This window comes from Cibotium barometz, chromosome 63 (genome assembly GCF_041138505.1).
Source record: "Cibotium barometz isolate CiBa-2024 chromosome 63, ASM4113850v1, whole genome shotgun sequence".
NCBI classification, from domain to species: Eukaryota; Viridiplantae; Streptophyta; class Polypodiopsida; order Cyatheales; family Cibotiaceae; genus Cibotium; species Cibotium barometz.
This window is the reverse complement of record NC_141108.1, coordinates 29,844,802-29,988,980: the sequence shown is the minus strand read 5'-3', so window position 1 is coordinate 29,988,980 and position 144,179 is coordinate 29,844,802. Positions and strand designations below refer to the sequence as shown.

The 144,179-nt window shown below is 40.9% G+C and overlaps 2 protein-coding genes and 1 long non-coding RNA gene across 4 annotated transcripts; 2 read left to right on the top strand and 1 right to left on the bottom strand.

Annotated features, from left to right (window-relative positions):
* The first annotated feature begins 44,852 nt into the window (after positions 1-44,852).
* On the top strand, positions 44,853-49,370 carry LOC147603930 (ABC transporter G family member 31-like). The gene is made up of 9 exons (XM_086795882.1): positions 44,853-44,979; positions 45,169-45,939; positions 46,096-46,216; positions 46,314-46,402; positions 46,504-46,588; positions 48,317-48,476; positions 48,576-48,652; positions 48,743-48,887; positions 48,975-49,370. The coding sequence occupies exons 2-9, from the start codon at positions 45,578-45,580 to the stop codon at positions 49,331-49,333; spliced, it is 1,398 nt and encodes a 465-aa protein (XP_086652008.1). The 5' UTR covers positions 44,853-44,979; positions 45,169-45,577; the 3' UTR covers positions 49,334-49,370.
* Positions 49,371-49,754: 384 nt separating this feature from the next.
* Positions 49,755-76,266, top strand: LOC147603929 (ABC transporter G family member 31-like). The gene is made up of 15 exons (XM_086795880.1): positions 49,755-50,078; positions 50,198-50,358; positions 50,476-50,579; positions 50,717-50,873; positions 50,988-51,068; positions 51,155-51,309; positions 51,399-51,731; positions 66,627-66,917; positions 74,372-74,455; positions 74,566-74,699; positions 74,815-75,042; positions 75,172-75,343; positions 75,519-75,606; positions 75,702-75,868; positions 75,976-76,266. The coding sequence occupies exons 1-15, from the start codon at positions 49,876-49,878 to the stop codon at positions 76,243-76,245; spliced, it is 2,628 nt and encodes an 875-aa protein (XP_086652006.1). The 5' UTR covers positions 49,755-49,875; the 3' UTR covers positions 76,246-76,266.
* On the bottom strand, positions 50,600-92,734 carry LOC147603928 (uncharacterized). Of its 2 annotated transcripts, none has more exons than XR_015265502.1 (4): positions 92,557-92,734; positions 66,620-66,868; positions 66,336-66,465; positions 50,600-51,204 (listed from the first exon to the last, which is right to left on the bottom strand). It is a non-coding gene; the product is annotated as an uncharacterized LOC147603928 (long non-coding RNA). The 2 variants fall into 2 exon arrangements; XR_015265501.1 differs by having other exon boundaries at positions 50,606-51,204; positions 66,351-66,465.
* Positions 92,735-144,179: the final 51,445 nt, after the last annotated feature.

Sequence of the window (144,179 nt, the reverse complement as noted above, 5' to 3'; positions counted from 1 at the left end):
TTAGATCCCCTCTCTTTGATATAGGCTGCCCCCCCTTACTGACCTTTGTGGCCTTGGTCTGACTATTTGTTGGATTTGGCCAACCCATGAGTCTGCAGAGAAAGTTCACATCAATCGGTGGATCATTTGACATGAGGCTTGGGCTGTGGATAGCTCATAGCATTGCTAAACATCCCCTATGAGAAATTAGACCAGTTGTGAGCAAAGAGGGAGAATGGACAAGAAGAAGAAAATCAACATTTTCACTTGTTGTGCTTGATTGGGATCGATTCGGGATGAATCCTTGAAGGTAAGGCGTAGCAATAGCATGAACAATGTGCTCCTAAAATGGTTTGGCCAATGGTAGAGAGAATAGAGAACAATCAGCTCTGTAAATTTTTGCCACAAGAGGTGAGAATAGGATAAGATGGGATTAGTGGAGCTAATGGGTATTAGTGCTAATATAAGCTAAGATTAATGCAATGAAGGGTTAGAGAATCTCATGGGGTGAGGGGAAGCTATGATACCATGTTAAAATCCATGGTACCTTCACTAATGCAAGTGGATTAAGCTAATTGCATGCTAATGATGATGGATTACACTTAGCTAAGGTGGATGGTGTCTAATTACACCCATGATGATGTGTATGTGTAATAGACTCAAATAAATTATGTTCCAAGATAGATTAGCATAGACTCATAGAGAGACTTGAGATATGTGCAAGTGATTGTACTTTTCATTGCTTGAAAATGACCCCTTTTATATGGGTAGAGTACATCTTTACTTGTTCCATGCATGTGGGATAATCCAGTTTGCCATATGGCTTCATGCTCACCTGCTCACTCCCTGCATCCATGGCACCACACTTCTCAACAAGATTGTGGACTCATGTTTCCCAACTTGAGAGATGGTTTGGCTTGCTTTTTGGAGGCTTTTGGGTTTTTAGGATTAAGGATTAATTAAGGTTCATAATCTTAATTAATGGTGGTTGTACAAGTGATTAAATGTTTTTTGATTTTTTTGATTGATTTTGCATGCTTCTAAGCTACCAATTCCAACAGTGTATGAAAGAATATGAAATGCATGAATAAAAATTAACTATCCCACTCTAATTCGCACCCACTCTAATTCGCACCCAATGGAGCTTAATACTTATGTTTTTTTGGGAGTGGATTCCACTGCATATCAGAATTGCTAAGATATTTATTGATTTAAATGTAATGAAATCTTAGACTTGTGGGTTCTAAAATCATGCAAATCACAAAGAAGCCAAAGTTTTCCTTTCCAAGATATAAAAGTATAATGCAATAAACTTCAAACTTGAATTAAAATAAATAAATAAACACATCGAAAGCTTCAAAACCGTATGTTCTTTACAGTGTGACCTCCTAATAACACCAGCAATATTGGGTAATCCCAATAGCTTAGAATGGATGGATGAACAAAGCTAAGCCCTAGGCTAGTCCCCATTGGCGGTGCCAAATATATTTAAGTCAAGAGCTTACCTTAGCCTTATCGAATCTTACCTTTGAGCTATAATGCAACCCCCTGATCTTGGTTTTCAAGTAAGCAAACCATCCTAGCTATCCAATAGAACACATGTAAGCAAGAGTAGAGAAGAAGGGGAGCTCATAAGTATTCTATATTGCACAAGGAAATGAATTTATATTACTTAGTGTCAAAATTGAATTATATATAAGTGACTCGTCTTCACACGAACAACCAAACTTAAAAATGGTATGGTCACTATTTTTAGTCTTAAGCAAGTATGTACATGACCAAACTTAAAAACAGTACAATCACTATTTTTAGTCTTAATCAAGCATGTACAAGACCAAACTTAAAAATGGTATGGATTTTTAGTCTTAAGCAAGTATATATAGGAACTCCATAGACTTTTTCTATTTGACATTAAGCTCAAGGTAAGGCTGCTTTATATGTTCTAGAGCCATCTTTTTACAAAAGACAAGTGCCCGTTTGAGTAGGTAAGATGGCAAAGCGCCTTATAGTAGGTTGGATGGGTGAAACCATGTTAATCTACGAATCATTCACCTTTGATTTCATAAATATAGAGAGGGAACAATGAAATAAAGAGGAAATCCAACATGCATCAACGACTCACCTCTCACTTTTTAAATGTGAAGTATGAAATTGTTATATTACCTTGTCGTACATGAGAATATTAGAGAAGTTTCTTTAAGGAATAGCCTCTAATCAAGTCTTGGGGGATATGCACTCTACTCTTAAGTCATGGTCATATGGCCATAAGATAATTTGAAATATTGCCTGTCAAATGGAACCAAATATTAGAAATTTAATGTTTTTGTCTAAGTCACATTGTATCCAAATACTAGTAATTTAATGTCTTTGACTCACTGATTATATTTGAATTATTTTCTATAGTCACTCATAGTAGTCAAGGAATATAATTTTATTACTATTTAACATGGAAACAAGCATGGGAATGCATTCAGTTAGGAATTGTCAACATACCAAAATGCTCTTATACATTCTAAGAACATATTTTTCACCAAGAATGTTAATTTAGAAAATATTGCTCTATAATAATTTCTTCAACGGTATTATTTCCTACTACTCACATGGTGTTTGTTAGTCGTAGGATAAGGGCTGCCACCACGGACTAATGATCGTCGCAGCAACCGGTTAGCGGCCCTACCACAATTGCAAGTCTGTGCACCATCAACGCCAGCTAAATGGTAGCTGAAGTTCATTATTACTCAGCGGTGCCTCCTACACGCCTCACCGATGCATCTTACCATCCAGAGGAAATCTTAGTACTGACAGATGCATCAAGCAAGTAGTATAAAAGGATGAGTCCTGAGCCTTGCAGAGGCTGGCTGCCAATTTTGTATCATTGCTCCTCTTAATATATATATACATTTGTAAGATTATAGTTCTCTTTTATTATTATTTTTAAAGCTTCATTGTACACGTCATCACATTATATTTTTGAGTCTTTGATGCCTGTGCCTGGTTGTTAGTTCTCAAACAATTTACGCTGTAGTAGTGTCTTTTTTTTATATGTTGAGTGGGTAAGCAGTCCGGTGGTTGTTCTAGTAACCCATAAGCTATTTTTGTTGCATGATTCAATGCTGCGTTAGTCTGGTGTATGCTGCGCGCATAACCAATGAACTTCAGTAGGTTGTAGGGGAAATAAGCGGTCAATTTCCTCGCTAACACTTTGGCAGCCACCACGATGCTTGTTGTTGCTTCCTGTTGTTGCCATTTTGCCTATTGTCTGATTGCCGTTGTGTTTGAAGCTCTCCCCCTTGTTTTCAAACCTGTCCCTCATGTCAGCATGATAACGACGTTACTTGGAGCATAACCAAACTTGCCAAATATTCTTCGCCAATCTTGATAACCAGCCCGCTGAATCAGAACTAGAAGAACCCACCTCCCATTCAGAGGAAGAACCACTTACCCCTCATTCCCAAGAATCTGACCGCCGTGAACAATCCCCATCCCACTCAGAAGTAGAACCACCAACTTCCCCCACCCCAACCTCACCACCACCCCTATAACCTCAATCCTTCACTTACCAGAACACCATGCACTGTGAAGTATCCCAAATTCTCCGGCAAATCCTCAGAAGATGTAGATGCCCACATCCTAATGTTTGACATAGCTTGGCGTGTCAATGTTCCTGGCGCCCTGCTTTCGTTCCCACATTTCACAAAAGTGCCGCTCTCTGGGTAGCTCAATATGAGTATGCCCATTTCCCCACCTATGATGCCATTCGGGATGTATTCCTTCAATGCTTCAGAGAGGACCAGACATTTGTGCATGTCTTGGATAAGCTATCCAGAATGACCTAGAACAAAATGATAGTGGAAGATTATGCTGTAAAGTTTCACAAACTTCTCCGCAAATTAGATGCACCTAATGTTGAAATATACAAGTGAATAGGGTGTGTGCGGGAACAAGCCCTTAGCAAGAGGCTGTAAAAGAGAACTTGTAAATGTGAGAGAAGCTGTGAAAAGGTGAGAAGTATCTATTGGGAGAGAATAAAGGGTAGCATGAGAAGATTTAGGAGGTGTGGAGATATTCTGGGAAGAGGTGGAGAGAGTCAAGCAAAAGAGGTGGAGTGAATCAAGGAGAAATCAGTGGGATTAGATGCTTGGATGTAAACTCTATAAATTGAGGCATTGGCCTAATGAGAATTTGTTGGTTTTTGATTATCCATGCCTACATTAAGCTATCAGTTAATTGCTCACTAATCACATCTTAATTATCATCTAATCTCTTTTCTAATGATGTTGATTCTAGCATTTGATCCACCATAGCTCATCACATTGCTGCAAATTTGACACCTAATTAACCTACAGAAGAAATTCTAAATTCTTTTTTCATGAAGAGCCTCAACAAAAAGCAAATTAAACGTTATGTGGCTGGAGTGGACCTGACTACCATCACCATGGAACAACTGGTAGATAGCAGAAAAAGCTTTTGGCTCAGATCTCAAGCACTCTAAGAGAGTCAAAGAAGATGAATTGACAGAGATGAACTTGGGCACTGATGATGACCCCAAGATAGTCATGATCAATGCAAAGTTGGACAATGAGTTCCACGAGAAAGTCTAGGAGCTGCGTACTTCCTTCAAAGATGTCTTTGCATGGAGCTACACCGACATGAAAGGGATTGATCCCAGCTTCTACAACACCGGATCAACCTTAAAGAAGATGCCATCCCTATCCGGCAACAAAGATACCGAATGAACCCAAACCATGCCAAAAGGGTGAAGGAAGAAATAGATAAGCTCCTCCAAGTTGGGTTTATATACCCAATCGATCAAGCCACATGGCTATCACCGATTGTGTGATCATCCCAAATAAAAACCAGAAGTTAAGGGTCCATGTAGATTACCGAAAGCTAAATGCTGCTACCATTTTAGATCCTTTTCCCTTGCCATTCATGGATTCTTTGCTTGATGCAGTAGCAGGCCACGACATGTACTAATTCCTAGATGGGTTTAGTGGATACAACCAAGTTCAAACAGCTCTGAAAGATCGGTAGAAGACCGCCTTCATCACAGAATGGGGAGCCTTTGCATCAAATGTCATGACCTTTGGTCTGAAGAATGCTCCTGCTACATTTCAGCACATGGTTCAGGGAATCTTTGCTGATTTTCTCACCTCCTTTATGAGGTTATTCATTGATGACTTTAGTGTTTTGCATAAAAAACTCAAGGCAGGTTTCTTTTAATTGGACACAGAATGCGACATTGCATTCTGGCACCTCAAGCTTATGCTATCTAGTGCACCTATTGTCCAAGCCCCAAAGTGGGAATTGCCATTTCATGTCTTTGTTGATGCCTCTGATGTAGCAATTGGTAGTATACTCATGCAAGAAGTAGAGAAGAAATGGTTCTGACTTGTCTACTATATGCCAGTCGAAGGCTCTCTAATGCTAAGTGGAACTTTTCCACCACACATAGGGAAGCCCTGGGTATGATCTACTCAGTTATTACAAAGTTCAGGCACTACTTGTTGGGTAATAGATTTACCTTCCATGTTGATCACTCTGCCTTGTTATACTTGGTGGATAAGCATAGTATAGTAGGAAAATTGGCTAGATGGATACTAATACTCCAAGAATTTGACTTCACCATAGTCCACACACTAGAGGTGCCAATCATACAGTAGCGGACTATCTTTCCTGCATGGAGTCTGGAGAAGCCCCAAGTGGAGTAGTAGATGATCTACAAAATACTAGGTTGTTCAATATATCCTAGTAGCCACGGATTACAACACCAAGTGGGTAGAAGCTCATGCTCTCTGGGATAACACAACACAATCAACTACCAAATTTCTCTATGAGATGATCATTACTCATTTTCGGATGTCCCATTGAGTCGATTAGTGACCAAGGTAAACACTTTATCAATGATGTCATCAAACAGCTGGTCACCCAACATCTCATCATCCATAAATGCCATAGTGTACTATCCCCAAGCCAATGGTCAAGCTGAATCGACCAACAAAATTCTCAAGAAGATTCTCACAAAATTGGTTAATGAAAATCACGGACGACTAGGATGAAAAGCTATATTCAGCTTTGGGCTTTCCACACAGCATACAAAATCTCTACCAGAGTGACTCCATTCAAATTAGTATATGGCACAGAAGCAGTCGTCCCAATGGAATTCCTAGTACCAAGTCTCCGCATTACTATTTCAGAAAAGTTAAGCCTATAAGAATCCCTACAGCATTGCATGGATCAACTCCTTGCCTTGGATGAAGCACACTTCCAAAGTTTTTTCATCACCAAGGCCATCGAGAAAAGAAGGAAGAAATGGGTTGACCATGACTCCAAGTTCTAGATATTCAAAGAAGAAGATTCAGTTCTCTTATTTTAGTCTCGAATGGGCCCCCATCCCGGAAACTAAAGCTCCGGTGGACAAGACCATTCTGGATTGTCGAAAAATTCTATGATGGCACTTTTCATCTCGGCACATTCAATGGTGAGCAGTTTCAAAAGCCAGTCAATGGCTACTGCCTGTGGCTCCCCTACCACGCACCAATGCCACCAAATCCATTCATCAATGCAACAACCCCACTAATCCACTACCTAGGCATCCATCATCTCGATAACGTCACTCCTCTCCAAACAATCATGGAAGATTCACCTCAAGTGCTCACCGACATAATGCAGTTCCATCAAGAATCGACATTCACTTCATGTCAATGCTACGTGGTAACTCTTTTTAAACCTCCACAAGATACAACTAATATAGCTGTTTGCATGAGGAAAATACATTACCAACAATGACACCAGCAAAACAGTACAAAGAAGACAGTATGGATCTGAAGGTACCAACAACACTACAATCCTCGAAGGACAACAACACAAGAAGGCTCATATTCAAGGATCATGGGCAACTCCTCTACCGCCCATCTTTGTACTCCTACCAGATGTAGCAGGTATATCACTAGAAGAGGCAGAGCCATCCTCACCTCCTCAGACGGAAGAAAGCATCCCCTAACCTATCAACATAAGAAGACTGCAGCTGTTGGAAGCACTGGAAGATTATTCCACGGCTCTCTAGAAGCACTATGACCAACTCCAAGATCTGCTATTCACCATCATGATGTCCTTCAACAAAGAGCAGAGCAACAACCAACAAGAAAGGGATGACATCCACCACCAGCCAAGCAGCATGGGAAGAAGTAAGTACTACCCCAGGATCTTTCTTTCGAATGTCCACTTCTGGGAATCAATCCCCGAAATTCATCTCATGGAAGGTATCCTTCAATTTCCACCTTCCGGATCTCAAAGTCCAAGATGTACCTGCCATGACCATGACCAAAACTCACCTGGAGAATAAAGAGCAACAATCGGCATTCCAAAAACTGTCAACAATTTTGGGTTTGAGTCGTCAGATTGGAAATCCGACCCACTGGGCATGCCAAGTGTTAGCCTTAGGCTAAGGGATGTCGCAAACTAATGACTGCAGTAGTAGCTAGTTAGCTGCCTTGCCCCACAACTGCAAGTCTACACCATTAGCACCAGTCGGATGGTAGCTAAAGGTCATTATTAATCAACGGTGCCCCTTGCACGCCTCACTGGCGCATCTTACCATCCAGAGGAAATCTTTGTACTGACAGATGTAGCAAGCAAGTAGTATAAAAGGATGAGTCCTGAGCCTTGCAAAGGCTGGCTGCCAATTTTGTATCATTTCTCCTCTTAATATATATATATACATTTGCAAGACTGTTGTTCTCTTTTTTTTTTTTCCATTTTAAGCTTCATTGTACCACGAGTCATCACGTTATATTTCTGAGTCTTTAATGTCTGTGTTTGGTTTGTTAGTTCTTGAACAATTTACTCTGTAGTAGTGTGTTTTTTTTTGCTGTTGAGTGAGTAGGAAGTCCGGTAGTTGTTCTAGTAACCCGTAAGCTATTTTGGCTGCATGATTCAACGCTGCATTAGTCTAGTGTATGCTGTGTGCATAACCAGTGAACTTCAGTAGGTTGTCCGGGAAATAAGCTGTGTATGCTGTGTGCATAACCAGTGAACTTCAGTAGGTTGTCTGGGAAATAAGCGGTCAATTTCCTCGCTAACAAGGTTGTCTATTTCGTGCATTATATCTTGCTGACCATTTACCCTTGTGTATTTGTATGTAGCTTTGTTCAAGTGTTCTTTCCTTATCTCGGTTATTTGTTGTCTATCTAGTGTATTATATCTTGCTGACTATTTACCCTTGTGTATTTGTATGTAGATTTGTTCAAGTGTTTTTCCCTTGTCTATGTTATTTGTAATCTCCAAAAGTGTGACAAATTTCTTTAACAATAATACTTCTTCCTGCCACTCACATGGTGTCCCATCGAGTGTATTGTATCTTGCTAACCATGTACACTTATGTATATTTATATGTAGATTTGTTCAAGTGTTCTTCCATTTTCTATGTTATTTGTTGTCTCCAAACTTGTGACAATGGAAGGGCTCAAATTGTTTTACTTCCTTAATCATTTTTGCTTGTGGTGATTTGATATGTTGTTTGGTTCTCTTTGGAAAATCTAACATGTCCCCTATGTATTTTCTTCCATTTGGCACATAGGAGATGCAAAATGGATACATACCAAGAGAGGGTGTGGCACATGCACATAGAAGATGCTCTAAACTATGTATACATACCAAGAGAGGGTGTGACACATGCACGTAGTACAAGATTGTTTAATTGAGTAGTATCAACATAACATATGCATGTTTGCCAATGTACATGCAGCTTAGGAAAATCCCAAGATGCATACAAATATGGATTCCCTTTTGATACATAGCTTAGGGCAAGAATCGATTTTGGACCCATGGACATAATGCGACAATACTTTCAATTGAGGTTTGAGCATTGAAGTCCTATATCACCCAACCATCTTGTTACAATGGGGTGCTCACATGAACATATGACAAATGGAAAACTCGTTGATGTTACTCATCAATGTTACACTCTCTAAAAGTATGGAATGTGAAGACACCTATGCAAAAGCTGATCGTACATCTTCAAAGTTTACCATGAGAAAGATGAAGGTTTGAATGTGAAGATATCTATGCAAGAGTTGGTCGTACATGTCCTTCAAAGTTTACCATGACAAAGATGAAGATTTGAATGTGAAGACATCTATGCAAGAGCTGATCGTACATCTCCTTCAAAGTTTACCATAACAAAGATGAAGGTTTAAATGACAACTTCTTGACTAACAGAGCTCTTTGTTTTGCTCTAACTCTTCTTAACAAATGGGAAACCTTGTTAAAGGGTGGCATCATTGCAAACCTAATAGAATGAGAGAGCTTTTTGATCATTCACGGTCAATGTTGCTATATGTAAAAATATATATGCCTTATTGAAACATTGCATAGATACGAACTTAAGCATGTGGTGTAATAAATATTAACTTACTCAATAGTTATGCTAATATTGGGTTAGCATGTAGAGTGTTGAATTGGTGAATGATTAATTCTTATTGTTTTTTCAAGTCTAAAAAGTTGACTATCTTAAAAAACATGGAATTGACTACAATCAAAACAAGCTTAACATAGCAAGGAGGTGGAAGAAGTCTACCCTTAAAACTATAGGCATAAAACTATAGTCATAGGGGAACATGTCTTTCCCTCGTTTAGATGAGCACTGCATTGATAAAAAAGTGAAGAAAATTGATCTATTATATAGCCATATAATGTGTTACAATGTACTTACGTGGTGGTGGGCACTCATTTCCAACTATTTACGAGCATTTTGCTTACTTTTTCAATGTACTTACGTGGTGGTGGTCACTCATTTCCAAACTGTTTACGAGTGTTTTACTTACTTTTTCAATATTTATTGCCGACCTATTGCTCATTTGTTCAATATTTATAACATTTTGCTTACTTATTGCTAAGTTGGTGCTTACTTGTTCAATATTTAGGAGTGTTTTTTAAAACTTGTTTAATATTGCCAAGTTGCTACTCTTTTATAAAAATACTTTTATATCCTACATAACCAAAAGTACACCAAATTACTATTATTATTGATATATAAATATTTCACTTTATTAGAATAAAAATACTATAGATTATTACTAGAAAATACATTACATGTGTGTAAAAGTGTGTGTGTGTGTGTGTGTGTGTGTGTAACAGTTAAAATTATCATAAAGTAGTTATATTTAGGTCATAAAATAGGTGAAATTATTTTAAAAAAAGTAGGATGAAAATATATTAAATGGTTATATTTATTTATTGAAAAAGTTAATATCAAATTTATAATATTTATAAATTTATAGTTTATTGAGTACAAGCCAGCAATTAGGCAGCACAAGGCTACAATGTATTTTTATTTTTATTCTTGAGTTTTTGGGAGCCAAAGTGGTAAGACCAAGTAAAAAATGAGATGAATTAATTATCGACTAAGGCTAGTTCTATCACCATGTTGGCAAAACTCCCAAGTATCACACCATCCAAGAGGCTAGTGATGGTATAAGGGTGAGAAATCTTGCAAGATCACAATTGTGAAGTCTCAAGAAAACCTTGCATTTTTTTTTCTCTAATGTATACCAAATTTAACTAACTCTTGAAAGCAATAAAGTTATAAGTGGTAGATGGGCCTCAAAATGTAGTTGATGAGGCTTCTACTCGTGATTAGAGAGTAGGTGCAAGACACACGCGGAATAGGGTGTGGCCATAGCCTCTTTTTATCAAGACAAGGTACAATTAGCATATTTACATTATTATGTGCTAATAAACCTCTTTTAAATTTGTGGGACTATAAAAAATTGTGTAAATGTCTAGATTTTATCATACCATATACTTACAAGCTTATACTCACGTACTTATATAGTTCTAGACATATAAAAAGGTGTCACTATACTCTAAAAGAATTGTTTGTGTGTGCGTGAACGCTACGTACATGTACATCATGCATGTGTTTTGTCGGGGGGTGGAAATGAAACTTAGATAGCAATAAATAGTTTATGTATATCCCTCTAGATCTAAATATTATCAATCGAATGTGCATATGAATATACTAAAATCATTATTTGGTAATAACAGTCAATCTAAAAATGATAATTCAATCCATTAAATGATAATAAAATCTGTTATCTAGTAGACTATTTTGAATTGGATATATTTTTTAATTATCTTAATAACACTCAATCATTCAATCCTTTAAATGATAATAAAATATGTTATCTACTAGTAGACTATTTTGAATTGAATCTATTTTTTAATTAGCTTTTTCAACAAGCTTCCAAGATAAAAGGGTAAGGTTTTTTTATTTCACTATATTCCTCACCAAGAAAGCTCACCATTTTTTAAGTTTTTTATGTTGTATTTAGTATATGTGCACAATAATCATGTGCTAAGCTCACCAAAAAATCAAATGAAGAATAATGTAACTCACACATAAGGATATTTTAAAGTAGCTTTTTGTAAAACTAGATGTTTTCCAATCTCGCTATTGAAAAAAAAATAGGTGCAAAATTTCATAAATTTGACATACTAGATGAATTGAGTATAAACATGATCATATTTGGGTTAATTTTGAGAAAACTAAGCCCATTACATATGAGATCAATGAGCCCATAATCCTTGTAGAATCTCATAATTTAAAATAAACTTCTTTTGAAATGCAAAGTTTAATAATTTAGAAATGCTAGAGACTCATGGGGCATGTTTCAATACAGTTGAGTATATAGACATGGCCATATTTCGACGAGTTTTGAGCTAGTTAAGCCTATTTTAGATTGTGAGTGTGCCGACTCCAAGCATCACCACAACAAATGTAAGCTATACCAGCTCAATTTTAGTATAAACATGACCATATTTGGGTGAGTTTTAAGCAAGTTAAGACCGTTCAAAATTCCAAACCTGTGGATCCCAAATGTCAAAAGCAAAGCTTGCACTGACACAAGGTTGCAATGCCATTCATGACCCATATGCTGCTCGGATTGCCAACACAAGATTTCTTATGGGATCCACAAGCTTAGAATCTAAAACAAGATGAACTTGTGCAAAACTCACTCAATTTATACTCTGTGTTTGCTATATCATTCCTACTTTAAAATTTTTGTGAGCTCAGCACACTATTAGTATGCAAATATGATGTATATAAAAATCAAAATTTTAAAAATAATTAGCTTCCAAACATGATTCTTAGTGAAAAAAGAAGGGAAGTCATAAAAGCTCGGCACACTATTAGTATGCAAATATGATGTATATAAAAATCAAAATTTTAAAAATAATTAGCTTCCAAACACGATTCTTAGTGAAAAAAGAAGGGAAGTCATAAAAGCTCACAGCTTTGGCTTGGAAGCTTGCCAAAACTATTCCCTTATTAAACTTTTTATTCTTGCACATCACTTAGTAATGCCTCATTTTTTCATGTTGCAAATTAGTGCTGATTATTTTATTAAAAAAAGTGAAGAATACGAGAATACATTATTTAAGAATTTGAGTGTATACTTCTCCAAATCTCCATCAAAGCATTGCTTGGATTTACATATCCACTTGGTCCTTATGACTTTGCATTATTTGAGGGGATACTCTATAAGGTCTCAAGTGTAACTAGTTCTTCATGATCATGGATTCATACTCACACTGTGTAGATATTATCCACTTTGAATCATCTTGTACTTCAACAAGTGGTGGGAGCTTTTCTTGATCACTCCAGTGCTCCTCTATACCCTTTTGGATTATCATACATGATGATGAATCATGAATACTTGTTCCACTCTATTAAAAAGCTATATGGCCCTCTTAAGGAATGGCTTAACCTAATGTGTTGCTACACATCGTGGTTCTTTATGTTTGTTCAAATTATCACTAAGAGACTCTCTCAATGACGTTCAGCTACTTACAAAGCAAAACATAGCCCAAGCATCAAATAGAAAATCTACACTAAGCAAAATACCATAAAGATAATTAAAAAACTAATCCATCTCTCTAATTAGACATGATGACAAGCTGCTCAAAAAGAGATTAACACAAGGTGTGATAGTGGCAAAGACAATTAGATCACTTTGTTCATCTCAAATTCCACAAAGCAAGTATATAGGCTCAAGAACGCATCTTTGTGTGACACCTTCTAGAGCCTTCCCAAGTTTGATCTAGGACCTTAGTAAGTGTCACCATTTTAAAGGACTTTAACCTTTGCCTACACCTTAGCATTCACAAAATTTTCTAAGCTAATGTCACTACGACTTACACTACTATGACTTACACTAAGCACCAACTTTGTGAACAAGGCATAACTAGGTTTTTCCTTTTGGGTTTTTCTGCCTAGCATGTTCAAAGTCCACTTCTTGTGGTCATGGTGTAGGCAATTGTAGTGAAGCATTAACTACGTGTGGTGGTGGTGGTTATGTTGATCAGGTAGTGATCTTCTTTCTCTTTAGTGAAGGGGAGGGACTCTTCTTCTCCACCCACCAATACGATTGCGTCTTCTCCACTCAATACGATTGCTTTAAGAAAAACACATCCCAACTTACCAAAACCTTCCTTACCTTAAAGTTAACGAGTTAATAGTCCTTTGACTCTACATTATAAAGTAAGAAGATACACTTGCAATTCTTTGGAATCCACTTTTTTTCCAAATAAAAAAAACTAAATATATACACAACACAACCATATCCAAACTAAAATATACACAACACAACCACATCCAAAGACCTTGAAGTATTCACCAAAAGGTTTTTACAGATCTGTTGAAGTGTAGTCTCTCCACTATATTCTCATTTTAAGAATGTACACAATGAGATTGTAGTGTAGTCTCTCCACTACATTCTCATTTTAAGAATGTACACAATGAGATTGTAGTGTAGTCTCCACCACATTTGTGGCATTCTCATTTTAAGAATGTACATATACTAAGATTGTGTTTAGTAAAGGATTGGGATACTCCTTTTTCATTAAGTATACTCTAATCCATCTCACAAACCACCAAGTTTTTGCTTTCTCCCCTTCTCTATTGTACTTCAAGGTATAAGCTATAGTGAGTTGCCTCTCGATTCTCTGCTCCTTGTAAAAGGGTAAGAACTTGTTATCTTGCTTGATTTCAACAAATTACAATACATTCTTTAAACTTTCCAAATCATGGTCCTTACCCTTAAAACAAATAAATCTTCTTGTTCTCCAAAAAGAAAAACCAAGAGGAAGCGCACGGCGCATCCTGCCGGCGCAAAACGGCGATTGGAGGGGTTTTAAAAAAAAAGTTCATAAGCTAATCAACCTTAATCCTTGTTAATCCTAATCAAGTTTACTTTTCCCAATTCCCATGCAAGTCACATCACTTTTTGAACCTTTACTTTTTCCTATTTTCAAATTTGAAGAGAAATTCAAAGGTTTCCAATTCTGAAAATTTCTGGGTGCAGAAAAGTGATTTACAGGTTTTAAAAAGCTTGAAAATTGCCTAGAAAAGGCCAGAAAATTTCGAAATCGCTTCTGAAAAATTCTGAAAAATTTCAAAAAATATTACAGAGATTGGGCAAGGTTTACAGGACTGTTTCAGCAGGTTTCAAAGTGCAGAAAAATTATTTCATCAACAATTCGATTAGCCCAAGACTCTTGAATCACGCGGAATCGTTCGGGATTTGTTTGAGGCGACGAGAATTCAATTCAGCCATTGAACAACGTCTTTGTTCAGCTTCAACCAAGATCAAATTGCGGGAGAAAAACAAGATAAGTACTCTTTTTTGCTTTATTTATTTACATCAAATAAAGTAAAATTTTATTTATCTACATCATTTGCACAAGCACTATGGCAGATTTGCCTATCTCGCCATCAATTCAAGAGCAACTCCTTTCTTTACAACATCAAATTGTAGAAGAAAGAGAAAAGCGTATTGAATTGGAGAGACATCTCTCGAGTCGTAGACGCAAGCGTGACTCTTCGCTATCTTTTGATGACGAAGATGACACTATTCAAAGGGCTGTAAATGCTACATTGCAAGCATAAAGGTCACAAAAAGAATCCAAGATTAGTCGGAAAGCTTTCACATTTCAAAATTATGATGGAAAGAAGGATGCTAGGGTCATTTTATCTTGGCTTAGTCAACTAGATGACTATTTTTCTGGAGAAAAATTTTCAGAGAGTGATAAGATTAAATGTGCAGTCAATCATTTGGTAGACAGTGCAGCTTTATGGTGGAGTGTAGTAAAGCAAGGTCGTGACAAGCCAGATTCTTGGAAAAGATTTCAACGGCTGGTTAAAAATCACTTTTTATCCTCATAATTCAAGTCCAAAGTTAGGCACCAATGGGACACTTTGCATCAATTAGAAAAGGAAACTATGTCACAGTATGTAGAAAAGTTCTGGAATACTTTATTACAGGTGCAGGTTGTGGATAGAGTCAGCGAGAAAGACCAAAAAAGGAAGTTCATATCGGGCCTTAGATCTACCATTAGGGCCGATGTGAATATGTTTCGACCTCATTCACTATCTTCTGCAATATCTTTGGCAACTAATTCAGAACGTAAAAATGGTTTTCCTAAAGAGATTAAAGCACATGAGGGTACTTCTTCTAAACCATTTACTAAATCTTTTTATGCTTCAAAGAGGATATATAAACCAGGTTATGACAAAGGCAAGGACGAGGCTAAAGGCAACATGAGTACCAACAAGAAAGTCAATGGTGGCAAACCGAAGACATCTCCTATCAAATGTTTCAAGTGCCACAAAGAAGGTCACATAGCACCGAATTGTCTGGAGCGTACCAAGAATCCAGCAGGCAGCAGCAGCTCGAGTCAATATGATTGAAGAAGATGACAATGAAGAAGAATCATTCGAGCAAGAGGGTAATTCCGATCCAGATTACTCAGAACAAGAAGGTAAACCTCATGTTCATTCTTTGCTTAAAATAAAAGGAACAATAAATGGACATGAAGTTCTTATTTTGTATGATGATGGTAGTACACATGATTTCATTTCTGAAAAGGTACTTAAAGCACTAAATCTTCATTCTTCACCTACGCACTACAAAGTCAAAGCAGCATTTACTGGAACAAAGTATAATTGCATGCAAGAGGTGAAAAGTTTGGATTTATGCATCAAACCTTTAACAGAAAAGAGGGATTTCTTAGTTACACCTTTACAAGGGGTAGATATAATTTTGGGTATGCCTTGGAGACACAAATACAATCCTATTATAGACTATGACACTCATAGCATTTCTCTAAGGAAGGACAATGAAAATATTATCTTCCAGTGTCAAGTCACAGGAGAAATGAGTCCTTTGTTGAGTCACACTCAAGCAAAGAGAGCTCTAAGAAAAAGAGACAAGACTTATATGGTATGGGTTAACCAGCTTGATGCTGAGTTTGACACATCCAAAAGACCAAAGTTTGATCTTTTTATCTCCAAATTTAGTGACTGTTTCATGGAAGATCTGCCTCCAGGATTACCTAAGTCTAGGCCTGAGGATCATAGTATTGACTTATTGCCTGAAAATTCCCCGCCTTGTAAAGCTCCCTATAGAGTCAACAATTTAGAGCAAAAAGAAATCCAAAGCCAAATAGAAGACTTGCTAGAGAGAGGCCTTATTCGACCTAGTAGTTCACCTTTTGGAGCTCCAGTACTTCTTGTTAAGAAGAAGAACGGAACTTACCGAATGTGTGTAGACTATCGTGCATTGAATAAGATTACTGTCAAGAACAGATATCCTATTCCTAGGGTAGATGATCTTCTTGATAAGCTTAGAGGATCAAGGTCTTTAGCAAGATTGACCTAAAGTTTGGGTATCATCAAGTTCGTATGAATCGCATATTCCTTAAGTTTCAAAGTTTTGTTATAGTGTTCTTTGATGACATTCTTGTTTTCAGCAAGGATCGACAAGAGCATGAACAACACTTGGAACAAGTGTTCAACCTTTTGAGAGAAAATGAATTGTATGTCAATCCTGAAAAAAGTTCTTTCTTTCAAGAGGAGATTGAATACTTAGGTCATATAGTGTCGGCTGAAGGGATTCGTGTAGATCCTAAGAAAATTGAGTGTATTGCTTCTTGGCCTACGCCTAGAAACATACATGATCTTAGATCTTTTCTTGGCTTATGTAGTTATTATAAGAAGTTCGTCAAGAATTTTGCTTGTATTGCCCATCCTTTGACTGAACTCCTTAAGAAAGCTACAAATTTCAATTGGACTGAAAAGCAAGATAAATCTTTTGCAACACTCAAGAATGCTTTAACACAAGCACCAGTTCTAACACTACTTGATTTTCAAAGACCATTCTTTATAGTAGTGACTGATGCTAGTGGTGGTAAAGGATTTGGAGCTGTTCTTATGCAGCAAGACAACCATCCTATTGCTTATCAAAGTAGAAAGCTTAAGCCTGCAGAGCAAAATTATAGCACTTATGACAAAGAATTAGCAGCAGTAGTGCATGCTTTGAAAATCTGGAAGCATTACCTAATGGGCTCTGAATTTCTTATCAAGACAGACCAACAAAGCATTAGGCATTTGCTTACGCAACCTCTCATTTCAGATAGGCATATCAAATGGGCAGCTTTCATTCAAAGTTTCCAACCTATGATTCAATATCAACCTGGAAAAGAAAATGTTGTTGCCGATGCTTTGAGTCGAAGACCAAATATCAACAACATCTCCATTATTGAAAGTGAACCATTTGTACTTATGAAAGAAACTTATGGAGTTGATCCAGATTTTTCTCAAATATGGATCAAATTGCGTGAAAACAATTGGACACCTCATGGAAGTTATTCTCATAATGATGGCTATCTCTTCTTTGAGAAAAGATTGTGTGTTACTCAACCTTATAGACAGTTTGTCTTGGAAGAAATGCACCAACCACCATTTGTGGAACATAGAGGAGTTTCCGCAACACTTCAAGTAATTTCGATCAAGAATTCTATTGGCCTCATTTGAAGAATGATGTAGCTAAATTTGTAGCTGAATGTAACATTTGCCAAACAATTAAAAACTACAAAGGCAAAGCTTTAGGATTGCTTATGCCTCTACCTATTCCTGATAGACCATGGGAACAAGTGTCTATGGACTTCATTACTGGCTTTCCTACTACTTCCAGTCATCATGACATGATTTGGACAATAGTGGACAGATTTAGTAAGCAAGCCTATTTCATTCCATCTAAAAAGACACTAACTTCTCAGTAAGCCACGAACATATTTGTTAAGCAAATTTTTGTTCATCATGGTCTACCCAAAGTGATAGTTTTTGATAGAGATTCTAAATTTTGTAGTCACTTTTGGGTTGCTCTTTTCTCAAACTTAGGCACTAAGTTAGATTTTTCCACGGCTTTCCATCCGGAATCGAATGGACAAGCCGAAGTTACAAATAGCACTATCTTAGATATGCTTAGAGCCTATGTTTCCCAGCAACCTAGTGCATGGGATAAGTACATACACCTACTCCAATTTGCTTATAATAATACTCCTCATACTGCTACTGGTCGAGCACCATTTGAGATTATCTATGGAAGAGCATTGCCTATTCCGGCTACTAGACTCTGTCATAAGATTGAAGCTGCCGACCAATATGTTAGAGACTTTGATCGCATTTTATCTGAAGTGCGTGATTGTATTCTCGTTCATATCCATCACATTTACATCCACATATATTCTCCCACATACATCCACATCCATAATTATCACATACACATCCACATCTATCCTTTCACATACACTCATCCACATCCATTCTTTAACATACATCCACTTCTATTCTTCACATACATCCACATCCATCCATCCATTCATTCCCATCTATCTGATTCGCATCCCATCTCATCACATCTATTTACCTCTCATTCTCATTCTCTCATTCTCATTACTTCAATTTTCATCACATCTATTCTCTATTCATTCTCATCTATCTGATTCACATCCCATCTCATCACATCCATTCTTAGAATGCAAGAGAATCCTTATTTTTTATATATATAAAGATTCTTTACACATCTATTTATGCATACTTTTAATTTTTAAGGAGAAGAACACTTTCGAAATAAAAATAAATCTTTTATGCATCTCTCTATGCATAAATTCAATTTTATGAGAATAACTCTTTTGAAATAAAAATAAATTTCTTTATGCATCATTCTATGCATAAAATCAAAATTGATGAGAATAACTCTTTTGAAATAAAAATAAATTTCTTTATGCATAAAATCAAAATTGATGAGAATAACTCTTTTGTAATAAAAATTTATGCATCATTCTATGCATAAAATCAATTGATGAGAATAACTCTTTTGAAATAAAAATAAATTTCTTTATGCATCATTCTATGCATAAAATCAAAATTGACTTTGAAATAAAAATAAATTTCTTTATGCATCATTCTATGCATAAATCAAAATTGATGAGAATAACTCTTTTGAAATAAAAATAAATTTCTTTATGCATCTTTCTATGCATAAAATGAAAATTGATGAGAATAACTCTTTTGAAATAAAAATAAATTTCTTTATGCATCATTCTATGCATAAAATCAAAATTGATGAGAATAACTCTTTTGAAATAAAAATAAATTTCTTTATGCATCATTCTATGCATAAAATGAAAATTGATGAAAATAACTCTTTTGAAATAAAATTAAATTTCTTTATGCATCTTCCTATGCATAAAATGAAAATTACACTTTTAGAATACATAATTGGTGGGGATTACTCTTTTTGGATAATAAAAGATAAAACTTATTTCATCAATTTTTAGATAATTTTGCCATAACCTCCTTTGTATGGCTGACCATTTTTCAAATTTTATTAACTTAAAATTACTTAAAAATTATTCCCAATTAGTTTTAAACACTCAAAAATTATTCTTAATTAGTTTTAAACACTCTAATTTAATCAATTTACACTTTTAAGAGAGAAACAATATGAAAAGTTTAATTCCCACTATTAGATCACTTAACTAGGTTAAAGAAGGGCTGATTTTAAGAATGAGAGAGGGGGAAAGCCTTTCCAGCAAGGCATAGCGTTAGAGTTTTCAATTTAAACAAAACAAGATTAGAAAAATAATCAAAGAATAAAGAAAAGGTAAAATTACTAACTTACAAGAATTCTGGGAGCTTTCCTTTGGCTTGATGGTTTGAGGGATCTACTCTTGTTTGCAACAAGAGTGGCCACCATTTCTTTAGAAGAGGGAATGGTCAAAACTTAATGAATTATTAAGAAATTCATAGTTCTTGACCCTAGGATGGATTAGAGTAACAGTGCATAAAACACTATTAAGCTTCAACAAAAGGGGGAGGCTTCTATTTGTAGGAAAACTGATTTTAGTATTTTCCAGATCAGTTTGGTCAATTTTTGACCATTTTTAGGTTAGTTTAGCTTTTGCTTGGGACTCCTCTTCTATTTCTTTCAGAATTGGGGTAGGCACGTCCAATTCCCTATCGCTGGTTGGCTTGTTTTGTGGATAAACTGTATCCCTGACCTGGTTGGCCCTTATCTTGGCTTCATGAAGCCATTGGCACTCTTCGACTAAGGCCTTGGCATCTTCGAGCTTTCTTATTTCCTCATCGGCATTGGGGTATTCACGGACCCCCTTAGGAGTTGTTGGTTGCTCTTCTTAGTCTGACCCCTTGTTGTGATTAATCCTTTGACCCCCCTCTTCCTTCGATTGGGTGGATCTGGTGTCAATTTTATCTTCTTCAGATCCATCTTGGATTGTGACCCTTGTGTCACCCTTGCCCACTTTTTTTACTCTTCTCATGCGGGGCGGCCAGTTCTGGAATTAGTCGCATCTGCTCGGTTCTTTCCCTTGTCTCCTAATTGAGCTTGAGATCTTGTTAGGACGTTGAGTGGTGTGATATTCCCAGGCTGTACACTAATGGTCTGGATGGTGGCTTGATTGGCATAGTAGAAGTCGAACCACTTGCGCGGTATGGACAATCCTTGATTAAATGATCAATTCCACATTTAGTACAGGTGAGTACTGGCATGTCATTGGGCAGAGCCGCCACTTGTTGGGGTTGGTGTGTATGAACCATATTCTTGTTTAGGCACTTGGCAACTCGATACGGCCCTCCACAACCAAAGCATTATAGTAGTCCTCTTCTCAGGTTCGAGTTCATGTCCTTGTCCTTCCATTGTACCATGGTTTGAAACACAGGTACTGGCGTGTTATTCTGTAGGACATAATATTTTGGTATGACCTCCGCTGTTTCTTTGTAGTACTCTTCGCTAAGTTCTACTTCCTGCACTATGTCAACATCTTCTGATAGCTTCTTCAATCAATACTTGATTGATTTTAGCTTGTGGTGGTAGAACTGGTGGTGGCAAAGGTGAAGCGCCTTGTACCTGAAACATCCCCCTGGGTAAGTAGAAAGAGTTGGGTTCTCCAATAGTAGCGGCGATCTATAAAGTACACGTGGCGTAGGTAAAGCCAATGGGGCTCTAAGTGCTGGTAGCTATGCAACATTTTGAAATCTTTGATATCTGCACATTGAAGTGTTATGATTTCCTAATTTTACACATTGGGCACAATAGAGTAACGACCTTGCTCTTAACTGTGGACACTTGGTGGTAGTGTGATTTAATCTGCACATAGAGCACCACACCAATTCCCTGCAGGGGTAAAGATGGTTATGCCCATGCCCATATGTTTCTCTTCCCTCTTTTACTTTCAATTTCTCTAATATGGCAGTACTGAGCTCATCCACCGTCATGTTTCTAACTTGCTTGCTTCAAGTTCCAATTTCTTGGTGGCTCAAGACACGGAAGTCATAGTTGTTGAAGATGTTTTGACATCTTCCGGTTGCGGCAATTCCAACATATTATCTTCATATTCGATTGCTAGTTTGCAACATGCATCAAGAGTAGTAGTTCGGGCTAGTACCAGGTAATCATGCATTTTGTGGTCTCTAACCCCTCTACGGAAGCAAGGCAATAACTGATCATCAGTTAACCTCTCCCAAAGTTTGCACCTTGAATTTAAGTGCTTAAGACGAGACACATAGTCTCTCATCGACTCAAATTCATTTTGTTTGATATTATGTAACTATGCCACAAGACTCTATCTATCACCGCTTCGGGCAAAACTGGGCACAAAAACATTCTTGAGTCTTGTGAAGTTAACCTTATCCCCAAGCTTGAGGGTTCAGAACCACTGATGAGATTTTCCTTCCAAGGTCAGTGAGAAGGCATGAATCATTGTCACATCACTGAATGACTAGCCTGCAGGTTTCACATGTGGATTCAAAAATCTCTACATGTTGGATAGGATCCCCATCCTTGAGAATTTTTGGACAAGTTTGGAAGTGATATGTGGTTTCATCTGGAAGGTTCAGGATTCCAGAGCAGTGCCTAGTTCTCTGACTATCCCTTGGCCCATCTCTGCCGCCATAGTTAGCAGGTCTATCCTTGTGGCTGCATTAAGGTCCATGGTTGGATCTATCTTAGGCCTTTGAGGAATTTCTCCCCCCCTTCCTAGACCTTGTTCCCTTCCTGTATTGGCTCTTCTAGGTATTTTTGGTCCATGGGATGATCCAACCATTGTACCTTGGAGTGACTCCTCATTAGTCGCCTTCGTATGTCTTTGCAGAATCAGGAGTTCCATGTCTTGTAGGAACGTAGGGGTGATTGATCATCTGCTCAATATCCTTTTTGGTGTACAGACGGTCCTCTAATTCACCCGCCGCTCTTGCTAGGTTACCCTCCTCTTCTATGGTTGTAAACCTTTCCTCCGTTTTGGATTCCTTGTTTATGGGTTCCATGTCTTGTAGGAACATAGGGGTGATTGATCATCTGCTCAATATCCTTTTTGGTGTATAGACGATCCTCTAATTCACTCACCACTCTTGCTAGGTTACCCTCCTCTTCTATGGTTGTAAACCTTTCCTCCGTTTTGGATTCCTTGTTTATGGGTTCCAAGTTTGGAATTTCTTCCTCACTTCTTCCCATAACCAATTCTGGTTCCTTCCCTCGTGATTGGACTGCGTTAAAACTCCCTGTTTCCTTTTGCTTAGCTCTTGCCCTTCAAGTATCAAGCTCTTATTTCCTTAAGCTCAATTCTCATAGCTGTCGTTTCTCCTCGCTCCGTTAGAGGTCTAACTCTATTTCCTCGGTGTGGTGGGGAAGAATATTTGACCCGTCTTGGCCGCACTTTCTATGTCCGTCTTATTTGGGGGGTGCCGATATTCGACAACCTAGAATTCGACGTTTGGATGGGCACTTCTTGTCGTGGACCGAGTCCAGCGCTGGTTGACGGACCCATGCTTGTAGATTGTGCTTCTTTGTCGTGTGACTTGTTTGGAGACCAAAAAATCCCTAGGCGATATCAATGATACCATTGGATCTGGTTGGGGAGGGTGGTTTCTCTCTTCCCCAAACCCCGCATATCTCAGACCTGCTACTAGTTTCAGCGGTGGTCAGGTTTCTTAAAACACTCAGCTATGTGCTTGCAGAATGTCTTGATCCCACACTTCTTTGATAGGAAGATCTTGGGTAATTTGATGCACTATCGTCAGGTGTAAGATCGTCTTCGATGAGTTTTCCAGATCTTAAGTGCATGTATGTACGATTTGATAAGCTACTTGTCGACCCAATTTGATTTTGCATCTGATTCTATCACTATGTTTTTGAAGCCATGAAACTGCAGAGAATGATTCACTGTGTGAAAAAGGTTCATGGTGTGAATGTTATTCTGCACTTTCACGTGTTCAAAGATGTTTTCCTTTCGGGTTAGATCCCCTCTCTTTGATATAGGCTGCCCCCCCTTACTGACCTTTGTGGCCTTGGTCTGACTATTTGTTGGATTTGGCCAACCCATGAGTCTGCAGAGAAAGTTCACATCAATCGGTGGATCATTTGACATGAGGCTTGGGCTGTGGATAGCTCATAGCATTGCTAAACATCCCCTATGAGAAATTAGACCAGTTGTGAGCAAAGAGGGAGAATGGACAAGAAGAAGAAAATCAACATTTTCACTTGTTGTGCTTGATTGGGATCGATTCGGGATGAATCCTTGAAGGTAAGGCGTAGCAATAGCATGAACAATGTGCTCCTAAAATGGTTTGGCCAATGGTAGAGAGAATAGAGAACAATCAGCTCTGTAAATTTTTGCCACAAGAGGTGAGAATAGGATAAGATGGGATTAGTGGAGCTAATGGGTATTAGTGCTAATATAAGCTAAGATTAATGCAATGAAGGGTTAGAGAATCTCATGGGGTGAGGGGAAGCTATGATACCATGTTAAAATCCATGGTACCTTCACTAATGCAAGTGGATTAAGCTAATTGCATGCTAATGATGATGGATTACACTTAGCTAAGGTGGATGGTGTCTAATTACACCCATGATGATGTGTATGTGTAATAGACTCAAATAAATTATGTTCCAAGATAGATTAGCATAGACTCATAGAGAGACTTGAGATATGTGCAAGTGATTGTACTTTTCATTGCTTGAAAATGACCCCTTTTATATGGGTAGAGTACATCTTTACTTGTTCCATGCATGTGGGATAATCCAGTTTGCCATATGGCTTCATGCTCACCTGCTCACTCCCTGCATCCATGGCACCACACTTCTCAACAAGATTGTGGACTCATGTTTCCCAACTTGAGAGATGGTTTGGCTTGCTTTTTGGAGGCTTTTGGGTTTTTAGGATTAAGGATTAATTAAGGTTCATAATCTTAATTAATGGTGGTTGTACAAGTGATTAAATGTTTTTTGATTTTTTTGATTGATTTTGCATGCTTCTAAGCTACCAATTCCAACAGTGTATGAAAGAATATGAAATGCATGAATAAAAATTAACTATCCCACTCTAATTCGCACCCACTCTAATTCGCACCCAATGGAGCTTAATACTTATGTTTTTTTGGGAGTGGATTCCACTGCATATCAGAATTGCTAAGATATTTATTGATTTAAATGTAATGAAATCTTAGACTTGTGGGTTCTAAAATCATGCAAATCACAAAGAAGCCAAAGTTTTCCTTTCCAAGATATAAAAGTATAATGCAATAAACTTCAAACTTGAATTAAAATAAATAAATAAACACATCGAAAGCTTCAAAACCGTATGTTCTTTACAGTGTGACCTCCTAATAACACCAGCAATATTGGGTAATCCCAATAGCTTAGAATGGATGGATGAACAAAGCTAAGCCCTAGGCTAGTCCCCATTGGCGGTGCCAAATATATTTAAGTCAAGAGCTTACCTTAGCCTTATCGAATCTTACCTTTGAGCTATAATGCAACCCCCTGATCTTGGTTTTCAAGTAAGCAAACCATCCTAGCTATCCAATAGAACACATGTAAGCAAGAGTAGAGAAGAAGGGGAGCTCATAAGTATTCTATATTGCACAAGGAAATGAATTTATATTACTTAGTGTCAAAATTGAATTATATATAAGTGACTCGTCTTCACACGAACAACCAAACTTAAAAATGGTATGGTCACTATTTTTAGTCTTAAGCAAGTATGTACATGACCAAACTTAAAAACAGTACAATCACTATTTTTAGTCTTAATCAAGCATGTACAAGACCAAACTTAAAAATGGTATGGATTTTTAGTCTTAAGCAAGTATATATAGGAACTCCATAGACTTTTTCTATTTGACATTAAGCTCAAGGTAAGGCTGCTTTATATGTTCTAGAGCCATCTTTTTACAAAAGACAAGTGCCCGTTTGAGTAGGTAAGATGGCAAAGCGCCTTATAGTAGGTTGGATGGGTGAAACCATGTTAATCTACGAATCATTCACCTTTGATTTCATAAATATAGAGAGGGAACAATGAAATAAAGAGGAAATCCAACATGCATCAACGACTCACCTCTCACTTTTTAAATGTGAAGTATGAAATTGTTATATTACCTTGTCGTACATGAGAATATTAGAGAAGTTTCTTTAAGGAATAGCCTCTAATCAAGTCTTGGGGGATATGCACTCTACTCTTAAGTCATGGTCATATGGCCATAAGATAATTTGAAATATTGCCTGTCAAATGGAACCAAATATTAGAAATTTAATGTTTTTGTCTAAGTCACATTGTATCCAAATACTAGTAATTTAATGTCTTTGACTCACTGATTATATTTGAATTATTTTCTATAGTCACTCATAGTAGTCAAGGAATATAATTTTATTACTATTTAACATGGAAACAAGCATGGGAATGCATTCAGTTAGGAATTGTCAACATACCAAAATGCTCTTATACATTCTAAGAACATATTTTTCACCAAGAATGTTAATTTAGAAAATATTGCTCTATAATAATTTCTTCAACGGTATTATTTCCTACTACTCACATGGTGTTTGTTAGTCGTAGGATAAGGGCTGCCACCACGGACTAATGATCGTCGCAGCAACCGGTTAGCGGCCCTACCACAATTGCAAGTCTGTGCACCATCAACGCCAGCTAAATGGTAGCTGAAGTTCATTATTACTCAGCGGTGCCTCCTACACGCCTCACCGATGCATCTTACCATCCAGAGGAAATCTTAGTACTGACAGATGCATCAAGCAAGTAGTATAAAAGGATGAGTCCTGAGCCTTGCAGAGGCTGGCTGCCAATTTTGTATCATTGCTCCTCTTAATATATATATACATTTGTAAGATTATAGTTCTCTTTTATTATTATTTTTAAAGCTTCATTGTACACGTCATCACATTATATTTTTGAGTCTTTGATGCCTGTGCCTGGTTGTTAGTTCTCAAACAATTTACGCTGTAGTAGTGTCTTTTTTTTATATGTTGAGTGGGTAAGCAGTCCGGTGGTTGTTCTAGTAACCCATAAGCTATTTTTGTTGCATGATTCAATGCTGCGTTAGTCTGGTGTATGCTGCGCGCATAACCAATGAACTTCAGTAGGTTGTAGGGGAAATAAGCGGTCAATTTCCTCGCTAACACTTTGGCAGCCACCACGATGCTTGTTGTTGCTTCCTGTTGTTGCCATTTTGCCTATTGTCTGATTGCCGTTGTGTTTGAAGCTCTCCCCCTTGTTTTCAAACCTGTCCCTCATGTCAGCATGATAACGACGTTACTTGGAGCATAACCAAACTTGCCAAATATTCTTCGCCAATCTTGATAACCAGCCCGCTGAATCAGAACTAGAAGAACCCACCTCCCATTCAGAGGAAGAACCACTTACCCCTCATTCCCAAGAATCTGACCGCCGTGAACAATCCCCATCCCACTCAGAAGTAGAACCACCAACTTCCCCCACCCCAACCTCACCACCACCCCTATAACCTCAATCCTTCACTTACCAGAACACCATGCACTGTGAAGTATCCCAAATTCTCCGGCAAATCCTCAGAAGATGTAGATGCCCACATCCTAATGTTTGACATAGCTTGGCGTGTCAATGTTCCTGGCGCCCTGCTTTCGTTCCCACATTTCACAAAAGTGCCGCTCTCTGGGTAGCTCAATATGAGTATGCCCATTTCCCCACCTATGATGCCATTCGGGATGTATTCCTTCAATGCTTCAGAGAGGACCAGACATTTGTGCATGTCTTGGATAAGCTATCCAGAATGACCTAGAACAAAATGATAGTGGAAGATTATGCTGTAAAGTTTCACAAACTTCTCCGCAAATTAGATGCACCTAATGTTGAAATATACAAGTGAATAGGGTGTGTGCGGGAACAAGCCCTTAGCAAGAGGCTGTAAAAGAGAACTTGTAAATGTGAGAGAAGCTGTGAAAAGGTGAGAAGTATCTATTGGGAGAGAATAAAGGGTAGCATGAGAAGATTTAGGAGGTGTGGAGATATTCTGGGAAGAGGTGGAGAGAGTCAAGCAAAAGAGGTGGAGTGAATCAAGGAGAAATCAGTGGGATTAGATGCTTGGATGTAAACTCTATAAATTGAGGCATTGGCCTAATGAGAATTTGTTGGTTTTTGATTATCCATGCCTACATTAAGCTATCAGTTAATTGCTCACTAATCACATCTTAATTATCATCTAATCTCTTTTCTAATGATGTTGATTCTAGCATTTGATCCACCATAGCTCATCACATTGCTGCAAATTTGACACCTAATTAACCTACAGAAGAAATTCTAAATTCTTTTTTCATGAAGAGCCTCAACAAAAAGCAAATTAAACGTTATGTGGCTGGAGTGGACCTGACTACCATCACCATGGAACAACTGGTAGATAGCAGAAAAAGCTTTTGGCTCAGATCTCAAGCACTCTAAGAGAGTCAAAGAAGATGAATTGACAGAGATGAACTTGGGCACTGATGATGACCCCAAGATAGTCATGATCAATGCAAAGTTGGACAATGAGTTCCACGAGAAAGTCTAGGAGCTGCGTACTTCCTTCAAAGATGTCTTTGCATGGAGCTACACCGACATGAAAGGGATTGATCCCAGCTTCTACAACACCGGATCAACCTTAAAGAAGATGCCATCCCTATCCGGCAACAAAGATACCGAATGAACCCAAACCATGCCAAAAGGGTGAAGGAAGAAATAGATAAGCTCCTCCAAGTTGGGTTTATATACCCAATCGATCAAGCCACATGGCTATCACCGATTGTGTGATCATCCCAAATAAAAACCAGAAGTTAAGGGTCCATGTAGATTACCGAAAGCTAAATGCTGCTACCATTTTAGATCCTTTTCCCTTGCCATTCATGGATTCTTTGCTTGATGCAGTAGCAGGCCACGACATGTACTAATTCCTAGATGGGTTTAGTGGATACAACCAAGTTCAAACAGCTCTGAAAGATCGGTAGAAGACCGCCTTCATCACAGAATGGGGAGCCTTTGCATCAAATGTCATGACCTTTGGTCTGAAGAATGCTCCTGCTACATTTCAGCACATGGTTCAGGGAATCTTTGCTGATTTTCTCACCTCCTTTATGAGGTTATTCATTGATGACTTTAGTGTTTTGCATAAAAAACTCAAGGCAGGTTTCTTTTAATTGGACACAGAATGCGACATTGCATTCTGGCACCTCAAGCTTATGCTATCTAGTGCACCTATTGTCCAAGCCCCAAAGTGGGAATTGCCATTTCATGTCTTTGTTGATGCCTCTGATGTAGCAATTGGTAGTATACTCATGCAAGAAGTAGAGAAGAAATGGTTCTGACTTGTCTACTATATGCCAGTCGAAGGCTCTCTAATGCTAAGTGGAACTTTTCCACCACACATAGGGAAGCCCTGGGTATGATCTACTCAGTTATTACAAAGTTCAGGCACTACTTGTTGGGTAATAGATTTACCTTCCATGTTGATCACTCTGCCTTGTTATACTTGGTGGATAAGCATAGTATAGTAGGAAAATTGGCTAGATGGATACTAATACTCCAAGAATTTGACTTCACCATAGTCCACACACTAGAGGTGCCAATCATACAGTAGCGGACTATCTTTCCTGCATGGAGTCTGGAGAAGCCCCAAGTGGAGTAGTAGATGATCTACAAAATACTAGGTTGTTCAATATATCCTAGTAGCCACGGATTACAACACCAAGTGGGTAGAAGCTCATGCTCTCTGGGATAACACAACACAATCAACTACCAAATTTCTCTATGAGATGATCATTACTCATTTTCGGATGTCCCATTGAGTCGATTAGTGACCAAGGTAAACACTTTATCAATGATGTCATCAAACAGCTGGTCACCCAACATCTCATCATCCATAAATGCCATAGTGTACTATCCCCAAGCCAATGGTCAAGCTGAATCGACCAACAAAATTCTCAAGAAGATTCTCACAAAATTGGTTAATGAAAATCACGGACGACTAGGATGAAAAGCTATATTCAGCTTTGGGCTTTCCACACAGCATACAAAATCTCTACCAGAGTGACTCCATTCAAATTAGTATATGGCACAGAAGCAGTCGTCCCAATGGAATTCCTAGTACCAAGTCTCCGCATTACTATTTCAGAAAAGTTAAGCCTATAAGAATCCCTACAGCATTGCATGGATCAACTCCTTGCCTTGGATGAAGCACACTTCCAAAGTTTTTTCATCACCAAGGCCATCGAGAAAAGAAGGAAGAAATGGGTTGACCATGACTCCAAGTTCTAGATATTCAAAGAAGAAGATTCAGTTCTCTTATTTTAGTCTCGAATGGGCCCCCATCCCGGAAACTAAAGCTCCGGTGGACAAGACCATTCTGGATTGTCGAAAAATTCTATGATGGCACTTTTCATCTCGGCACATTCAATGGTGAGCAGTTTCAAAAGCCAGTCAATGGCTACTGCCTGTGGCTCCCCTACCACGCACCAATGCCACCAAATCCATTCATCAATGCAACAACCCCACTAATCCACTACCTAGGCATCCATCATCTCGATAACGTCACTCCTCTCCAAACAATCATGGAAGATTCACCTCAAGTGCTCACCGACATAATGCAGTTCCATCAAGAATCGACATTCACTTCATGTCAATGCTACGTGGTAACTCTTTTTAAACCTCCACAAGATACAACTAATATAGCTGTTTGCATGAGGAAAATACATTACCAACAATGACACCAGCAAAACAGTACAAAGAAGACAGTATGGATCTGAAGGTACCAACAACACTACAATCCTCGAAGGACAACAACACAAGAAGGCTCATATTCAAGGATCATGGGCAACTCCTCTACCGCCCATCTTTGTACTCCTACCAGATGTAGCAGGTATATCACTAGAAGAGGCAGAGCCATCCTCACCTCCTCAGACGGAAGAAAGCATCCCCTAACCTATCAACATAAGAAGACTGCAGCTGTTGGAAGCACTGGAAGATTATTCCACGGCTCTCTAGAAGCACTATGACCAACTCCAAGATCTGCTATTCACCATCATGATGTCCTTCAACAAAGAGCAGAGCAACAACCAACAAGAAAGGGATGACATCCACCACCAGCCAAGCAGCATGGGAAGAAGTAAGTACTACCCCAGGATCTTTCTTTCGAATGTCCACTTCTGGGAATCAATCCCCGAAATTCATCTCATGGAAGGTATCCTTCAATTTCCACCTTCCGGATCTCAAAGTCCAAGATGTACCTGCCATGACCATGACCAAAACTCACCTGGAGAATAAAGAGCAACAATCGGCATTCCAAAAACTGTCAACAATTTTGGGTTTGAGTCGTCAGATTGGAAATCCGACCCACTGGGCATGCCAAGTGTTAGCCTTAGGCTAAGGGATGTCGCAAACTAATGACTGCAGTAGTAGCTAGTTAGCTGCCTTGCCCCACAACTGCAAGTCTACACCATTAGCACCAGTCGGATGGTAGCTAAAGGTCATTATTAATCAACGGTGCCCCTTGCACGCCTCACTGGCGCATCTTACCATCCAGAGGAAATCTTTGTACTGACAGATGTAGCAAGCAAGTAGTATAAAAGGATGAGTCCTGAGCCTTGCAAAGGCTGGCTGCCAATTTTGTATCATTTCTCCTCTTAATATATATATATACATTTGCAAGACTGTTGTTCTCTTTTTTTTTTTTCCATTTTAAGCTTCATTGTACCACGAGTCATCACGTTATATTTCTGAGTCTTTAATGTCTGTGTTTGGTTTGTTAGTTCTTGAACAATTTACTCTGTAGTAGTGTGTTTTTTTTTGCTGTTGAGTGAGTAGGAAGTCCGGTAGTTGTTCTAGTAACCCGTAAGCTATTTTGGCTGCATGATTCAACGCTGCATTAGTCTAGTGTATGCTGTGTGCATAACCAGTGAACTTCAGTAGGTTGTCCGGGAAATAAGCTGTGTATGCTGTGTGCATAACCAGTGAACTTCAGTAGGTTGTCTGGGAAATAAGCGGTCAATTTCCTCGCTAACAAGGTTGTCTATTTCGTGCATTATATCTTGCTGACCATTTACCCTTGTGTATTTGTATGTAGCTTTGTTCAAGTGTTCTTTCCTTATCTCGGTTATTTGTTGTCTATCTAGTGTATTATATCTTGCTGACTATTTACCCTTGTGTATTTGTATGTAGATTTGTTCAAGTGTTTTTCCCTTGTCTATGTTATTTGTAATCTCCAAAAGTGTGACAAATTTCTTTAACAATAATACTTCTTCCTGCCACTCACATGGTGTCCCATCGAGTGTATTGTATCTTGCTAACCATGTACACTTATGTATATTTATATGTAGATTTGTTCAAGTGTTCTTCCATTTTCTATGTTATTTGTTGTCTCCAAACTTGTGACAATGGAAGGGCTCAAATTGTTTTACTTCCTTAATCATTTTTGCTTGTGGTGATTTGATATGTTGTTTGGTTCTCTTTGGAAAATCTAACATGTCCCCTATGTATTTTCTTCCATTTGGCACATAGGAGATGCAAAATGGATACATACCAAGAGAGGGTGTGGCACATGCACATAGAAGATGCTCTAAACTATGTATACATACCAAGAGAGGGTGTGACACATGCACGTAGTACAAGATTGTTTAATTGAGTAGTATCAACATAACATATGCATGTTTGCCAATGTACATGCAGCTTAGGAAAATCCCAAGATGCATACAAATATGGATTCCCTTTTGATACATAGCTTAGGGCAAGAATCGATTTTGGACCCATGGACATAATGCGACAATACTTTCAATTGAGGTTTGAGCATTGAAGTCCTATATCACCCAACCATCTTGTTACAATGGGGTGCTCACATGAACATATGACAAATGGAAAACTCGTTGATGTTACTCATCAATGTTACACTCTCTAAAAGTATGGAATGTGAAGACACCTATGCAAAAGCTGATCGTACATCTTCAAAGTTTACCATGAGAAAGATGAAGGTTTGAATGTGAAGATATCTATGCAAGAGTTGGTCGTACATGTCCTTCAAAGTTTACCATGACAAAGATGAAGATTTGAATGTGAAGACATCTATGCAAGAGCTGATCGTACATCTCCTTCAAAGTTTACCATAACAAAGATGAAGGTTTAAATGACAACTTCTTGACTAACAGAGCTCTTTGTTTTGCTCTAACTCTTCTTAACAAATGGGAAACCTTGTTAAAGGGTGGCATCATTGCAAACCTAATAGAATGAGAGAGCTTTTTGATCATTCACGGTCAATGTTGCTATATGTAAAAATATATATGCCTTATTGAAACATTGCATAGATACGAACTTAAGCATGTGGTGTAATAAATATTAACTTACTCAATAGTTATGCTAATATTGGGTTAGCATGTAGAGTGTTGAATTGGTGAATGATTAATTCTTATTGTTTTTTCAAGTCTAAAAAGTTGACTATCTTAAAAAACATGGAATTGACTACAATCAAAACAAGCTTAACATAGCAAGGAGGTGGAAGAAGTCTACCCTTAAAACTATAGGCATAAAACTATAGTCATAGGGGAACATGTCTTTCCCTCGTTTAGATGAGCACTGCATTGATAAAAAAGTGAAGAAAATTGATCTATTATATAGCCATATAATGTGTTACAATGTACTTACGTGGTGGTGGGCACTCATTTCCAACTATTTACGAGCATTTTGCTTACTTTTTCAATGTACTTACGTGGTGGTGGTCACTCATTTCCAAACTGTTTACGAGTGTTTTACTTACTTTTTCAATATTTATTGCCGACCTATTGCTCATTTGTTCAATATTTATAACATTTTGCTTACTTATTGCTAAGTTGGTGCTTACTTGTTCAATATTTAGGAGTGTTTTTTAAAACTTGTTTAATATTGCCAAGTTGCTACTCTTTTATAAAAATACTTTTATATCCTACATAACCAAAAGTACACCAAATTACTATTATTATTGATATATAAATATTTCACTTTATTAGAATAAAAATACTATAGATTATTACTAGAAAATACATTACATGTGTGTAAAAGTGTGTGTGTGTGTGTGTGTGTGTGTGTAACAGTTAAAATTATCATAAAGTAGTTATATTTAGGTCATAAAATAGGTGAAATTATTTTAAAAAAAGTAGGATGAAAATATATTAAATGGTTATATTTATTTATTGAAAAAGTTAATATCAAATTTATAATATTTATAAATTTATAGTTTATTGAGTACAAGCCAGCAATTAGGCAGCACAAGGCTACAATGTATTTTTATTTTTATTCTTGAGTTTTTGGGAGCCAAAGTGGTAAGACCAAGTAAAAAATGAGATGAATTAATTATCGACTAAGGCTAGTTCTATCACCATGTTGGCAAAACTCCCAAGTATCACACCATCCAAGAGGCTAGTGATGGTATAAGGGTGAGAAATCTTGCAAGATCACAATTGTGAAGTCTCAAGAAAACCTTGCATTTTTTTTTCTCTAATGTATACCAAATTTAACTAACTCTTGAAAGCAATAAAGTTATAAGTGGTAGATGGGCCTCAAAATGTAGTTGATGAGGCTTCTACTCGTGATTAGAGAGTAGGTGCAAGACACACGCGGAATAGGGTGTGGCCATAGCCTCTTTTTATCAAGACAAGGTACAATTAGCATATTTACATTATTATGTGCTAATAAACCTCTTTTAAATTTGTGGGACTATAAAAAATTGTGTAAATGTCTAGATTTTATCATACCATATACTTACAAGCTTATACTCACGTACTTATATAGTTCTAGACATATAAAAAGGTGTCACTATACTCTAAAAGAATTGTTTGTGTGTGCGTGAACGCTACGTACATGTACATCATGCATGTGTTTTGTCGGGGGGTGGAAATGAAACTTAGATAGCAATAAATAGTTTATGTATATCCCTCTAGATCTAAATATTATCAATCGAATGTGCATATGAATATACTAAAATCATTATTTGGTAATAACAGTCAATCTAAAAATGATAATTCAATCCATTAAATGATAATAAAATCTGTTATCTAGTAGACTATTTTGAATTGGATATATTTTTTAATTATCTTAATAACACTCAATCATTCAATCCTTTAAATGATAATAAAATATGTTATCTACTAGTAGACTATTTTGAATTGAATCTATTTTTTAATTAGCTTTTTCAACAAGCTTCCAAGATAAAAGGGTAAGGTTTTTTTATTTCACTATATTCCTCACCAAGAAAGCTCACCATTTTTTAAGTTTTTTATGTTGTATTTAGTATATGTGCACAATAATCATGTGCTAAGCTCACCAAAAAATCAAATGAAGAATAATGTAACTCACACATAAGGATATTTTAAAGTAGCTTTTTGTAAAACTAGATGTTTTCCAATCTCGCTATTGAAAAAAAAATAGGTGCAAAATTTCATAAATTTGACATACTAGATGAATTGAGTATAAACATGATCATATTTGGGTTAATTTTGAGAAAACTAAGCCCATTACATATGAGATCAATGAGCCCATAATCCTTGTAGAATCTCATAATTTAAAATAAACTTCTTTTGAAATGCAAAGTTTAATAATTTAGAAATGCTAGAGACTCATGGGGCATGTTTCAATACAGTTGAGTATATAGACATGGCCATATTTCGACGAGTTTTGAGCTAGTTAAGCCTATTTTAGATTGTGAGTGTGCCGACTCCAAGCATCACCACAACAAATGTAAGCTATACCAGCTCAATTTTAGTATAAACATGACCATATTTGGGTGAGTTTTAAGCAAGTTAAGACCGTTCAAAATTCCAAACCTGTGGATCCCAAATGTCAAAAGCAAAGCTTGCACTGACACAAGGTTGCAATGCCATTCATGACCCATATGCTGCTCGGATTGCCAACACAAGATTTCTTATGGGATCCACAAGCTTAGAATCTAAAACAAGATGAACTTGTGCAAAACTCACTCAATTTATACTCTGTGTTTGCTATATCATTCCTACTTTAAAATTTTTGTGAGCTCAGCACACTATTAGTATGCAAATATGATGTATATAAAAATCAAAATTTTAAAAATAATTAGCTTCCAAACATGATTCTTAGTGAAAAAAGAAGGGAAGTCATAAAAGCTCGGCACACTATTAGTATGCAAATATGATGTATATAAAAATCAAAATTTTAAAAATAATTAGCTTCCAAACACGATTCTTAGTGAAAAAAGAAGGGAAGTCATAAAAGCTCACAGCTTTGGCTTGGAAGCTTGCCAAAACTATTCCCTTATTAAACTTTTTATTCTTGCACATCACTTAGTAATGCCTCATTTTTTCATGTTGCAAATTAGTGCTGATTATTTTATTAAAAAAAGTGAAGAATACGAGAATACATTATTTAAGAATTTGAGTGTATACTTCTCCAAATCTCCATCAAAGCATTGCTTGGATTTACATATCCACTTGGTCCTTATGACTTTGCATTATTTGAGGGGATACTCTATAAGGTCTCAAGTGTAACTAGTTCTTCATGATCATGGATTCATACTCACACTGTGTAGATATTATCCACTTTGAATCATCTTGTACTTCAACAAGTGGTGGGAGCTTTTCTTGATCACTCCAGTGCTCCTCTATACCCTTTTGGATTATCATACATGATGATGAATCATGAATACTTGTTCCACTCTATTAAAAAGCTATATGGCCCTCTTAAGGAATGGCTTAACCTAATGTGTTGCTACACATCGTGGTTCTTTATGTTTGTTCAAATTATCACTAAGAGACTCTCTCAATGACGTTCAGCTACTTACAAAGCAAAACATAGCCCAAGCATCAAATAGAAAATCTACACTAAGCAAAATACCATAAAGATAATTAAAAAACTAATCCATCTCTCTAATTAGACATGATGACAAGCTGCTCAAAAAGAGATTAACACAAGGTGTGATAGTGGCAAAGACAATTAGATCACTTTGTTCATCTCAAATTCCACAAAGCAAGTATATAGGCTCAAGAACGCATCTTTGTGTGACACCTTCTAGAGCCTTCCCAAGTTTGATCTAGGACCTTAGTAAGTGTCACCATTTTAAAGGACTTTAACCTTTGCCTACACCTTAGCATTCACAAAATTTTCTAAGCTAATGTCACTACGACTTACACTACTATGACTTACACTAAGCACCAACTTTGTGAACAAGGCATAACTAGGTTTTTCCTTTTGGGTTTTTCTGCCTAGCATGTTCAAAGTCCACTTCTTGTGGTCATGGTGTAGGCAATTGTAGTGAAGCATTAACTACGTGTGGTGGTGGTGGTTATGTTGATCAGGTAGTGATCTTCTTTCTCTTTAGTGAAGGGGAGGGACTCTTCTTCTCCACCCACCAATACGATTGCGTCTTCTCCACTCAATACGATTGCTTTAAGAAAAACACATCCCAACTTACCAAAACCTTCCTTACCTTAAAGTTAACGAGTTAATAGTCCTTTGACTCTACATTATAAAGTAAGAAGATACACTTGCAATTCTTTGGAATCCACTTTTTTTCCAAATAAAAAAAACTAAATATATACACAACACAACCATATCCAAACTAAAATATACACAACACAACCACATCCAAAGACCTTGAAGTATTCACCAAAAGGTTTTTACAGATCTGTTGAAGTGTAGTCTCTCCACTATATTCTCATTTTAAGAATGTACACAATGAGATTGTAGTGTAGTCTCTCCACTACATTCTCATTTTAAGAATGTACACAATGAGATTGTAGTGTAGTCTCCACCACATTTGTGGCATTCTCATTTTAAGAATGTACATATACTAAGATTGTGTTTAGTAAAGGATTGGGATACTCCTTTTTCATTAAGTATACTCTAATCCATCTCACAAACCACCAAGTTTTTGCTTTCTCCCCTTCTCTATTGTACTTCAAGGTATAAGCTATAGTGAGTTGCCTCTCGATTCTCTGCTCCTTGTAAAAGGGTAAGAACTTGTTATCTTGCTTGATTTCAACAAATTACAATACATTCTTTAAACTTTCCAAATCATGGTCCTTACCCTTAAAACAAATAAATCTTCTTGTTCTCCAAAAAGAAAAACCAAGAGGAAGCGCACGGCGCATCCTGCCGGCGCAAAACGGCGATTGGAGGGGTTTTAAAAAAAAAGTTCATAAGCTAATCAACCTTAATCCTTGTTAATCCTAATCAAGTTTACTTTTCCCAATTCCCATGCAAGTCACATCACTTTTTGAACCTTTACTTTTTCCTATTTTCAAATTTGAAGAGAAATTCAAAGGTTTCCAATTCTGAAAATTTCTGGGTGCAGAAAAGTGATTTACAGGTTTTAAAAAGCTTGAAAATTGCCTAGAAAAGGCCAGAAAATTTCGAAATCGCTTCTGAAAAATTCTGAAAAATTTCAAAAAATATTACAGAGATTGGGCAAGGTTTACAGGACTGTTTCAGCAGGTTTCAAAGTGCAGAAAAATTATTTCATCAACAATTCGATTAGCCCAAGACTCTTGAATCACGCGGAATCGTTCGGGATTTGTTTGAGGCGACGAGAATTCAATTCAGCCATTGAACAACGTCTTTGTTCAGCTTCAACCAAGATCAAATTGCGGGAGAAAAACAAGATAAGTACTCTTTTTTGCTTTATTTATTTACATCAAATAAAGTAAAATTTTATTTATCTACATCATTTGCACAAGCACTATGGCAGATTTGCCTATCTCGCCATCAATTCAAGAGCAACTCCTTTCTTTACAACATCAAATTGTAGAAGAAAGAGAAAAGCGTATTGAATTGGAGAGACATCTCTCGAGTCGTAGACGCAAGCGTGACTCTTCGCTATCTTTTGATGACGAAGATGACACTATTCAAAGGGCTGTAAATGCTACATTGCAAGCATAAAGGTCACAAAAAGAATCCAAGATTAGTCGGAAAGCTTTCACATTTCAAAATTATGATGGAAAGAAGGATGCTAGGGTCATTTTATCTTGGCTTAGTCAACTAGATGACTATTTTTCTGGAGAAAAATTTTCAGAGAGTGATAAGATTAAATGTGCAGTCAATCATTTGGTAGACAGTGCAGCTTTATGGTGGAGTGTAGTAAAGCAAGGTCGTGACAAGCCAGATTCTTGGAAAAGATTTCAACGGCTGGTTAAAAATCACTTTTTATCCTCATAATTCAAGTCCAAAGTTAGGCACCAATGGGACACTTTGCATCAATTAGAAAAGGAAACTATGTCACAGTATGTAGAAAAGTTCTGGAATACTTTATTACAGGTGCAGGTTGTGGATAGAGTCAGCGAGAAAGACCAAAAAAGGAAGTTCATATCGGGCCTTAGATCTACCATTAGGGCCGATGTGAATATGTTTCGACCTCATTCACTATCTTCTGCAATATCTTTGGCAACTAATTCAGAACGTAAAAATGGTTTTCCTAAAGAGATTAAAGCACATGAGGGTACTTCTTCTAAACCATTTACTAAATCTTTTTATGCTTCAAAGAGGATATATAAACCAGGTTATGACAAAGGCAAGGACGAGGCTAAAGGCAACATGAGTACCAACAAGAAAGTCAATGGTGGCAAACCGAAGACATCTCCTATCAAATGTTTCAAGTGCCACAAAGAAGGTCACATAGCACCGAATTGTCTGGAGCGTACCAAGAATCCAGCAGGCAGCAGCAGCTCGAGTCAATATGATTGAAGAAGATGACAATGAAGAAGAATCATTCGAGCAAGAGGGTAATTCCGATCCAGATTACTCAGAACAAGAAGGTAAACCTCATGTTCATTCTTTGCTTAAAATAAAAGGAACAATAAATGGACATGAAGTTCTTATTTTGTATGATGATGGTAGTACACATGATTTCATTTCTGAAAAGGTACTTAAAGCACTAAATCTTCATTCTTCACCTACGCACTACAAAGTCAAAGCAGCATTTACTGGAACAAAGTATAATTGCATGCAAGAGGTGAAAAGTTTGGATTTATGCATCAAACCTTTAACAGAAAAGAGGGATTTCTTAGTTACACCTTTACAAGGGGTAGATATAATTTTGGGTATGCCTTGGAGACACAAATACAATCCTATTATAGACTATGACACTCATAGCATTTCTCTAAGGAAGGACAATGAAAATATTATCTTCCAGTGTCAAGTCACAGGAGAAATGAGTCCTTTGTTGAGTCACACTCAAGCAAAGAGAGCTCTAAGAAAAAGAGACAAGACTTATATGGTATGGGTTAACCAGCTTGATGCTGAGTTTGACACATCCAAAAGACCAAAGTTTGATCTTTTTATCTCCAAATTTAGTGACTGTTTCATGGAAGATCTGCCTCCAGGATTACCTAAGTCTAGGCCTGAGGATCATAGTATTGACTTATTGCCTGAAAATTCCCCGCCTTGTAAAGCTCCCTATAGAGTCAACAATTTAGAGCAAAAAGAAATCCAAAGCCAAATAGAAGACTTGCTAGAGAGAGGCCTTATTCGACCTAGTAGTTCACCTTTTGGAGCTCCAGTACTTCTTGTTAAGAAGAAGAACGGAACTTACCGAATGTGTGTAGACTATCGTGCATTGAATAAGATTACTGTCAAGAACAGATATCCTATTCCTAGGGTAGATGATCTTCTTGATAAGCTTAGAGGATCAAGGTCTTTAGCAAGATTGACCTAAAGTTTGGGTATCATCAAGTTCGTATGAATCGCATATTCCTTAAGTTTCAAAGTTTTGTTATAGTGTTCTTTGATGACATTCTTGTTTTCAGCAAGGATCGACAAGAGCATGAACAACACTTGGAACAAGTGTTCAACCTTTTGAGAGAAAATGAATTGTATGTCAATCCTGAAAAAAGTTCTTTCTTTCAAGAGGAGATTGAATACTTAGGTCATATAGTGTCGGCTGAAGGGATTCGTGTAGATCCTAAGAAAATTGAGTGTATTGCTTCTTGGCCTACGCCTAGAAACATACATGATCTTAGATCTTTTCTTGGCTTATGTAGTTATTATAAGAAGTTCGTCAAGAATTTTGCTTGTATTGCCCATCCTTTGACTGAACTCCTTAAGAAAGCTACAAATTTCAATTGGACTGAAAAGCAAGATAAATCTTTTGCAACACTCAAGAATGCTTTAACACAAGCACCAGTTCTAACACTACTTGATTTTCAAAGACCATTCTTTATAGTAGTGACTGATGCTAGTGGTGGTAAAGGATTTGGAGCTGTTCTTATGCAGCAAGACAACCATCCTATTGCTTATCAAAGTAGAAAGCTTAAGCCTGCAGAGCAAAATTATAGCACTTATGACAAAGAATTAGCAGCAGTAGTGCATGCTTTGAAAATCTGGAAGCATTACCTAATGGGCTCTGAATTTCTTATCAAGACAGACCAACAAAGCATTAGGCATTTGCTTACGCAACCTCTCATTTCAGATAGGCATATCAAATGGGCAGCTTTCATTCAAAGTTTCCAACCTATGATTCAATATCAACCTGGAAAAGAAAATGTTGTTGCCGATGCTTTGAGTCGAAGACCAAATATCAACAACATCTCCATTATTGAAAGTGAACCATTTGTACTTATGAAAGAAACTTATGGAGTTGATCCAGATTTTTCTCAAATATGGATCAAATTGCGTGAAAACAATTGGACACCTCATGGAAGTTATTCTCATAATGATGGCTATCTCTTCTTTGAGAAAAGATTGTGTGTTACTCAACCTTATAGACAGTTTGTCTTGGAAGAAATGCACCAACCACCATTTGTGGAACATAGAGGAGTTTCCGCAACACTTCAAGTAATTTCGATCAAGAATTCTATTGGCCTCATTTGAAGAATGATGTAGCTAAATTTGTAGCTGAATGTAACATTTGCCAAACAATTAAAAACTACAAAGGCAAAGCTTTAGGATTGCTTATGCCTCTACCTATTCCTGATAGACCATGGGAACAAGTGTCTATGGACTTCATTACTGGCTTTCCTACTACTTCCAGTCATCATGACATGATTTGGACAATAGTGGACAGATTTAGTAAGCAAGCCTATTTCATTCCATCTAAAAAGACACTAACTTCTCAGTAAGCCACGAACATATTTGTTAAGCAAATTTTTGTTCATCATGGTCTACCCAAAGTGATAGTTTTTGATAGAGATTCTAAATTTTGTAGTCACTTTTGGGTTGCTCTTTTCTCAAACTTAGGCACTAAGTTAGATTTTTCCACGGCTTTCCATCCGGAATCGAATGGACAAGCCGAAGTTACAAATAGCACTATCTTAGATATGCTTAGAGCCTATGTTTCCCAGCAACCTAGTGCATGGGATAAGTACATACACCTACTCCAATTTGCTTATAATAATACTCCTCATACTGCTACTGGTCGAGCACCATTTGAGATTATCTATGGAAGAGCATTGCCTATTCCGGCTACTAGACTCTGTCATAAGATTGAAGCTGCCGACCAATATGTTAGAGACTTTGATCGCATTTTATCTGAAGTGCGTGATTGTATTACAAGAGCTCAAGAGAAGTATACATCTCAAGCAAATAGGAAGCGTAAAGATTTTTCATTTCAAGAAGGTGATTATGTACTTTTGAAAATTAAAAAACGTCGATTAAAGAGTGTGGAAAAATTCCCTGCAGTGAAGCTAGCGCCTAGATATTATGGGCCATTTAAAATCCTTCAAAAGATTAATGATGTGGCCTATAGACTAGAGCTTCCATCTAATTGGAATATCCACAATTCTTTTCATATCCATCTCTTGAAACCTTTTCGAGGAACACTTTCTACTCACCCAACATATGAGGAACCACCTCTTATTGAAGGAGAGGAAGAAGTACTAGTTCCTGATACTATCATTGACCAAGAGATAACAACAACAAGGACAGGTAATCAATACTTCAAGTATCTTTTGACTTTCAAGAATCATCCACAAAAAGATGCTAAATGGATGCCTGAGAAATTTTTCCGAGTTTACCCTGAAATTCTTCATTCTTTTCAAACCCAGCAAATCCGCAATTGAGGACAATTGCAAACTCAAGCAAGAGGGATGTCATGAGAATATATTTTAAGTCCTCTAGAAAAATATTATTTATCCCCTCTTGAGTAATTTGGGGACGCCTAGATTACTCTTGCGTCATGCCGGCTAGGTTAATATCGTGGGTGACACCACTATAAATATTAATACGTGCGGTATATGACGTATGTTTGAGGCCACCTATGATTATTTCAGTTAGGTTTGTATGGCAGGGTGATTCCTGGGGTACTTACGCCTGGTAGTCATGAGTTGGTGATGATTTGTGCCTGTTTAATATTTGTGGGATTAATTTAATAATTAATTGGACTTATATTTTCAGGTGATGAAGACTATGGAAATTGAAGAGTTTACTTTGGAAGAAATGTCTTGGTTCATCACATTTCATTTTTGGCAAGCATAGTAGCTTGTAATCTTATCAAATGATTTTTCCATTTTGAACTTTAGGAAAGATACATTTATTTATGTGGAATTTATTAAAGCCTATGGCTTTACCCTAGTCCCAATTTGACACTCTATTTTTGTTAAAGAAGAGTGCCGTGCTCTAAAAAGCACATCTTGTATATTTTGGGGGCTATGGCCTAATTTTGGTGAAAAAGAAAGCTAATAAAGAAATACTCTTGTGTGGGGAGAGGCCACGCACAAGAGGGGGGAAAATTGCACCCATTATGGTCTTTATGAGCTAAGTATTTTTGTTTAAGTGTTTAATTTTTCAATTGATTTGATTTAGTTGAAGCTTACAAGCAATGGTTTTTATGATTGAATTAATTCTCTACTCTTCCACAATCAATTCCTAGAATAAGATTTCGGTTGCAAAAATCAACCATCAATGCATGAAACAGGAAGAACCACCATGGCTAAGGTGTTTATCTTTCATTAAAGATCACCATGGACGAGCTCAAAAGGAGAATTAGCCTTGAAGCTAGGCTCCATTGAAGATTTTTCAAAATGTTGGTTGCCTATCATACTTTTGGTATCTCTTAGAAAAATTGGTGGGTATTCAAAAATGCCACCTTTCTACATCTCTAGCAAAATAGAGGAGTTGAAGTTTCTCGAGAAACTAAGAATTGAACTCCACAATTGTGACAAGAGGATTTGTGACTTAAGTATCTAAGAGGTAGCAAAGTTGTTCTATCCTATAGAATGGTGGCTTGCCAAATGTGTCAATGTCAAATGTGTGAGTCCAATCACCATCATTTTCTCATAAAGAAGAACTTTGACTTTGGTGATGATGAACTACTATGTTTCTTTTACATTAGGCAGCTTCTTGGAGGTTAATTATCCTTGTTTGATCATTAGTCTTACAATGCTTCTTTAAACTGAACATGATTTTGTTATAGTGACATGTGATGGATCATAGTGAGAGGACAAAATCAATGACATCGATGATAAGAGAACACAATGTATCGACATTCCTTCTCCTCCATGTCGAAAAAGAGCAAGATTTGGGGGATCGTGCTCTTGAAGTCGAGTGAGCTAATAGATCAAAGCTTTTGGTGCAACTTGTTGGCACATTTGGATGCATGTCGTCGAGGTGCATTCCAAGAAGTGGTTTCTTGTGAGACGATCTCTTCTGAGCCTTAGCAGAGCTCGATAGAGAAATGTTTTCTACACTTGCATGTAGCTTATTTTCCAGTGTGTCAAACCTACGTTGGACGTCTATGACCTCCAATGTTTTCTAAACTCACTTTTTTTTCCGAAATCGGATCTTGTGTAATTTTTTTAAAATAAATTGAGAGGATTGGAAATGAAATTGGATCTTCTTGTTGGTGGTGGAGGATGCACCTTTGTTTTCATTAAAATAAACCATCCTATTGGCAAACTATTACTTTCCCGAAAAAACATTAAACCGTTCATTTTGGAGCACTCACGTGTGTGCAACTTGTGCATGTGAAGAGACAGGCCGCCATGCAACAACAACTAGCTTCCCTCAAAATCAAAAAACGTTCGATCAACCAAGAACGGGGCGCAGGTGTCTGCGATTCCCCTCATGAAACGTCGTTGTAGAGAGTTTTCTAGTCGCTCGTCATTGCAAACGCAAGGTGGAGTTCTTCTCTCTCTCTCTCTGTCTCTCTCTCTCTCTCTCTCTCTCTCTCTCTGTGCCTGCCTGCCGCCCCCCTCTTTCATACCTGACAAGACAAGCTTCACCCCCCCTCGTTGGCCTTTTTGCCTTGCTGCATCCTCGATTCAAGGCCTTCCCGCAATCCCAGAAGAATCGCCCGAACCTGCATCTTCCATAGCTGCCTTCTGCAGCCACAGAAACGAGGGATATTGTCAGAACGCACAGATAAAGGTATCGGTTTCTCTTCCGCATACACCATGGAAGCCTTTGTCTCTCTCTTTTCGCAATATTCTTGTCTCCTGCGATGAATTTTCTGAAGCTTGCGTTTGCCCAGAAATAGGCCTACTGCAATTCTTCATCTTTTTTCTCCATTGCTGCGTTTTCTCTGACACGAATTGAATGAAGCTTCTGTTTGCATAGGAAATGGTCTAGGTTTTATCATCTTCAACGAAGCTTGCAGTTTCCAACAGAAGATCAAAGCTTTTTCTGCGATCGTTCTGCGACGACAAATTATCTAAAGGTGGCATGGCGGTTGCACAGAAGCAGGCCTGAAACTCATTGGAAATCTGCGCTGCTGGAAGCTTAGAAAGGATTTTCTGGTTTACCTTTTTCGTCTCCGGTTAAGCTTGCGTTGCAGAAAGGCAACTGTTGGGAGAGGCAAGGCCTTGCAGAAACGCAGGTTTATGCGGCCCTTGTAGGGATCAACATTCTAAGGACCCCTAGAGCCTGGACCGGTTTTCCTTTGGTTTGCTGCGAGGGAGCATTCGAATTAAGGGAAAGGAGGAGCGTTGAGAAATCGTTTTCTGCGCTAGCGTTTCTGTGTGTAGACATGGCGAGCCCTGCCGTGCCGGAAGGGGACATCTGGTTCGAGAGGAGGCACGGAGGTTTGAGAATCTGGCAAGACACGGGCGATGGCAGGTCGCCTTTCTCCAGACGCTCAAGCGTGGAGCATGAGGAAGATGATCTGGAAGCCCTGAAATGGGCAGCGCTTGAGAAGCTGCCGAGCTATGAGCGCCTCTACACGGCCATGCTGGAGGAGGATCAAGCAGAGGATGCAGACAAGAAGACCCACCCGGTGGATGTCCGGCGCCTTGAGAAAGGCCAGCGCCAGCGAGTTCTGGAGAAAGCCTTCGCCACAACCGACCAAGACAACGAGCGCCTCCTCAAACGCCTGAAGCAGAGAATCGATCGGTATAATTCTCGTCTCTTTCCACAAAATTGTGCAGAATCTCAGCTTTTTCCCCTTATGCAATGCCCTAACGCTAGCTGTAACCCTTCCTGTATTCTCCTAAACTTGCCTGTATTTCTTTCCTTACCCTGATCATGCTTGTATTCCATGAACTGCAGCGTAGGTATTGAGCTTCCCACAGTTGAAGTGCGTTTCGAAAATGTCACCGTGAACGCAGATGTTCATGTAGGAAGCCGAGCTCTCCCCACGCTAGTCAACTTCGTGCGAAACATCTTCGAGGTTCGCTTCATTTTGCACCGACTTTCTTAGAAAGATTGTGAAGAAATCCTTTCACCTGCTATGGTTAAGTTGCTAACCCCTTTTTAATGCTCTGCAGAACTGCTTGGCAGCAATCAATGCTGTGCCTTCAAAAAAACGGGATTTGCCAATCTTAAGAAACGTGTCGGGAGTCATCAAACCTGGAAGGTCAGGTTCAATCTTTCTTATTTGATCATGCAAATAGCAAAGCCTCTTGGTTTCTTTTATTGAGTGCACTGCTGATGGATTAGCCACATTTGTTGCGTCAGAATGGCATTGCTTCTAGGACCTCCTGGTGCAGGCAAATCAACTTTGCTCCTTGCCCTAGCTGGGAAATTGGAACCTGACCTTCGGGTATTTTACTACTACTTTCTCATCTTTATTCAAGCATTCATCCCTAGTATGCTTTTTGGACATACGGTGTGGTTTACATTTAGTATTCTCATGTACTCCTTTCACAAGACTGAAATATGAACAAGCTTATAAGCTGCCAATTTCTGAAAGATTGAATAGCTATTAACCTGTCAGTATTAATGTTTGTACATATGCAGTGAGCACGGCAGCTCCATGTTACCTTGCTATGTCCATGTTACTGTTTGTTGTACATATGCAGCGAGCATATTTGGACAGCAGCTCCACATTGCCCTTGCCACTCATAACCCTTAATGTATAAACACGTGGATGCAGTTTCCGTCAATATTCCTTAAGCAGTTCAGCTGGGCCCTATTTAGGATGGACTTGCTTTTGGCTTCCTCTATTGCACAGCTTTATGCTGCATGTAAGTAGCAGATCGCTCATGTCAACACATGAACCTCATCTAGCTACAAGTAACAAATAGTTTAGCCTCTTGACATTGCATGCTGTCGAGTATGTCATAAACTTTGAAAATGCATATGTTTGGGGTGCTCGATACACACAATAGCATGTAGGCTTTAATTAAATATACTGTCTAAAACTAAGCAAATATAGCTAGGGGCCTAATCAAGACTTACACAAGTGATTGGAGATTCTTAAGCTTTTATGCAAACGGTTGTATTTCATGGCACATTGCTTTCTAGATATTGAAAATCTTACAAAGCTCCCTCTATAAGCACAAGAAATATGGCCATTGGTTATTTGGCAAAGGTCTAGCCCCAATCTTAAATAAGTGACGAATCCTCATGTCGACAAATTGTAAATGGAGAAGGTGACCCCAAAAGCGGATAGCATGCAACCTTCTCAGATTCTCTCAATCTCACAAAGATCTCTCTCTCACTCCGCTAGATCATGGAGTCCGCAGACTAGCGCAGATTTGGCCAGTTCTTGCTAGAGACACAGCAACACAGAGAGACACTGCTACGGACTCATACCACAGGGAGAGGTGGGGGACAGCTCCAGCTCACTGATTTCTTCCAGAGATCTATCCCAGTGCCTACCCTGACACAGTAGGGGGTTACACTTCAGCGTGCTGCGGACCTCCGAGCGAGACGGAGACCGAGAGCACCAGGCTACCAGACTACATTAGAGGGAGATCACAGAGATACGGACTCGACATCAGCACCATATCCAATAGCGGCTAGCTCACTCACACTCACACCCGGAGATCATGCTCTGAGGTATTTTTGCCTCACCATCACCTATGTATCACATATTACACCCCCATTATGGTACTGGTTGGAGCTAGACAGATTTGCATTGCATTCTTGTATACCCGCTGAGCCTCTAGCAGTAGTGCTCCATCCATCTCACCCCCCCACTAGCTCAGTACTTTCATAGTTTATTTCATGTTCATTTTGTCCTTTTTTTTTTCTGGACATCCAGAAGACATTGACATTGTACATTGATTTGTCTCATAGGTCGAGTTCGGCCTCTAGTAGACGTTAATACAGCTCTCTCTCTCTCTCTCTCTCTCTCTCTCTCAAAATCCTTACTCTTTATCTTTAAGTGCTGCTATGGCATAAAATTGAACTTGGATTTGGTTTTGATGTGTCCTCTTGCTTTATTCACAAGGGACTTTATTGTCAAATTTATTTCTCTTTGTGTATACTTAAGTACAATGAAGGTTTTGATGGTGCATTGAAGGCTTGCATGCATTGATTGCAGCGGAAAGGGATTGTTACCTACAATGGCCATACTTTCTCAGAATTTGTGCCCCAGAGAACGTGTTCGTATATCAGTCAAAATGACAATCACATTGGTGAACTTACAGTGAGAGAAACTTTAGACTTTGCTGCTCGATGTCAAGGTGTAGGGTATAAATACGGTGAGACAAGATACTGAACTGCAGAATTCCAGATAAAATATTTCTTACCAATCTATGTTGACATCATTTTCTTGCATGTTTTGAAACATGGCAATACAGATATGATGATGGAACTTGCTCAGAGAGAGCAAGAGCAGCATATTCATCCAGATCCGGATATTGATGCATTCATGAAGGTTGGCAAGTCTTTATCTGATACAAGATAACAATAATTCTTTGTGAACTTTCAAAGGAAGAAAAAAAAATAACCACCTTGTTTCTATTAGGCAATGGCAGTGGAAGGAAGAAAGCATAGCCTGTCTACTGATTACATCATGAAGGTCCTTGGACTTGAAATTTGTGCTGACACGGTTGTGGGTAATGACATGCTAAGGGGTATTTCTGGAGGTCAAAAAAAGAGAGTGACCACAGGTTTCCAATTTTCATGCTCTAACACACTTAGTTCAATACTATCTAACCATCTGGAGAATGAAATTGAAAGTTGAATAAATTTTGTAGGAGAGATGGTTGTTGGACCCAAGAAGACACTCTTCATGGATGAGATTTCCACAGGGCTTGACAGCTCAACAACTTATCAAATAGTGAAGTGCGTGCGCAACTTTGTTCACCTATTACAAGGCACTGTCTTGATGGCCTTACTTCAGCCTGCACCTGAGACATTTGATCTCTTTGATGATGTTATACTTCTGTCTGAAGGGTACATTGTGTATCTTGGCCCACGAGAGAGAATCTTGGAATTTTTCGAGTCCCTTGGATTCAGGATTCCACCTCGTAAAGGCATAGCTGACTTTTTACAAGAGGTAAATTTTATTTTTTGTGAAAACATATACGTGATCTCCTTACTGTACACCAGATAGTGAATATTGTGTATTCTGCAGGTTACCTCCCAAAAGGATCAAGAACAATACTGGGCAGACAAGAGAAAACCGTACCAGTTTGTGCCAGTCTCCAGCATGGCTCAAGCTTTCACCGAGTTCGAGGTTGGATTGGAGCTTACAAATTATTTGAAAACTCCGTACAATAAGTCAGCAAGCCATCCTGCTGCACTTGTGAACAATAGTTATGCTTTGCCAAAATGGGATCTTTTTAAAGCTTGCATTGCAAGGGAGATGTTGCTGATTTCCCGAAACCGATTTTTATACATTTTTAGGACCTGTCAGGTAATGAACCAAGCTTTAGATATTTCAGGTTGGAAGGTTATTGCCGAAAATATCCTTTAAATTTCTTTTCTGACTAGCTGTAGAATTTCAAGTGACGAGCTTATCAAAATTTGTGTGCATGCCAGGTTGGATTTGTGGCATTCATCACTGGAACTCTCTTTCTCCGTACAAGGCTCAGTCCAACAGATGAAACCAATGCATTTCTTTACTTAAGCACTCTTTTCTTTGCTTTGGTGCACATGATGTTCAATGGTTTATCCGAGATGACAATTACAGTTTCAAGGCTCCCTGTTCTTTACAAACAGAGGGACAATCTTTTCTATCCTTCTTGGGCTTTCTCAATCCCAAGTTGGATATTGCGGGTTCCTTATTCTGTTGTGGAATCAATCATTTGGTCATGTATGGTCTACTATGTTGTTGGTTTAGCACCTGAAGCTGGAAGGTAAACTCTTGCAAAAACTGGTGAAGCTTCCCTCGTTATTGGATATTTGTATGTCGATATCAGCAGCATTTTGTTTTGTCACTAATTTACGCAAGCAATAATATGACCTTTTTTTGTAGGTTTTTCCGATACATGTTTTTGCTCTTTTTGATGCATCAGATGGCTATTGCCCTTTTTCGACTTATTGGTGCTCTTGGAAGGACAATGGTTGTAGCACATACATTTGGATCTTTTGCACTTCTTGTTGTGTTCTTGCTTGGCGGGTTTATTCTTTCGAAAGGTAAGGATATCTTTTGGTTTTTTAAAGACTTCTTGAGTAAAACTTGAGCTGACAACTAAACTTGACTCCAATCTCTTTACATCTAAATCCAATACGCTACTAACTTTTTGGAAACAGACAGCATACATCCATGGTGGGTCTGGGCATTTTGGATCTCCCCATTGTCATATGCACAGAATGCAATAGCAGTTAACGAGTTTCTTTCACCTCGATGGGACAAGGTTGTTCTCTTTCCAAATGTAATAAATTGAAATTTGACATTTTTATCATTAGTTATATGATTTGAAACAGCTAAACAAGACGAGATTCTTTGGCAGCATCGACTGATGTTCATGTTGTATTCTACTTTGTATTATAGTTGAGTTTCAATGGAAATAGACCTCTGTACTTGAATATTCTTGAATCACGAGGACTAAGGCAGGAAGGGTATTGGTATTGGATTGCTGCTGGTGTACTTGTTGGCTACACATTTCTGTTCAACTTTTTGGTGACATTGGCCCTTGGTTATCTTAATCGTAAGTTAAAAGTTCTACTCTCCATACTTAGCCTTACTCAAGTTCTACTGTAAGCATACCTTCCTAATTACAAAGCTTAAAAGGCTTCTGCTGATTTTGACTGAATTTTTGCAGCCTTGGGAAAGCCTCAGGCTGTAATCTCTGAGGAAGGACTAAATGGCAGTGGAGTTGAAAATGGAGCATTAGCTGACAAAGGTAATTAGCACCCAAATATGATACACAAGAAATGCTGAAAAATGTATTGCATCATATTTTTACTTTAGCAACTTCTGTTGTTGCAGCCAGCAACATGCAAGCTATAGAGGAGCAGTATACCATAGGTACTTCGGGCCTGCAACCAAAAAGCCAAGATGGTATAAGAAAAGGAATGACATTACCTTTTCAACCCCTTTCCCTGACATTCCATAATGTTTGCTATTATGTTGATATGCCTACAGTAAGTTAAATCCTGGCTTGCACAATTGTCTTACATCTTAAGTATTCAACGTATGAACTGCTTATTTTAACTTTTCTATTTACTGACAGAAGATGAGAAATGAAGGTGCAGAAAGTGACCGGTTGCAGCTTCTACGCAATGTTAGTGGTGCGTTTCGGCCAGGTGTTCTGACTGCTCTTGTAGGTGTCAGTGGTGCTGGAAAAACCACTTTGATGGATGTGCTTGCTGGAAGAAAGACAGGTGGATATATTGAGGGAGATATAAGAATTTCCGGATATCCCAAAAAGCAAGAAACTTTTGCTCGTGTGACAGGTTATGTAGAGCAAACAGATATTCATTCTCCACAGCTTACAGTCCATGAATCTCTAGTATACTCTTCATGGCTGCGGTTACCCAAAGAAACTGGCAATGGCGCCCGCCAGGTGCACATCTATATCTAAAATGCTACAAACATAATATTTGGGATTGAAAACGGGCTGAGTGATAGTGGAAATGGCATCCAAGAAGTATTAAAACTAGTCATATGAAGGGTAGAAATCACATCTTTTGAGGCTTTCTCAAAAGATGTGATATGAAGGGTAGAAATCACATCTTAAAACTAGTCATATGAAGGGTAGAAATCACATCTTTTGAGGCTTTCTCAACTTCTTCAATCAAGACATGGCTGCATCACGACATCGTGTGCGTAAAACGTTCATCGATTAAGGCTTTCTCGATAATGTTTACACTGAGCAATTTAAAGGTGCTCTTTCTTTATAATCTGATCAAAAAACCACTTGGAATGTATTCGAACCCAATGACATGCTCAAAAAATGAGCCTTCTACATATGCAGAGCTGACAAGCTGCTATTTATCTCCAAGACTAAGGCCTTGTGGCAGATTGCAATCCTCCATGGCATGTAACATGAGCAACCATAGGGCCTTCAAATGGAGCAGCATTCATGATGAAGAGAGGGCTCCTCCCTATGCCAAGTGTGCAAAAGTTCCCTGCAAGAACACACATTGTTACCAAAAAGACATGGGGGAACAACCAGACCGGTCGTCTATAATGCCACGTTCTCACCACCACTGTCAGTAAGAAACAGGCCATGACGCCAAGTCCGCAGGAAGCCCTTGCGGCATGTGATCAGAGCCACCTTGAAGCATTCCCCAATGTCCACATAGGGGGTGAATGATATCGAGCCATATGCTCTGGGTGTACTCCGGTGGGGGTGCCCTCGATGGTCTCACTACAGCGAGCTCGCCAAATATGCCACACAGCAATACTGTTGCAAATCTTCCACTCTGACAGGAGCTTCGAGTCCAGTGGACTGAAGAGGGAACCCAAACTGGAGCTGTCAAGATCCGATGATGAGAAACCTGCAGTGTCAATCCCCCGCCGTCCTCCTCATATGCCATGGCTGCCTCAGCCTCGGTGGCCCAGGCAAATGTGCCCAAAGTAACTGTGCGGGAGCCTGGTCCATAGTGAAGGTGTGGACAATCCTCTACCAACCTTATAATCCTTCAGGCAATCCCAAAGGCAATGGCGCTGGGAGTCCTGTAGATGGCTATACCTCAAATAGACTGTTGATCGACCTCCAATGGCTAACCAAGTACCGACCCCTAGGCTAACTACCACAGAAAGAGTGTAATCTTCCGCAGCTGAAAACTGTCCCACACCCTCTTCCAAAAATCTGAAAGAAACCAAGGGAGACCCTAAGACTGCCAAAGCCCCACTGTTGCTGGCAATCTCAAGCATTTGAATCCTATGGCCCAGTCGTGCTGTGTATGCAAAGTGTGTACGCAAAGAAGGGGGTGCTGGGAGCCTCCTCTCTTGCAAAGGGATAACACCATGGCCACTCTCCTAGGTCCACTAAAGGCACGTGAGCGGGTGGCCCTCCCATAACCATAACCGCCAAAAGACCTCTCTGTCACCCTGGCCAGTGGAGGGTCGATGTACAAACCATGCTCATGGAAACCAATCACCCACACTCTTTGCATAGTGCAACTAAGATCCTCAGAAGGGGTCTCTGCTTTGACAAGCCTACCACGAGGTCTGATAGAAGGCTTAACTCTCATCAGCACCATGCACTGCCAAAGGTATGTCATGTCTAGTGAACACTCCCAGCCACTACGGGGGAGGAGAGTCCAAGATCGGGTAAGCCACTCTGGGGGGGGGGTGGAAGACTCGATGTCAAGGCTAAGTCTATCCCTGTCTCGTATCCCAGTGAGGCTCCTCGCCTAGGCCTCTGAGGGAAGCTGTCTAAATAGTAACCAATCCACGAAAGACAATGTTTCGTGTCTAACTTCGGCATCCCATACCACCGAAGCCTGCCTTTAGGCCTTTGACATGCCAACCTACATACTCTCCATGTGCGTGGCATGAGCATGTCTACTCTCTTGGTCCAAGCCAAACCTTCAGTGGTGCATCCGCACAACTATGTCTCATAATAACCCAAGCTCTCACATATATAGTGATAAGTACACCATAAATAATAACCCAAGCTCTCACGTATATAGTGATAAGTACACCATAAATAGCTAACTTGCTATAATAGGCCATTAAGCTTGTTTTATCAATCCAGTAACCCTAGCTATACCTTCAGTGGTGCATCTCGATTCCGCACAACTATGTCTCATAATAACCCAAGCTCTCACTTATATAGTGATAAGTACACCATAAACAGCTAACTTGCTATAATAGGCCATTAAGCTTGGTTTATCAATCCAATAACCCTAGCCAAGTATCAACCTCTTAATTCCTAATCTGGGGACCCCCTAACCTAGATGGATTAGATCCCTAATTCGTAGATTAGTATCTCTCTCTCCTCTATCTTCTATATCAAGCATGTTCCAGGATGGTGTTTAGGACTGAAATAAGACTCCCAGAGCTTCTGCATGTGACAAGATCTTTTGACATGCTCCTCCAGAGCACGACTGTATCTAGATATCATCTAGAAACACAACCACGAATTTCCCTAAATAATCTCTAAAGAGATCATTCATCATCCACTGGAAAGTAGCAGGAGCTTTTGTGAGCCCAAAAGGTAACACAAGAAACTCGTAATGGCCATACCGCGTGCAAAATCTCGTCTTAAGACGTCCAATGCTCATAGGTTGGGACTCTAGAACTAAATCAATCTTATTATCAACCGATTGATTGGACGGAAATGCTCATAGGCTGAGACCAATCAATCTTATGATTAGCCGACCGACTGGACGAAAGACCATGAGGTAACTCAAGTGGAAAAACATCGACAAACTCTGCCTTAATGTTCTCTAAAGCCTCTCTCTCTCCCCTACATCAAAACTAACTGAATTAAACTCATCGATCCCAAAACTGTGTGCTCGACGGCATGTCGACACGATAATGGTGATCACTTCGCTGCGTCTCAACTCCCAACTTCTGCACAAGCTTGGCATTCATGAAGACACAAATCGAAAAACCATCCCTCACTCTGTAAGCCCAACGGGACGTGCAGTGATAGACTCAACCACGTATCCAAGAAAGAAAGATATAGAGAGAGAGAGGGGAAGAGAAAGAAAGAAAGAAAGCTGTATTAACGTCTACTAGAGGCCGGGAATAGAAAGAAAGTTGTATTAACGTCTACTAGAGGCCGAACTCAACCTAGATATAGAGGGGGGAATACGGATCTTGCACAATACACCACACTGAGCAGGCCCCGTCCCCTTTCAGGAATTTATTCAGGAACAATCTACGGGCACGCTGGCAAGGATCAAAATACAATCAATGAATACAAAACAAATAGATTTGCTGATGTAGGATATCCAAGTGGATGTCGATGCCGATGTCTAGGCACGAGATCCCTAATGCTGAGCACACCACGAGGATGATCCACAAGTATCTCTCACTGGGCTAGTACCACATCCAATACCCAATGAATCCAAGTCCAAGTCCCAGTCCAATGTCCAAGTCAAGTTTATATCCAAGTCCAAGTCCCAGATCCAAATCCAAGTCCAAGAAACACTCGCTCATCCCATGAGTAATCTCCACCACTCTTATAGCCTCGTTGACGAAGAAAACCATGAAAAAGCTCTTTCTCGCAAGAAAACTGATATAAAACTGTCAAAATACGCAACGGAGATGATGACCAAATCTGGGAACACAAGCAAACGCAGTGCAGAAAAACAGCACAAGAGAAGGAGAGAGATAGAGGCGTTTAACTCTGCTCTATATACACAAAAAGATCCCGGATACAATACAACACACAAATGACAAGGGGCTGTGGGGGTCCATTATATATGGACCCCAGGCAGCAGGCGGCCTGCTCCAGAGGCAACTGACAGGCACAACACTCCACGACCAGCCCTAAAGAATCGGCCAGCATCCAGGAGTCGGCCAGTACTGTACAGAAGTCGGGTAGAGAAAAGGTGCACCTGCCAGCTCACGACTGCCCCCCAAGCCACAGATAAATGGGAAAAATGGGAGAAAAATATGGGAAGTGAGGAAAAATGAGAACACCTACAAAGGGTGGGCACACCCACAACAGAGGCCCTGGTGTCTGGTAAAGACAGGAGATGACTTCTAACACCCCCTATCAGCTCCTGGCTGTGAAACCAACCACAGGGAGCTTGGGTGCCGCCTGAGCAAATCCTGAGATAGCGACTTCGTGAAGAGGTCCACCGTACTACCTCCGTCGAACAGAACTCTAGCAAGATGTCATCAGCAACGATCTGTTCACGAACAAAGTGTCTCTGGATGACCATGGGTTCCTCCAGTGGAAGCCCAATCCTGCCATGCAACCTCTGCAACCTCACCACCTCACAAGCATAACAAGCAGCCCGGTACTCTGCCTCGTCGATAACAAGGCAAAAGATGACTGCCTCTTATTGCTCCATAAAACTGCTCCTAGGCTTGAAGTAGATCTCCTCGTGTCTCGATCTCCTCCCCAAACTGAGTCACTCCAACCGTGGAGTCAGACTCCATCCATCAATCCCCCTCTTGTGTAAAAGAGACCAAGATCCGTCGCATGCTGCAGAAACCACAAGATACGCAATCCTGCCTCCCAAAGAGTCATCTGCAACCTTGAGCTCAACCGCCTCATCAGGAAGCTCACGTCCAATCTGGTGTCATCAATGAACCATTCTACTTCTGAGTCAAAAAGGCATCACATTGCTCACAAGGATCAACACCTGTTACGATAGAAAGCCAAGTCCTAGAAACCTGCTGAAGACCACGTAAGGCCTTCTGAAACCTGTAAAACACCCCCTCTGAATCCGGAACCACAGAGCCTCGAGAGTGCGCAACATCCACCTCCTGTTGCAAGTAATCAACTGCCACCTGCCTCGCTTTCCAAGAGGTCCCTGTGGAAAGAACATCCTCATCTACAGGAGTTTCTTTGTCCCGAATGCTACGAGACATCAGAGCATAAGTTACCTGTTCAGTTTCCTCTGACTGACGAACACAAGAACCACCAACATCAGTACTCGAAAGTTCCTGCCAACTGCTGCCATCAAGCTATCCTCCGTCTGGTCCCGGAAAGCCTGTACCTGCAACGTATCCACACTTAAGTGGCCATTACCAGACTGCCACTCATCACAAACCTGAGGACCTGGGAGAGAGTGCTGAAAGCTTGTAAACTCCATTCTCCACTCCGCCTTCCCAGACTACCTGGCCTGTTGCCTTGTCCCGAAGAGCAACAAAATGCTCATCAAACTCCACCCGTACGCCAATCTTGCAAACTTGATGCACTGACAACAGATGAAAACCAAGTGACGGAACATATAACACTTGGGAGGAAAACTTCCCCCCTCTACCATCAGAAACTATCTCCAACCTGCCCTTGCTATGAACTGGGATAGTGGATGTATCCCCAGTACGAATGTGACCAAAATACCTGCAGAGATCCTATAAATCTGAACGGGAAGGAGTCATGTGCCTGGAAGCACCACTGTCTAGAATCCACTCCCGAGTATCCGTTGCGGAGAGTCCTCCAACCTCCTCCCTGCCTGAAGAAAATGAAACATTGGTGTCCATCACCTCCAAGTGCACAAAAGCCGGAGTCTTCATGATTGTTGCTGAGGAATCTTCACCCTTCTCGGTCTTCCGCTTAGGACATTGCCTCCAATAGTGGCCTTTCTCGCCACAATCATTACAGGTCCTCTCTGCCTTTAGTTTCTCGCGGTCAGCGTCAGACTTCTTCTCAAAAGACTTCTCCGATGAAGCCTTCCCTTTGCCCGAGTTACGGCCTTTCGACCGTTGGCCAGTTAAGGCCTCCGAACCTCCGCCCTATGGAGGGTTTGTGGAGGGTTCGTGAATCGTTCCTCCTGGTCCAAGACCATGGGCACAAGCTCCTCCCACGTGATGGTGCTGAGCCTGCCACTGGTAATCAAAGACGAGTAAAATGCTAAGTACTGAGAGGGCAAATGCGACAGCAACGTTATGGCCATGTCCTCTGACGATATCTCCTTCCCAGCCTGGAGAACTTCTTGCTGAAGAGCCTGCAGCTTGTTAAATATTCTCCCGCATCGTCGACGACTTTGCAGGGCTCATAACCTACATCTATACTTCCAAGGAAATCCTCTTCATGGGCGATACCTTCTTGTAAAGAGAAGCCAAATGCTGCCATATACCTTTGGCCAGCGTCATATGCTTTACATGATTGATTACCTACGGTGTGCAGTTGAGGAAGATAAATGAACGGACCCTGGCGTTGACACGACCCCACAACTGTGCCTGTGCCTCCCGGTCCTTATGAACCGACGGTAACTCCGCTTCCTCTTGCCTCCAGCCGTGGAACCCCAACAACGATGAAATCAACAAGGTCGTAAGACTCCAGAACAGACTCCATCATAACCTTCCATATACCGTAGTTGTTCCCGTCCAACTTACGGTCCACCGGGAACGTGGGGATTGTAGGGATCTTCACATGCCTCTCTCAGCCATCTCTAACAAATCTGCCATTGCGGGGATGTACTCTCAAAAAGGGTGGGTGGGTGGGAACAAAGAAGAAATTCCTCTTCCCGAACAGTCCACCAATCAGCAACACAACAGTCCCCCTCTTGCTCACACAAATCCCAAGAACTATCAAGAGCCTAGGGCTCTGATACCATGTCAGAATACGCAACGGAGATGATGACCAAATCTGGGAAAACACAAGAGCAAACGCAGTGCAGAAAAAAAGCACAAGAGAAGGAGAGAGATAGAGGTGTGTAACTTTGCTCTATATACACAAAAAGATCCCGAATACAATACAACACACAAATGACAAGGGGCTGTGGGGGTCCATTATATATGGACCCCAGGCAACAGTCGGCCTGCTCCAGAGACACCCGACAGGCACAACACTCCACGACCAGCCCTAAAGACCAGTCGGCCAGCATTCAGGAGTCGGTCAGTACTGTACAGAAGTCGGGTACAGTCAGCCAGAGAAAAGATGCACCTGCCAGCTCACGACTGCCTCCCAAACCACAGATAAATGGGAAAAATGGAAGAAAAATACTGGGAGTGAGGAAAAATGAGAAAACACCTACAAAGGGCGAGCACACCCACAACAGAGACCCTGGTGTCTGGTAAAGACAGGAGATGACTTCTAACAAAAACTTGTTTTAATGGTTTTCAGGCGATAAAAACCTCCAAAAAATAGTTTTTAGGGTTTTTGGAGCAATTTTCAGTCCGTATAGTTCCGTACGACTGTTCGGATCCATATAGTTGTATAGACAAATGATGGCGTGGCACTGCAGCCGATGAAGGGCTCTGAAATCAGCGAGCAACGATGAAAAATTCCAGGATTTGGTTCGTGATAAGTAGATGACGATGGAGAAGATGATCTCCATGCTTCAATGAACATGGCAATACGATGAAGAGGCTCTTCTTCAACTTGATGCTCAAGAGTGGCTCATGATTCTTTTATACTTGGGGAAGCCCTGCTTTTTTGCCAAAAAGTGATGCTTTTGCCTTATACATTGCTTTTGGTCTTTTTAATAGTAAAATATTACTTAACTTTAGTCAAAAGTTTTTGTTTTGCTTTTCTAGCTATAGGGCCTTGCTTTTTGACCCTGGAGCCGCTTTTTCAGCTTTTTGGTCCGGCTTAATCTCCTCTTCCCAATGGTGCCCTTGGCTCGTAGTCAACCTTGTTTGACTTTTTGTTTTTTTTTTCTTTTTGACCAAGAATGGTGCTTTTTCTTGTGCCAACTTCATGAAGCCCGTTTCCATGCTTTCATCAATCTGTCCATGTGTTCCATCATGTGAAAAGAAGCTAGGAGGGCCAAATAGTTACATTCTCTTGGCTATTTCTCTCCGCGATCCTTTCTTGTTTTGGTTAATATTTTGTTTTTCTAGACCACATCTGTGGAATATTTCACCTTGGACTTGAAACAAGGAAAAAAGAAATTTCCATTCTTACGCTAGATGAATCCCTTACTCTGGTCGTATGTTGTGTTGCGTGTGGACACAGAGAAGTATGCTTTATTGTGCGCGGTGCCGGAGCTCATCATTTTCAAGGCTCATGCGCCACCAACACACTCCATTCCATTCGGCTTCAAGCTTTTTTTTTTGCTGTAAACAAAGAACACCCTTGTGGTGGCATTGATTTGGTATACTCACCCTACCTTGGTGATGGGTGTATTGCACGACGAAAAAGAATGTGTGCAGTCTTTTCCCAAGACTGACCCATACATCCATATTAGGTCCGTAGGACTAAAAACGTTCATATTAAAGCTACAACCCTTGCAAGAACTTTGATCGGCAACAATAGTAAATAAGGAACTTTGATAGGCAACAACAGTAAATACATAAGTAATCTTACCTTTAGCCTCGGTCGCATGGGATCTCTTTGACTTTAACTTTCCCTTCAATTGTTGGCAGCTAGTCCTCATGTGCCCTTGTTGACCACAAGTGAAGTACCGACCCTCTTTAATGTACTGAAGGGTCGGCTCCGCTTTCCTTGATTTCTTCAAACTATGGTGTCTTTGGAAGAGTCTGTGAAGTCTTCCCATGCTTAAACTTTTGTTTATGTTGGGATCCTCTGTAACTATTTGGTCCTCCTAGCTCTATTTCACATGATGAAATCCATGCCCGGACACCAAACAGGTGGAAGAAGACATGGGGACAGGGTCCATAAGGATTGATTAAGAAAAGCACCATTCTTGGTCAAAAAGCAGGGAAAAAGCAAAAAGTCAAAAAGGGTTGACTGTGAGCCTAGGGCACCATTGGAAAGAGGAGACTAAGCTAGACCAAAAAGCTAAAAGGCGCTTTCTCAAAAAGCAGCTCTAAGGCCAAAAAGCAAGGCCTTAAAGCCAGAAAAGCAAAGCACCAAAAGTTGAGTAATATTTTATTAATAAAAGTAAAAAGAGAAAAGCAAAGCTTAAAAAGGCAAAAGCATGAAAGCTTTTTGGCAAAAAGCAAGGTCTCTTACAAGTATAAAAAGGATTGGACTTCTCTTGTAGTACCATGAACAAGATCATTGAAGATTGAAGGAGATCGTGGAGTATGTGTGGACATCATTATGATCATGAAGAGCTTTTTCTTCGCCATCAACACCTTCTTCAACATGCTTTTTAGATGTACGGTCAGCCCTAGACTTGTATGGGCATATGCATGGGCAATACGGATGCATGTACGGAGCTGAACGGACCTGTACGCATGAAAATTTTGAAAACCCTAAAACTGCTCCAAAAACCCTAAAAACTGCTTTTTGGATGTTTTTATCGCCCAAAAACCATTAAAACTGGTTTTCTATCAATTTTCTTGCGAGAAAGAGCTTTTCCATGGTTTTCTTCATGGACAAGGCTATAGGAGTTGTGGATATTACTCATGGGATGAGCGAGTGTTTCTTGGACTTGGACATATAGCTTGGACATGGAGAACTTGGGCATAGAGCTTGGACATGGAACATGAAAAGCTTGGACATAACCATGGAACTTGGAAATATAGGTTGGGCATGAAGCTTGGGCTTGGGTCCCAGGCTTGGACCCCAACCCCGACTTGGACTTGGACTTGGACTTGGATTTGGATTTGGAATTGGATTCATTGGACTTCGATTCATTGGACTTAGATTTAGAATCTTGGCATATCGGATGGCATCATCCAACGTTTTACTTCAATTATTCCTGATCTGGAGCTGATATCCATTATTAGTACCCAGGTACATAGCAAAGTCGAAATCCACATGACTTGTATTGTCACAACCCTGTGTTTTTTCTCTGGACAGTATGCAGGTGTGCACGGGAACATGGTGGACAGTGTGAATGGCATCAGTTTGGAGTTAAAAAAGAAACCCATGTGTGGACAACCCCAAGTGTGAAGGGAACAAAGAGAATTTAATTTAAAAGGTTTTATAACCTTTGGTGGCCCAAAAGCTAATTTGGGAGGCTACTCCACTTTTGGGAGACACGTCTCTCTCATGCTTTTTGGGAGGCGCCTGCTGCATCTTCAGGGTATGCTTTTTCGAGAGGAGATTGGAGGGCTTGTTGGGCTGCAGCATAGGGAGGTGTGCTTTTCTCTTTGACGGTTGGTCAGCAGGGCGCACAGGACTGAAGCGCTCTCTCTCTCTCTCTCTCTCTCCCCCTCTCCCTTGGAGGGCGGCGGACAGACTGCAGGCAACACATAGCTTAGCAGGGAGCACAGGCGGGCAGACTGCAGGCAGCGTACAGTTCAGCAGGCTCACCCACGGGCTTCTCTCTCCCTCTCTTGCTACTACAAGTCAGATAGCAGCATACACAGGGCCCTTGTCACGTGCATCCCGGACTTGGATGCCACGTCGACATATCTGTACAGAAGGTGCTGGACCTGGGATGGTAAACTGGTCCCATGTGAGCCAGTTCGGGACGAGTCAGCCAGGGATCCATCCTTGTCGTCCGAGGTCAGGTGTGCATTGTCTTGCATAGGAGTCCAAGGTCAGGTGTGCACTGTCCTGCACATGAAACAGTGCCAGTCCGCGCTGTGAGTTTCCCTTTGGAATGATGTCAGTGATTCTGTGTATCTGGTATGGTACCGGATGCCAGATCATTGTGCAGATAGTTAGGGTTTACTTTTAGGAAAAGGGGCCAGCCCATAGGGCTACCCCAAGTCATTGTGTGGGCATGGGGATAGTGTGAAAACAACCCCATGAGGGCCAGGAAGGCCTTGGCTGAACGCACCAGCCATGGAAGGGCTGTAGGACAGCCCTAGGGGCATGCCAAGGGCAGCTGACAGCACATCTAGTGTTTGATCGCTGTAGGGCAAGTGTGGGGCAGCCCACACAGGCTGCCCAGCCCTCAAAACAGAGGGAATTCAGTGCCCGTCCCTAGAGAATCAGGTGCATGATGCCCAGCCAGCCATGGAGAAAAGCGTAGCTTTTCATCTGAATTATTCAGCATTTAATGCTGATTTACAGTCGTGAGACAAAAACTATATTGGCCGACTGGATATAATGCTGGCCGACTGCTTTTATGGAGTAGTATAAATAGGTGAGCCATAAACCATTTGTGTTATCTCATAATTCACCAACAGCTCAAGCAACCAAAGGGCCAGGACAGCCAAGGGATTGCTAACGCAAAGGGGTGGACTGCAAGTCAAGGGCAGAGATTTCTCAGCCAAGAAAGGTCAAGTTTTTCTATATTTTCTTTTAGATTTACATCATTCTAATAAAGCAAAAACACCATTCGTGGTGGGGGCCCTGCAGAGGGTATTTGGGACCCAATACTGTGTCCTCTTCTCTCTCCCTCTCTCTCTCTATTTTCTGCACATTTTCATTCAGTTTTGTGCGTTAATTGCGTCGCGAAAAGTGTGCTGATTTTTGAGCATTGAAGTTACCGATTCTCTCCCGAAGCTTCTCCATGTTACAGCCCTTTCTTTTGTGCAACAGACCGGCGGGCTGAACTGCCATGTCTCTCTCTCTCTCTTGCTAGGAGGCGGGGCTGGATTGAGCATGTTCTCTCTCTCTCTTTGAGGACTGGCAGGGCTGGACAGTAGGAAGCGTCGGGTTGGACAGCAGCCTTGCCCATGCGTTTTACTTTCTCTCTCTCTTTTGGGAGGAGGGGTTTGGAAGCTTGGAGAGTGGATTCCAGGGACTTTTTATGGGCTGTTTTTGTTTGGCAGCAAATTCAGCTATGTGCTTGGGTTTTCGATTGCAAGTACAGGTCAACAGAATGTGTTCCTTGGCATAGGAGTGATGCAAGCTCGCATGGTTGCATGCTCATGGAGCAGATTGTTTTCTTCTTGCTGGAAAGGAACAAAGGGACCTACAGTTATGGGCATCTCTATGTTTCCAGATGTTTCATGAGGGAACGTTGTTGGCACTGTTGTTGAATGGTGCTGTGAATGGTTTTGTATGGAAACTGGACAAAGGTTTCAAAGGGAAACATGCCTAAGGGTTTCACGTGGAAACAGGTCGTAGGTTTCTCGAGGAAACATGTTTATGGTTCTCCAGGAGATAGGTCACATGCAGGCAACGGTCACAGGAGGGGACACATGTTTGGTACAGTCTTGCTACTAATTAGATAGGGGACAGGGAATCCATGACAGAGATGGATAGTATCCTTGGAAGGTAGAGAGGGTTGGTACAAGTGTGTCGACTGTATGGTATGCTGTGTTGTGATGCGAGTTCTATTTTGGGAGATAGTTTGGGAGTCTGTGTTGTGATGCAGAAGCACTTGATGTATCATGGTGTGATGCTGTTCATAGGGTGAGAGGCTATGGATGGTTGTGGCAGCCCTGATCATGGGAGAAAGCTTCTGTATGCAGACTCAATGTGTGAGAGTCTTTTGATGTGAACAATGGCTGGACTTGTTTGGGGATATGTCGAGTTGATATGAAGCCATGATGCAGGGACTTTGCAGGCTTCAGGAATTCTACTGTGACGGCTGATTTTCCAGCCTTACTGTAATCAAAGCTCTCTCAATTAAAGAAATACCGCAAGGGGCACCACTACGTTTTGGGCCCAATCGGTGTCCGTGTACTGTTTGCAAGAGCACTCTAGCTCCCCCTATTTATTTTCCTTTTCTTGGTCCTCAAAGGTGTTGAAGTGTTTTGTGTGCGAGTGTTTGTTTCGTACCGCCCTTTGGTTTCATCTGAAGACCGAGGCCGGTTCACATGTACCAGTTGATCTATGCATCGGATGCATGGTAAAAGATCTTTCCTTACATCTCTTGATAGGTATGTTGATGTGCCACCAAGAGGATGAATAGAAGTAATCTTTCCTGGCTCTCCGATGAGGCCAACCTGCAAAAGATCCCTGAGCTGTCTGCGTGCCGGGCAGCTACCCACAATCTTGCAAAACAAGGTGGAGGCCTCTAGGGAGGTGATTGTCGATGCGAGGAGCTGGAGGTCCGCTTTGGAAAAAGATGGGTAAGGGACGGCAGCCTTGGTTGGGGATGACGGAGCGGCGGCCACGAAGTCCTCTTGAAGGGGTGAAGGCCAAAGAAGGCCAACTCTCACCAAAAGAACTGCTACCGGATGCTGAAAACTGCCAAGGAGGGGGCGGATGCGGAAGGGCAGAGGCACGGAAGGACTAAGGCAAAAAAGGGGGGCTGGAAAAATGGGGCAGGCGGCGGAAGGGAGACGGGCAGGTGGAAAGATGTGGCAAGAAGAGACACGAAAAAGGGCAGGGGGACGAAGGAAGGCTCAAGGGAAAAGGGCGGATGGGGAACAGAAAGGCGGGATGCAGGAAGGAAGCAGGCGAGGGCCAAGCAGCAGGTGGAATGGATGGAGGGCAAGGAGAAGGCCGGCGGCTAAGGCGCAAAGGAGGGCTGGATGGCAGGGCTTAGGAGGAGGCGGACATGGGCTGGAAGGTGAGCAATGGTTTGGGGGGGAACAGATACACAGAGGGCGCAGGAGGGAGGGGGAATGGGAAGGTTGAGGGGAGCAACAGTCAAGCACCAGGGGATCTCCAGCTCTTACAAATTGTCGATCCCTGAGCTATGGTTTGGTGGGGTGGGGGCAGATATACGGAGGGTGCAGGAGGGTGGGATGGGGGCAACAGTCAAACGCCAGTGCAGCTCCAGCTCTTACGAATTTTCTATCCCTGTTAATATACCTTTTGGCACCTTCTGTATTTATTATTTTATTAAACAACTCACATCTCTTTTTATGGTAGGTGGGGACGTGGGCTAGCACCTCATACACACATCCTGGAGTACCACAAAGGGGTAGCACCCTTCCAAATATTTGCCATTTTTAGGCAGTGGGCAGGCTAGGCTGTCAGGACTTGCCACACATGCACGAGCCACTTGAATGGTTGGAAAGAGACACCCTGCATTGAGATGAAGACCATGTTTTGAGAATGCATTGCTCCAATTCCTCGGATCCAGAGCAACATAGCTTGTTGTTACCAATCGATCGTCCTAGACAAGGTTTACAACCAGACGACAAGTCGTCAGTAACTTGATGTGTGGATTTGGCAACCCTCATGCCCACCTGCATGAAATGCACAAGCAGCACATGAAGCCCCGCTAAGGGAGAATATGAGGGAGAATATGATATCCCTAGGATTTGAACCCAAGACCACCTTTTTGGGAGTTCTAAGCTCAAACCACAAGGCTAAAGCCCAGGGGACTCAATATTATTTTTTATTTTTTATTTTTTATTTTGGGGGGGAGGGAGGTGAACGGCACCAAAGACACTAGCAGGACCTAAAGAGTTGCTACCGACGGTTTGTTAGACCTAAGCAAAAGTCTTGAGTAAATTTGCTGGAGTAAACAACAAACCAGGCAGGACTCCTTGAGTTTTGTTGAAGGACCCCTCAAAAACTCAAAGTTTAAGCTAGCCTGGTTCAATCGCAAGTTGCCTTTTTTACATCCAACCCATTGTGTGAGAAAAGTTCAAAAGTGGTATTCATCAACACGCCCATCAAAGGGGGTGCTTGCCTTGAGAGGAGTGCTATGTTCCACCAAGAGACAATTCTGTAGAAAATAATTACAAGAATAGATGAAGGCCTAGGTTTAATTTCTCACTAGCAGTATGGCCTGATTTCTTGACTAAAGTGAAGACATCAAAGATAAAGAGCCGAATGACAACTTCCTCACAGCTTTTAAACAAAAGCATCAATGCTGTTAAAGTGTAAGCGCAGGCACATATGAATACAAGAATCAAAAAACATACTTGACACATAAGAATAGTGTACCTAACCATCTCGTCACTGTGCATACAGGGGCACACACATGTGCACATGTGCCTATGTTTGCATGGAGCATATATCTGCACATGCGCGCATGCATAGATAGATAAATTTTCTCCTCCTGCAAGTGACCAAAAACATTAGAAAGAGGGGGGAATAATGTATCACTAAGCAAAGACGACGTTACCATGAATTAAAAGCAAAGTCTTCTTTGCAAATGAATATCATAGGCTTGAAGAACGATGACTACATGCATAAAATGGTTGTGCTCTCACACTGCAGGTTTTTGTTGAAGAGGTCATGAAGTTGGTTGAGTTGGATTCTCTGAGATATGCATTAGTTGGACTTCCAGGAACCAGCGGGCTTTCAACTGAACAGCGAAAGCGCCTGACCATTGCTGTGGAACTTGTTGCAAATCCATCCATAATTTTTATGGATGAGCCAACTTCAGGTTTGGATGCTCGAGCAGCAGCTATAGTCATGCGCACTGTTCGAAATACAGTTGATACAGGAAGAACTGTTGTCTGCACCATTCACCAACCAAGTATTGACATTTTTGAGTCTTTTGATGAGGTATGTGCAGTTTCTGCAAGCTCTTTTCTAAATACATGTTCTAAAGTTTTTTTGGCATGTGAATTTATTCTGTCTCAGACTCTCATGTATCATATGATACCTACCTTAGTTTTATCATAAGTGCACTCCTGTGTGCTTACAATGCCTTATGTGGAGTGCTCATATTGTTGAGCCTGTCAAACTGCACAGTTCTAGTAAAACCTATAGAGCATTTGCTAATTAAATATTTTAATCTAGTGACCTTTCCGAAACAATCCAAACAAAGGCTCAAGCAGATACAGCAGCGCTGTGTGCTCTTTCTAACAAAAACCAGCAAGAAATTTGTAGGTTGTCCATTGCTAGCACATGTAATGCTCGAATGCTGACGGAAGAATTGATTCAGTAAGAAATGTAACTGGTTATGTTGCTCATATAGCTAGAGAGCTAGCGAGCTGCATGAGCCCCCTATGCGCACCCATCAACCCACCCCACACCCCACTAGTGCCACCTGGTTAGGCAGCGACGGCTCTAAAGTGGCATCACTAGCTCCGGGCCGTGGCGCTACTCTGAACCGACAGTAAAGGTGGCACTCGGCTCTGCAACGGGTGCTCTATGTGGCTGGTGACGAGCTGCTGAAGCTGAACTGCTGGTGTGCAGCTTTGATACCAAATGTTGAGTTGTAGGACTTGGAAGTGCTTGCTGCAGGTAGCTACCACACACACACACAGGTTATTATTGTCATAACCTCACTATTGGGTCAAGACTCCAGCCACACATCTGGCAGAGCATGGATCAGCATGCCAAAGGCCTCTATGGGACAAACTAGCATGGATCTATGGGAGTCAAACTGTAGCCCTTGGCTTGGAGATGGTTCGAAGCATATAACCTACGGTTGCGATCTCAAGGGTTTTGTACTAATCACTTGTGTTTTGTGTTTGGAATCCGTGGGGTTGTAACAACTTACATGTCTCCTAAGCTGCTCACTATAGAGAAGAACGTGCCCTGATCCTGGCCCTGAAACATTGGAAACATTTCCTATAGGGGGGCGGCTTTGAGGTTCACATTGATCATCAAGCATTGCGCTGGCATCGTCTCTCCTTGCCCTGATCCATGCCCTGAAAGATTGGAAACATTTCCTATACGCGGCTTTGAGGTTCACACTAATCATTAAGAATTGCGCTGGCTTCACACGATGCCAAGTGCACAATGGAAGTGACTGGCATAGCACCACTGGAGCCAAATCTTCCATTAATTCGGTGGCATGATCGAGTACCTCCCAGGCAAGGCCAATACAGAGGACAATGCATTGAGCAAGAAAGGAATTGTTTCCTACATCTAATCCACACGGATGGATCTCGCCAATACAAGCCCCGACAAGATGAAGCACAAGTACGCGGATTTTGAGGAATCCCGTACTCAGTGGGAACAGTCATTGGATGCCACATGACCATGCCATTTCTTGATATGGTATTGTTGGCTTTTCTACAAAAGTTGACTTTGTGTCTTGAGGCCATTTCGGGAAACTCTTCTCCATGACGCCCATGATGATCACTCTGGTGGTCAGAGGCGCATGAACTCAATATTGAGAAGATAGAGAGACACTTCTATTGGCCCAAAATGAGGCGGGACGTGTAAGCAAGTTTGTTACGACCATTGCAGATTCTCGAAAAACCTTTCCAAGATATATCTATGGTTTTTTGATGAATTTGTCTCTAGTCCGGACTCCGGGTAAGCATAACACGCAGTGTTTGATGATTATTGATCGTTTTAGCAAATTTGTTATGCTTAGTTCTTGTAGCGCTAATATTACAACCGAAGATGTTGCAAAATTGTTCATCCGGCATTGGTACCCACCAATTGGTGGCATACCTAGGACCATTGTATCAAATCATGATGCCCAGTTCACCAATAATTTTTGGAGGGCATTGTTTGATAATTTTGGCACTAAATTGATTTTTTCCAATGAGTCCACCCACAAACAGAGATCTACAATCAATTGGCGTTCAACGTGTTGAAGTGTTAGCCTTTGGTTCAAGCAATTCTTAATGACTCTTTTTCTTCAACTATTGACAAGACTCCATTGACCCTTGTATTGGTTATCACTAGATACGTATATCTGAGGAGGATGTCTTTAAGACAGGCTTTCGTACGCAATAAGGCCATTACGAGTTTCTCATATTACCTTTTGGGCTCATGAATGCTCCATCTACTTTTCAGCAAAGATGATGAACTCTATGCTAAACTCTCTAAGTGTGAGTCCTTCTAGGAGCTTACGTATCTAGGTCATCCGATTTCTCAGGATGGTATGAGCATTGATCTTGAGTGGATCCAAAAGGTGTTGGATTGACCAGTTCCTTGAACAGTGAGGCAACTTCAGGCACTGTTGGGATTCCTTGTCTTTCTTAAAAACAACTTGGTGAAGGAGTATTCGAATCTGACTGTTCCCCTTCACGAACCTTCTTGGAGGACGGGGACATAAGTCCAATAGTCCTATTACTTGGAATGAGAGGCTTGAGAAGTCTTTCCACCAGACTCTCAAGCTTAAGGTGAAGGAAGCACCTATTTTAGCCTCTTATCGGATCTTGGTCAACCATTTCTAGTTGAGACTGACGCCAGTGATTATGCAATAGGGGTTGCTTTATTCGAAGGAGACTGACCTGTGGCACTTAAAAGCAAGAAGCTTGATGATAGCCTAGTCAGGTGGCATACTCAGAAGAAAGAGTTGTATGCAGTAATACACGCATTGAAAATTTGGAGACATGATTTATATGGATGCAAATTTGTTGTCTTGACTGACCATGAGTCGATCAAGTACATTTGTGATAGACCCGAGTTGAGAGAGAGGAACGCATGGTGGATAGAGCTTACGCAAGAAATTAATATGGAGATTCACTAATAGAAGGGCAGTCTAAACTGGGTTGCAGATGCTTTGAGTCGGATTGGAGAGGTGAATCTTTTGAGTTTCATTGAGATTAGTGTTGACTTGTACGACTCCATGAAAGGACTGTGTTAGACCAATGGGAATTTCAGTCAATATGCAATAGGTTCACGCAGGGAGCTCCCTTATTTTAGACCAAGACTCAGGGACCTGTTCGGGTAGCTGGTAGTCAGTACTTGATCCAGAACAGAGTCTATGTACCGGATTATGCTGAGATTAGGAGAAAGATTCTTTATGAATATCATGACTCTCCTACAGCAGGTCATCCGGGTGTACATCGAACTTATTATGATTTAGTAAAACAGATGTTTTATTGGCCTAAGATGAAGGTAGAAGTCCAAGACTATGTGGTGAAATGTCATCAATGTCAGGTAAGTAAGGCTGAGCGTCTTAGAGTTAGAGGGTTGTTGCATCCTCTAGAGATTGCTTTTGGGAAGTGGAAAAGTATTACCATGGATTTTATTGTCGGATTGCCATGTATCAACAAAGTATTTCCATGGGTGGTGATCAACAGACTAACAAAGATGGCAAGGTTTGTACCTACAAGGTCAACCTTTAGAGCAACTGATTTGGCTCAAAAGTTTGTTGAGCGGTTGTTCATATTGTATAGATTGCCTTGTGACATAGTGAGTGATAGGAACTCCAAGTTTTCTGGACACTTTTGGCAGCTACTTTTCCAAAGATTGGAGATTACGCTGAGTAAGAGTCCCTCTGATCATCCTCTGTCCAATGGGCAAACGGAGAGGGTGAATCAGGTTCTAGAGGATATGCTTCGCGCATACGTCTCCAAGCGACTCCAATGGTCGAGTTTGTCTTCAATAGTTCTAAACATTCGGCTACTGGTTATAGTCCATTTATACTCATGTACAGTTACCAACCTAGATCTCTAGTAACTATATCACCAAAAGGATTGGTGAGGTGGCTTATAAATTAGAATTGCCTCTTAACATAAAAGTTCATCCACTTTTTCATGTAAGTAGACTCAAGGAGAAACTTGGAGCTGAGGATAATGTAGTTACACCTTAAGAATTGGTAGAGGTTAAGGACTCATCCTTTGTTCCACATGAGCCAGAGCTTATATTGGATTTCAAGGAGAGGTTTCAAGGAGAGGAAGCTTAGGAATAAGTTGATCCTTGAGTATAAGATCAAGTGGAAAGATAGGGCGGAGGAGGCCTCGACTTGGGAGACAGTTGCTGTTTCCTAGAGAGAGAACGTCTTAGGAGGGGAAGTATGTTATGTACCTAACACTAATCCTCGAGATTAGGGCCAAATCTGGTCAGGGTTGGAAAAAGCCCTCGGATTAGGGAAAGGCCACACGCAAGTTACAAGTGGCTAGGGTTCATTGTTAGTGACAATCCATGGTTACTGGCTATTTATAGTTGGATTACTATTTATAGCAGTAGTAGTCACTCTATAAGTGACTTATGGGTTATTGTAATTCATTTAGTCAGAGTACTTGGCTGATGGTCTGTGCTTGGACTGGACTCCTCCATGGACATGGCGGTTCAAAGGCGGTCTTGCTGAAGGTCCCTTAGGATAGGCTCTAGTGGTATGGGATGCCACGGCTGACTGGCTTGGCCTGTGGGGAGTGGAACCCTAGCCCCTGGCTCAAGGGAGATTCCTTATGGAATCTACGGTTGAGAGGTGAGTTTGCATGCAGTGTGCACCCTTCTATATGTTCTAACCTTGTGGGTTCAGCTTGTGTATCAAGTGGTCCTATGGGGGCTTTATAGCTTGCATGGCACTTCCACCATGTTCCGCGACATCGATTCACCCCCCCCCCCTCCCCCCTGCCAACCATCCGAACAATGCTTGGAAGGCTCCCTTCTCCAAGACACGGGTTTCTATTATGATACTCGATTTGGTGGGAGGCCTCCCATTGATTACCATGGAGGTTTGTCCCCACGACATCCTCATCTGCTCACGACAGCTCTTTGATGGCACTACCCCCACCTCCCTCCAGAGAGTCCAGATTGGGGGCCGACAGGCGGAAATGGCACATGGGCATTGCATCTTGACACTGCCGGCTTTGGGAGAACAAACCCCAGGTACATATCAAGTGGGACTACAACAAGTGGAGTTGGCAAGACCTCACCGCCTCTGCAGACGAACCCCCCTCCTGCGCGCAAACCAAACCCCCCCCCCCAAAAAAAAAATAAATAAATAAATAAAATAAATCACCTTCTTCGAGGTACTTGGCCCAATTGCACCAGCGGATCCTTTTGCAGCAGATGGGCAGTACCCCTACCACCTCCCCTCACTAGCAAGCTCAGGGGATACCAACCACCTTCCTCAAAGAATTCTGGCAGCGCCTCTGCCACAGCTTCTGCCCCTGCAAGGTTTCCCATTTCTTATGGTTGCTTGCTCACCGTAGCCTTGCGGTGGGCACATGGCTCACAATCTCAGGACGGCCAGTAGTGTGTCGTAGATGCATCCGCCCTGATGACTCAGGATGACATTTGGGACTGCCCGATGGCCCAACAGGTCTGGCATCGCATAGCTTGCTCACCGTAGCCTTGCGGGCACATGGCTCACTATCTCAGGACGGCCAGTAGTGTGTCGTAGATGCATCCGCCCTGATGACTCAGTATGACATTTGGGATTGCCCGATGGCCCAACAGGTCTGGCATCGCATTCTTCGCCTTTTTACCTCCGACCTGGCCACTGTCCGCACAGTTACCTGGGCCATTTACCTGGAAGGCAGAGGCCAGCCCAGCGCTATTCTATGAGGACCACCGAGGAGGCTTAGCCCTTGTGCTCTTGCACCGCCGCATTTCAGTGGTGTCAGCAGCCACAACCCCCGTGCCACAATGGACCCCCGAGACTGGCAGATGCCAGCGCTGGGAGCTCATTTGTAGCTTGGCGGCCTGGCACATTTGGCAAACAAACTGCATTGAGACCATGGGGGAGGCGAGGCCCCCTACCCCCCGAGACCAGTCGCACACTATCTGCCTTGATCTAATTCACACCCTATGGGGACCATAGTAGCAATAGAACGGGAACGGGAACGGGACGAAAGCCCCATCAGGGGAACGGGAACGGGCCACAAGGGGAACGAGAACGAGGGGGAACGAGAGAGAAAGAGAGAGGGAAAAGTAAGTAGCCTTGCTGCCTTGCCTTGGAAAGTAGGAGTCGAAGTCTAAAGAGACTCGAGAGAGGAGCCCACTCGTGACTCAGAGCTATCAAGTACGCACGCCGCACAGGCCTAGGAAGTATGCGGGCAGGCGACAATAGGGTACGTCTTTCAAGGATATCCACAGGCGGCTCGCAACAACAGGTACACTTTTTCTCTTTTTTTTTTTTTCTTGGCCAAACATAAAAAACGTTCCCCAAAGGGGGAACGGCAGCCAAACGTTCCATGAAACCGTTCCCCCACGTTCCCCTGGCCGTTCCCATGCCAAATCGTTCCCCCATGCACGTTCCACCCGGTTTAGGCATCTCAGCCTTGGGAGAACGCGTTCCAAGACTCTTGGCAGAGATGTTAATTTGTCCATACAAATGGCATTTTATATGTTTCCACTTACTGCTTCCCTTGTAGAAATGGACCTTAAAATAAACCTTTATATACACACACATTCTGTCACCCATTGCTCATTAGCAGGACCTAGTACTCCCACTTTGTAACAAGTAGCGACCAAGCAATGCTCAAATGACTTATCAGGGTATAATGTATCTTTATGACCCTTGCTGATCACAGATTTTAAAAAAAAACACATCAGATTGACACAACCAATGCATCATTAAGAGGCCTTCAATGGTAGCTTTAATTTTCCGGGGGCACAAAAATACAGATAAGCACCTCTTCTAACGGTTTTAATGTCAAATCACCAGATGTGACTACTATGTTTTTAAGAATTTGAAAAATGCATATATGTAAAAAAAGCTTGTAGTCTTGTTTTGGATGAAAAAATGCATATATTTACAATACTAGTTGGGACACCAGTTGTGACATGCATCATCCACAGCATCGATATATGTGCCATACTGCTTGGTAACTATAAGAAAGTAGATGAGTTTGGCCATTTGTGAGCCCTATTTGATAAAAGAACATATGCCAAATACACATGTAACTTAGGTGCACATTTATGATGGGAAACCTCAATGCTAGGCAAAGGCCTTTGTCCCTTTATCAACCCAAGCTGAATGATAAACTGGGGAGAAGGTAGAAGGCAGGTTTCATGGCATGTTTAAAAGTTTCATCCCCTCTCTCAGCCTTTTGCCACCTATGAACACAATTCAGCAGCCTTCTAGAGTCCAAAACCAGCATAAAAACTCAACAAAGCACAGACTATCTTAAAGGCTTTCATGTTTAAGAGGTACTTGTGTGTTTGGAGTCAGAAGTTTGAAATGAGTACTACAAAATTTTATTGTTTTCCCCTACAGTATAAATAAGAACTTAAATCATAGGTTCAGTAAAAGATATTTACTGGTAACTTGACACAAGCCTGCACGCACACTAACCTAATCAATTAAGCAGCTAGAAGATCAAAAGCTAACTAGATAAGATTGATGTGAAACTCATGAGGTGCATGTGCAGCTCATACTTATGAAGCGCGGTGGCCAAATTATCTATGGTGGACCTCTTGGAAAAAATTCAAGCTTGATGATAGACTATTTCCAGGTTTTCTATTTTGTTCAAAACATCAAGATAGTCACCCTATTCACCGTACTGACTTAATTGATTAACTTTGTTAAAGTGTTCTGTAACCTTAAATCTCAACATGATTGCAGGCTATTCATGGGGTGTCTCCTATAAAAGATGGTCAAAATCCAGCCACGTGGATGTTTGAAATAAGTACACCTTATGCTGAGGAAGACATTGGGAGGGACTTTGCAGACATTTACATAAACTCTGATCTTTACAAGTAGGATATAAGCGAATTCTTTATTCAAGTTCGTGAACATTCCATCCATGCAGTCACTGCTGCAATACTCAATCAAACAAACAGTTAATAAAATATTCCATATAATTACTTGCAGAAACAATGAAGCTTTGATAGAGCAGTTAAGTATCCCAGATATTGGTCAAAAAGATTTAGAGTTCTCGACTATGTATGCTGAAACCCCTTGGACCCAGCTCATAGCATGCCTCTGGAAGCAGCATTTAACATATTGGCGAAGCCCACATTACAATGTTGTTCGTTTTTTCTTCACTACAGTCTGTGCCTTGCTTTTTGGCACAATATTCTGGGACTTGGGCTCAAAGAGGTTTGTCTCATTTCACTTCTGAGATCTTCAATGTGCATTTCGCTCCAATCAGAGTAATTACACAATAAGTCATGTTTACATATTGTTTATCAAGTTGTGAGTGACTCATCCCTTACAAGATTATGGCAGACAAACACAGCAAGACCTATCCAATGTAATGGGGGCTCTTTACGCCTCAGTCCTGTTTCTTGGTGTCAACAATGCATCCTCTGTGCAACCCATTGTTGCTGTTGAACGTTCAGTTTACTACAGAGAACGTGCAGCGGAAATGTACGCTGCTCTTCCATATGCTATTGCTCAGGTACAACTGTTAGCTACCAAACAGCTGAGGCCATGTTTGGAAATCAGCAAGACTTCAATTGTGGTCCGTCATGTAGCAGGCATCAGATAAATTCAATCCTTATGCTAAAACCTTTTTATAGCGATTGCGGTCAGATAGATTCAGTTTAAATTCTACCATTGTTGTGATTTTCCAGGGCTTGATAGAGATTCCTTACATCCTCCTGCAAACAGTATTGTACGGCGTCATCACTTACTCCATGATTAACTTTGAATGGACTGCAGGTAAATACCCAATCCTCAATTGCATAATGATTATAAAGCTACCAATTTCTGTCTCCAAACTGCCAACATGGACTCACTAAGGGACAATCTTGCAGGAAAATTTTTCTACTACATGCTGTTCATGTTTCTAACATTTACATACTTCACCTTCTACGGAATGATGGCTGTTGGCTTATCACCATCACAGCAGATAGCAGCAGTTGTTTCATCAGCATTCTTTTCCATATGGAACCTTTTTTCAGGATTTCTCATTCCACAACCTGTAAGAACTTAGTGATAGAAGCTTTTGCTAAAAATAAGGGCTATCCTTTTATTGCAAGCATTACAGTGTTTGAGTCAAGACTTCACATTGTCACTTGTCAATTGCAGAGAATGCCTGGATGGTGGGCTTGGTTCTACTATATCTGCCCTGTAGCCTGGACTCTTCATGGTCTTGTTGCTTCCCAATTGGGTGATGTAACAACAAAGTTGACAACTTCCTCGGGGCAAAAAATGAGTGTGCGAGATTTTATTCATGAGAGCTTTGGCTTCAGTCATGAACTACTGGGAGTATGTGTAATAGTGCTTGTGGGTTTCGTATTGCTCTTCTGGCTCATTTTTGCGTTTGCTATCAAGCTTCTTAACCATCAACGAAGATAAAACAACTGCACATGTATCTTAATTTCTTGACTTCTACCCACCATTGGGTTTTTAAGAGTTCAAATTTTCTTCAAAGCTGCTCTCATGCAAAATAACTGTACATAGCCTATGCCTTCCCTGCCTCAGCTCTTTATTTTGTAGAGCTTTTTTTTGCAAAGTTGAGTTTTTTAAATACCTCCAGTTGTTGGTGATGACGGCCTTAAGCCTTGCACAACAAGCCGGGCTTTGTATTTGTCCAAGGTACCATCGGCTTTAAATTTGGTGCGGAAGATCCATTTGGTTCCAATGACCTTATGACGAGGGTGATCCACAAGGGACCACGTGCCATTACGGTCAATGCTTTCGAGTTCAAGTTCCATAGCCTGTTTCCAGGATGGAAGTTTGATAGCATCTTTCCACGATGTTGGCTCATCATGCGCCACATAGTCTGTGGAAAAGACAGAAGCGAATGAGGCACAAGGAGCGAATCTGGTGGACCGACAAGGACCATCGAAAGGGGTATCATGGGGAAGCATGCCAGAATCATGCATGGTTTGTTGATACTAACAAGGTAAAGGGTCCCTGGGTGGCTGTTGGGAGGACGAAGCCTCCTCAAGAGGCGAAGTTGTAGGTGACTGATGGGGGGGGTTCATGTGGCACAGTCTGAGATTCTTGTTCAGTTGGTATGGGTAGCGGAAGGCGAAGTAAATCTCACTTATTGAAGACGACGTCTCGACGAACAAAGACTTTGTTTGATCTTGGATCAAAAACTTTGTAAGCTTTTGATTCAGAAGAGTAGCCCACAAAAATGAGCAACTCACTCCTTGGCTCAAGCTTGCCCCTTGTGTCATTCGGAGTGAGAGTGTATGCACGATAGCCAAAGATACGGAAATGGGAAACGGTTAGCTTTTTGCCAAAAAATGCCTCAAATGGAGTCTTGTGGGGAACAACGACCGTGGGGCAACGGTTCAGAAGGTACACCGCAATGTTGACCGATTCTGACCAAAGGCGTTCAGGCAGCTCTGCTCCAAAAAGCATGGAGTGTGCCATATCCATCACAGTTCGGTTCTTGTGCTCGACCACTCCATTTTGTGAGGGAGAGTTAGTGGAGGTGAGTTGGCGTTGAAATGCCCTGATCTTGTAAGACCTTAGTAAATTGGTGGGAAATAAATTCACCACCATTGTCACTACGAGCAATCCCAATTGAGACGCCCATTTGATTAGTGACTAACAGAACTCATGTGGAAAAGTATTGGAAAGCGTCGGATTTATGCTTTAGGAAATATGCCCACATGTACCTTGAATAATCATCAACAATTAGCATGTAGTAGAGAGATCCATTCAAGGAAGGGGTTGGGGATTGGCCACTTAAGTCGAAATGAATCAACTTGAGGATTCCCAAAGCACGATGAGTAGCATAATGTGGGAATGGGAAGCGCACCCATTTGACAGGGTTGGCAAACATCCTTTGTTAGTTTGAGGCTGGGTATGCCTACAACTAACTGGTCTCGAGATAACTCATAGAGTGTGTCATAAGGTAGATGACCATAGCGAAAGTGTCATAGTTGTTCAATGTCAGATGGAGCTGGGTCACATAGACACAAACCCGATGAAACTCTGAACCATCAAAAGAAGGCTCAGTTAAAAAAGTAGACATCCGGTACAAACCATCCTTCTAAGCTTGACCTCTGGCAACAACAAGACCAGTAGTCTCATCAATTACCTCAACAACTCATTTGTTGAAGTGAACTCCACGACCAAGTTGGGTCAGTTGGGATATAGAAAGTAAGTTGAGACCTAAATTAGGGACAAGATAAACATTGTCCAAGGTAGCCTGGTTGGGGCCAGTGTCGGTGTCAAATAAGACGGTGCCAACAGATTTGATGGGCATCATTATGTTGTTGCCACATCGAACTTCTCCCTTAGCGGGACACTGAGAGATGAAAATGTCAGCATTGTGTGTCATATGGTGAGTAGCTCCACTGTCAACTACCCAAGTGGATGGCCACAAGGAAGAGTTAGATGGGCCTCAATGATGGGCACAGAAGGATTGTCAGGTAGCTGACAAAATTGAATGAAGGAAGAGGCTTTTCCCTGCAGATGGCCTTGTCTAGGCCTTTGTTTCTTCTTCCTTCTGGAGGAGTGGCCAAGGTCAACCATAAAATGTGACCTGAGCGATATTGGCCGAGGGGCCGCGATGAGGTGTAAGGGATGACCAGTCAGACATCTCTTCTGGGGTGGTGAAAGAAACTAACTGGGAGGGTGGGGCTTGAGCAACCTGACCAGTGGATCACCACTGAGAGGATCGCGGCCAAGTCGAACCATTGCCTTGTTGCAAGATCCTTGGCGGGGGGCTCTATAGAGTAGGTGTTGGAATATTACCCCCTCTTGATCTCCAATTTGGGGCATTGCTACCACCTTGGTTGTTTTGGTGGGTGGAGGTAGTGGTGTTGGTGTTGCCTCTATTTTCCTTGGCTTTAAAAACACACTCATCATCAAAATGTCCAAGCATTTGGCAATAAGTGCAAAATCTATTCTTTTTGGGAATATTTTGCCATTGGGGAATGGGTGTTGAGGCAGGGTTTTGGAATCAGTATTGTTGCCGAGAGGTTTGCCTTGATTACTTGAGTTGCTATTCTCCTTCCCTTGTTGTCCTTTTTGATTAGAGATGGTATTGGACACAAGGGCCCCCTCTTGAGTGGAGGAGGAAGAGGAGGACTTCTTGGGATGAAATTGGTTATGCAACCGAGCGAAGCGCAAAAGTTGGCACTCACACTCATATAGGTTTAGGCATAGGTTCTAAACTAATGGTCTGTGTGACGAAAGCAAAGAAACTAGGCGTAAAGTGATAACTTGGTCTTCCTGTGGTAGCATACTCGGCATTAAGACACCAATATTCAGCAACTTTGACGGTCCGGTCATCCCCTTCTTTGATAGAGAAAATTTGAATTTGATGATCAAGATCAATGCGATGCGTGCGATCATGTGTGGCATATGTCTTTGCAAGGTGTGCCCATCTGTCGGAGACATAGGAAAACTGTTGGAGTTGAGAATTAAACTCTGACAGAAGGCCTTGCATGAGCTTCACTATAGCAGTGGCATTTCTAGCTTCCAAATGGCTGATGACTTCAAGGGGTGCTAGGGAAGGGTGGGGTTTTGGTTCAAATCCCTTTACTAGGTTCTAGGAACCTTGGGAAGTAAAAACCTGTTCCATAAGATTAGTCCATGTGGTATAATTAGACCCATTAAAACGAGTGTTTTCTGTGAAAGCATTTCTAGACATAGAAACATGAAAGGAAGATGGTGGGTGGGAGAGTCCAGGATGGCTGGTGCCCATATCCGGAGTGTAAGGTTTGAGGAGGAAAACCAGAAAATCCACCAGGACTAGGTATAGGTGTAGGACCTATCGAGGGTACTCCATAAGATGGAATATAAGTTTGGGCACTCGGCATAGGTGGAATACCGGGTTGAGGCACGAATCCTTGAGAGGACACATAATTAGGAAAAATATTAGTGCCAGGGATGGGTTGGTAAACCACCTGATACCCCGAAATGTTGGGTGGCACCGCAGTGCCAAAGGGCATAGTGTTGAGAGATACCTGGGATGGGTAGAACCCATACGCAAGACCCAAAGGAGGTGCAGGCGGTGATGACTGCATGCCAACACTAGTGGGAAAAGCCATGGGTTGGGTGGGAGGGTTTTGTGCTTGAAGTTGAGTAGTATTCCATAACACATTAGGAGCAAGGACAGAAAGTGAACCAGAGGAGAAAACAATGTTACCTCCTTGAACACGAGAAGTCTGAGAGTGAATTGTACTCCTAGACCCTCCTCTGTTTGGGTTCACAAAATGCCAGGGATTGAGGGTAGTTGATGGTACCGTTTGTTGAACCTGTGCTACAGAAGAAGATACCCAGGTAGAGTTAGGAACATACGTACTAAAGGCACATATGAACCTAATGCGGTCACCGGTAGGGTTGATGATGATGGATCTCTGAACGACTGAGGAGGTACGTGTCCTTCCTGAGGAAAAGTACCATACAGAAGTCTAGTTTGTTGGCTAGAATGAGAAGCAAGGCTCTCCAGATGCGGCTGAAAACCTGGGTCCAATACTGGCACACTGGCTGTGGGCATGTATCCTCCTCTGGAAGTAACGCCTGATGAGCTCGGAGAAGAAAAGCCATATGCCAAGGGTGTAGAGAGTGAGTACGTAAAAATAGACTAGTCGTCTCCCAATGAAAGACCTCAAACAGGGCTCTCCAGTGAATGAGGAGTCCCATCCTCCGTGTGATCTAAATCTGATAAAGGAGAATCAATATCTAGTAAGAAAGGCTGATCCTCCGGAATCGTGGGTAGACGGTCCATGTTGTGTGCTCTCAAGGTCTTCAATCCTTTTGCTCACGATAGCTCTGATACCATGTGAGGGCAAAAGAGACCAAAGGACCGAATATATGAGAGATCAGAGCAAATCACACAGCATGCAATGGGGATGTATATATAAATGATGAAATCCAGTACAGGAGCTCTATGTGAGACTCCGAAGGAGCAGAGAGGGCTATTGTCCCAAAAACGCAGATAACAGTGCCGTAGTAAGCCTGATGTAAACGCTGATATATGCTTCATCTAGGGCTGATGTAAGCATTGAAGTACTCCTGATGTAGAAACGCTGAAGTCAGCCTGATGGTTTGCTGAAGACAAACACAGAAGTGTAACTGATGGTGAAAAACACTGAGATTAGTCTTGAAGTAGGCGATGACAGAAAACGCAAAACAGTCCTTTGATGTGGACCATGGAGAAACTCAGTAGACAGCCCTGATGTAGGCAATGAGTCCAGCAGAGGAAGTGGCAGGTTGCACCAATCGTAGGCGACCTTGCAGCAGCAGAGGAGGTAGCTCACACCTATCGTAGGCGGCCTGATGGTGCCTCAGAAGTTGGTGACCAGCAGAGGAGGTGCTCGCTGAATGAAGATGCGCTTGCTATATATAGGAAGGGAGGGTGCTGGTCGGCCAGCAGAGGCTGTGGCCAGCAAATAAAGGTAAAATAAAAATAACCAAAATAACCCTTTTTGGAAATACCCTTTTGGGTATGTTTTCACACAGCTTGTGGCGCTCAGAGGAGGAGAGGAGCAGCGGAAACCAAAAAAAAAACGTAGAAAACCCTTAATAGCTACCTCTTATTTCAAAGTACACAAGTGATGATGGCACCTAAGGGGGATGGAACTCCATCTCGACTAGAGAGAGAGAGAGAGAGAGAGAGAGAGAGAGCTGTATTAACGTCTACTAGAGGCCGAACTTGACCTATGAGACAAATCAATGTACAACTGTCAATGTCTTCTGGATGTCCAGAAAAAAAAGGACAAAATGAACATGAAATAAACTATGAAAGTACTGAGCTAGTGGGGGGGGTGTGATGGATGGAGCACTACTGCTAGAGGCTTAGTATGCAACCTATAAGCGCAGGGTATACAAGAATGCAATGCAGATCTGTCTAGCTCCAACTAGTACCAAAGAAAGAAAGAAAGAAAGATATATTAAGCGTCTACTAAAGACCCAATGGGCCTATGAGACCAAAGTGGTACAATAATGTCCATGGCATATCTCATCATAGAATGGAAAATAAAACAGAATAAAAACATAAATATAGCTATCTCACTGGGATGATACAAAACTGTCCATGGAAACTCATCATGGAATACTAAGAACATAAAAACACGGGAGCAACATTAGCTCCGAGTAGATGGTATACCACACTCCAAAATGTCAAGCATGGGGTTGACGAGTATGGCCGAGAGGTCTCCCTCAGCTATGTCACGTGGAAAGGTAGCTCGATGGTAGTGGAGCATGTCCTGGATCCGGAGCTGATGAGGTGATCATGACCGACGGGGGGGTCGAGGGCGTCGGGCACGCTGGAGTGCAGAGGCTCGGTCCGAGGTAACTCCTCTCGGGCGAGGTAGGTCCAAAGCAGCTCGTGGAGGGTCCACAAGATCCACTATGTCGATTTCCTCCACCACCTTGGTCCGAAAGAAATTGGTGATGGTTGGCTGCCGAGGGAGGGGGCGGGGTGGCTGGGGCTTGGGTCTCAAGGTGTCCCTGTGTCTGCGGAGCTCAAGCAGGGAGAGGCCCAAGCAACGTTGGTCCTGGAAGTCAATGATCCTGGAGAGTGGACCGAATCCCTCATGAAATAGACGGTGAAACCTCCCGCGGATCTCATAGTATACTAGGCAACGACATATGTAATGCTCCTCCGTCTCAACCTTTGTGTGGCATAGTCGGCAGACCTCTCCTCTCTGGGTGTCCGTACGAGCTTCCCGGCTCTGAAGATGCGCTCAGCTCTACCTGTCTCCACTCTGAGGCGGCGGGAAGAAACCCGTACCTGGCCAATCGCAATCCGCATGGCATGGGACATGGGAACACTCAAGTAGCCCGGCTGCTGGATGAATCCATCCTCAGTGATTGTGAGGAAGTGGTCTCTATAAAAGTGCATCTTCGTGGGGAGCTCCGGGGGTGTGATCCATGTGCAATGTGTGTAGAGGCTTAGAAGATCTGACCGGATAACCTGGTTGGTATCCTCGTGAGACAGCCGGAAAAAAGGGGAGTCCAAACTGTACTGAAGGGGGGGTAGGCGGTCCATGCAGAGCCCGTATACCGAGAACCAAGTGGAAACCAGTGCATACCATACTCCAGAGTGCCCCTCAAGTGCTAGCTGTTTGGAGGACTCCAGGGCAAGCCTCGGGTACCTATGGGGATCCATGTGACTGATGCGATGAAGGTACGTGACGGTCTGGAAGAGTGCCTCCACTACCATCAAGGCTGGAGTAAGCTCTGCCTAGATAATTTGGTGTGGGACTGATGGTTTGCTGCGGATCATACGGGAGAACATCATGACCTGGGGCCTCTCAACTCGCTGCCAATCCTCATCGGATAAATCTGGCCCCCAGAAAGCTACTCCATACATCGAGGCTGGTGTGACGAGGGTGTCAAAAAGCCAGCCCTTCGTCCTGGGCTCCTGGAAATGTGCCTGGAAGCACTACCGCTCAAGTAAGCTCAAGGCTACATATCCCCGCATCACTCTGGCATGTGCTGCGGGAAGCATGGTAATAATGCGAGAGAGAGAGAGAGAGAGAAATGAAATGAAATGATATATTAACGTCCTCAAAAGGCCAAAATGACCTATGAGACCAAAAAGGTTACAACAATTGGTGGATTTGATACAATGTCTATGTAAGAAAAGCTAAAACAACTAAACAACTAACTGAAACTAAAACAATAACTATGAGGAAAAGTAAGGTACTAGGAGCTCCTAATGGATAACATCTGGGGAGGAAAACTCCAGCAACAAAGGTAAGCATCATATACATCACTATCCAAAGATGTCTCTCATCGGTCAATGGCGGATATCCTCAATGTCCTCCATGGTGAGTACTCTAACTGGACGTCTCCCATGCCGTGCTAGTATGGTCCTGATCCTCTGTTGTAGTCTCCGTCCGTGTCGAGATGGGCCTCTCATCTTGGGGCGCCTGGACCGCCCCAGCTCTATAGCCCGATCAATCAGTGTACCTCTAGTGCGGCTATACTATGGGGCTAGCTGCAATGCCGACTGCTCAATCTCTGGTCGAAAGAAGTCTGTAATCTGCCTCTGTAGGTGTCTCTCCCTCTCTGATCCCCTCCCACTCAAGAGACCCTCTCTATGTCTATGCAGCTCCAACAAGTATAATCCGAGGCATCTCTGATCTTGGTATCTCATGACTCTGGAAAGTGGTCTGAAATCCTCTTTGAACAGGCAGTGAAAACGGCCTCGTATCTCATAATATACTGGACAGTGACATATGTAATGTAACTCTGTCTCTGGCTCCATCTGGCACAACTGACAAATCCTGGCCTCAGCTGGTACTCCTCTGAATCTGCCAGTCTCAATCTCTAGCTGGTGTGAGGATGTGCGCATCTGACCAATAGCACACCGTACCCCATGAGAAAGATGAGTATCCATGTAGCTGGGTCTAATCACAAACCCATCCTCCGTGAGCTGGAGAAGATGATCTCTATAGAAAGCCATCTTCATACCAAGCTCGTGTGTCGGCTGTATCCATGTCCTCCTAGTGTCCAGCTGAGTCAAGTCCTGCCTGATAAGTCTAGTAATCTCTGCCCGTGTGAGAGAGGGAGGGTGCATCCAGGGAGTACTGAAATGGAGGTAGCCTGTCCATACTAAAGCCATGCAGTTGGAACCAAGCTGTCATCTGTGCATACCAACATGATCCGTCTCCCTGTGATGCCAACTGTCGTGAAGACTCCAGGACTAAGCGAGCATATCTGTCTCTAGGGAGAGCCCAAGTGCTATGTATAAAGGAGACTGATCAAGTGAGTGCCTCTACTACCAATGGGGGGGCAGCCATCTCTGCACGGATAATATCATATGGTACGGAGGCCTTGGCCCTAATCATCCGGGAAATCATAGAAACCAAGGGCCTCTCCATACATCTCCATCCATCAGTGCTACCAGCTCGGCTGTGGTGATCCACTGAGGGTCCCCATATCTCCACTCCATACAGCATGGCTGAAGTGACCAAAGTGTCAAAGAGCCAGAGCTTTGTTTGAGGTTCCTGAAACTGAACCTGCGAATACATCCTCTCTAGTCTCCCCAATGCTGCATAAGCTCTGGTCAATTTGGTCTCCGCTGCTCTCCTCAAGGAAAATAGTGGGCCACTAAAAACCACGCCAAGGTAAGTATATGCATCTGTATACTCCACTGTCTCCTGACCATATGTAAAGGTGGGTGCTGATCTCCTAACCCACTGTGCTGTGGTGTTAAACACCATCACCTTGGTTTTACCAAGGTTAACAGACAATCCACTGTCCTGTGCAAACGTGTGCAATGCATCAAATGACGCTGCATCCCCTCTGGAGAATCTGAGATCAGCACAATATCATCAGCATACAATAACAGCGGAATCCATATCCCTGCTAGCTGTGCTCCTCTGTCACCCTCCCGCTCTACATAGTCCGAAACCTCATCCACATACATCCCAAATAAGGTGGGAGAAAGGGGGCAGCCCTGCTTCACCCCAATAGTGGAGTGAACCATCTCAGATATACCCCGAGTAGTACGTACCTGCCCCACAACTATCCTGTATAAAGCCATGATTCCCCAAATCAGCTCTGTGGGCACTCCCATCTCTTGTAGTCTCCGCATCAGTCTGGCTCTCGGTACTGTGTCAAAAGCCTTGCGGAAATCCACAAAGCAACAATAAATCCTCTTGCCATATAATCTGCCCTCCTCAATAATAGCTCTAAGTGTCAAGATATGGTCAAGAGTGGAGAAACCTCTCCTGAAACACACGTATGCCCTCTACTCAACTCCTGCTCAAGAATAGATACATATAACCTAGCCAATGTGTGACCAATCATGATGGTACGATAATTCCCAAGAAGCATGGGATCCCCTGACTTGAAGATAGGGACAATCGTGGACATATTCCAAGTCTTAGGAAAACCCTCACACATGGCTCGGTTAAACATCATAGCAATAAGCTTTGCAAGCATATCTCTGGCATGAATAAAGTGCTCTGCTACCAAACCATCATGATCATATGCTATCCCAGTGCTCATCCTGTCAATAGCTTTCCTTACCATCTCAGCAGTAAAGAAAGCACATGTCTCTAGGCATGGCTCCGATGGGTCTGGCAAGGGCGGCTGTCCTGGTGCTGTGTACAGGGATGCTGCATACTCACCCCAAATCTCTGTGGAGGTAATGGCTGGTGATGGTGAATGCTCATGGAATAGTCTCCATGCCTCGCCTAAGTCCTGACTGATAAATAATTGATACAAATCCCTCTCTAACTGAGCAAGACAAGCCCTCTTCTTCCATCGCACTAGGCGCCGGAAGGTAATCCGTGACTGTCTGTGAGTGGTAACACCCATGAGCACCTCTCTCTGTAATCTGATCCTCATCTCTCTGCACTCCTCATCATACCAGCTGTTCTGGGACATGTTCCCAAATCGTCTCCGTGTAGGCTGACTATGGGGATATGCCTCTGATGCTGCAGCATGAAGCGTCTCTATCAATATCTGAGTGAGATCATCTAATGGCCGTCCCGGCTCCTCGGCACATAAGCGTCTGTATATCTCATCCATGTACACGGTGTCAGTCTCCCTCGTAAAGGTATAACAAGTGTGTGTGGAGACCTGTCCCAATGGAGCTGTGCTGAACTGAAATGTGAGAGTGAAGGACAAGATAGCATGATCCACTGCTACTCCAACCGGCCTAGTGCCTACCATAAAATCTTGAAAAGAGGGAATGAGACTGGGCTGAGCCATAACATAGTCTATACTATAACCGTGCCGATGTGGAAAGCTAGTGAAACCGCCCGCTGTCGGGAATCTCTGTAGGCCATTCAGGATGGCCAATCCATGTGCAGTCCCCATGTCTATCAAATACCGCCCATACACAGTATGTTCCTCATCCTGTGAGAGTGTAGATAGGCCCATATCCCTAGCATCAAGCTCCCTCAACATCTCCTCTGAGGTATCATAAAATACTATCTGGTTATGGGCGGTCCTGGCATTGAAGTCCCCCAAGAGAATGATGTCACCATCCCTGGAGAACTCCCAAATGTCATCATCCAAAATAGAAACGGGAGACTGCCCGCTAGGTGATGCATACACTGATGTACTAGGAGCAAAATAGCATATAGCAATGTAGAGATATCTGCCCGTCTCTGCCCTCAATCTAACCCACATGTACCTAGCCTGCTCATCTCTGCGGACTATATGTATCAATGGCTGCAGCTCCTCTCTAAACAATACTGCCACTCCTCCTGAGCCCCGTCCTCTATGCTCTGAACGAGTCTCCTGTCTACAAGCTGTCTCCCATCGGTATCCACTAACATGTGGCATGGTCTGTCCAGGAGCCTGATGCGTCTCACAGTAGAGAGAGAGAATGAATGTAATAATGCTCTAGAGAGATAATATTGCACAACTCAAAATGATGTAACATATTACTTCAGATCAAGTACATGCTTTTGTAGGTTTTGAACCTTATCTTTTGACCCTTACAAATCACACTCACATATGGGGACATGACACATAGCATACACTTATCTTATCCAGATATAAGGGTGTTCACACACACACACACAAACACATATGAACAAGGTCACACACACACGACGGACACACACATACATAGCCCTTACGGGAGCAGTTCACACACGAACACAAGCGGGTACACAAACATGGATACATACAAAAGATGGACACACATGCGAGCTCTGAAATATCCAACAATCACTTGATAGATAGTGAAGCTATCCTTACTCATTTTCAAATTTGTGTTATTACAACTAGTGAAAAGCCGATGGAATGCTCCAAGCCAAATTGATTCCAAACTAATAGTAGTATGTCAGCTTTCTCAAATCTTCATTGATGTGCTATAGGTGCAAATATTAATAGTAACGCCCTTGCAAGCGTAAATATTCCATTGCTAATGGTATCTCTTAAAGATACTTCTCACATCCTTAAGATATCCCAAGTGGTGAATATGAAAGTATTTCCATGGACTTTATTGTGGGATTATCTCGATCCAATAGAGGACATGATGCTATTTGGGTAGTTGTTGATCGATTGACCAAGATGGCTAGATTTTTACTGACTAAGTTGACCATAAAAACCCTTGAATTGGTGCATCAATATGTTAAGAGTAGCATGCCTTGTTTTTGTGTGCTTCTTGTGCTGAGCATTGGGGATGCCTGGAACTACTTGCTACAAGACCGTGTGAGTGCCCTTGATTGTTAATGCACAATTCAAACATTTAAAATCTTATTTGCGCACACCACAAAAACAACAATTACTCAATAAAGAATCACACCTTTGGTTTTCCACGAGTGGCATTTTGCAAGGGTATTAAGTGATGTTAGAATTCAGCCCAAAAGCTTGCTTTCAGGACTTAGATAAATTTTCACGCATTGTGTGATCACACTCATTAATAAATGAGTCTTTGGCCCATGTGGGGTGCCCAAGCATCAATTAGGCAAGTGTGGGCACCATGGTGAGCTACCCTACACTTGGTAGGCCTTTCCATGCCTCATTGCCTTGCCACCTACTCCACCTTGGACTAGACGCCCCCTTCAGTTGTAACTTGTACCTTCTCTACCTACTCCTCTATTGTGTACGACAAAAACCCGCCTGTTGTACGGTAACCAATGTTGTACAACTGCTATACAACCACCTATACGGCCGCCAACTGCAGCTGTTGCCCGATGACTGTACGACCTGATCCACATGTTGTACAACCTACTCCCTCTGTTGTACCAGTTGCTCCTACCCCTTGTAGCTTCATTGGCTAGAGAGCTTTTATGCTTGGAGGCAATGGAGAGTGTATCTACATGCTACTATTGGTGCTTGAAGGTGACTGACCGAGGATCGTTATCCGTGGGTGCAACCCTACCTTGTGAGACTAGGCTTGGCCTGCAAGATCCACGTAGCCTACATGAGAACGGGCCCCTACCTATAAGATCCACACAAGCTCAATGTGAAGCTGGAAACTCCCCTTGCCTTGGGCTTGGTCGGTGATCTCCTCTTGATTAGTGGCTTAGGCAGTGGGCTCTTTCCCCTTGCTTAGTGGCTTGGGCCTAGAGCACTTGATTTCTTGGATTTCATATTGTATTTGGAAATCTAGAGCTAGGCTCTTTCACCTTGCACCCAATTTCTCTATTGGAATAAAGTATTTCTTAGAGGGAGTTGGATCGTTCCGGCCCTAGTGCGTTGTACTCTATTCATTTGTGTTGAATGAATTGGTTAAAAAAGTTATCTTAATCTGCCACATTATAGGTCATACCATCTCCTTTTCACCTTGCACCCAATTTCTCTATTGGAATAAAGTATTTCTTAGAGGGAGCTAGATCATTCCGGTCCTAGTGCGTTGTACTCTATTCATTTGTGTTGAATGAATTGGTTAAAAAAGTTATCTTAATCTGCCACATTATAGGTCATACCATCTCCTTTTCATATGATGGTGTACATTTTTGTCTCAAAGGTTATTTTGTGGATAAACCCTTGAATTCAATAGAACTTAATAACATGATTTCCTTTTTGGATCATAGCAGCTATAAAACGCGTTTTTTATAAAAAATACTCGACGGAACGTTTTTTTGGATAAAAAACGTCCTTTTGAAAAAAAACGTGAGGTTTTTTTTTTAATTAAAAAATTTGCCAAGCTAACGTTTAACATTATGCCTGGGCTTTTTTGGGATCCGCGTGCGCTCTGTTGCTTCCTGAACCTGCACGCCCAAGTTCCAACCTCACGGTACGGTACGGTACTCTCTCTCTCTCTCTCTCTCTCTCTCTCTCTCTCTCTCACATCTCTGCTCGTTCGCCCCTGCTCGCCGCTCCCCCTCTCTCCCTTCGTTCGCCTCCAGTCGACCCCCTTTGCCCACCCACACTTGCTCAAGCCCCCAAGGCAGCAACATAACTCTCTCTCTCTCTCTCTCTCTCTCTCTCTCTCTCTCTCTCTCGATTGAAGATTCTCTCTGTCTTGAGTCTTGACTCTTACATTCTCTCTCTCTCTCTCTCTCTCTCTCTCTCTCTCTCTCTCTCTCTCTCTCTCTCGTTTTAAACGTTCATAAGTTCATAATTTATAACTCCAGTCTTGAGTCTTAAAGTTCAACACTTCAAGTTTCAACTTTAAACATGTATGTGGCATGTCTCGACCAAATGTAATTAAACTAGTGTTTTTTATTTTTTTAAAATGGCGTTTTTTATTTTGGCCCCGCGAAAAAGACGTATAATACGCGTATTATACTTTGCCGTATTATACGTCCCGTCCCGTACCTGGCTGCTATGTTTTGGATTATGAAGGATGCGGTATACCAAATGTGTTCTTGAGCCCCTTCCATCTTATGTGCATTTCTTTGCATTCAATAGAGTTAGATCCATGGGAGAAACACATACTAGATAACCTCGAAGCTGATTACTCCAATGTTTTTCCCGTTGAATTGCCACATGGTTTACCTCCCTGTAGGACGATGGATCGTAGGATTGAGCTGATTACAAGCGCTCAGCTTGTGAGCATTGCTATGTACACAATGAGTAGCTAAAAGAGGAGGAGATTGCCAAACAATTGTTAAAATATCTTTGGATGGGTCAGATTCACAAGAGAATCTCCTTGGAAACACCCGTGCTTTTGAGGCACAAGAAGGATGGGAGTTCAAGGATGTGTGTGAACTATAAAAAGTTGAATGTAGTTCCTATAAAGAATAGATACCCCCTTCCCAAGGGGGATGATTTCATTGACAGATTGCAAGGCATAGTCTATTTTATGAAGATTGACTTAACATACTGTTTACCACCACGTACGGATTGCCAAGGAAGATGTCTTTACGACAACCTTCCGTACACAATATTGAAATTATAGTTTCTCGTGTTAGCTTTTGGCACCCGAGTACTCCAACCACGTTCCAAACACCAAATGATGAATGATCTCTTTGGGTTAACTTATTGTGGTATTCTTAGATGATATTTTGGTCTATAGCCGCTCTCTTGAGAAGCATGAGCAAGACCTCCGATTCATCTTGGATATTTTGAGGCATGAGAAGCTATATGCAAAAATCTCAGTGTGAGTTTTTCTAGAAATAACCGATTTACTAGGGGCATTGGATTTCCAGGTAAGTATGAGCATTGAAGATGGGCAGATACAAAAGGTGTTAGATTAGCCGGTTCCTCGCACAATTAAGCAACTTCGTTCTTTTTTGGGGTTCAATGTCTCTCTTCTAAAGCCAATGCAATACTATTCTAAGCTAACCTTGCCATTGATAAATCTCCTCAAAGAACGTGGACGAAAGTCCAAAGTCCTATTGAATGGAATGAAAAGCCGGATGAGGCTTTTAGAAACCCTACGGTGAAGGTGAAGGATTCACCTTGCTTAGCCCTATTGGACCCCCTAGCAAACCATTCAAGGTTGAGACTTATGCCAATGATTATGCAATAGGAGTAGCTTCGTTCTAGGAGGATAGACCTATAGCTTTTGAGAGCAAGAAGCTCAACGAAGCACATATGCTAACCATAGGGTTAGCCAACCTACTCTCTCTCTCTCTCTCTCTCTCTCTCTCTCTCTCAAACACACACACACACACACACACACACAGTGTCTTTCACTCTCTCAAACACACACACTCTCTCTCATCTAGCTTGGGAACATCCCAAATCTCAAGCATTGTCACCAAGCAAGCTGCCTCCGAGGTACTCAAGGCTTGAATGCAAAATCTTAAAAATTTCTCTAAGAATTCACTAGTGAGTCCGCTTGCTCATCGCAACACTTAACGTTACGGACAGAATGTCAATCAATAATTCCTACTGAGAATTCCATGGCTTCCCGAATTCCTAGCTGGAATTTACTCCATACAATTCAATATGTACACCAAATCATCTTCAATTCTCTTAAGTCGACGACAGAGGACCAATGTGGTGTTGAAATTTCAAGGCCTATCAATCATACTTGGGTTATGATATATCTAGTTATGATAACAACTCATGAACCTTGAACCAAAATGGCTCTGATATGTGGAACAAACTAGACCATTATATAAAGAATAACTAACAACTATGGATGGCCCATGACTTGTCATTAGATCAGTTGCAATAGGTGCTATCATAGTATCATGCAAAGCCTCCCACTGTCCGATGGAGGTCTCATGTGAATCCATGGCCTCAACATAGCAGAGCCAGTGTAGTTGGTTGACAAAGCAAATAGTTGAGAAAACCAACATTGCATCAACATTCAGCTTACAAGAAACATGCCAAATAAAGTCAATAAGTTGATGTAAATCCTCATCCATCTAAACTGGTTTTTTTTTATAAAATACATCCAAACAGTTATTTTGCTTCTTTGAGGGACAGATGCCCCCAAATGCGGATGAGGCAAGCACTCCAAATGGGTACTTTTTTAAGTCCTTTGTTCCAATGGGAAACCACTACAAATTGGTACTTTTTAAGTCTACAAATTGCCTTTGTACCAATGTGGTAAAGGAAAGGTTTGAAGCCAAAATGCTTGATGCCTTAATCCTAAGGGCAAAGGAAAGTAAAAATGAGCATTCTTTTCTCAAAGACTTAAAATCTTACTCCCTCTATAAGAGCCTTTTAGAGGGTATGAGAAATCCACCACCAACCCATCCTCTCTTGCTTGGATAAGAGCCTAGTGTGTAAACTTAATTGTAGAGGGTCTGAGAAAGCAACCAACAACCCATTTGGAAATGGGCTCCAGATCTGTATGACTCTCATTAAACTACACATAGAGTTGCAGATTTAAGAGGGTTCAGAAATACTCAGACTAGATTTGCATTTGCTTACCTGTTGAATATGCGCCGTCGGCAGGTTGCAAAAAGAGAGCCCATGTTGCAACTCCTAGGTATGGCAATTTAGATCCCAATCTGGTTAGCATTTTTCAGCACCGATCCAAGCTTGCAAGCGAAAGAGAAGACCAGAAGGGCAAGTCTTCCTTTCCGCAAATGAAGTCTCGGAGAGAGTGAAAAACGTCCCTTAATTTTCAGTTTATTCAGGTCTACAATTTTTAATACCTTACAAAATAATATAAAATAAATTAGATGTTAATCACACGTGACCATAATGTATTATTATAATGATGAGAATATATCTCGTGACCCCAAACTCCTTAATTATTGTACTAAGATACATCAAGAATTAGTACTTATGTGAATACAATAATATATTAATTTTGTTTGAAAAATATAATTTATCCTTATTTTATATTGATTGCTGAATTCATACCTATATCTATATTATAACACATTATTATATACTAGCCTACTAGATTTTCTACAATAATATGGTATTTAATGTATTTCAAAACCTAAGATTTCTTTTTTTTTTCGTAATGGGTAATATACATTAATTACGAAAAAACAACATACAGAAGGTCACATGACCACTAAGAAACATGTGCAAAATCAAGCCGCATGGCCATCAAACAAGAATGTGCAACTCGGAGTGGCAAGGATGTCATGTGTATAGTTGTAGACCAAGGATTAGCCTGCTCCCTAGTAAGACATCCAGCAAACACCAAGGAAAAGAGCTATCAACAAGAGCAAGCCTCTCAAGCTCTTTGTCAAGGAGGCAATAGCACTATACGCATAGCTACACACCATCAGCATGCTCCCTAGTGAGATGACCGGCCGACACCAAAGATGAAATTTCCCATAAATGTAGCCCTCACAGAGGGCCTACATGGCCATGAACTCCATGCTGAGCATCAAAGAGGAAAGCATTCCTCATCGTCCAGTTATGCCATAAACCCTAGAATCTCATGAAATTAAAGAGCATGTCGAAGTGTTGAGGATGGTGGTCGTGTTGCTGCTCAAAAACCCACTGACGTGGAGTTAGTGTATCAAATGTCATGGATCTCCAAATAGCTGAAAGATATGTCTAAATATGTCTGGCCAACCACCACTGGACACACGAGGAACCTATGGGCAACTATTCTCCGGGGAGGTAGTGCAGAAGAAGCATGTACGATCAGAGATGTGTCTTTTAAAGAGCATCCGCTAATGGCAGCCCACCAATCATCACCCACTAGATAAAGACCTTGGCTTTGAAGGGAAGGGCTGAGTGTCCTCCCCGAAACACTGTTGTTTGCCACCAAGAAGCTATTTTTCATAAATGCCATGTTTTATTTGCATGCTGATGCATCCACGATTTCTTTTTGATCTACATGTGATAAACATCATTTGTGGAAGCATGCAAAAGAGTCGCACGTCCCAATAATGCCCAATCCTCCCATGGATTGATCAAAAGGAAATCAACCTTTTTTTTGAGGCAAGCATAATGTCAGACAAACACACCCTCAACACACCATACCCAATCTGGCCATGTGAGCACACGCGATGTAGCCAGAATCCTACTTGTCAGACCATGTGAGCACACGCGATGTAGCCAGAATCTGTGTCTCAAAGGAATTAGCTTAGCGGCGGGAGTTCGGAGGTTTCCAAGTTGCCATCTGCAATACCTCCTGCCACGAAGCTACAAGGTGGTGAAGTATGGGCAAAGACCTAATTTTAATATGTTGATCCGCATTAACCACATGCCACCTTGAAGCTTGAATATGGGTATTACCATTATGTATGGCCGTATCCTCTATAAGGAATGTTACAATATCAATCCATGGCTACTGCCCAAAACAAGCGCATATATCCTCGAGAAGAGACCATCTTCTTGCTACCATATGCATTCGCACATCCAGTATAGCTGCACCACCCATTCTCTTTGGCATACAAATGTGTACCCAAGAAACCCAATGGCAAGCGAGCTTGTGAAATATTCTTTTTCCAAAGCATGAAATGAATAGGCTGCACAAGTGCAGTCAATGTTTTGTTGGTCGATGGCAGCAAAGGTAGGAAGTAAGACACCATCAGAAGCATTATTGCTTGCATAGCTTTGAGTTTAGCATGGCAAGGCCAAGCCTCGGATTTCCAATAAATAAACTTATCTGCAATTTTGCCTGAAATCCAATGAATGAGCCGCTTTTGGGTGACATCAACCCCAATTGGATACCCCAAATGTCGGGTGACGGTCCCACGTGACACAATCTCCCCCTGCCAACCAAGATCATAGATATCCCTCTTTGTGCACGAAATGAGGGTTGATTTGTGCGCATTAATACACAAACCCGAGGCTATAGCAAACAAAGACCAAGCATCCATCGCCTTATGCACGTTATGCTTATCAGCCTTAAGAAACGTAAAGGAATCATTAGCAAGTGCCTGCCCAACAAATTGATGTCCAGAAGGCAACAAAAGCCCAAAGAGCTCTCCATTAGTTGCCAAATGCGAGAGCATATTTAACATTGGATGTCTAGAGCAAATAATAGAGGGCTCAATGGGCATCCTTGTCTGATTAGTCGGGTGAGAGCTATCGGATTCGTTGCCTTGCCATTGATCATAACTCGGGATTTGCTTGAGAGCTTCATGGCATGCTAATTCTACATGCGATTTTAGCATTAAAACACCAAGAGAATTTTTGAAAGACGAGTGCCTTAGTTGTAGCTAAGTTTTACTTTAGAGAGAACTTTATACACAGAGAAGAGAAGCATTAGGGATGGTCTACTCCATCAAGAAGTTCAGGCACTACCTTTTGGGCTAGGTAATCCGTTTGAATTTCATGTGGAAGAGAAGCATTGGGGATGGTCTACTCCATCAAGAAGTTTAGGCACTACCTTTTGGATCACAAGGCACTGTTGTACACCTGTGAACAAGCCAAATCTAGTAGGTAAATTGGCAAGGTGGATGTTGTGAGGAATTCACCTTCATCGCATACGCAAGGGAAGGAACATGATGTTATCATAGGAATTCACCTTCATGTGTGAGCGAAGGAACATGTGATTCACCTTCCTATCTAGACTGGGGTCTAGTGAAGACCTTATGGGAGTAGAAGATGATTTCCCAGACGCTCATCTATTCTTGGTAGATCAAGACAAGAGCAATTGGTATGATGAAATGTTGCAACTCATGTTGACGTGAGTTTCTACCTATGTTGCTACTAGGAGTTTGTGAGTTAGGGAGTTGTTGGTGGATTATGCATTTAGAAGACTCACTCTCACTTGCCATTTACGTGAGCAGACCTGATTGCCATTAGATATTCCATTGGGAGGCCACAAAGGGTGAGATGATTAACTTAGATATGTATTCATATATTTTTGTACTTAGATAATTGTACTTAGATGATTGTACTCCATTTCATGCCCGCACAAAGTATATTGAGGTTCACGATTATTATGTCAGGAAAAGGCTCCATGCAGGAGTTTCCCTGTGAGACTAGACACAGGTTTTTTTCCCCGTGTGAACACACTTATGTGTGTTGGGCACTTTTCCCTAGGCCACTTTATGTACTCACATTGTACTTTCATATCATTATTGAGTACATCTTTTCCGGCACTCTTGAGCTTCACAAGTTCTGTACTCCTTTATTTTAAACTTACATGATTGTCTCCAAATGATTGCACTCAACCTTAATTTTGTCAATCCTTGATTTTCTCTCTATAAGGTTTCACTCTCTTTCTAGCTTCTTTATCTCTCTAGGTTCTTGTCGAACATTTGAGTTTTTCTTTTACTCCATTCTTTTCTAAATTTGGTTCCTTCATAGACACTTCTACCCTTATTTATCATTAACTTATCTTTAATCCGATTTCTAAAGAGATAAATGCCATTAGTAGGGGCATTTTATCTCTAAAAAGATTAGGCCTTTACTGGTTTTTAGGTCGTATTCACATTGCTTCTTTATGATAATTTGTTAGGGATGCTAATCTAGAATAATCCCATTATTTTATTAACTCTTCTAAAGATTTCTATGGGCAAAATTTAGTGTATGAGTTTACATGCACAATTGTGTATTTGACTTACACCTTTTTAGGCATGCTTGAACCATCTTTCTAGGCTTAGCCTCTTTTATTTAAAAAAAAACTAAGTCTAAGGCTACATTTAGAGTCTCTTCTAAGCTAAAAAATAACACTTCACAACTAGGGTAAAAGACTTTAAAAATCTAGTTAGAATGGGAATAACATCCATCTTATGTGCATTTTCAATGTGCACAATTAGAGGATTTGACCCCACACCAGAATCTTCTAAATACATCCAATTTAATTGATTTTGGGCTAAAATCAATGACTAAGATAACTTGTGGTCTTAGTTTAACAAAAAGATCAAAAAGGAGGATAAAACAACCTATGATCTTAGTTTAACAAAAAGATCAAAACTATTTTTGAAAGGGGGATAAAATAACCTATGGCCTTCTAAATCCATTTGATTCGATTTAATCTTGGGCTAAATTCAATGACTAAAATATTGTATGGTCTTAGTAGTGGGTAGCTTGATCTACATAACAATTACTAGGCCAAATCTGGGCTATATTGTTGGACTTGTGAATCAGTTTACTTTTAATGCACCTAAAAACTCCAATTTTTATACCCAAAATAATGACCCTTTATGGCTTCAATGATTTCAAACAACTAAGATTATTATATCTCTATCCAAGTCAAAATTAAGGTATGCTTCTAAGGCTTCCTAGAAAGATTGTCAAAACATAGTCTATGATTTTTATCATAAAGTTCACTATAGTTAATTTTTATGCATATGTTAAAATAAGATATCCCTTACAAAGGGTTGTTATTTGCAATTGCTAAATCTAATGTTGATTGCACATACCTGACAATAGAATTAGAAATATTGAATTGCACAATAATGGGTTTCTATGGTCACAAAGGTCATATTTAATTGATTTAAATATTAATTCTATTTACTGCTAATTGACATAGAGGTAAAAATATTTGAAATTAAAATACAAGAACTCAATTATACAAAAAGGACTATTGTTCTTCCAAAAATTCAAAAATATAAACAAGGGTTAAATCACCTACTTGTAGAATTGTAAAAGCTTGAGGTTGATGTCATGTAGGGTGTTGAGAAGGCCTCCATTTCTCTCAAGAAACCCACACATCCTTCTGCTTCTAGGGAATTGAGAAGGCCTCCAATTCTCTCAAGAAACCCATGCATCCTTTTGCTAGGGAATTGAGAAGGCCTCCAATTCTCTCAAGAAACCCATGCATCCTTCTGCTAGGGAATTGTGTCCCACAAGCTCCCAAACGTGAAGTAAATGCAAAAAAAGAACTAGGCTAGCTTCTATCTATATTGGTTAGTTCTTAATGTACATGTTATAAGAGAGGCACTGACAAGATTATGATAGCATAGAAGGGCTCAAAAGTAGGCATGGAGATTTGAAGCACATGGGACCCCTTTTATAGATGATATCTCTTGATAGAACAATCCGAAGCTGACCAAGACTATATCCTCAAGCTCTTGTAGACTGGTGTGGTGCTAGCCACCACCTTATTAAATTGGGCATAGTTGGATAGGACCATTGAAGTGTTGGGTTTTGGTGATAGGTTACACGCCAAGAAGGTGTGAGCGAAAGCCAACAAAAGAGCACTTTAGGTAGAGGAGAATGAAAACAAGGACCAAATAAAGGTTCACAATCACCAAAAAGCCTACAAAAGAACACTCTACACAAGGGGTAGAGGAGAATGTCTCGAAGATACACAAACTCCTAAAACCAAGAAAGAAAAAAAGGTACACAAACTAAAGAGGCCAAGTCTAATCCTCAAGACAAGTGAAAGAGGCCTGAATAAAGCATAAATCCAAGGGAGGTAAAAGCAACACAATGCACAAGCATTGACACTAAGGACCCAATTTATACAAACCTTGCTACAAGTGCTCAAAAGAAAATTCACTCTTGCTGCATGGGAAAAAACAATGGGAACCTACTAGTGATCCAAGAAATATCAAATAAAGAAATAAGGTCTAACACCTCATTGGTGCAATTGAAAGTTAAATCAAAGCACACCGACCCGACCCACCACCCCAAGATAAGAATAAGAGCCTTAGTAAAAAACACTCTCAAGAGACCATGCTCAAATTGGTCAAAGTGTACTGTGTCACTAGTTCACATTGAAGCATATCTTGTTAGGCTGAGAGAATTCCCCAAAACCAACTAGAAGAGGAGTAACACTTTTCTTTTTAAGAGGAAGAGGCACTACCTACCAAAACCGATCCATTAAACATGATGCCATATGGGAACCTCCAATGTCTTCACAAGATTCTTAACAAGTCTTAGTAAACATACTAAGGGGTCCTTCAGTGCCATTGTTCACACTGAGCACCACATTGGGTACTCTTGAGAATGATGAAAATCAAAATAAGGAAAACTATGCTTTAGACCAACTCTTTGTGAATAAATCTGGGAATAAAGATTCAATGCCTCCATCTCAAAGTGAATGGGAAACTAAAATTGAAACTTACACATCCATGATAGTTAACAAATTTATATTTAGAGATTTACCTAGTCCTTCATCTAATCACCAAGATAACCAATAAGTAATTATAATAGCATGTAACCTTGTGCACGAATACCACCTCAGCATGTTGATCGATGAGCCAGTATAGAGAGGTGGTAGCTTAAACATAAGCTGACCAAGCACAAAGACTAGATGCTCGACACCAATTATGTTGATTAAATGCAGGTGTAGAAAGCAATATTCTTGCCACAAGTAATACAAAGCTTCACAATAGCTTGCATAGCCTTGTGTAGGCATATCTTGGTGTAGCAACAATAATAGAAGCAGTGATACACGACCAAATACAAGATGATAAAACACAGTAGAACTCTCATAATATCATAGACCGTCTACACAAGAGATTCAAAACAAGGAAAACTAATTTCCTTAGTTGCAAATTCTTTGTGGCGGTTAAGTTTATGCTGGATGTAGACTTACTTCTGGGATGGGAATGGATTATTTCTATCAGTGCAAAACTATGATTCATTAGCAATATGATAACTGTGAATATCCTGGCAGGAATTTAGATCTTGGGGAGACACATCACTTGCTATTCAAATGGATTAAAATATAAACTTCAATTATTACCCTGAGCAAGATAGCATAAAGCTATAAATAAAATAAACACATGAGTGAGTATTAGGTGCAATCTATCCCCCCTCAAGAAGTGTCGGCATCCGCCGAGTATTTATGCTTTATTAATAAAAATAGCCCATATGCCAAAAATAGATGCATGCTTATGCATGGGCTCGCCCTTTACAAAATGGGGGTTGCTTTTAACACAAGCTTAGATAGATTCTTCCTATCTAAACCACTAAAGAAAAATTACATAAAGAACTCCAAGGGCTAATTCACGTGCAACAAAAATCAATAAGTTTACGCCCAAGTATAACAAAAGTGGGCGGCTAAATAGGTCCACGCCCAAGTACATCAAAAGTGGGCGGCCACCAACGATACAAAATCTCATAGTAGATACTACGGCCAAGTACATCAAAAGTGGGCGGCCACCAACGATACAAAATCTTGTAGTAGATACTACGGCCAAAATACAAAAATGAGAACCGTCTCGGTAATAGCTCATGCCATATCACCGCCATCACGTTCGAGCCATTCCATCTTACGATAAAGCTCGTCAATCTCACCAACCTACATAGGTTGTCCATTCAAACACATTACAAATTAGAAACACATGCTAAAAGTAAACAACAACACACAAGCATTAAATCCAATACTTAGTTCCAGCCATCCCTAATTTCATATATCCTACACATGGAATATTCGAAATCACCCAAGTGCCATGCTACAAACATAGTGGTAATTAGGCATCCCTAATTAACCACAGAAGGAAAGACGGACAAACTGTAACATCCCTCTTGCTCGGGATAGCAACTATCCTTAGTTGCATCATATCAACTGGCTCGTGTTGAAGGTAAGATTAGGTGAGGTCAGAATAGGCGTGAAAAACCACTTAGGCAACCATTTAGCATTTTTGTAGGGATGATTTTTAAAGGTCAAAAGATATCTATTATACATTGTACGTGTGTGAGTGGTAGTGGTTTCATGCCTAGTAATAGCGTCAGGTTGAAGTTCTTCTACCTGGTCAATAAGACTAGGAGCTTCCTCATATACAGGATGTGTAAGAAGTGGTCCCCTATAAGGTCTCAAAAGACTTATATGGAAAGAATTATGAATTCTCTAATGAGAGGGAAGTGAAAGCCTATATGCTAGGTCATTAATCTTATGAGTAATTTGAAAAGGACCATAAAAACGAGGAGCTAACTTAACAACAAGGTTAGTCTCAAAACTTTTAAGACATCCCTTTTCAACACAAAGTAAAACATATTGACCTACTTGAAAAACCATGTGCTTTCTTTTCTTATTATCATGTTTAGTATATTTCTCTTGTGCTTTAGAAATAACATTACGAACATGATCATCATGAATAGAAGTAAAATCAAATAGTAGTGAATTGATCTGCAACTTCAATAGTGTGTGATAAATGAGTGATAGGAGTAGGTAAAACTTTGCCATACACAATTGCAAAAGGTGCTTTTCCAATGGATGAATGTGGTGTGTTATTATATGCAAATTGTAAAATATGAATATACTTATCCCATTATTTAGGTTGTGATGAAACATATGCACAAAGTAAATCCAATATTGTGCTATTTTTCACTTTAATTTGACCATTAGATTTAGGATGAAATGCAATGGAAAAATCTAATTTGGTGCCTAGATTATCAAACAATGTAGTCCAAAAATCACTACAGAACTAAGAATCTCTATAAAAACAATCACTTGTGGTAAACCATGATGTGTGAAAATTTGTTTAACAAACAATTGTGCAGCTTGATGTGCAGTAAGAGTCTTTTTACAAGGAAGAAAACATGCATGTTTGCTAAATCTTTCAACAACAATAGTCCAAATCATGTCATTATGGCTTGCAGTCATGAAAAAACCAGTGATAAAATCCATAGAAATCTGTTCCCAAAAGGAGTCTTAGGAATTAGAAGAGGCATAAGAAAACCAAGTTTCTTACCCTTGTAACTTTTGACTTTTTGACAAACATCACATTCAGAAACAAATCTAGCTACATCATATTTCATTTTAGGCCAATAAAAGTCACTAGAGATGGTGGAAAGTAGATGAAACACCTCGATGCCCCACATAAGGTGGCTAATGTAATTCCTCTAGAATAGAATGTTTAAAGGGTAGAGTAATGCATAATCTTTTCTGAAAGAAAAGATATCTATCATCATAGGAATACTCAACAAAAAGGGCTCCAATGATTTTCTCTCAATCTAGACCAAATGTCACTAAAGTTAGGGTCTTGGTCATAAGTCTCACGCATAGAATTAAAATATGTATTCTCAATCACAGATATATTTTGAATGAAAGGTCTTCTAATCAAAGTGTCAACAACTTCATTTTCTTTACCAAGGTATTGAATTTCACATGACGTAAAAATGTGCATTAAATATCTGAAATCCAATGGTAACAACATACTCCCTGATCTTGGTTGACCATACTCTAGGTGCCTTCTTCAAACCATACAAGGCTTTGCATAACCTATACACAAAATCTGGGTGTGCATCACTCTCATAACCTTATGGCTACAACATATATAATTTCTTTAAATCACCATGCAAGAAACCATTCTTTACATACATCTGATGTAAAGAATAACCCTTTGCTATAGCCATATCTGAAATCCAATGGTAACAACATACTCCCTGATCTTGGTTGACCATACTCTGGGTGCCTTCTCTTCAAACCATACAAGACTTTGCATAATCTATACACAAAATTTGGGTGTGCTTCACTCTCATAACCCAATGGCTACAACATATATAATTTTTCTTTAAATCACCATGCAAGAAACCATTCTTTACATACATCTGATGTAAAGCGTAACCCTTTGCTATAGCCATAGCAATGATAGCTCTAAATTCTCGCAACTTGGCTAGATGTCTCATCATAGTTAATGCCATACGTCCCTTGACAACAACCAATATCGCCTTATACCTTGTCATGATCCATCTGAGTTATGCTTGACCTTATACACCCACTTACATTCAATTGCATTCTTTTCCTTAGGAAAAGGCACTAAATCCCATGTTGCATTTACATCATCTCCTTATCCATGGCATCTTACCATTTTTTATTTCTAAGTGCCTACTCAAAATAAGTAAGCTCTAACTCCTGTATTGCTTTGACCATGTAAGCATATAACGATGGGTTATATGTCCATCATATCTCAAGCTATCAACATGATATCTAATCCTCATAAATTTGCATACACTTGGATCACTACCAGGTGTCCTCAAACTAGCTCTAGTTTTCCTTGTGCCGCCCACCACTGATAAAATGCCAAGCTTCTCATCAAGGCTTTATTCGGAGCCACTAGAGTCACCATCCACATATGAGTGACCTATTAATAGATCAAGCACAAAAAGGTTGATCTACCTTTTCTCTCCCTTTTCTTGATACATGTGTACTTTCATCTATTCTCAACCTACTTGATCTTGGACTAACACTGGATTCACTGCTAGAGGACTCTCTAGGTCCACTAAGAACCTGTGATGACTACTGCTCTACATGTGGGGCAGCATCATTACTCTTTACATCTATATCTTTTGTTGCCTTCACTAGTACATACCAACTACTTACCTCATCAAAGACAATATCTTTGATTACTTGCATCTCACAAGTGGTAGGGTTATAGCATCTGTAAATGGTCTAATAAAATATTTATGGTGATTCCCATTCCAAAGGCATGTGGCAAAACAAGCTAAAATGGATTCCCTATGAATTCACTTCACATATATACTAAGACATTAAGCAGTAATAATAGGCCACTTGTGATTTCTACAATCACTCACATAAATTCCCACCTTGTTTGCTAACTTTATCATTTACTAACTAACCTTCCTCATTCCTTCTGTAGGAACAATGACCATTGGAAATTTATGCAACATCATCAACAAAATAGATTCTCAGTTCTCCCCATAGCAAAGTTTTCTACTCGATCACGAGGACATGATAATAGGAAGGGAAAAATGTTAACCCATTTTGGGGTTAATAGAAGTTACCACTATAATTCTACATCAAATAGCAAAGATGGAGATATCAAAAGCATGTATGATCAATCTATGAAGCAAAGATGCCAAATCTATAGCTTGGAAACGGGTGCTCATAAATGGTCTGACAAAATATGTATGGTGCTTCTGGCTCCAAGAACATGTGGCAATAAGCTAGAATGGATGCCTTGTGAATGTACTTCACACAAATACTACATCACCCATAGTCACCCGACTAAGGAGGAGAAAACCATAAAGAAAGCCTAAGAAGTTTCTTCTCCCCATGGAGACCAATCTTCACTAGCTTTGCTATATTGAGACTGATCTTCACTAGCTTTGCTATATTGAGGCCATGGATTCACATATGAGACATACTCTAACATACAATGGGAAGATGACCTAAGCAAGATCACTCTTTATTCAAAATAACAATGGCACGATTTCTTGAGCATTTGAGTTATTGCTTACTTTATACTTATTTGTTTTCCAATAGCCATAAAATAAGGGTTTTCAATGTTAACTTGATGTTGAGTTCTTGTAAGGGTAAAACTAATAGAGTGAATGAAGTAATGCATATGAGAAACTCTAAAGAGACTGTGTGCTTACAAACCACCAACCTCAAAAAATTGTGCAAGGATTATTGATTAAGATGAGGCCCACTTTACACTGGGGAACCGATGTTGACTCGCCGATCAACCTATACAATTGAAGGTTGTTGCTAGGAGTTACACTCATGTGTGCATAAATGTGGGACATGTTTATATTTTATTACTTTTCAGTTAAAGGGGAAAGGCTAAGGGGGAAACAAACCAACATTGGTGTGAGCATGGGACTCCTATAAGCAACATAAGCAATCACTTGGTGATTCTGCCTATCATACAAGGCTTATTTACCAGGTATAAAAGGGCTTGGTGGTCTACGAAGAAAGAAAACTTAGTCGCCCCAAAAGATAATGGTGAAACTTCTTAATAGTGTAGACCATGGCTAATCCCTCTCTCTCGGTCATAGTGTAGTTCATCTCAGCTTCATTAAGTTGGCGGCTAGCGAAACTGATGGGGAAATCCATCTTGTGTTCTCCTGGTTATTGGGCCAGCACACATCCAATAGCAAAGGCTGAGGCATCAATATGGATGTAGAAGATGACATCCCAATTTGGGGTCTGAGAATTGGGGCACTTGCCAAGGCTTTTTTGAGCGTAGTGTAGGCCCATTGGAATTCTTTAGTCCACTCAAAGACAATGAGGAGTCTGTAAAGAGGTCGAGCAATATTAGCGTACATAAAAATGAATCACCGATGTGTCCCATAAAGCGTAGAGATTCCCTGCCTAGAGACAATGTGTCCCAGGATCACTTTGTGTTGCTGAACCGAAAATTGGCATTTCAGGGTTCAACAAGATACGGTATAGCTTGCACTTTTCTAGCACCTTATGCAAACATGCAAGGTGCTCCTTGTAGGAGGAATTGACGAAGAGGTCATCCATGAAGACCTCAAGGAATTTTTGAAGATATTCCTTGTAAGCCATACACATAAGGCATTGGAAGGTTTCGGGTGCATTGGTCAGCCCGAAGGGTATGAATCGGTATGCATATGTGCCCCATTCAGTGGTGGCAAAGGTTGTTTTGTGTTGTCTTTAGGGTAGATCAGCACCTGATTCTATCCAGAGAATCCATCGAGGAAGCTGTAGGCTTCCTTTCCGCCTACTTGTTCTAGCACATGTTCCGTAAAAGGTAAGCGATAGTAGCGGTCCCTTATGGTAGCGGCATCATTGACCTTTTGAGGTCGATGCACAATCTGACTTTTCCGTTTGTTTTAGGCACTATCATGATGGGTGATACCCACTCCGTATGCTCAATTTCATAGATGAATCCAGCATCAATAAATCTCTTGATCTCTTCACGGACAATCTTGGAGTATTTTGGGTTCATTCGATAATCTCGTTGTTTGACGAGCTTGGCTCCATCAACCATTGGAATGGTGTGCTGGACCACTTCTGGAGGTACACCCTTCATGTTAGTGTACTTCCAAGCGAAGCGATCCTAGAACTCAGTCAGTAGAGTGATAAGCTTGGTCTCTTCTTCTATAGAGAGATCTTCTCCAATAAATACCGGCCTCGGGTCTTCACCCGAGCCTGCCAAATTGATTTCCTTGACCTAGATGGACCATCATAAGAGGTCCCGGTTGCCCACTATCAGGCCTTTGATCTGAATCATATTGGACAAATCGGTCAGCCATTTGGAAGGTCTTAAAATTTTTGGGTACTTGTCTTGTCTCTTCTACTTTAGCACTTTTCTCATCAACTATCCTTTTGGTTTTTTTTTCAACAAATGCTAACTTCTTGTTGCATGCTTTGCATGCTAAGTGGCAAACCTTTTCTGAGTCTAGTTTGGGTTCAGTGGGTTTTGCTAGTTGTGGGATGGTAGTGTGGACCAAGATAGAGCTTTTTATTACAAACTCATTTTGCCACAATTTATTGACACATATTTCAACCAATGAGTGTCTGAATCATTCTGGCCCAGGGAATCCCTCAGGCCTATGTGTTCTATGGGAGTGTACTCCCAAATGGCTTTGATCTAATAGCCTTTTCAAGTTCTTGGGTGGTGGCGACATCACGCAAGTATGCTGAACTGAGCATGTATAACGATATAATCTCCTGCCCGTTTGCTATAAACAAACCTTGTACTACCAGTGCGTCTAGGCAAAATGTCCAGGGTAGCAAGGATATGCATCCAATTCTTAGAGTCTTCAGGCTCTGGAAGCGGTGCACACCCCTCACTCTCCCTTTCATCTTCAAGTGTCTTATAGCATGTCTGGCACAAATGGACTTCAGTGGATTACAATGTAGTAATAGAGTCCTCTGCGAGAATGGTTTGCCGCTCATGGGGTGGACCTTCCATGTGCGTAGAATGATCTTGAATGTTAGATCTTTTCGCCAAATGTATATGTGGTCGGTATCCCAATCATGAATCATTTTTTACTCTCTCATGAATGGTCTGCCAAGGATGCAACCGTAAGAGACTAGATGACATCCACAATTCATCACCATGAAAGTGTGGCGGTAAGTGGTTCCCATGATCTTAATCTTAAGATCCCTCAGTAGACCAATGGGTCTAGCGGTGGCTCCATTAGCAAGTTTAACTAGTAAAGTGGTGTTATCCAAGGTGGGGGCTCCCCATTTTTCCCAGCATTATTTTGTAACAATGCTCAATCTTGCTCCTCCATCCAAGATTGCTATAACTTGGTGGCCATCGAAGGTTATAGGCAAGGCTGCATCGAGTTCATCACCTTTAAAGTACTGTTCGAGATTATTCACTCTAACCGTAGGGGTCCCAGTTACCTTATGGGGTATACGAAATTCTTCTTCCTTAGATTCAGTAGAGCTATCAGGCTCTATGGTTTCATACATGCTAGCCTTGAGGCGTCCTTCCATCCAATCCTTCAAATCATTCCATAGGCTTGAGCTACTTTGGAGCAAAGTGCCGATAGGGATTTGGACCTGAGAAGAGAGGAAGAGAGACATGCGATGTCTCTTGGGACCAGGGTTGTTTCGTGAGAAAGGTCGGTTTGGCTCAGTCTTAAGCTCTTTTGTGTGTAAGGGATAGGAGAACGGGGATCTCGGTGCTCATTCCCCTAAGATGGTCATCTCCCAGCAGGTTTCTAAGATATTCAGCTACCCTCTTTCCTTGTTGGGGGGTAGTTGCTGCAGTAGTGGAAGCTGCAGTAATGGAAGCTGCTGCTTCCGTTAACCTTTGTGGGAGTGGTTGGTCTAGAAGCTCTTCAGGATATACCTGAGCGTCATCAATAGGTCTAAGGTTAGAGACCGATGGGCATGGTTCAAGGTAGGTGGTGCAAGAGTCTCTCCTTTTCCTCAAGGGGGTTAGAATACTCAGTGAGATTTTTTGGTACTTGGCACGTGTCAATAGGTTCTCTAGCTTAGGCAGCAGTGCGTAGCAAATCTTCCTCTTCAGATGAAGAAGTCGATGCATGAGTTGTAGTACCGTCTTTCGAATTGCTCTTGATAACCACTGGGCTCTCTCCCTTACCAATCTTGGTGGCTTTATTTCGTGAGTGCCGAGTCACTCGTGCTTGTTCAGGGGCTCTTGCTCTACAGCGGCATGTGTTGGGGCTCTTTGTTGGTTTTTCAGTTTTATTACTATGTTGAGAGGGACTGCTCGGATGAACCCATCTCTAACACTCAGCAGGTTAAGGCTAGTGCTAGGATTACCTTCATGAACCTTTCCTATCATTCCCGATCTTAGTGGCAATCTTTATATATATGATCAATACCACACCCTACACATAATGGGGTCATGGAAGGAGCACCTATAGAGGTATTTTCCATTCCCTTCCTGTTAGGACACTCAACCACTTGGTGAGGTCCCGCACAATCATAGCACTGTATGGGTGGTCGCTTTGTCATCCGATTTATGTCTCTGGCCCACGGTGCTGGGGCTGCTAAGTACACGGGGTACATTTAATATCCCTCCATAACATGAAGGTTTGTGAGGGTGGGCTTGTAGGCTCTTGGGTTTCATAGATAGGAACCTCTTAAATTTATCCCTCGTTTACGCCTTCAAAGATTTCCGTCAGGGTTAGCCGACAAACTGGTGCAACTCTTGCCAAATAGGGGTTGAGGTGGAAGAACTACGAGTGGTAAGGGCATTTCAGGTACCCTTAGGATTCCTCTTTGGGCCACTTCTTGGCCAGGTTGAGGTACATTATGAAGTGCAAGTGCTGGCAAGGCTAGCAGTTGCCTAGGGTTAGTGGGCAATGCCTAAGGTAGGGCTCTAGCAAAGGAAGTATTTTGATGATAGCAGTTGGATACCTCATGATTGCCCCATTTCATGCAATATGTACAGTAGAGGCTAGGGCAGGGTATTAGATGTGGACACTCCGTGCCGGTATGGTTGGCTTGATAGGTTGGGCACCATACAAGTTCTCTCCTAGGACAAAGATGAGGTTGGCCTCCCTGGTTCTAACCTTTGCCGGTTCTCCATTATTGGGTCATTTGCTACATTAATGTAGTGGCAGGCCAATTTCTCAACAGTTTGTCCTAACGTGAATTCGTTGTTTTTCCCATCAAGCATTGTGGTTGTAGTCTTGAAGGAAGCTTCTGATGCGACTTCGTGGAGTTCTTGGGAATGGGTTCACTTTAAATTGTCCTCAAAATCCATAGCACTCCTGCAACATTGCTCACAAAGGAGGTATGGCCAAAGGCATACAATGAGTTATGTAAGGGCATGTCATCAAGACCCTCTAGAAATCTCCCTATTAACCTTTTGTTAGAGAACTTCTCTTGCACTGTAGCGTGAGTGGAGATATCTAACTTTGTTAATGTAGTCTCTGATGGTTTCTCCCTCCTTCTACCTTACGTTATGCAGCTGCTCAACTTGGCTCCATCTGGTACCTTGGTGACAATATCCAACCTTGAAATCCTCTTTTAAAGCTTCAAAGGTAGCCTTGTCCTCAGCCTTCAAGGACGGAACCATTGGCCTGCCTTGCCATCAAGGGTAAGGCTGAAGGCGCTCACCTTGACTTGATCTTTAACATGGCCAAAGGCATCGCAAATTTGATTACACATCTCTAAATGTGGGATTGGATCTCTAGTCCCATCAAATTTTGTGATAAGCTTTGAGATGTTAGCAAGTTTATTCTGCTCTAACCTTGGTGCTAATGCACGTTGCACTGGTGCTAGAGGTGCGATACCAGCAGCCACCCCCTCCCTATTTCCTTGGCCAATCTTAACATTTCTGGTGTTAGCCCTGCCATGGATGGAGTAGGAGCGGATTGTAGAGAAGGGTTGGTGGAGGAGCGAGGCCAGGAGGATAATATGCCATCAGAGGCCCCTATCTGATAGGTGGGTTTAGATGTGCCCCTTGTGGTCCCATGTGGTATCCTGGAGGGTAGACTCCCTGTGGTGAGTATTGCTAATACACAGGTGGACTCGGTTGATGTGAGGGGCGTGGGTAGACCCTTTCCCTTTGGTGCGACGTTCCTGGTCCCTGAGATGATGAACCTGGCCCTGGGTTTTGCATAGGTCCTTGGGCCCTATACTGATCTACTATACCTGAAACGGGCACAGCTCTCCTCCTCCAGATTGGTGGTTCTGTCTAGGTCTCTTGGCTTTCACTTAGTCCTACTTCTGCTATAGGATCTAGAGAAGGAGTGGGCTTACTTTCTTGGGGTTGGTCCATGCCCCTCACCTTGGGTTGTGGTTCTTTTGACTTAGTATTTCCCAGGATAAAATTACAAAATTTCAAAACAAGGCTTCTCTACAAATGATTGGGAGAGGTAGGAGCTTGCTCTCGGACAAATGGTATATCCATACACTAAAGTTCTGACTCTCCTGTTTTGAGGTCTGGAGTCCCTTGTCCTGTACTTGGTGGTCTTCACTTTCACTGGTATTGTCAAAGACAAGCACCATTTAACTCCACTCGATATTGATTGATGGGTTCGATCTTATAAGAAAAGGAGTGTCTTGAGAGTTTGCTTTGTCAAAGAGAGGGTTATTTTGCACCAATCTACCCGATCGTAGGTGCATGGAAATATGGAATCATTGTGCAGAACCCCTCTGTGAAAAAGGTTTGTTTTTTGTTTTTTATCTTTTTGGGTGAAATGGGATGGGCGTATACTTGGGAATGAATGGGCATATGCTTCAAAATGTGAAACGAATGGGCATTTGCTTCCAGAATGGCACGGCGTATGCTTTGGAGATGAAAGGAGGAACAGACGTTCGCTCAAGAGAAGAAGGGAACAGGCGTTCAAATTTAAACCAGACTGGAATGGGCGTGTGCTTTAGAAATGAAGGATGGAACGAACGTTCAGTTCAGGGTAGAAGGGAATGAGTGTTCGAATTAGGGGTCTAGAGTGGAACGGGCATGGCGAACTTGCCACAGTTCACTTCAGGAGGGTAGAAGGGAATGAGTGTTCGAATTAGGGGTCCAGAGTGGAACGGGCATGGCGAACTTGCCACAGTTCGCTTCAAAAATAGAATGGAACGGGCATTCACTCACAGCAGGGAAGGAACGAATGGTCGCTTGCGAGTCAAGAATAGGAGAAAAGACGCGGGCGTGGCAGTTGCAAAACTGAGATCTGGCATGAGCGTTCAAATAAGAAGGGAACGAATGTGGCATGTTCAAAACGGTCATGGGACTTCTGGAGGAATAGACGTGGCACTGTCAAGTATGGAAATTTTTCAAGATTTGGGGATTTATGGCTACAGGTCTGACAGCCTCCCTTGAATATTCTATGACAATACATTTTACCCTCTGGATTGAATGCAATTAAATGCAAATATTTTATTTTTAATGTACCTGCCACTTTTAGGCAAAAGATTTGGCTGGATTTGCTCTATTGAGGAAAGGAACGGACGTGGCAGATGTGCCACGACCATGGCCTGGTAAGTGAACGGGTGCGGGCTTCTCAGAAACCTTGCAGAATGTAGTTTCGCCCAGTTTTTTCCTCAATCGCTTGTTGATTCAAGTGTTTTCCTAGTATGTTTTGGTGTTTTTATTTTAATAGATGGTTAGAGCTAATCTTTAACTACCTATTGGTGCCTATAATACATGATTAGAACTAATAAATTGAGATTAATTAGATGATTAAGCTAGAATGCAAACATAAGAAAAAAACATAGAAAATTAAGATTTTACTTAAATGTTAAGGGTAAGGTAAGGGCACTCACTTGGTTCTCCCGCTCTCGCTGAAGACTCGAATGCTCGAATGCTCGATTAACAACCAAAGCTTCGGGTAATCGTCACATCAAGAAACAAAACAAAACAAAACAAAATTAAACAACCAAACGGTGGATTTGCACTCCAACCAGGCTAATCAAAGACTTTAGCAAATGAATAGAGTGGAGGACCCTTAGCCAAATGCCTTCACCGGCAGTAGTGCCAAAGATGTTAAGGAGAACATACTACCTTGCATATACGGGAGAAAGAAGAGAGGAAAGATGCATGCAAGAGTCGAATCCGAAGAATAGCACTTGGCCAACTCTATGAGGGTTAACTCCTCGATGTGAAGCTGCTAGGGGCTCACTCAACACTCTCCTTGTGTCACCCAAGAAAAGATCCAATGCTAGGTAGAGAGCAAGAGGGAAGGAGCTATGGAGATCTCAAACTCTACCTCATGCCACTAGTATGCAAAAGGACATGGTGGATAGGAAAGAGAAGGTATAAAAGGAGAGAAAGGAGAGCATTACCATTCCTACTCACACACCACCTACAATAAAACATGTAAGCAAGCAAGAACACAAGAAAGCATGCAGCCACAAGCTCACAATGAGAGAAAGAGAGAGACGAAAGCCTCAAGTGAGACAATCCCTTTTCATATTCCATAAAATGTCTTATATACATGAGCTCATATTTACAATGTCCGGCTGCCCATTTACAAGTGGGGGCCCAAAACTAGTCTTCCTAGTTCTTTAGCTCTATGTACATCAATTCCTCATGTGACCGACGTTACACAAGCTGTAAGCTCGGTCATCCCATGTCTCATATACAATCAGCGCATTGCACGATTACAAAAAGATAAAGTACAAGGGGTGTAGCCGCGTGAAAGGTCATGTTAACTGGAGTGGTTAACAATACTCCATATTTCGGTTAGCTTTTTGGCTTAGAAGTGGTAGTGCCTTTAAAATTTCAAGTCTCTATTCTAAGGATAGTAGCCGACCATGATCTTGGAGAGGTAATAATTTTGTGGGAAAAGCTAGAAAATAACTAAACCGCATAGATGAGGATACAACCTCACGCATTTGCTCTAAGGAAATCATTCAAAATTGGCAAAAAATATATTCACATTGGGGATTTCTAGGGATTTCATATTTACATGATTATGCAAAATTTTATGTTAATATCATGTTAACATGTTAATATCATGTTAGTATCATGTTAACATGTTCGTGAACCACCATGATCACCCTGTGTGAATATATTTTTTTGCCAATTTTGAATAAACAACCGGTCATTACCTAGGGATTACCCTGTACCGAGGTTTTGTAGAAGCCCGACAAGAGACCGACGGGTTATCATGGAAGCTTGGTGGTGGGCGGGAAGGATCAAAAGCCTGGCGAGTTATACTTTTTTTATATATACTGAACCCTTGGGGCCCAATGGGGCACATAGTTGAGGAGCAGTAGCTTGTAGCATTCTAGGAGTAGAGCAGCTAGCAGCTTACAACATTTTAGGAGTAGAGCAAACAACAGCTTACATCATTCTAGGAGTAAAGCAGTAGCAGCTTATAGCATTCAGGTGAGGCTTGTAGAGTAGGTGCATGTACGTGTGTACATAACTATTGTAGGATTTGGCAAGTTGTTGCGTATGCATCAAGCTCGTGTCATTTCCCTACTTTGGTGGGGGTTTTGACTGTAGTAAGTTAATATAAACTATAGTAAGTTTCAGCACACTGTCATGTATTTGGCAAGTGTGTGTCACTCACTTAATATAGTCATAAATATGTGAGTTTTGGGCCATTTTATCATGGTTCTTATCTCTAGGCACTCTGTCGTATTACATGGCAAGCGAGTGTCTTTAGATAAGTATGTCCATTTTGGCACTTGGTTGTATATTTGCAGGGCTAGATAGTGTCATTTTGATACTTCCCCTATCCTCTCCCTTAGGAAATGTTTGGGCATCCAGTCCTATTATTTTGATAGTGACACCTTCCCCTCTCCTCTCCCTTAGGAAATGTTTGGGCATCTCGTCCTATTATTCCACTCGATGATGTCCTTTCATCTAGCCATGAATGAGAGATGCTAGATTCAATTGGCACTTAGTCACACTATTCGGCTAGATAGTGTAATTTGCTAGTTTTTGCATGTGCTACTGGTCATATTGCTCAGCCATCTGGTGCCGTATGTTTTTTTTAAATTTTTCATGTTAAGTTGTTTTGCACTTGGTCGTATTGCTCAGCCATGTGTGTCAAACAATATTGTTTGTTGTTAATTCTTGTATATGTAATCATATACACACAGTCCAACACTTGGTCGTATTGCTCAGCCATGTGTGTCAAACAATATTGTTTGCTGTTAATTCTTGTATATGTAATCATATACGCACGGTCCAACCAATACATATAAGACACTACATGAGCTCTCTCTTGTTGAGATATCGAGCTCGTCTAGTGAGGCGGTGGACACTGATGACCCGCCTGGGGGATAGGCCCCGCACTTACACCACTGGCATGGTTGGTGAGATCTTGGGTGATATGCGGCCAGTGGGATGACAGGCTGTGTGACAGCCACTCTAGAGACTGGCATAGTTATAGCGCCAGCTCATTTAGTCGGGTTCACACTATAGAGAACCCGTGTATGTATTTGGTTGAGTACCTTTCATATTGTGTGTACTCTTATTCTTGTATATGGTGTGTTGAGTGTTGAGTAGAGAAGAAGAAGATTTTCAGCCTCTCACCTTGTGTGTTCTCTATTAGGGTTTTGTGAGTGTGTGTGTGTGCTTGCAAGAGCTCAAGCTCTCTTCCCCCCTGCATCTTTTCATGGTATCAGAGCCTGGTTCGTGCTAAGGGCTGAGCTGCAAGCAAGAGAACCACAAGAAGCGGTATGAGGGTAAGAGCTTCAATTACTCTTCCCTATTGTGTTGGTGACTACACCCTTGTCGGGAGCTCTACGGGAGGCACCGGCAAACGATCTCTGATTGAGGAGCTTTCTTCGCGGGAGTGAAGCTATAGGGCAACTATACAGCCCTACAGACTACAATTTTCGGGCCGAAAAGGCGTTTCGGGCGCGTCTGGACCTCCGTTTTTCAGAAAGCAGGCAATTTCGAGCACTGCGGGTAAGTCATCGATTCTCTGTAGAACTCTGTTTTAAGAACTGCAGGAAGACAGATTGACTGTGCAGACACTGTGGGTGCTGTAAAGAGGTCTACAGTTGCCATTGGGTGTATGTATGTGCATTGAAGTCACTGGTTGTGACATTTGAGAGTACTGCAGTACCGCTGTGCAGAAAATACAGCAGTTGTGCAGAAAAAACCAGAGTGCAGTTTCTGGTAAAATTGTGTGTTTGGCAAGATGTCTAATGATGGCATAACACAGATTGTGGCTGAGAAGCTTGACAAGAATAACTTCCATGCTTGGAGGTTCAGGTTAACGAATTTCCTGATGGGAAAAGGCTATTGGGGGACTACATAGAAGGTGAGCATGAAGAGGCACCGGAAATACCAGATATAAATCCGACTGCTGCAGATGTGAAAGAGTTTAAAGACTGGAACCAAGGAGCCAGGAAGGTTATGTATTGGCTTTCCATTAGTATACAGGACACCATGATTGGGCACATTCAGGATGCCAAGTCCCCCAAGGAGGCGTGGGACACCTTGGTAAAGCTTTATGAAACAAATACCAAGGCACGTAAGATACAGTTGAAGAATGAACTTCATACTGTGGAGAAAAAGAGCATGTCTGTGAATGACTATGCGCTGAAGATAAAGGGTATTGTGGAATCCCTTGCATCTATTGGTGTGTCAGTAGATGATGATGACAAGGTGGAAGTCTGTCTACGTGGTCTCGGGCCACAATACAAGGCGTTCAAGACGTCCATTCAGACTCGGGAAAACATTCCCAACTTTACAGATTTGGTGTCTATGCTGATTATCGAAGAGAAGAGCTTGGGTGAAGACCAACAGTCTTCACAAAGCAAAAACAGTTCAGAGCAACAGGCCTTCTACACGAGTTCAGGAAGAGGACGAGGTAGAGGAGGCAGTGGACGCGGTCAAGGAGGTGGCCGAACAGGTAATCAGAATTATGGCCAGCAGCAGCAGCAGCAACAACAGTCCCAGAATCAACAACAACAACAACAACACGCAGGTGTTATAAGAAGCAGGCTGACATGCAAAATGGGAAAGTGCAGCAAAACAACTATGCATCCTCAAGCAGAAATAATGAGGATAATGAAAGGTTGTTTGTTATGCAGCATGTTGTGAATGCCATGTCTGAAAATGTTGATGCAGCACAAAAAGATAATGTATGGTATGTGGATTCAGGCGCTTCGAACCACATGACGAGTCATGGGGAGTGGTTCAAGGAGATGAAAAACCCGGAAAGACCAGGTTTTGTGGAAACAGGGGATGACACTGCTCATCCAATTGCCCACATTGGAGATGTGCCATTGTCTATGCAGGATGGCAAAGTGAAGTACCTTGCAGATGTACTTCATGTACCGAACATAACAAAGAATCTGGTTTCAGTTGGCCAGATGATTGAGCAGGGTTTGCAGGTTCGGTTTAACCCTGATGGGTGTTATGTTGAAGATTTTAAAGACAAGTGCAGGTTGGTTGCAAAAGGCAACAGAGTGGGAAGAATGTTTACGTTGAATGTAGACATGCCTGAAATGAGTGCTGCGATGTTTGCAAATGGTTCAGGAGTTTTTGCAGACACAGACATATGGCATAAAAGAATTGGACATGTAAATGTTCAGAGATTGAAGTCTATGCAGACAAAAGGAATCGTGATAGGGCTGCCAAAATTTAAAGTGGAAGGTATGCAGAAAATATGTGAAGCATGCCAATTTGGGAAGCAAACAAAGCATGTGTTTCCACGTAACAGATATGTGAGCAGAAATGCACTAGATGTTGTGCATTCAGATGTATGGGGTGCTACGAAGACCGTGTCTATGGGAGGCTGCAGGTACTATGTCACTTTCATTGATGACCACACAAGAAAAGTGTGGGTATATTTCATGAAGGAGAAGAGTGAGGTGTTCACTCACTTTCAGAATTTCAGAGTTTTGGTTGAAAAGCAAACAGGGAAATATGTAAAGTGCCTAAGGTCAGATGGAGGGGGAGAGTACTTCTCCAATGAGTTCTCTGAATTTTTGAAGAAGAATGGTATTCGGAGACAGTTTACATGCAGATACACTCCGCAGCAAAATGGAGTTGCTGAGCGGAAAAACAGGCACATTGCTGAGATTGCGCGAGCATTGATGGAAGAGAAGAATATACCGCATTGCTATTGGGCTGAGGCTGTTTCTACAACAGTATACATCATGAACAGGACTCCAACTGCAGCCATACATGATGTAACTCCAGAGGAGAGGTTTACTGGCAGAAAACCAAATTTGTCTCATCTGAAAGTTTTTGGATGCATTGCATATGTGCATGTGCCAGATGAGCTGAGAACTAAGCTGGATCCGAAAGCTAAAAAATGTGTGTTTATTGGATATTCCCTTGAGCAAAAGGGATACAGGTGTTATAACCCTGCTACACGTGAGTTGAGGGTAAGCAGGGATGTCGTCTTTGATGAGATGAGCAGCTGGTATGCTGCTGAAAAAGAAGCTGTTGGGGCTGATGTGAGTGGAAGTGTGGTTGCACAGAATGCAGGTTAGCAATCACAGTCTTTGAGTGGACCAGGAGAGTCCTCATCTAGTGGGTCTGTTGATAGACCATGGAGTGGCAGGCTGCGTCATAATACCAGTCCTGCAAATGTGATTACTACATCACGTAAAGGAAAAGAGAAAGTGGTTGAGCCCCTTGGTATGCCTGACATTTCTGCAGGGCATTCTCATGTTGATGGAGAGTCTAGTGGCTCAGATATGAGCCTTGATGAGGAGCTTGGGATCCCAGCTATGAGAACACCTGGTGTAAAGAAGGCTATGGAAGCCATGAATGAAAAGCTGCGAAGATCAGGGAGAGTGAAGAACCCTGTGTAGAGATTTACATATGATGGTTATGTGGCACATCACTATGCATATATGGCAAAGGTTGTGCAGGTTGTTGAGCCCACATGCATTGATGAGGCTGTTGGAAATGTGTGTTGGGAGAAAGCTATGGATGAGGAGATGGATGCACTATATGGAAATGAAACTTGGGATTTAGTGCAATTGCCAGAAGGCAAGAAAGCCATTGGATGCAAGTGGGTGTACAAAGTTAAACATAACAGTGATGGAAGCATAAACAGGTACAAGGCTAGATTGGTAGCCAAAGGATATGCGCAGACATATGGGATTGATTATGAGGAAACTTTCAGCCCAGTTGCCAAGATGGCAACGGTGAGAGTTGTGATAGCAGTGGCTGCGTCAAAGCAATGGTCTTTACATCAGATGGATGTAAAGAATGCATTCTTGCATGGGGATTTGCAAGAAGAGGTGTATATGTTGCAGCCACCTGGTTATGAAGATGTGGGTCACCCCGAGCATGTTTGCAGGTTGAAGAAAGCCTTGTATGGCTTAAAGCAAGCACCAAGAGCATGGTCTGACAAGATTTCGGAATATCTTGTCACTATTGGCTTTCATGTAGCCAATGCAGATTTCTCATTGTATGTGAGACATGGTGATAGAGGAGTTGTGCTTGTTGTCATCTATGTAGATGACTTGATCATTACGGGGGACCATGATGCAGAGATCTTTGATGTAAAGATCTTGCTTAAACAGAAGTTCGACATGAAAGATCTGGGGGAGCTTAGATATTTCTTGGGCATTGAGGTGATTAGGTCACCACATGGTATTGGATTACTGCAGAGACAGTATGGCTTGGACATGTTGTCCAAGTATGGTATGACAGGCTGTAAGCCTATTTCTGTGCCATTGGATCAGAATGGCAAGTTGAGTGCAGATTCAGGAGAGATATTGGAGGATCCTACTATGTACAGGAGCATAGTAGGAAGTTTGATCTACATGACGATCACCAGACCAGATTTGAGCTATGCTGTTGGGTTGGTGAGTCAGTTTATGCAGGTTCCACGGAACATTTGGATGCTGTGAGACACATACTGAGGTATGTGAAGTCTACTTTACAGTGTGGACTATTCTATGAGACTGGGACAGAGATATGTGTACATGGGTACACAGATGCTGATTGGGCTGGTAGTATCTCAGACAGAAGATCTACCAGTGGATTCATGTTTTCTTTGGGGAGTGCTGCTGTGACTTGGAGCAGCAAGAAGCAGCCTACGGTTGCTCTTTCGAGTACAGAGGCCGAGTACAGAGGAGCTGCTATGGCAGCATGTGAGGTAGCTTGGTTGAGAAAGCTACTTGCAGATTTGGGTCTATCAGTGGATAGACAAGTTGTCATTTTCTGTGACAACATTAGCAGTATACAGTTGGCCAGGAACCCAGTCTTTCATGCTCGTACGAAGCACATAGAGGTCCACTACCACTTCGTCAGAGAGAAGGTCTTGGCAGGAGACCTTGACCTTGTTTATGTCAGCACAGAGGATCAGGTAGCTGACATCTTCACCAAAGCATTGGGTACAGAGAAGCTTCGCAGATTCAGGGCTTCGCTTGGTGTACATGAGATGGAGTTGAGCTCGAGGGGGAGTGTTGAGATATCAAGCTCGTCTAGTGAGGCGGTGGACACTGATGACCCGCCTGGGGGATAGGCCCCGCACTTACACCACTGGCATGGTTGGTGAGATCTTGGGTGATATGCGGCCAGTGGGATGACAGGCTGTGTGACAGCCACTCTAGAGACTGGCATAGTTATAGCGCCAGCTCATTTAGTCGGGTTCACACTATAGAGAACCCGTGTATGTATTTGGTTGAGTACCTTTCATATTGTGTGTACTCTTATTCTTGTATATGGTGTGTTGAGTGTTGAGTAGAGAAGAAGAAGATTTTCAGCCTCTCACCTTGTGTGTTCTCTATTAGGGTTTTGTGAGTGTGTGTGTGTGCTTGCAAGAGCTCAAGCTCTCTTCCCCCCTGCATCTTTTCATCTCTCTCTCTCTCTCTCTCTCTCTCTCTCTCTCTCTCTCTCTCTCGTGTTATCTACAACTGAGAGTCCAAGCTAATATTGAAGAATGTCTCATGGGTTGTTCTCTTATTTGTCTCTATTCTACACTGCATAGTTTTCTCTACTATGTATCAATTCTGTGTTTATTCAGAATCATGAAGGACCTAGGAACTGACTTGTGTTGTAGTCACAACTAACTCCCCAAGCTTAGGCAAACTGGAAGCTCAATGCGCCAGTGTTGGCTTGTTGCATTAGGTACAGTTGCATTAGTGTCGTTGCTCTTTCAGAGCCGACTAGGTGGTCCGGAACCACACAAGTGCCAGGTCTTGATCAGATACCAACACTTTTGTGATCCTGCTGGGGAATAGTATGCTAGGAAGGGAAATAAGAAGGTAGAGTCCAGTTCTTCTGAGGCCAGTTATGCACATGAAGGCCAAATAGAAAACCTAGTCGGGGTAGATCAAGAGAGGAAGTGTGCACGTCCTTGTGTTGGGGATATGTCCATGAGGGAGTCATAGGAGTGCAATGGGACTGCATGGAAAATGAAGAAAGATGAAGCAGAGCAATGTGGTACCACCATAGGCAGTTGGAGGCCTCAAGAAGTGAAGGGAAACCGCATAATCCAAGAAGATTTCCATAAGGTATTCCATGCTAGAGCAAGAATGACAGAATCAAGAACCTCTGAGAAATCAGGAGGGAGAACATCAGGAGCTTCAAAACAAGAGGCAGGAAGATCAAGAAGAAGAAGAACCGGTAGCTATGGGAAGGATGTCTCTAAAATACTTGAAATTCAAGGACAAGAGTGAAGAGGTGTTGAAATATACAAGTGAATAGGGTGTGTGCGGGAACAAGCCCTTAGTTAGAGGCTGTAAAAGAGAAGATGTAAATGTGAAAGAACCTGTGAAAAGGTGAGAAGAATCTACTGGGAGAGGATAAAGGGTAGCATGAGAAGATTTAGGAAGTGTGGAGATATTCTAGGAAGTGTGGAGATATTCTGGGAAAAGTGAAGAGGTGGAGAGAATCAGGGAAAAGAGGTGGAGTGAATCAAGAAGAAATCAGTGGGATTAGATGCTTAGATGTAAACACTATAAATTGAGGCATTGCCCTAATGAGAATTTGCTGGTTTTTGAGTATCCATGCCTACATTAATCTATTTGTTAATTACCTACTAATTATGTCTTAATTATTTGCTAATCACTTTGTTAATGATGTTGATTCTAGTGTTTTATCCACCATAGCTCATCACAATGCCCTAATTTCAACATGGTATCAGAGCCATGCCTAGAATCCATCATTTTGTGAGCTCATTATCTTGCTAATTATTTTGCTAATTAGGATTAGTAGAAAATTATAAATTTTCCTCTTTTTTCAACTCACCTCTGTACCCCCAGCCAGTGGAGGAGCTCCCTCTCCTTGCACACATAAAATTAGGCCGAACCCTTCTAGCACATGATAGCTATCTCAGTGCTCTTCAAGCTCATCAAGAAAGAAGTGCAAACCGTCAACAGAGCTGGGAGAAATTGCTGTTTTAGCAGGCTCCGTTTTTTTGCAGCAAATCACTAATTCCCACTTCATCAAATCAAATTGCTCTAATTCCTCTTAGCCCCGGGGGTTTTCAAGCATGCTCTACAAGCTGGTGAAGACAGAATTCAATTTCATCAGGTCTACAGTGAGATCCAAGCTCTTCATCAAATCTGCAGGTGACTTTGGTAAAACAGAGATTAAGCTTTCAATATTTAGTCAAATCTTGTGTTTATTGGCTTAATCCTCTACTAGACTCATTGTTATTAATGCCTTTGAAAGCATTTGAGCTCATTTGAAGTCTAAGGCACCAGATTTGGACTCCCCGCATACTCTGTTTTCTACACACAAAACAGTGGATTAATTTGTTAATCAATGATTAATCAATGCTAATCAATGTATTTTGGTGCAATTGAGGGTTCAAATTAACCATTAGGTATCTGATACAGATCCCTATAACTTCAGATTGCAATTCGGAGTTGGTTTGATACTCCAACCATTCCATACAAATTGGTTACCCTTGATTTAATGTAATTTCTGGGAAAATTGTGCTGATAAATTTGTGATATCATCATTTTGCATTTAACCCTTGGTTAATGCCTGTAAATCTCACTCAAATTCAAGATTATTCACAGCCAGAGTTGCATTTGGGAATGTGTATAAGAATGAATGCCATATGCATTATATGTATTGGGCACATTACATTAGTGTAAATATGGGATCAGACACTGCCCTTGTCCAGAATAAGGCCAGAATAAGGCAAGAGGTAAGACCTCCCGCATAGATTTGGGTTTGCATTGCATAATGACAAAAGATAAACAAAAAAAGCCCAAAAGAACTGTCAACAAAATGTTTAAACATGTTGCTCACATGGAGCAAGAAGACCTGACAGACGAGCTCATGGCCCCAGCCATGAAAGAAGAAGAATATCTCTTTCCAAGAGGAAGATCCACACCAAGAAAATCTAAAGGAGGCATTGAAGGAAGATCCACACCAAGAAAATCTAAAGGAGGCATTCAAAGAAGAAGAATATCTCTTAGACATTGAAGGAAGACATGGACACGAGAAGAGAAGCTGCCCCAAGAAGACTGAAAGAAGAGACGGACACGTGAAGAGAAGCTGCCACGAGAAGAAGACTGAAGACAAGAGAAGATCTGAGGCTCCAAAGAGTGAGGAGCCATGTGAAAATCTCTGACAGAGAGAGAGAGAGAGAGAGAGAGAGAGAGAGAGAGAGAGACCCCACAACCCAATGTAACCTGCCCCAACAAAGTAAAACCACCTCTGAGCCACCGATGATGTAGGCCGCATGGTAGATGTATGTGTGAGCACTTTAGTCAAGGTCACGGGCACTTATAGTAGCCTTGGACACATAGAGAGAGAGAGAGTGTCAAGGACTATGGAGTTTAGGGACTTGAGGCATTGGTCGCGGGCTATCAAGTAAGAGAAAAACTTGGTACAAGGTCCAGGTGTGCTAAGATAACTTGAGGGGAGGTGTAAACACTAGTCGCGGACTATCAAAGTAAGGGGAGGCAAACTTGGTATAGGGTCTAGGTGTGCTAGGATTATTCACTTGAGGGGAGGTGTTGAAATATACAAGTGAATAGGGTGTGTGCGGGAACAAGCCCTTGGTTAGAGGCTATAAAAGAGAAGATGTAAATATGAAAGGACCTGTGAAAAGGTGAGAAGAATTTGCTGAGAGAATAAAGGGTAGCATGAGAAGATTTAGGAAGTGTGGAGATATTCTAGGAAGTGTGGAGATATTCTGGGAAAAGTGAAGAGGTGGAGAGAATCAGGGAAAAGAGGTGGAGTGAATCAAGGAGAAATAGTGGGATTAGATGCTTGGATGTAAACACTATAAATTGAGGCATTGCCCTAATGAGAATTTGCTAGTTTTTTAGTATCCATGCCTACATTAATCTATTTTGTTAATTACCCACTAATTATATCTTAATTATTTGCTAATCACTTTGTTAATGATATTGATTCTAGTGTTTGATCCACCATAGCTCATCACAATGCCCTAATTTCAACAAGAGGATCTAGAAATTCACATATTTGCCTTTGAGACCACCTTCTTGGCCACCCGAGCTCCATTGCCCGTGAAAGACAGAGTACTTTACAACAACTCTGGGTGGCAAGGTGTAAGATTCCTCCCTCCAGCTTTTGAGGTGTACAAGTGTAAGAACCTCCCCTTCTGATCTTATAATTATTCCCCTCTTGAGGTGTACAAGTGTAAGAATCTCCCCTTCTGATCTTATAATTATTCCCCTCTCTGAAATAAAAGAAAGATCCTGTTTTGCCCTGTTTTGGCTTGGAGAGAGAAAATGTCTAGAGGGAGGTGATCCAAAACTGAGATATTTTTTGATATAAAAATCCTCTTAGTGTCTAAAATGGTTTTCCTTGAAACAGAAATTCAAAAAGAACTTTCCAATGTGAAATTGGAATTAATTGAAAATAGGTATAAAGGACCTTAGCCTAAGGGTCTAGATTTTTAGAAATTTTTGGATTATGGTCCAATTAAGGTTCCTATGGGCCAATAGGATCAATTTAAATGTGGGGAGGAGATAAATCCAATTTATAAAAGAAAAAAACCCAAAAATGAGTAAATGCCCACATAAGATGAAGAGTTGAATGAGTACAAGGTTTATTAGTAAAAAACTATGAATATTACTAAAAAAATGAGATATTTTGGGTATAATGATACATTTTTGACACTTTTTTGGTAAGAAGAAGGGGGCTCTTCAAGGAGGTGCCTATTTCACATGTGTGGAGGAGTTTTAAACTAAAAAATAATAAGATATTTTTATCTCTCCTCTCTCCTGGATCAAACCAGCTCAAAAGGGAGCCAAACTAGGTCCAAATCTTGTCCGAATTTAGCCAAACTGAACCTGGAAAATTCTAGAACCTAGTTGGACTTGGTTAGAGGCCTCCCTCACCTATAAATAGATCCTTAGTACTTTGTAAAAAAATATGTGAACTATACCATGCCAGTATTATACTGAAATAATGATATTTTCTATTATCCTCTAAAAATTCTCTACAATTTGGAGAGAATGGAGTTTCTCTCTCTCTTCAACCTTCTTTGGAGTCTTCATCAACATACTAAACCAATTTATTGGTTGGGGGCCTCTCCTTAGACTAAAGAATCAAGAAAAATAAGAGGTAAAGTGTGATTTATGGTCTTTTTCTTAATCTCTAAATGTTTCTCACTTCTCAATCCCTCTCAAGCTTGAGAAGTATTCAATTCAATGGCTCTTTAATGCAATGAAGCTCTCTAATGGATTTTAGTGATTAAACACATAAAGTTTTTATTTATGCTTAAATTAAAATGTTTTTTTAAAGTATATCTCTCTCTCTCCCAGAGAATCATATGACCAATTCTCTATTCAATTAATGCTTCTCATGGAGAAATTCTCTATTCACAAATCAAATTATAGGCTTGTGAAGCTAGAGGTTTAAGAAAATGGTTTTTATACTTATATGCTTGAAAAATATGATAATATTATGGGATAAATCCATAAATTGGATTTAATGCTAAAAGATAGTTGTACTATCTTAATTATTTTACTATGTCATATTCTTTTCATAAAAAATTAAAAATTGCCAGTAATAGCAACGGAGCTATGGAATTTTTTAAAAGAAATTGATGCATAATTCATTCTTATGCATAACGTGAAAAGGGGACTTCCTATCATATTCTAGGATTGAATATCCTAGGTTAAAAGAATGGTTTTTGTCACATTCAATGGAAAACTAAATTTTAAGTTTGTGTAATTAAATAATTAAGAAATGAGAAAATTATGGTAATTATATTTAATAATAAAAGAGAAATTCCTATGACATTTGGAATTCAATCAATTTGATGGAAAAAGAGAAATTCCTAGCATATTGGAATTATTGGATATTTTATTTAAATTCAAAGATAAAATTTAGATAAATTTATTTTATCTATGAGAAATATTTAAATGGTAAAAGAGGAATTCCTATGACATTCGGAATTCAATCATTTAGATGGAAAAAGAGAAATTCCTAGCATATTGAAATTATTGGATATTTTATTTAAATTTAAAGATAAATTTTAGATAAGTTTATTTTATCTATGAGAAATATTTAAATGGTAAAAGAGGAATTCCTATGACATTTGGAATTCAATCATTTAGATGGGAAAAGAGAAATTCCTAGCATATTGAAATTATTGGATATTTTATTTAAATTCAAAGATAAATTTTAGATAAATTTATTTTATCCATGAGAAATATTTAAATGGTAAAAGAGAAATTTCTATGACATTTGGAATTCAATCATTTACATGGGAAAAGAGCAATTCCTAGCATATTGAATTAATGGATAATTTATTTGTGATGAATTTATTTTATGAGAAATATTTGATGAATAAAAGAGAAACTCCCATGATATTGGAATGCAAATAATGAAATGCAAAAAGAGGAATTCCCATGATATTTGAGGTCTAAGAAATTAAATGAGAAAAAGAATTTTTTTAGTATAATTCAATTTATGATTATTTATCAAAAGTGAAAATATGGGTAGAATTGATTTTTGTAAATCCCATGAATTCTTCTATTCCAAAAGAGGAATATTGAATATGATTCATTTGAGAAATTGAGAAAGAATATGGAAATAGTCGTCGAGAAAAAGAACCTTTATCTAGGCCAAGTAATTGACAGAAATTTAGAAAAAGTCCCTTTATCGGTATCAAGGTAGTAAAAACTACTAAATGGGAATAAGATGTGAATGGATGTAAATGGGATGCGATAGGATGGGAATGGATGTGATAAGATGTAAATGGGATGCGATAGAATGTGAATGGATGTGATAAGATGAAAATAAGATGCGATAAGATGTGATAAAATGAAAATGAGATGCGATAAGATGTGAATGGGATGTGATAGGATGTGGTGTGATGAAAATGAATGGGGATGAGATGTGAAGTAAATGGATGTGGATGAGAATGATGAGATGAGAGGATATGTGAAAGGGTGACATGGAAAGTACATGGATGTGGATGTGGATGTAGATGTGTATGTGAAAGAATGGATGTGCATGTGTATGTGAAAGAATGGATGTGGATGTGTATGTAAAAGAATGGATGTGGATATATATGTGAAAGAATGGATGTGGATGTGTATGTGAAAGAATGTGATGTGATGTGAATGTGAAAGAAGGGATGTGGATGTTTTGCTTGATTCTCTAGTCTTAGGAGAGGCCCCCAACCAATCAATTAGTTAGTATGTTGGGGAAAGCTCCTAAGAAGGTTGAAGAGAGAGAGAAGCTCCAATCTCTCCAAGTTGTAGAGGATTTTTAGAGGATAATAGAAAATATGCTTATTTTAGAGTAATATTGGCATGGTCTAGTTCACAGATGAGAATACAAAAGAATGAGAGTCTATTTATAGGTGAGGGAGGCCAGTAACTGAGTCCAACTAAGTTCTAGAATTTTTTAGCTTCAGTTTAGCTGAATTTGGACAAGATTTGGACCAATTTGGCTCCCTTTTTGATTTGGTTTGATCCAGGAGAGAGGAGAGATAAAAATATCTTAATATTTTTGAGTTTAACACTCCTTCACATGTGTGAAATAGGTGCCTCCTTGAAGGCTCCCCCTTTCCTTACCAAGGTGTCAAAATTGTATGATTACTCCAAAATATCTCATTTTTTTTAGTAATATTTCATAATTTTTAACTAATAAATCTTGTACTCAGACTCTTCATCTTATGTGGGCATTTACTCATTTTTGGGTATTTTCTTTTATTCATTGGATTTATCTCATCCCAACACTTGGATTAATCTTATTGGTCCATATGAACCTTAATTGGACCATAATTCAAAAATTTCAAAAAATCTTATTGATCCATATGAACCTTAATTGGACCATAATCCAAAAATTTTCGAAAATCTTGACCCTTAGGCTAAGGTCTTTTAAATCATTTTTAATTAATTCCAATTGTACCTTAGAAAAATTATTTTGATTTTCTATTTCAAGGAAACATATTTTTGATATTTGTAGAATTTATATATCTAAAAATATCTCAATATTGAATTACCACTCTCTAGAAATTTTTATCTCACTAGGCAAAAACAAGGAAAAATAATATTTTCTTGTATTCAGAAACATGGAATGATTACAGGGTATTGAGGTAAAGGCTTATTTATTATTCAGGCTGAGGAGGAATCTTACATCCTCTCCCACTTGAAAAACGTGAGATGTCCTCATCTCGCAAAGTGGGGGTAATCCTTCACCATCTCTTCTTCTTTCTCCCAGGTGGCGACTTCTAGACGGAAGAACTTCCACTTTACTAAAAATACTCTGAGGACTCAACTCCTCTGAATCTTCTCCCGAACATCAAGGATTTCCTCAGGTTGGAGTACCATCTGGCCTTGAGTCGGAGAAATCAATTGTTCATCATCAAGCGCGTGACTCGGACTGGGTACATATTTCTTAAGCAAACTGACATGGAATACATCATGTACCTTGAGATGGGGAGGCAGAAGAAGTTTATAGGCTAGATCGCCCACTTTCTTTATAACAGCATATGGCCCACAGTATCTAGGGGAGAGAGCTTCTTGTAATTCCCTAAGGATAAGGAACTTCTTTTTGGTCGTACTCGAATGAAGACCATATCTGATTCTTCAAACTCTCTCTCTGATCTCTTTTTATCTGCATACTGCTTTGCCTGTCTTGGGCTGCCTTTATATCTTTATGGATTGATTGCATTTGCTGGTCCATGTCATCAAGCATTTGTCTGGACATTTCAACTTTGATCAATGGGTCAGACCAAGTCAACAGTGTAAGGCAATCTTGTCCATACAAAGCTTTGAAAGGACTCATCCCAATGCTTCGATGATAAGCAAATTTGACCAGATGCAAATGGCTTAACCGCTTCTTGGGTTCCTTGCCGCCGCTGCAGCATGACCGAAGGATATCTTCTATTACTTGGTTCACTCTTTCAATCTGGCCATCTGTTTCGGGGGGATAGGCTGTGCTGAGATCCAAGAAAGTTCCTACTCCTTTCAAAGAATGCAGTCCAGAATTTTGATGTGAATTTGGGATCTCTGTCACTTACTATCCTCCTGGGTAAGCCATGCAATCTGAAGATCTCTTTAAGGAAAACCCTGGCAACATCCACTGTCAACTACCACAAAAATGGAGTTGTAACCTGATTGTATTGAAGGTAATCAAGTGACAAAGTCCATACTGATTGCATTGAAGGTAATCCAGTGACAAAGTCCATACTGATTGCATTGAAGGTAATCCTGTGACAAAGTCCATATTGATTGCATTGAAGGTAATCCAGTGTGACAAAGTCCATACTGATACATTCCCACTTCATCTGTGGAATGTCTAGAGACTGTAGTTTCCCTGGCATCTTGACTCTCTCTGCCTTGACTCTTTGACAGATTAAGCATTTTCGCACATGATCAAGTACATCCTTTTTGAGTCGTGGCTAGAAGAAGCTTTTCTTCACAGACATATAGGTTTTTATAAACCCTGGATGTCCATCTATCAGGCTATCATGGGCTTCTCTCAAAATTCTTCCCTTTATTCCCTCATCATTGAGGATACATAGCCGATTATTATAATACATGCATCCTTCATTCAATTTGTACCCAAGAACTCGACTCATTTCCTGAGGAGTCTTGCTTTCCTGCATCAGAAGGGTAGCAATAGGGGCAAAGAATTTGTCCTGCATGATTTTCTCCTTTGCTTCACTGATCAATGGATTCGACACCACTGTAATTGCAAGCAAGGAGGCTTTTCTGCTGAGCGCATCAGCCACCACATTTTCTTTCCCCGACTGATACTTAATTTCAAAATCAAATTCCTGTAGGGTCTGCATCCATCTCCTTTGACGCATGTTGAGATCCCTTTGGGTGAACATCCACTTCAAACTTTGATGATCTGTCATCAAGGTGAACCTCTGTCCCAAAAGATAATGTCTCCACAACTTCAGAGCATACACTACTACTGAGAGTAACTCCAAGTCATGGACAACATAATTTCTCTCATGTGTTCTGAGTTTTCTAGATTCATAGGCCACTGCATGACCTTCCTGTATAAGAGCACCACCTAAGGAAACCCACTGGCATCAGTAACTACCTCAAAGGGTTTGGTAAAATATGACAATTTAAGGACATGGTTGGTTACTAAGGCTGTCTTTAGTTTATCAAAGGCACTCTGACACATTGCAGTCCACTGCATGACCTTCCTGTATAAGAGCACCACCTAAGGAAACCCACTGGCATCAGTAACTACCTCAAAGGGTTTGGTAAAATCTGGCAATTTAAGGACATGGTTGGTTACTAAGGCTGTCTTCAGTTTATCAAAGACACTTTGACACATTGCAGTCCACTGAAAACGTGTACTCTTTTTGAGAAGGTTAGTTAAAGGGGATGCTATCTGAGCATACCTAGGTATAAAGATCCTATACCATCCGGCAATCCTAGGAATCCTCTGACTTCCTTTACTGTCTTGGATCTTTGCAGGGACAGGAGAAATCCCATCCTTTGATATTGTGAATCCCCAGTATTTTACCTGGTCAACTAAGAAAGAACACTTACTCTTCTTTGCAAAGAGTTGGTGTTTCCTTAGGATTTCTAGGACCTTGCACACATGATCTTTATGATCTGCAGCATTCTTTGAGTATACCAAGATATCAAAGACAAGAACAAAATCATCCAAGTATTCTCTCAGAATATCCTACATAAGACGATTAAACGTCTTCGGGGCATTAGTCAATCCAAACGGCATGATTGTGAACTCATAATGCCCATAGCAAGTATTGAATGCTGTCTTTGGGATGTCCTGTTCCTTGATTCTGATTTGGTAGTACCCAGATTTGAGATCTATCTTTGTGAACATTTGGGTCCCACTTAACCGATCTAGAAGTTCATCAATCCTAGGAATAGGATACTTATTTTTAATTGTTAATTGATTCAATCCTCTGTAGTCAATACAGAGTCTTAATGTTCCATCTTTCTTCTTTTGAAATAGAGAACGAGCGCACCCCAAGGTGAGACACTGGGTCTGACGAATCCCTGCTCTAACATTTGTCTTAACTGCTCCTTAAGTTCTATGGCTTCAGGGATTGGCATTTTGTATGCACGCTGGGCTACTGGCTGAGCTCCGAGGGTTAACTCGATCTCATGATCTACTTTGCGAGACGGAGGCATCTCAGTCAGCTCTTCAGGAAACACATCTGCATACTCACTTAACTAATCTGGTTCTTTAGCCTCGCATTTTATGTCTACTAGATTCATCTTAACGATGTAAACTGCTTGCCTCTTTCTGAGCCCTTTTAATAATTTGGAAGCCTTGACTAATTGTAGCACTGGGGATCCGGAAATTCCAGTTCCTTGAACTTTATTCCCGTGAAGGTCAAGGAAAGAGATGGTTCCTTTGTGACAATGAATGTCAGCCTGATTCTTTTAGCCTGATTCTTTTGGAGCCAATCCATTCCAAGGATTCCATCGCAGACTCCCAAGGGTAGGACTCTGAACTGGCACTCTGTTACGTTCCCCTCTAGGCTAAACTGAATAAGGTCTGTCTCAAGGTGTGTGAAAAGAATCTTTAAACTTGCATAGGTTTCCTTGATTTTAATTTATGCAGACATCCTAGGGAAATAAAAGAATAAGTACTACCTGAATCAATCAAATCTTGAATTGCTTACCCTGGTACTCTGCTGGAGTCTGGAGGACTGAGAATTGACGATTATTCCCTTGATGCTCTATTGCTGCATAGATCTGTCCTCTCTTCCCCCACTTCATCAGCTATAGTGACAGCTCTTGCTGTTGCAGTATGAGGTGGAACTCTCTCTCTCTTTGGTTACCCCAATTCTAGGAGGGAGTTCGGAGACTACTTTGCATGGAGGCTGCAAGCTGAGTTGGCACTCTTCTAGGGTTGCCTTGATTCTGGCCGCGCGGGTGACCCTGATTGGACCGATATGAAGGATTCTATCTCTAAATTCTGGGTCCCTGGCTTCCTTGGCCCATAGAGGGAGATGGGCAATCCTTGAGCTGATGTCCAAACCCCTGACATCCGAAGCACCTATTCTCGCTTCGAAGCTCTTCCCTTTGCATTCTTGAGAGAGTCGCAGTTCCTGAGAAAGTACTTTGAGGGAAAGGTCTTCCTTCATTCCTAAAGCTTCCCGTCTCCAGATTTTGTTGGGACCTTGGTGTCTTTTTGGAGGTGGAAGGTTGGAAGAACTTCCCTGTGTTGTTTGAAATCTTTTGAAGGAGGAGGGAGCTGGCTTTGGCGGGACTTTCACGATGAAGGATTTGGCGAAGTCCTTTGCCATTCTGACAGCTTCAACCATGGACACTAGTTTGGCATTCTTGACCAGTGTGTCTAAGGGCTTGTTCATTCCCCGAATGAACCTGGCCACCCATGAGTTGCTCTTCATCTAGAGGTGGTGAATATTTGAAAATGCAAATGCATGGTGATATTCCTCGATGGTTTTGCTCCCCTGATTTAGCTCTAAGAATTCATTCATTTTGGTTTCTAAAAACCCTGTAAGATCCCTGTCCCCACCGCGCAACAAATTCAGGGGTGCTAGTAGTGGAAGTAGCACTTCTTGCACGGGGCACAGTCCCACGCTCAGGGCCTCGCCCACGGATATCCGGACAAGAGACTAATCCATCGGTTTTTCCAAAACCGAACCCAAAAAAACTTCCTTTGCCCGGAAAGCACGGGCGATTCCACCAGGATAACTTTTCCCTAACGTAGTCAAAAGCCTTAACTAACTGAGCTCATCTGACCAAACCCGTAAGTCCCTTAGTCAGATCAGGGAAAAAGACTGTACTTGGATCATAGAGACCAACGCTTTTTTCCTCATTGAGAGGCACAGCCGTTGATTCTTTTCCATAGAACAATTTTTGTCCGGAATTTACTTCATCTATCAAACTAAACAGAAATTGAGTCTCGATTTATGGATCCATCAGTCCAGTCCCATGGGTTAGCCAACTGCCCAACCACTGTAATGATGGGATCCAATTAGGAATTTGGTTAGGTTTTGTCATCCCGGGTACCAGGTAAAAGAGTTCCCAGGCCCCCTAGCCGGATGTTCATGCAAACATAAAACTAGTCACACCACTTACACACCCAGTATAAAATTACCTTTTTCTCAGCATCAGCTATCTTTAAAACAATCCTTTAATGAAACCATTGTGTCACTGATCACAATCCTTTAATGAAAACATAAAACCAATCATACCACTTACACACCCAGTATAAAATTACCTTTTTCTCAGCATCAGCTATCTTTAAAACAATCCTTTAATGAAACCATTGTGTCACTGATCACAATCCTCAAAATCTTTGGTTGAATCCTTATTTCCAATCATTCCTTCATCGGTGTACTTATGGCATCATTGGCAACCAGAACGCTCACCACCTGTTCACACAGGGGCCTTTTCGATAGTTCCTAGCAAGTAACCGGCAATAAATTCACATAACAACATGGAATCTCCGTGGAAGATTAGCAAGATTAACCAACAGATCCATATAAAAGAGTCATGGACTCATCCGTTGAGGACAAGGTCAATCAACCAGATCCATGCCCGGTTTCAGAAAACAACTCTTACTCCTTGATTCAATATCTTCGACGACCGTGTGGGTATCTTCGACGACCCAGAGCCCGAGCATCGTATGGTCAGCACCCTCTAGGATCCTTCACAGGTCACCTAGCGTTTCACTCATAGGCCGCTTCCTTGGTCCCTCATCCACCGTACCGGAAGCTCACCATTTAACTCGAACCGAGGCTGGTCAAGACCTCGGTCGACCATGCTACGCGAGACGTCCTCCGTTGACTCTCCGTCAGCTGTTGCAACTTTATCAGTTAGATCTCCACGACCTTAATCACAAGACGGTCAAAACGCTTTCCCAGCATTCTTGACATAAAACAGTCATTTACAAACAGGTCACAAATATAGTTTCTATAATGAACTCTCGTCTTTCCACATTATCCCTCATCAGTCCACGCTACTTATTCCACATTCCATTCATATGTGTACTCATTCTCATCCAATCACATCATTTTCCATCTCATCACATCAGATTCATTCACATCACATATCATTTATTCACATCCCAATTCACATGTCACATCTCATCCATTCACTCATATCGACGTCACATCGTTTCACATACACATTCGCATTCATTATTCTACATACACATCCACATTCGTACATTCACATCTATACATCCACTTCCACATCCGCATTCATACATACACATCCATACATCCACATTCATATATCCACATCCACATCCACATCCACATCCATACATCCATTTCCACATCCACATCCACATCCATACATCCATTTTCACATCCACATCCCCATTCACATTCATACATCCACATCCACATCTACGTTCATACATCCACACATCCATTTTCACATCCACATTCATACATCCACATCCACATCTACATCCATACATCCACATCCACATCCATATCTACATCCATACATCCACATCCACATCCACATCCACATTCATACATCCACATCCACATCTATACATCCACATCCACATTCACATCTACATCCATACATCCATTTCCTTCAGCCCACATCATTCACACGTCAAACCACATTATCTATACATCCATTCACATTAATCTACATCATTCACACATCAAACCACATCATCTATACATCCTTTTACATCAACCCACATCATTCACACATCAAACCACATCATCCATCCATCCATTTACATCAACCCACATCATTCACACATCAAACCACATCACCCATACATCTATCTACATTGATCTACATCATTCACATCCTAATTCATAGGACATCACATCCATTCATCCATTTACATTTATCTGATTCATATCACTTCCATCCATCCATTCATAGAATGAAAGAGAATTCTAATTTTTTGATATAAAGATTCTTTACGCATCTAATTAGGCATAAAGATAACTTTAGTAGGAATAACACTTTTATAAAAATCCTTTTATGCATCTATTTATGCATAAATTCGATTTTAAGGAAAATAACACTTTCGAATTAAAAATAAACCTTTTATGCATTTTACTATGCATAAATTTCATTTTAATGAGAATAACACTTTCAAAATAAAAATAAATCTTTTATGTATCTATCTATGCATAAATTCAATTTCAATGAAAATAATACTTTTGAAATAAAAATAAATCTTTTATGCATCTTTCTATGCATAAAATCAAAATTGATAAGAATAACTCTTTTGGATTAAAAGTAAAATTCTTTATGCATCTATTTATGCATAAAATCAAAATTGATGAAAATAACTCTTTTGAATTGAAAATAAAATTCTTTATGCATCTTTCTATGCATAAAATCAAAATTGATGAAAATAACTCTTTTGAAATAAAAATGGATATCTTTATGCATCCTTCTATGCATAAAATCAAATTTGATGAGAATAACACTTTTGGATTAAAATAAATTCTTTATGTATCTTTCCATACATAAATCCAATTTAGTAAGAATTGCACTTTTAGAATAAAAGAATTTCTCTTATGCATCTTCCCATGCATAAAAACTAAATCCAATGAAAAATAATTCTTTTAAAATAAAAACTTTCTTTTATGCATCTATTTATGCATAAATTTAATTCTGATAAAAGTCACACTTTTATAATAAAATAATTTCTTTTATGCATCTAATATATGCATAAAATCCATTTATGATGAAAATCACTCTTTTAATATTAAAAAAAATCTTTTATGCATATGCTTATGCATACAAATCATTTATGATAAAAATCACTCTTTTAATATAAAAGAATTTCTTTTATGAATCCATTTATGCATAAAAATCATTTATGATGAAAATCACACTTTTAATATTAAAAAATATCTTTTATGCATACAAATCATTTATGATGAAAATCACTCTTTTAATATAAAAAAAATCTTTTATGCATATGTTTATGCATACAAATCATTTATGATGAAAATCACTCTTTTAATATAAAAAAATCTTTTATGCATATGTTTATGCATACAAATCATTTATGATGAAAATCACTCTTTTAATATTAAAAAATTCTTTTATGCATCCATTTATGCATAAAAATCATTTATGATGAAAATCACACTTTTAATATAAAAAATATCTTTTATGCATACAAATCATTTATGATGAAAATCACTCTTTTAGTATAAAAAAATCTTTGTATGCATATGTTTATGCATACAAATCATTTATGATGAAAAGCACTCTTTTAATATAAAAAATTTCTTTTATGCATAAAAATCATTTATGATGAAAATCACACTTTTAATAAAAAAATATCTTTTTTGCATACAAATCATTTATGATGAAAATCACTCTTTTATGATCAAAATAAAAATTTCAATATGCTTCCTTCTATGCATAGAATTTAATTCTAAAGAAAGTAACACTTTTTTAATAAAATATTTTTAGTATGCATTTTTCTATACCTAGGATGAAAAATAATACTTTAAGAATACATATACGATGGGAATTACTCTTTTGAAATAAAAAAGTAAAACTTATTTTTCATAATTTTAGAAAATTTCACCATAACCTCTATATAGCTGACCAATTTTCAATTTTTAACTCTCTAAAATTAATTAGAAGTTCACCAAGAGTATTTAAATCATTCTAATGTAAACATTTTCTACTTATCAAAGATAAACATTATGAAAAGCTTGATTTTATCCATTAATCATTCATCTAGGATAAAGAATGGTTGGATTTACTAAAGAAGAGAGGGGAATGCCTTTTTTCAATGAGGCATAACATCACATTCATATAAGAGAAGACAAAAATCATAAAAACCATAAAATGAAAATAGAAAAGAGAAGAATCTCCAACTTACAAGGAGAATTTGAGAGCTTTCCTTTGGCTTGATGGTTTGAGGGATCTACTCTTGTTTGAAACAAGAGTGGCCACCAATCTTTAGAAGAGGAAAGGTCAAAAACTAATGAATTATGAGTAAATTCACAGTTTTTGGCTCTTGGGAGAAGTAGGGTAACAGTGCAAAAACACTACTAAGCTTTAACAAAGGGAAAGGCCTCTATTTATAGGAATAAGTGAGCCTCTAACCAAGCGCAGGTGGAGTATGATCTCTTTCTTCTTCTTCTTCTTCTTCTTCAATCACTTCCAGCGTTACTGCCTTGGAAGTGGATGGCCGATTTGGGAACAACTCTCTTTGACTTCCCCTATTTTGAGGTGGAGGTCTTGTATTACTTTGGATTGAAACTGCAGGTTGGATAGAGGGTCTACCTCTGGGATTTCCCTGATTTTGGTAGATAGAACCCTGATTACTCTGGACCGAAGGGGCTGGAATTTGGAATCTTGATCCCTGATTTCCCTGCCCTCCTGAAAATCTTGATCCAAAAGGAGTTGGGCAATCCATACTGCAATGTCCAAATCCTTGACAGTTATAGCATTTCACTCTCTTGGTTCAAGGGTGGAACTTCTGAGGTTGAAATCTAGGGGATTGAGTTTCGGGAAAAGGACATTTCTTCCATTCTGGAACTTCCTAAATCCTGGGTTTGACCTTGATATCTCTTAGGCGGAGGAAGGTTGGAATCACCTTCTGGCAATAAAAACCTTTTGAAAGGTGATGGTGCTGGCTTTGGCGGGACTTTGACATCAAAGGCTTTGGCGAAATCCTTCGCCATTCTTACTGCTTCGACCATTGAGATAGGTTTGGCCTTCTTGACTATAGTATTCAATGGCTCATTCATTCCCCGAATGAACCTGGCCATCAGCTGCTCTTCATCCAATCGAGGAGAATATTTAAGGAGAAGGGCAAAAGCCTGATGGTACTCTTCAATTGTCCTGTTTTCCTACTTTAGTTCCAAGAACTCATTCATCTTAGTTTCAAGCAAGCCTCGGGGACAAAACCTCTTTTTGAGGTAAGCCTTGAGATCGGTCCAGGTTTGGGTATTTCGGTCGAGATGGTTTGTCTCGCAGTGATTCCTCCACACAACCCTGGCCGTTTCCACAATCTTTAACCTGGCGCGAGAGCCATCTTGCTTCTCTCATTGTAGCCAGTTACATCAAAATATTTCTCCATGGCCTCAATCCACTTTTCTACAACTTCACCTAACTGTTCCCCTTCACCCTTGAAGGTCCAGGCTGCGAACTATGAAGAGTTTTACGAACATCCAGGTCGAGCTCTTCTTCATCGCGTTAGGGGTTAACATTTCTACCACGACGATCTCGATCCATGTTCCTATCAATACAAAAATTCTTGTTAAGTCTCTTTATTTATGATTCAATCCGATTTTTGATTCAACTGATTCTGGGGTTCTCTAAATAGGTCGGCTCTCCACAGAATCAAGGGATAAAGATACTCATATAGAACGCATTATTAGTTAATAATTCATTCAGAATATCTCATTAATATCTTTAACACAATAATGGTCCATCAGACTGAATTTTTCCATCTGAACAGTCCTCCATGGGGATTTTAATTTTTCAGATTTTTAATTTATCATCCCTTAACTTGATCCACTGATCAAAAGTTAATAGTAGTAATCTGCCAGCACAATCCACTAAACTCATAGTGATTTGCTATAGTCATTAACGTCATTCCAGTTATGAACATCATCACAGGGACTCGTCCCATTCATCCTCATTGTGGTTTTGCTCAGCTTATTACATTTCAACCAAATTTCAGGGATCATCATTTTTCAATCAGAATCCAAATCAACTCATCAGTTCTCAATTAGAATTTAAAATCATATCAACCACATTCAAATTCATCATCTAGATAGTATTAATACTTATAATTTCAAGTCTTAGATTTACTCGTATATACTACCAGTAAAGAGCTGCAGTTATACCCTCGGTATATACGGGTAGTCACGGTTCTTGGAACTATAAGGTAAATACCATCATGTCTAGACCTCAAGCAAGTCAAGGATTCCATACAATTGCGGTACTTCCATCTGAAGACCCAATTACCAATTTACGAATTTTAGTTTGAATATCAAATTGTATGAATTTTATCATACAACTACAACCTTTTAGTGCTTCTTAATAAATTTTTGACATATTTGGCTTCTCGGTTGATCCTCATTGCCAAATAGCTCTGATACCAACTGTAAGATCCCTGTCCCCACCGCATAACAAATTCAGGGGTGCTAGCAGCGGAAGTAGCACTTCTTGCATGGGGCAGGGTCCCACACTCGGGGCCTCGCCCACGGATATCCGAACAAGAGACTAATCCATCGGTTTTTCCAAAACCGAACCCGGAAAAACTTCCTTTGCTTGGAAAGCACAGGCGATTCCACCAGGATAACTTTTTCCTAATGTAGTCAAAAGCCTTAACTAACTGAGCTCATTTGACCGAACCCATAAGTCCCTTAGTCAGATCAGGGAAAAAGACTATACTTGGATCATAGAGACCAACGCTTTTTCCTCATTGAGAGGCATAGCCGTTGATTCTTTTCCATAAAACAATTTTTGTCCGGAATTTACTTCATCTATCGAATTAAACAGAAATTAAGTCTCAATTTATGGATCCATCAGTCCAGTCCCATGGGTTAGCCAACTGCCCAACCACTGTAGTCATGGGATCCAATTAGGAATTTGGTTAGGTTTTGTCTCGGGTACCAGGGAAAAGAGTTCCCAGGCTCCCTAGCCGGATGTTCATGCAAACATAAAACTAGTCATACCACTTACACACCCAGTATGAAATTACCTTTTTCTCAGCATCAACTATCTTTAAAACAATCCTTTAATAAAACCATTGTGTCACTGATCAAAATCTCTGGCTGAATCCTTATTTCCAATCATTCCTTCATCGGTGTACTTATGGCATCATTGGCAACCAGAATGCTCACCACATGTTCACACAGGGGCCTTTTCGATAGTTCCTAGCTCATAGTAACCGACAATAAATTCACATAACAAAATGGAATCTTTGTGGAAGATTAGCAAGATCAACCAACAGATCCATATAAAAGAGTCATGGACTCATCCGTTGAGGACCAGCAAGGTCAATCAACCAGATCCATGCCCGGTTTCAGAAAACAACTCTTACTCCTTGATTCAATATCTTCCATGATGCACGTGTGGGTATCTTCGGTGACCCAGAGCCCGAGCACCGTCGTATGGTCAACACCCTCTAGGATCCTTCGCAGGTCACCTAGCGCTTCACTCATAGGCCGCTTCCTTGGTCCCTCATCCACTGTACTACCGGAAGCTCACCATTTAAATCGAACCGAGACTGGTCAAGACCTCGGTCGACCATGCTATGCGAGACGTCCTCCGTTGACTCTCTGTCAGCTGTTGCAACTTTATCAGTTAGATCTCCACGACCTTAATCACAAGACGGTCAAAATGCTTCCCCAGCATTCTTGACATAAAACAGTCATTTACAAACAGTCACAAATACAGTTTCTATAATGAACTCTCGTCTTTCCATATTATCCCTCATCAGTCCGCATTACTTATTCCACATTCCATTCATATGTGTACTCATTCTCATCCAATCACATCATTTTCCATCTCATCACATCATAAAATATTTCTTTATTTATATAAAAGTTGCAATATGTACATAGAGCAGCGTGGTTCCAGAAGTTAAAACCCTCTCGGGAGAGATGCATAAGATGACGGTAGTGGGCTATAGCCATGCCCTGATACAAACGTTCCCTTACTGCCAAGGGAGCTACTATCTTCTCCTTAGGAATAAAGTGACTAAGGAGTCTGTAGATTCGGCATGAAAGTCTGAAATTCCGAGGCGTTGAGTGATATAAAATAACACCATGTATCACTTTCAGCTTCATCAGAATCATGGGGTCAATGAGAGATTCTGCCTCAGCATCACACGCTAGTCGCAAGAGGCATGGACATACTGCCCTGCAAACCACTTGTGCTGCCGTCTCTCCGCCGCTAGGTCTGGGAAATATAGATCCTCGAAATGGCCTAGGAGCCTGGCTCGGCTTGTTCGAGTTGTAGTAGAAGAGATGAGATGCTTGAAGGCAAATGCGGTCATGTCTTGTGGACTAGGTGAGGTCAGGAGGAATACCAGATAAGTGTGGAACTTCCATCTATAAAATCAAATTCTTTGATTAAAATCTTCATTAAAATGAGGCTTACAGAATGAAAAATAAAATATGTAAATGCTCTTTCTGAGTTTTTATTTACAACTTTCTGATAAGAATTCATTTCTCCTAATTAGCTTTTAACCTGGCTCTGATACCAGCTATGGGATCCCTGCCCCCTCTGGGGGTGTCGACGGGCGGAAGCAACGTTGGCCTCCTGCATGGGGGGCGGGGATCTGCACTCGGGGCCTCGCCCGCGGATGTCCAAACGAGAGACTAGCCCGGGCGGTTCCTCCAAAACCGAGCCCAGAAAAACTCCCCTTGCCTGGAAGGCACGGGCGATTCCACCATGGGAAAATCACATGGTGGTTGGCTAGCCCATGGGTTGGCCCATGGGTTAGCCAACCACCCGACCACTGTATTGGTGGGATTCCTTTATAAAGATTTGGTTGTGTTTTGCCCGGGTACCGAGGAAAAGAGTTCCCAGGCCCCTTAGCCGGCGATTCATGCAAAAATCAAGGTAGGCATACCACGTACACACCCAATATAAAATTGCCATTTATAACAAATTCAGCTGGCTTTAAAACAATCCTTCAATAGAAATCATAATATTACTGATCATCATCCTCCAAAATTCTGAGTCCTTTGTATTACTAAATGTATCCTCTGGACTCTCCGTTGAAGACCAGCTGGCCAACCAACGAGATCCAGTATAAAAATTTGATTCACAAAAATCTTTCCTTTTAGTCCATCCAAATCTTCCTCAACGCACGCATGGGTGTCCTAGCAACCGCGAGCCCATGCATTGCCTGGTCAGAACCCTCTAGGATCCTCCTTAGGTGTCCTAACACTTCACTCAGGGATCGCTTTGTCGGTCCTCGCCCATTGTACCAGAAGTGCACCATTTTAATTGTACCGAGGCTGGTCAAGACCTCGATAGGCTTTGCTACGAGCGACGTCTCTCGATGACTCCCCGCGGCAAGCTGTTGCAACGAACCTCGTCTTAGTAAAACACATGCCAAATGCTTCCTCCAGCATCCTCTTAGTAAAACACATGCCAAATGCTTCCTCCAGCATTCTGGCATAAAACAATCCTTTAAATAAAAACAAAGATTCTATGCAAGTAAAATTTCCAGTTTGAGATTGGTCCCCAAAACCCTTTTTCCATAACTCCCAGTTTCATAATAAGAATCCTTGATCTCTCATCAAGGTAATCTACCCATCATTTGACTAATTGTCCAACTAGTGATTTCGATCAGGAAAACTAGTTTAGTTCAACGGTAGTCTATTCTTTGTATTTAGGAACTGGAATCGATCACTCACGAAGTTTTTGCTTGATTCAGATCGAGAGATGGACAAGTAGGTTTACTGTCCGTCCCTCTCGTAATCTAACCAAATTCATTCGTTTTAGTTCTAACAAGGATTCCCTTCAAATAAACATCTATTTTTGGGTAAATACCAATTTAGTGATTTAACCAATTAAAATATCTAAAGATATTCTTTCTACCATTTAATTTCTCAACCTTAATTTCGTAGGTCTATCAGACTCGGGAGAATATTCCCAACTTCACAGATTTGGTGTTAATGCCAATCATTGAAGAGAAGAACTTGGGTGAAGATCAACAGTCTTCACAAAACAAAAACAGTTCAGAGCAACAGGCCTTCTACACAAGTTCAGGTAGAGGACATGGTAGAGGTCGTGGACGTGGTGGCCAAGGTGGTGGCAGAACAGGTAATCAGAATTATGGTCAGCAAAGCAGCAACAACAGTCCTAGGATTCACAACAACAACATACAGGTGGAAGAGGCCAGGTTAGAGGTAGAGTGAGCCAAAGAGGTCATGGTAATGGGCAAAGGCAACATAATGATTACAGAGGTTGTTTTTACTGTGGCAAGCCTGGGCATGTGTAGACAGATTGCTATAAGAAACAGAGTGACATGCGAAATGAAAAAGTGCAACAAAACAACTATGCATCCTCTAGCAGAAATAATGAGGATAATGAGAGGTTGTTTGTTATGCATCCTCTAGCAGAAATAATGAGGATAATGAGAGGTTGTTTGTTATGCAACATGTGGTTAATGCTGTGTGTGGAAATGATGTAGCAGCATGTAAGGATGATGTATGGTATGTTAATTCAGGTGCTTCGAACCACATGACAAGTCATGGTGAGTGGTTCAAGGAAATGAAGAGTCTTGAAAGACCAGGTTTTGTTGAAACAGGGGATGACACTGCTTATCTAATTTCCCATGTTAGGGATGTGCCATTGTCCATGCAGGATGGTAAGGTGAAGTACCTTGCAGATGTACTTCATGTTCAAAGGATCTGGTTTTTGTTGGCCAGATGATTAAGCAGGGTTTGCAAATGGTTCAAGAGTTGTTGCAGATACAGGCATTTGGCATAAGATAATTCGGCATGTCAATGTGCAAAGAATGAAGTCTATGCATACTAAACAAATTGTGACAGGGCTGCCTAAGTTTAAAGTTGAAGGTATGCAGAAAGTTTGTGAAGCATGTCAATTTGGAAAGCAAACAAAACATGTATTTCCACATGACAGAAATGTGAGCAGGAATGCACTAGATGTTGTGCAATTAGATGTATCTATGGGGTCTTGCGAAGACTCTGTCTATGGGTGGATGCAGGTACTATGTAACATTCATTGATGACCACACGAGGAAATATGGGTGTACTTCATGAAGGAGAAGAGTGAAGTGTTCACTCATTTTCAGAATTTCAGAGTTATGGGGCTGAAAAACAGACAAAAAAGCATGTGAAGTGCCTAAGGTTAGATGGAGGGGGAGAATACTTCTCCAATGAGTTCTCTGAATTCTTGTGAAAGAATGGCATTCAGAGACAATTTACATGTAGATACACTCTGCAAACAAAATAGAGTTTCTGAGTGGAAAAATAGGCACATTGCAGAGACAGCATGATCATTGATGGCTGAGAAGAATATGCCACATAGCTATTGGGCTGAGGCTATGTCTACAACAATTTATATCATGAGCAGGATTCCTATTGCAGCCATACATGATGTAACGCTAAAGGAGAAGTTTACTGGCAAGAAACCTGATTTGTCTCACTTGAAAGTTTTTGGATATATTGCATATGTGCATGTGCCAGATGTGTTACGTACCAAGCTGGATCCAAAAGCAAAAAAAAGTGTGTTTATTGGTTATTCCCTTTAGCAAAAGGGATATAGATGTTATAATCTTGCTACATGTGAATTGAGGGTAAGCAGGGATGTTGTATTTGATGAGATGAGTAGCTGGTATGCTGCTGAAAACGATGCTGTTTTTTGGGGTTGATGTAAGTGGAAATGTGGTTGCACAGAATGCAAGTCAGCAATCACAGTCATTGAGTGGACCAGGAGAGTCCTCATCCAGTGGTTATGTTGATAGACCATGGAGTGGCAGGGTGCATCATAATACCAGTCCCCTAAAAATGTAGTTGGTGTTGAGATTCAAGCTTGATGTTAGTGTGTGCCAGCTGTGCTATGTGATGGCATGTTAGGTAGCAGCATGTGTGAGACATAAATGACCACGTCCAGTTGGTCATAGTATGTGGACATTAGCTAGGGTTAGCTGAGTGTGGACACAACAATAGTGTGTGTGTGTATTATGGATTATGGCTTTATGCATTGTGTGAGAAGGGAGATGGCTTCCCTCTATGGTTAGGGTTTGTAATATACATTAGGGTTTGCTCGTGTGTGTGTGTCTCCTCTCCCTCTACCTGTTTTTCTTTAGTTGGTACATCACATAAATGCAAAGAGAAAGTGGTTGAGCCCCTTGGTATGCCTGACATTTCTACAGGGCATTCTCTTCTTGATGGAGATTCTAGTGGCTTGGAGATGAGCCTTGATGAGGAGCTTGGGATTCCAGCAAATGAAGACACCTAGTGTGAAGAAGGATATGGAATCCATGAATGCAAAGTTACGAAGATTTGGAAGAGTCAAAAATCCCGTGCGGAGGTTGACTTATAATGGTTAAGTGGCACATCACTATGCGTATATGGCAAAAGTTGTGTAGGTTGTAGAACCCACATGTTTTGATGAGGCTATTAAAAATGTGTGTTGGGAGAAAGCTATGGATAAGGAGATGGATGCATTGTATGGAAATGAGACTTGGGATTTGGTGCCATTGCCTGAAGGCAAGAAAGCTATTGGCTATAAGTGGGTGTATAAGGTGAAACATAACAGTGATGGTAGCATAAGTAGGTACAAGGCTAGATTGGTAGCCAAAGGATATACACAAACACAT

Bases quoted from the DNA above. Each gene is read 5' to 3' on its own strand.
- LOC147603930 (XM_086795882.1), top strand. From the start codon at position 45,578: ATGGCGAGCCCTGCCGTGCCGGAAGGGGACATCTGGTTCGAGAGGAGG. The intron at 46,217-46,313 runs GTTCGCTTCATT...AATGCTCTGCAG, and splicing joins TCGTGCGAAACATCTTCGAG to AACTGCTTGGCAGCAATCAA. The intron at 48,477-48,575 runs GTGAGACAAGAT...ATGGCAATACAG, and splicing joins AGGTGTAGGGTATAAATACG to ATATGATGATGGAACTTGCT.
- LOC147603929 (XM_086795880.1), top strand. From the start codon at position 49,876: ATGATGTTCAATGGTTTATCCGAGATGACAATTACAGTTTCAAGGCTC. The intron at 50,079-50,197 runs GTAAACTCTTGC...CTTTTTTTGTAG, and splicing joins TTAGCACCTGAAGCTGGAAG to GTTTTTCCGATACATGTTTT. The intron at 75,869-75,975 runs GTAAGAACTTAG...TGTCAATTGCAG, and splicing joins GATTTCTCATTCCACAACCT to AGAATGCCTGGATGGTGGGC.